This window comes from Podarcis melisellensis, assembly GCF_964234715.1.
Source record: "Podarcis melisellensis genome assembly, chromosome: 3".
In the NCBI taxonomy this organism is placed as follows: Eukaryota; Metazoa; Chordata; class Lepidosauria; order Squamata; family Lacertidae; genus Podarcis; species Podarcis melisellensis.
In genome coordinates this window covers 65,277,646-65,385,917 of record NC_138530.1, presented here as the reverse complement: position 1 = coordinate 65,385,917, position 108,272 = coordinate 65,277,646, and the positions used below count along the sequence as shown (strand labels likewise).

Sequence of the window (108,272 nt, the reverse complement as noted above, 5' to 3'; positions counted from 1 at the left end):
CTGGAATAAAGGGATCCTTTAAAGGATAGAATTGAAGAGAAGGCTGTAATAAAAAAGACCGCCTCTATCTTTATCGTTACCAGTATAACCACGATCAGCAAGACATATATGCGAAATATATTTTGAGGATTTTTTCCTTCGCGTTCCCTTTGCTTGTTTCTTTGCATCACGGTAGATCATCAGGGCATCTTTCTCTACCAGTTCGATTCGATTCCTCTATTCAGGCCGATCTGCTGGATTTCGATGCAATTGATTTGGGGGTGGGGAGAATTATTACACAAAGTCCTCTCTCTTTTTGCTTTTATAAAGAGCTGTGGCGCTGCAGACCGGGGCTGGGACACGCACTGAATTGCACAGCACTGTCTGAATGCTCGTATCGCCGTGTCGTTGAACTTTCGAGACAAGGATCTCGAACAATAAATCGTGAAGGCGAGGAGCTGAATGCGTTATTGCTGTAGCATAACAGAGCTACACTTTGCACTGCACAGTTACAGCTGCTTTTTTTTTTTTTAAAGTCACCATCACCTAGCAGTACTTCTGACAGACGAACCCAGCAGATGGAGCTTGCCTTCATCTAAGCACCCCTATTTGGGTGTGAAGGATGATTTAGCCTGTACTTCCCCTACACTTACTTGGGATTAAGTGTCATTGATGAACTCAATGGGATGTTCTTGTTTACGGTGAGTGGGCACGTGCCAGGAGTGCAGTTAACCTGCTCGATTTCTGCCTATCATGCAGCTTATACGAGAACGTAGGATCCCAACTTTAGGATTATAGAGGTTTAATACGCGCAGGAAGGTAGTTACGACTAAAGATAGTTTCTCCTGCACCCGATCAATGGCATCTGAACCCAGAAAATCCACAACAGATCAACCTGTACTACCTGACAGGTCAACATTTTGTCACAGCCCAGCTTTCTTCTCACCGACACCTCTGTGTATCACTCATTTGATAAAGCAGGCGATTATCAAGCCCTGTGCACGAACGTTCACTTTCACACACTTCTACTTTCTTGTTAGTACACAACTAGATTTCGGGGTGGGACGAGAATTAACTATTCTTAAAATTAACATTTCCCAAGGAGGAGGATTCATTCACACATGATATAAAAGTTTTCTAACCCGCGAGACTATTGACAGACAACTCTAAAGCAATATACAGTACTACAAATCTGAGGGGGTTTTGTGGTCGTTCAAATTTGCACGCTGAGTTTTAGCAGAACCGTGTTCTCAAAACTGTTTGCAATGATAGGTCATAACGGAACCAATTAAGACTGCAATCTTAACCCCGTTCACCTGGGAATATGCTCGACTGACATCAATAGAATTTATGAAAAAGCATGGACAGCATAGCAGCCTGAAATTAAAGCAGTAAAGCACCAAATCATAAAACCCTAAAATACTGAAATCACAGGACCCATACTGCAGGTGTGAGTTCTGCTCAGAGTGGGTAAAACCACTCTGGGAACTAATTAAGAAGAAAACCTCAAAGTAATACGGGAAGCGAAATGACAACTTTTGAAAAAACACAACTTCCCTGACCGGGAATCGAACCCGGGCCGCGGCGGTGAGAGCGCCGAATCCTAACCACTAGACCACCAGGGATCTGAAAACCTACATCTTCGTCTGATTTATGTAAGACACTTTGTTATTTTTGGTTCCACATGACATTTTTTTTAAAAGGAACTTAAATTTAGACCAATTCAATTGTTCCCTGGCTGGGAATCAAACCCAGGCTGCAGAATGAGAGGACCAAATCCTAACCACTAGACCTTGGACCAAAGTCAATAGCTAAATTATACATTCCATAGAAATAATGAGCATGGTAATTGCAATTTATACCAAACAAGAGTGGCTCTTTCATATCAGTGAAATCTCTTATTGGAACTTATTTCACATTTATCCAAGTGCAGCTACTGTAACATGTCCACTCCTATCTCATTTATGAAGTTGTACAAATTCAGTTTTCCAATTTATTTACTGAATTATTGTGATGATGTGAGTATCCTATATAATGGAGAGGTAATGGGACTGTTAATAACAGCCATGCTGACTTATTTGTGAATCAGACAAATGATTATATCAAAATAATAGAAGGATCACTATAAAAGCTGTGACATAAATACCTCAGGAAGTGAAATTAAATGTAAATACATGATTGCTTTTACTTACATCAGTTATTGGTTTATAGTATCAAAGCAATAACATAGTAAAGTACATTTTAGATTAGAATTGATTTATGGCACTTAGCAAACAAAAACTAAACTATGAATTAATTAAATGTAAACATGCAAGCATCACCTCTACTAGCATTTCTAGTTCTGAAAGAACATCCTTTGCACTAGTGTGCCCAGCTCACTGCTTTACCCCTAACCACAGAATTCCTTCATTAAAGATACAGTGCAAATTTGCAAAACTATATAAAATGCAATCCTAACCTCACTTAACTAGGAGTAAGCCCGACTGGACTCAGTAGAACTTACTTTTGAATAGACACGGTTAAGATTGGGTTGTTAGTCCAAGGTATCATCCACTTACCTGGGAGTAGGCCCCCTTGAATATATATCAGAGTAGACATGATTAGAATTGCAGTAGCTCTGTAACAAGTCAGCAGGGTATATACGGGTTCATAAAGAAGCAAAAATGATCCAAAGCCAAATTGTAGCTCTTTGGGTTATTGATGCTACTGAACAGTTTCATACACTTTGACAGCCACAATGTTAAGATAGGCTTCTTTTAGGTGCCCCAAACTGGAAGAAAAATGTAGCAAAATAGTATCACGGCCTAATCCCATATGCATGTTTACTCCCACTGAATTCTAAAGCAAATGCAGATATGTGTGTCTCCCTCGGTTTTCTTAAAAACAACTCGAGGCCTTGCCCCTCTGGATTTGGTTTGCCATATTGTTAATATTGCTTGTTCTCGTGCCTTTAAGGTCGGCCTGGAAAATAGAAATTGAGCAGATAAAGTTTCTTCTGGCTGCTGGAGATAAGTAGTAAGGCACTGTGAGCACAGGAGGAATAGGAAAAGCTGACATCCAACTGAGAAATATGGATCTCTGACATACAACACAACTAAGGCTTGTAAGGTACTAACAATGTTTTCATAAGGAGGCCCAGCGTTGAGGTGCACAAGACTTCTGGACTTATCACAGGTATGCAGAAGGCACAATATCAGCAGGCGCAGCCTTTTTACCCATGAATGACAAACTGCACCTGCCCAAATTTAAAATGTTCTCTACTGTTAAAGGTACAGGGACACTGTTTGCATCTGATCACCTTGTTCTTCCACCAGTGCCTGCTTTGTAGTTTGTCCTTTTTTTTGAGATATGATCTAACATGAGGAGTGTAATAAATGGCTGAGATGCTGAGGGCAGATAGGAGGCACGTTCTGGGAAATCTTCCTGTTTTCCCTGCCTGCCTTCTCAAAATCTCCCCCATAAACAGGCCAGCCCCTTCTGACTACTGAAACACTAACCATCACCTTGGCTGAGTTGTGAAGCAGGGGGAGTTGTGTGCTGCAGTTGCAACAGAACCCAAAGTGCATTGTCAAGAAGAAAATGAGAAGTCACAACCCATGATGGGAAAATCCACTTTTCAGGGCAATATCTCAGTTCTCAAAAAAATGCTTTTAAATGATTTCCCTTACATTTTTTTCTGCCTGAAGCTCTTGTGCCTTCAATAGCTGAACAGGTAGAAGTGCAAGCTAATGATGCAGTTATGCAAAAAGCTACACACTGAACTCTTGCACTGGAACGAAACGTATGGAGTCTGTCAGGAAAAACACAGATTCTTCTTATTCACGACTGAGCAAGCACAAGCATATTACGGAATATTCGCAAGGAGGGACAAAGAGCTTCTTAGTTTTGGGATATAACACTTTGTGGGTTTAGGCCTGGCCCTTGAAGCAAAGAGTCAGAAGGTTAGCCCTCTTCCTCTCTTATTTGTTTAAACTAAGGACGGGGAAACCAAGGTCCTCCAGATGTTGCCCAACAGCCATCAAGCCCAGCCAGCATGGACAATAGTCATGAGCATTTTCTGGGTGGGTGGGGAACTGCTTCCTTGCTCCTGGTGCTCAAAAACACAAGTTGTTGAAGGCAGGTAAATGGCAGCATATGAGCTGGCTCTACCATTTGACAGACTGAGGAAGCTGTCTAAAAGTGGCTGCTTTTAGGTGTTAAACTACTTGATTATTGTGGTGTTTTTTACTCACAAGGAGAGGCATTTGCGGCAAATTCTATCTCAAATGCCAACATAATGTGGGTATTACACACCTTGTCTCTGGGAGAAGGCATTTCCCCCCAGCCTGCCCTCAGGAAGCAAAAGGCCTTGGGCTTGAAAAAGCACACACATTTCAAACAAGGCCATGTTGGGGGGCCACTGGCCAAGAGCTCCCCTGTGGGACAGGTCATGATTTGAGTAGAACTTTTTGCTTGGAGAAGCACTGGAGGGAAAACGACCCCAAACCCGGTTTAATAAGAGGTGGACGCTCCACGCATGCTCACAGACTTGTGTGTACACGGCACCGTCCAGAGAATGACAGATTAATAAATATCATTAGCAATGGACGTGTTTTTGCCAGATACGGTATTGGGGAGGAGGAGGAACTGATTCTGGGTGAGAAGGGAGAGTGGAGCACGTCACGTGGAAATGACTGCACCCTCTGCCTCCCCTTTCCCCGCTTCTTGTGGGATTCTACGCACTTCCCCGCGGGGTCGCCCCGCTCCGACGTGGGCGGAGCCGGGGCCCGGCTGCGAGGGAGGAAGGGAGAGGCCGAGGGAGCCGCTCTGGCGAGGCGGGCTCTGAGGAGATTTGCCGGGCTCAGCTGGCGGTGGGGAGAGGAGCGAGCGAAAGAGGGAGGGAGGGTGTGCGTCGCCGTGCGGGTGCGCGCAGGGCACAGAGGGGCGGCGGCTTGTGCCTGTTTCTGCCGGGGGAACCATGCTGCTGTTGCCGCTACCGCCGTTGCGGCGACTGCTGCTGCAGCCCTTGCAAGGCCGGCGGGCGGCCTCAGGCAGCTGCGCGCCCCGGACGGCCGGCTGAGCCGCAGCGGCGCGCGAGGGTGGATCTTGGCAAGCGCGGCTTTCTTCTTTCGGCGGCTGTCGCTGCAGCAGAAGCAGCTGCTGCAGCTCCTTCCCTCCGCCAGCCAGCCAGCCAGTCTCCTGATGCTTTTGGTCTACTACGCGCCCCTTCCTAGGTAGAAGAATGAGGGGATCTCAGCTGGGCATCCTCGAGGGAGAACCTGCCTAGGGGGCCCGAGGAGACTGCCGCACACCTTCCGGAGGGGGACACCGGAGAAGCGACAACCTCTGCCGCCGCAGCGCCCAGCTGTGCGCCTTTTGGAAAACATCAAATGCTGGTGCGCATCAAGGGGATGGGGATGTTGATGGGGAGGGGGGGAGGGAGGAGAGAAACAGGCTCCCTCTTTGCAAGAAAAAAATATGTGTGTGTGTTTGTGTGTGTGTTTTTGAACCTCCCACCAGCTCTCTGATCAGCATTTGAGGAGGCGGGCGGATGAGGCGGGGGGGGGGGGGGAAACGCCTGCGCTTGGCTGCCTCCCGCTGCAAAAGCTTGTTTTTCTCCGCCTTGCCCGGCAGGCGCTTGCCAAAGAGGGAGCTTCAGGGCTGCCCGGCTCGGAGATGCAGGTCCAGGAGGTGGGTGTGGCTCCGGCGCTCACTTCCTCGCTTTTTCCCTCCCGAAATCGTTTGTCAAGCGACGAATCCTGTCTCCACGGGGGCGTTGAAAGGGTTAGGATGATGGATTCCCTTGCTTTCCAAATAGTGCCTGTCTCAAAGAGCAACGTGCGAAATTGAAAAGGTTTGTTGCAGGCGCCCACCCACGTTGCTGCTGTTGTTGTTGCCTGTCGGTGATCTTAAATATATCATGCAGTTGCCTTCCCTCCCGACTTTATTACGGTTTCTCACATGGAAGAGTATGTTGCTTTAGCTACACAGCCAGCCAGAATGTCTCTCTCTTGGTGAACTGAGGTGGAGGTCTAGGAGTGATGTTTGTGACCCTGGTTCACATACACTTGGAGGAATTGTTTATGAAAATGGCCTTTAAAAAATATGCTCAGCAATGTGGGTAAGAATCTACTGCAGTGATGCGTTCATGCCTGAAGGTACAGAGAGAGGTGTATAGCTAATATTTAAGCTTGTTCAGCAGAACTTCAAATCACCTGTAATTTGCAAGGGGAAACAATTCTCTTAGCTAGCCACTTACAGATAAAAAATACTTTGAAAGAAGGAAATGGACTATTTTTGGAGTTCTCATATTCATGTTGTTTACGATTTCCTGACTTCCAAAGATTTATTATATTAAAAAATGGGAGGGGATATTAGTGTACAGTGCATCATAGGCCTTGGACATAGACTGGACAAAAACAAGGTGCAGCTTTGAGATTTGAGAAGTGTTGTGTTGAGATATTAAGCATGTAAATAAAAAAAGTTTTGTTTCGCTTTGTTCATTTAAATAACACCAACTATGCCCATGGCACTTTACACAAAACAGATATGACAGGTCGCTACCTCAGGGGTAGACACTTAAAATCTATGAGTAGACACACTTCAGTACAAGAAAGGAAGGAATTTTGTAAATATTCTTCTAACTTTACTGGTAGCAAGGGGCATAGGAAGGGGGTTGCAGTTCACTCCGAGTGTCATCCCTGAGGGGGTGACAAAATGGAACACTGCGGGGGGGGCGGGGGGGCACTTACCATGGAGCCTGGCCTGCAGTGCGCCTGAGCCATGCGTCTCTCCTGGGAGTGACGTGGTGGCTTGGGGCCCCACGCTGCCTGAAATGGCAGCGTGGGTTTTGGGTCTGCCAGCTCACCGCCCTGCCCCCCCAGGCAGATTGTTGCGGCCCCCATGTGGTGCCCCTGTGGGCAGATCGCCGCAGCACCCCTGTGGGCAGTTTGTCCCACCCCTGCCACTCCGGGTGCTGGAGCATCTAGCTACGCCCCTGCTGGTAGCATTTATTTTGCATTTATTTAAGTGGAAGAAGAAAATAGAGGAATGGACAATAAGAAATGCCCAATACTAGTTTAAAATTTTGATTACTTCTTTCTTTATCCCAGCTATTTCAGAACTGATAAACCCTGTTTGCAGGTTGATCTATGCAGCTGTGTTTGTATGTTTGTTTGCTTGGTAGTCAGGACTTACTCTGTGGTAAAGGTGCATAAGAACTGCTTTGTTGATAACACATGTTTAGGCTAGGATAATACCTTCTTGTTACCTGAATTTGAAAACAGGATGGTATGAGTTGTTACATAACCTTTATCATGATATAGATAGATAATAGATAAGCAAGGGAAAAGAAACACAATGGAAGTTAATTGACATACAGTTTAGTTCTAATCTAGTAAAGAGTACTTAAGTTTTTTCCCCAAGAAAAGTAAAATAAAACATACATTTGCTTTCATTAGTTGTAAAAATATGTTATGACAGTAAAGTTTGATATCCACTTATAGAGTTTGTCATGATGGCCTACTAGAATTAAAAAAGAAAATAGATTCTCTGGTACCCTTTGGCATAGCATTTTGTTATTTAAATTGGACTTCATTTGATTTTGACAGCCATTGCATTTTGAATAAACATACACAATTACATATGTATGTTGTGGGTGTTATTTTTGTACTGCATTTACTGTGTCTTTGTTACACTAGCTTTTGTAATGAACAACGAATTTTAATTTAAAATGGTAAATATCTGACAGCTAATTGATTCTGAAACAGTGCTTGAAATAGTGTGTGTATATGCTTGAACAACCTTTAACAGCCGTTTTGAAGAGGGTCTTCCTAGTGTAATGCATGAACAAATATTTGCAGCTTTCTAAATCAATGTTTGTAGAAAGGATGACACCAGGTCAGGTTACAAACTGAACTGTCAAAAGTCATTTAAGGAAGCACACAAATGTGAGCATAGAAGTCTAAATGGAAACTTTACCCAAAGCTTTGAATGTGGAAGACTTCCGTAAAGATGTAGCAAAGAATTAAGTATGTGTTTGACATGGTAAATTCTATACCCACTTACCTGGGAGTAAGACCCATTGAATGCCACCACTTATTTCTAAATAGACTTGTACAGGATTGCATCCTCACTTTTGATTTTGAAGCATCTCTTGAAGACCTTTTTATGCCAACAGGCCTCTGTAGCAGATTAATTTTTTTTTATTATTAGTATGTCATTTTAATGCTTATCTGTATTGTTTTTCAGGGTGCTTTATGTTTTAATGTTGTACACCACCCTGCTATTTTATGAAAATGGCAGTATGGAATTACTTTTATAAATAAGTAAGTAAAAGCAATCCCAGTTAGTTTTAACCATAGTTTGTCTTGATGATCCCAGTTATGGTCCAAAATATAGTGAAACAACATTTTTATTGGCTGGGTGGCATATAAACACCAGTGGGCACTTTATAAAGTGGTGGGAGAGAGACAAATTAAGCACCTTCCAGCAGACAGGCTAAAGAGGCCAGAGAATAACCCTCACTGTGGTTTGCTTGGTGCATATGGGTTGCTTAAACATGTTTTGCAAACTCAATTGAAACTTTGATTTCACACCCTGGTCTGCAGTCTGGTCAATACATGATTTAGGGATTAATAAATAACTATATTATGTTTTAAATGTATTTCCCTCACTGATTTTAATGTCTCTATACAGTGGTACCTTGGTTTAAGAACAGCTTTGTTTATCAACAACTTGGATTAAGAACGCTGCAAACTCGGAAGTAGCTGTTTAGGTTTGTGAACTTTGCCTTGGAAGCAGAACATGTTTCACTTCCTGTTGAGTGTGTTCCATTTGTAAATTGAGTCCCCCGCTGCTATGGGAAAGCACGCCTTGGTTTAAGAACGGACTTCCGGAATGGATTAAGTTCGTAAACCAGGGTACCACCCTGTGGGGTTTGCTTGTTTGCTTTTAAGTCTTATTGAGTTGCCTAGGGCAAGATAAATTGACCAAAAAAATTAATAAATAACAATAATAAAAGGACTAGGAAAGACAGAGTAGGAAGAAGAAGAGTAAGAAGGAAGGGTGGAAAAAGATCTAATCTCAAAAGATCTGTGATTTTAAACTTTATGGATAGGGGTGAGCAGTGTGGTGGCCAGGTTTGTACATGACATCAAATTAGTGTGGGTAGTGAAAACCAAACAGATTGTGCAGTTTCAGAAGGAGAATGGCAAACTAACTCAATGGGCGTATAGAGTGCAGTGTAAATAAGAATAATGTAATGCATGTTTGTGCTGCATAAACCTAAGTTCACATATACATTGAAAGGTCTGAAACCGATGGTGACGTGTCAGGAAAGAGAGCTTGGGATTGTGGAGGATAGCTCATTGAAATCATTGACCTAGTGTGTGGCAGGTTTTTGAGGGTGATTAGGAAAGGGATCAAATAGAAAAACTACCAGTCAGTATGGCACTCCCCTTAAATCTCTGGTCTGGCTACACTTGAAATGCTGTGTTTAGTTTTGGTTTGCCCATTTCAAAAACAGGAACAGAAAAGGGTACCCAGGATGAATCACGGGGCACTTTGACTATGAGGTAAGGTTGCAGTGGCTGGGTTTTTTTAGTTAAGAAAAATGTGACTGGGGGAAGAACCTAATAGTTATTTTAAACTACAGGCAATAGTAGAACTCAGATTCAACCGATGAAACTGATTGGCAGAAATTTCAGGGCAGACAAAAGGAAGCAGTTCTTGGATGGCTTTAAAGGACCTTGGACACATTTGTAGAGGGTGGGTCTGTCAGTGGCTCTTAGTCATGGTGGCAATAGGGGATTTCCAGGTTCATAGGCAGTATCGGTACCAGTTACTGGGGAGCAATAACACTTACTGCCTTGTGAGTGTCTCATAGGCCTCTGGCCGGCCAACACCACTGTTGGGAAAAGAATGCTAGACTCTGTGAATTGATCCAACAGGGCTGATCTCAAATTCTTCGTCGGCAGCTTTGATCATGCCATATATTCTTATTCTAAAAGCTGCTTGAATGCTTTATGTAGTAGAAGTGCTCGACCTAGAAGGTACTTAACAAAAAATTGAAAGCTAATTAAACCTTTTTTTTTTAAAAAAAAAGGGACAATGCAGTGTGGTTTAAGGCAGTGATTGAATGCATTGCCATTAGCGATACCATTTTTTTCTTCTTATGTTGAATTTTGTCCCATTCTTATCTGTTTGGCAGGCAAATAGGGCTGTCTAGATACAAAGTACAGTAATGGCTTCTGTGTGCTCAAGGAACTTTCTAGATACGCTGAGCAAAAAGAATAATAGCTTGTATATAAAAATAAAGAGAATATCCTGTTCAAACCCATGGCCCTTACACCTGACTTAGAGCTAAGACATATGTTCAGCATAAGGTTAATCTGCTGGGGTGGCTAATCTCTAGCCTTCCAGACATTGTTTGATTACAACTTCCATTGGTTGTTCTAGCTGGGGTTGAGAGGATCCATTCCTACTATGTACTTAGTTTAATGCCTCTTGAAGTCAGTTAACATTTGGATTTTCTACCACAAGATGTGATGGTTACCAACTTGGACAGCTTTAAAGGGGGACTAGACATATGTATGAATGATAAAGCTATTGGTGGCTACATAATTATATATTAACTCCAATATGTGTATTGTTTTACCCCCCAATACAGTTTTAGCTTTTGTGGTAACAATTGAAGCAAGCAGCGATAGGTTTATCTGTACCAAAAACCACTTCAGATCTGCCCATCCTTGACTCATTAGACAACAATGTTTTGATGTTTTTAAAGCAGTGCCATTTAATTTTTGTAGTCACTGACATTCTGCTTCTGTCCTACACATCATCTGTTGTATTTTATGTTTGTGTTGCAATCTTCAAAAATGGTAGTATGGTGGGCAAACTAATATCCTGGTTTGTTTTTCTTGAAATGAATTCACCTCATACATTTGAAGCGCATTCCCTCCCACCTCACCCTGGGAAGCGTAGTTTGTTAAGGGTGCTGGGGATTGCAGCTCTGTGAGGAGTAAACTGCCATTCCCAGGGCCCATGTTGAGATTGTAATGAACGACTAACTTCCCACATGGCAATCATAAGAGGGTCATTGCATGAGCCTCCATGCTGTCATCATACGAGAGTCTGCCTCCATGCTTGTGCAATGTCCTTTGATGATATGTGGAAGTAGTGTAGAGATGCTATGCCAGGCACCCCCAAACTCAGCCCTCCAGCTGTTTTGGGACTACAACTCCCAACATCCCTAGCTAACAGGACCAGTGGTCCGGGATGATGGGAATTTTAGTCCCCAAACAGCTGGAGGGCTGAGGGATGCCTGTGCTATGCAATGCCAACATTCATGAGAATAAGCTGTTCTAGACGCTTCTGCTACAGTGTAGAGCTATGGTGGTGCTTTCAAATGGTCCCTACGTGGTGAGCGTGAGGCGTACACTGTCACTAAGTCCTTGCTTTGTACTTGCTTGTTTCTGGCTTATCCTGATGGAAAACTGGGCCAAGATGGATTTCTGCCAAACAAGCTGCATTGCAACAGCAATGTGTGGTGCAAGGAACAGCAAGATCAAGTTGTGTCTGTCCTTTACAATAATTGCCTTCATGGACGGAATAAGCTGAACAAAACAGCATTCTCCCTCTTGGGACCCAATTAATGCCAAAATAGGCCCTGTGTATTCCCTGCATGTGCTGGTAAAGTTGCCCTAACAAACACAAGAGTGATTGGATGCTACTGTGTACCAACTAACCTTATCTCTGAAGGTGTTGGGTTGCAGCTGGAGAAGCATATGGGAGAAAACCATATTTTAGATATCCTGGCCATATACCACTTAGTTCTTTAGAGTCCAGAATGTGCATTTGCAATTGATGATGACCTGGAAACAAGTGTTGCTAGAACTTAGGGGCTCCAGAGGTCCATCTAGCCACCAGCTGACATTTATGATGCTTTTTTAAAAAAGGTAGCTTCAAGAAGACTGTGATCTAGTAATTGAATGTGGCCAACTCATCCAGGAAGGGGTGCAACAGCACTAAGCCCAGGCTTGTGGTTTGTTGCTCCTGGTTTCAGAGACAGGAGCGTGCATTATTAGCATTTTGCACATATAAAGTGCATGCCTTTTCATAAAGAATGCAGGGAACTGTAGTTTGTGAAGAGTATTGAGAATTGTAATGTGAGGGGAAAGCTACAGTTACCATGATATTTTGGGGGGCGAGGTGGGTCATGTGCTTTAAATGTATGGTGTGGGTCTTCTTACAGTAAGACTTAAAAACCACTGTCTGTTGTAACGTGCGAACCAGTTCTGTTCATAGATGGCATGCCTTCTGATAGGATGTAGTGTAGATAGGAATCCATATAGCCTGCAGACTGAGACCACTTGCATGTTGCTGTTACTCACACATTACTAGCCGCGCATAACACTTCATTGGGTACGGCTATCTCTGGCTTAAAGCCAATGTGATTTAAGTTGGAAATGCTGGCATCTATTGTTGGCAACTGCTTGCTTGATGCTTCATTACTGTGGGCAGTTTTTAAAGTGCTTTCTGTAGTTGAAATGAATCATGCTAATGGCTTGAGTGCCTGGAAGCTAAAGTACTAGCTACTGTACAAATGCCAATCGGGCCCCCTTTTCCATTACTCTCCTTGGCTGCTGATTTCAGAAATGCAGATGATTAAAGTGAGTGTGATCATTACAGCTTCTTGAGAACTAAAACATTAACTTACTAGAGTCACATCCTGTAAGCTTCTCTTTGAAATCCCATGAGCTAGGGGCAAAAGCACATTGGAAATATTTTTTTCTTACTATTTTCAGAAGCTGAGGTTTTAAAAGAAAAACGCCCCTTCCTTTCCAACTATTAAATAGCTTGGTGTATGTGATATGTGAGTTTTTGTCTGTTTCTGGGGGGAAATTTTGGGGATGTGTCTAGGCAATGAATACATCACTCTGACACTGCTTGGTGACCAGTGACTACATGCTTGTTGGTGAGTTCAATGAAGAAAGACTGGTGATGAGTCAAATGGAGTTCATTTAACTGGTCAATAAAGTTGTTCCTGCTGTAGGAAACAAGGTTAGTCTACAATGCTATCTGTTGTGGAATTCAATTGTACTTTGATTAATCTGGAAGGTAACCAAGGCCTTGTTTACATGCTGAAGATAGAGACTCGTGGTCTGCATGGTGCTGTCGCTACAAGGAACTCAAAGAATTTTGTGATATCCATTTGTTATAACAGGTGGCAAAGGGGCAAGTTTTTTTTCAAGGCCTTCTCTTTATTCTACATGAACAATTCCAGATTTATGGAATTCCCATGTGCTAGAAAGATAGTAGGTGCTGCAGGCTGAGGGCATTTGTGACTACCAGACAGCTGATAGATTTTAATAAATGTGGCAGTGCGTGGGGAGTCTCTTCCCACATGTGTTATAAACTTAAGTTCCTCACTTACGGTTATGTAATAAGAAATGAGTGCTGCTCTTCTGGTTTATGTTGAATCTCCTTAATTAACTGATCCTTTGCCAGTTTGATTTATAATATTTACTTGAATCATGGAATTGCATACAAATCCTCATAAGTTGAAATGCCCCCTGGATTTTGCTTTGGAAGTTTACCTGTGTATTCCTTCTGCTCATGAAAAATGTGCCTTTTGGACTGATAACAGAATAATTTATGGGGTCCATAAGATCAATGGACTGAAAGGAGTGCACAGGGACCTAACTTGGACAGTGAACTTAGCCATGGCTTTGATGTTTGGAAACGAGTTGCATTGATCAAGGGGCTCTGCTTCTCCCTTCTCTCTTTCATCATGCACATAAAGAGGAGAGTGAACATGTCACCTTTCACTTTACAACAAAGTAAAGGTCCCTGTTATGGGTAAACTTGGTGAACCATGGTGTGTTATAATTGCTTAGTTAAAACCTGGAACAAACTATGGTTTGATATCCTGGTGAGATTGGCAGGGATAGGGAACCTATGGCCTTCCGGATATTGCTGGACTACAATTCCCATCATCCCTGACCATTGGCCATGCTAGCAGCAGCAGGCTCACCACCCCGATTTCGTGTGAAAACAGAAGCTTGTACCCTTCCTTGTGCATGAAAGAGAAAGAGGGAAGGGCATTGCTTGTGGTCTGAAAAAAGTTAATTCCTGTGTTTCCAACTAATATAAGGAACAAACTCCTAGATGTGGGAGCATATGCAGCATGCATAAAATCATGCTTTCTCTAATAAATGATTAATTGTTTTAGATAGAATAACTGCTACTTCTGTACCAAAAAATCCTCTAAGGGGATTAGAATCTGAAATTTACATATACTGTAATATGTATTAGAAGAGTGAAAAATTCTACCCTTTTATCATTGTGGAATCACTTTGATTGTGAATATATCATGATGGTTAGGTGATTACCAGAAGTAACCAATGCATATTAAATAATATTGAGGGTGCACTCATGGAACAGAAGGAAATTATTGCTGGCAGCCTCCGATTAGTACAGTGATTCTGTATGAACTCAGAAAATGAAAACTGAATGTTGATGTAAAGATCTTGAATTTTCTTAAGTTGTGCATATATATATATATATATATATATATATATATATATATATGTTTTACCCTTCATGCTGTGCATTAGTACACTGTGCGCAGTGTGTTGGAATTAAAGTTGCTATAGAAACCTTAACTTTGGCTTTATAATGTGGATAATCTGTGGAGGGTTTAGCTGCCTGCCTCTGTACAAAAAATAGCATTCTCTGCATTGCTAAGTTACCATAGTAGTTGTTTCCAGGTTCTCTTCCCCTCTTTTTGGCACGCATAATAATACATTGCAACACATGGTGGCTACCCTTTTTGACCCACCCACCCCCGGCTTTCTCTCAAATGTTTTTAAATTAGTTTTCAAGCATCCGTAATTTTGAAGACTATGATGCCTAAAACATATGTTTGACCTGAAAAATAGCTCTCTTCTGTTTTCTGTCCACATTAATGGCATTTACAAGTCATGCAGTGATGCATCTCCTCTTAAAAGGTTTTCTTCCCCATCCATCATATATGTGCTTACTCAGAAGTAAGTTTTGCTGAGTTCAGTAGGGGTTTGTTGCAAGCAAATACCATTTAAATCTGGGGTCAGCAACCTTTTTCAGCCGTGGGCCGGTCCATCGTCCCTCAGACCATGTGGTGGGCCGGATTATATTTTGAAGAAAGAAAATGAACGAATTCCTATTCCCCACAAATAACCCAGAGATGCATTTTAGATAAAAGCACACATTCTCCTCATGTAAAAACACGCTGATTCCCGGACCGTCCATGGGCCAGATTGAGAAGGCGATTGGGTCGCATCTGGCACCCAGGCCTTAGGTTGCCTACCCCTGATTTAAATCCTAGCATCATGTGCAAAAATTCCACTGAGTACAGGGGATCAAATCTTCTTGTTTTAAGAAAATGAGGTATTAGATATATTTGGTTTTTACCTTGCAGCAGAATCCTGTACTTATTTTTGACTGTATATAATCTGGGATGTCCACATTCTTAGCCATCCTTTGTGTGTGGGAGAAACATGACAGAGGTGACTTGAAAGGGACTCTTACACCTACTGGATCCAGTAATTTTACCAAAATCAGGGTGAACTTTTTAGAAACATTTACATCCTTTATGTTTTACTTTCTTTAACGTTAAAACCATCATGTGGACTTGCAGTGGATCCACAAGAGGGTGCTGCTCAGTCTCTTAAATTGACTAGAAGGCTACAAAACCAGTCTTGGAAATACTTGCTGCCTGCATCTTATTAGTTTCATATTAGGATCTTATGAGTTTCTATTTGAATAGCGCACCCCTTCTTTTCCGGCTTGTGTGTGTATAATAAACATAATGTGCAAATGTGTTTTTAAAACAACATTACAGTAGGTCTGAGGTCACTCAGTGAAGTTAACAGCAGGATTTTTTTTTCTTTACTCATTTACGTACAGACTTAAGAAGTGTTTCCCAAACCTTTAATACTTGGTTCCACTTTTTAAAGCTATCTTTCTTTCTTCCCTACTTACTATTTCAATGTATTGAGCCAGAACTGTACATCTGCATCTAGTGTGTGGCTGCTTCCAAAAGTTTGGGTTCAATGTTTTCTTCTATCTTTATTTATATATTTATTTCATATATTTATGACCTGTCCTTAAGCAAAAGGGGCCCTAGGTGGATTAAAAAATAAGTGAGCCAGAATGCATAATTCGACATGTTTCAAGTTTTCTCATCCTATTCCTCTTATTTCTGAAATGTGGGAAATGAAAAAAAAAGTCATTGGCTGCTGCAGGTATGGAAACAGTGTAGTGATGGCATTCCTTGCTGGAACGAACCCTTTCTGAACATTACTGGGGACAGAGATAGCCACAAGTTGGCTGTGACATTTAGCTGTGGTCATAGTCACCCAGTTCAGATCACCTTTCCTTGATTCACAAACCATTAAAGCCAGAATCTTCCCACCAAAACATGGCAAGACTAGGAGGGAGACGGGATAACACTATGAGTCTAGGAACAAGTGTTATCCCATCTCTGTCCTCCTCTTGTGATATTTTGGTGGAAAATTCTGGCTTCAATTAAGCCAGAGTTCCCTGCTGCATCCAGACTTGGGAATTGTGGCTTAACATTTTATATTCTGTTCAGCTGCTTGTGCAAAGGGTGGAGAGATGTGGCTGTGAAGGGGCTGTGTACTGGTTCATGCGTACTTTGCCTTAGAAGCCAGGGTTTTTGGCAGTGCATAACCTTCATACCTTCATGTGTTCCTCTGGAGGTAAAATGTATGTGCTTCCATTATCTTGAAAAGAAGACAATATGGTTGGATGCTTCTTCCGTTCCTTTCCAGGTGTGTTAGTATTCAACGAGTTCTTAATGAAGTTGCACTTGCCCTGAAAAACCAGCTTCAGGGTTATTCCATATCCAGCTTTGGCAATAGAAGCCCATGTGGTATTTTGTGGCCTCGAGTGTCGTTTACCAATTATGACTGATTTGTTGAAGGCAGCTGCTCCTGGACCTGGGATAATTGGCTATCCCTTCTATGGTAACCTGCTTAGATTGCTGCAGTGTGTTAAATTGCGGGTCTACCTTTGAAGATGGTTCACAAGCTTCATGAGGAAAGAATACAAGTGCCAGTGACCTTCAATGCATTCTTTTCTTCTCTGAGGTGACATGGATGTCAACAATATGGTACTATTTTTCCTTTTACTTTGACAGGCCTCTTGTGAAATGTCCTTCCCATGGAAGCTTATCTGGTACCTACAGACAACAGGCAAAAATGGATTGATTTATCCAGGCATTTAAAATTTTGCCACTATTTTCTGTCCTTCTTTTTAGGACCAATAGCAGTGGGCAATGGATGGTGGCAGGGTGGAGGGTGATTTGCATCTCAAGGGAAGCTTCTATTGGTACTAATGGGAGCTTCCCTTGGCATGCAAACAGCACCTTTTAGTAATAGTAAAGAAATCCTGTATACCAGAAGGTAAATAAGGCTAGTAATCCTATACCCAATGACATGGGAGTAAGCTCTATTGAACCCTGTGGGACTTGCTTCTGATGTATAGAATTGTGAGGTAAATAGAAGCAAGCATGCTGATTTCTACATTGATATAATCTCTTAAATTTGAATCCATGACCCACCTAAAGCTATCTGTTTCCCTTTTAATTCAGCCTGGAGAGTAAGCAAGGATCATGTACCTGAAATGTGCGCACACACTGAAGTAAATTAGTATATGCAAAATAAGGTTTCCTCCTTCCCCACTCATCTTGCAGAAGATATGATTTCTTGACCTCTGTAGCTTGGTTTTGAGCTTAAAGCCATTGGAGAAGCCATTGAGCTGGCATACTTCAAGAAATTCTCTTTAGTTGTGAGTAAAAAGAAGCATTCAACAATTCCTCTTGTTGCCTATGACAGCCTTAGATTGTGGTTTGCCTTCCCAGAGCATCCCTTAACTTCATGGATGAATTACCTCAAGTATGTCACTGTGGCCAACACTTTCCCTGTCTTTTCTTCAGGTTGTTTTATTGTGAACTCTCCATATATTGGCCCATGGTACATCCATTTTATTTTAACTTTGCGCTCACTAATTAGGCAGGCAGTTTCTCATGAACTTTCAGTCTTATTTGTGGTGACTGCATTTTGCCTGAAGAAACAACAAAGTAAGTGGTGGCTTACTCTGATTTCTACTGGTTATAGCGTTTCTGCTGCTGTTTCAGTCTGTCACAACTGTAGTGTTGTTCTTAAATTGCAGACTCTGATTAAAGCTAGTGAGGTGGCATTGTTAGCTGGAAACTGATGTTACGCCTAAACTGATTGGGCAAAATACTGTGGATGGAATGTATTAATGCTATTCTTTGCAGCCTGCTATTGAATTTGCAGAAATGGAATTGAAAGGTTAAACTGCTAGTAAAAGCATTTATATTTATTCATTCCATTTATTTCCACACTTTTCCATATCCATGGTTTTTGTATTGTGGTATGTGAAGCCCTAGTTTTCCTCAGGTTCTTCTTGTTGAGAAGGTCAATAATGGCAGACAGGCAGCGGCGGAGCAAGCTGATTGGGCTCCTGGGGTGGCCCACATGCCCTGCGCCCAGGGGCTGGCCCAGTTGGGCCAGGACGCTCTGAGGGGCCTCCAAGGAGTCTGCCTGCCTCCTCCCACTCAGCTGCCCTACAGCTGAGGGATAGGCGGTGGACGGACCGTTTGGGGCAGTGTGGAGCCTGCAGGAGCCCAAGCCACTGCATCACTCCCGGTGAGTGCTGCCCGCCATTTTGTCACCCCCTCAGTGGTGACTCCCAGGGCATCTGCTCCCACCGCACCCCCCCTTACTCCGTCCCTGCAGACAGGATGCCCTTGTGCCACTATTAATGATCTTTTCATGGTCATCCACATGGGCTCATTCTTTTGTGTGCTCTCAGTTTGTGTCAGGCAGGTGTGGCTAACCTGTGGCCTTCCAAGCAGTTTTCGACTCCCATCAGCCCTGGCCAGCATGAGTAATCATTAGGACTGATGGGAGCTCCAGTGTAGGAACATAGAGGGCCTCAGGATAGCCACCTTTGCTGAAGATAACATTTCCCAAAAGCTGGACCATGTACCAGAATCCTCATTGGTGAGCAGATATTTTGTGGCCAATGTGTTGGATTCCCTGAGAACAAATAGTTTGAATATAGCTTCTGGCAGATGTTCCTACAGTTTATTAACTAACAGATTTTTGTTTACAACATCTACATATACTCAAAACCAGGGGTCGGCAAGGTTAACCAGCCATGGGCTGGATCACTCCTACAGAGATCGTCCGTGGGCTGGAGTGGTGAAGCGTGGCCCCGGAAATTGCGTCTGTGCATGTCTGCAGTGCTGGAAATTGCTTCTGCGCATGCCCAGACGCCAAAAATCACACCTGCACAGAAGCAATTTTCAGCGTCTGGACATGCGCAGGTGCGATTTTTGGCGCCGCTTGGTGAATCTCCGTGTTGTGCCTGTTTAGCGCAGCATGCGTAGGACTCACCGAGCAGGCGGCTTAGTTCGGGGGCAGCTCGTGGGGCGGTAAAATGGGCTTCGTTGGCCGCACGTTGCCGACCCCTGCTCACAACTGTATAGTCATCACCCTGAACCACATTAGTTCTAAAGAGTATGCAGGAAACCTTGTCAATCATGCAGCAGTGGTATGCTGTTGAGGAAAAGCTGTCTCTAGGTTGAATACAGCGAAGAGGTTGAGAATCCTGGCCTGCTTTGGCACAACAGGAGTTCTTGGTTATCTCTTGATTCTGAAGTAAATGTTGACCAATTAGTTTCAGTGGTAGTAATACAGCAATTGTGGAAAGTGATGTGTATTTTATTACCATATATCTATCTTAAAAGTTTGGTAGTCATCCCTTTGACTCCTACTTGTTGTTCTTTTCAGAGAGCAGACTAGGAAATAAAAAAAAGAAGTGGAGAAAGAAAAGAGGAACACTAGATATGGTAAACTTAATTTATGGTTGCAGAGAGATTACTAATGCCTTCTCCAAAAGGTCTCCTCCCACCTTTGATTATTTTTTCTTTTTCTTAAGAGCACATGGGAGTGATCTGACTTCCTTCCAGTGAATCTTTGAAGATATACTTAGTGCTTTTGTTTATTAGAATAGTTCTCCAGTTTTGAAGAGCTTAGCCCTTTTAGGACATTATTTTTATTCTACAGAGAGTTCTAATGGGACTGTATTATTTTTCTAAATTGGTTTTTATTTATTTTACCCACTTTTCAGATTAATCTTCCAAACAACTAAAAATAAAGGCACTACAGTCATACCTTGGGTTGAAGTAGCTTTGGGTTGAGCATTTTTGGGTTGCGCTCCGCAGCGACCCGGAAGTAACGGAACGTGTTACTTCCGGGTTTCACCGCATGCTCAGACGCTCAAAATGACACCATGCGCATGTGCGGAAGCGGTGAATCGTGAACCGCGCACGTTCAGACGCGGGTTGCGTTCGCTTCAGGATGCAAACAGGGCTCCGGAACGGATCCCGTTCGCATCCAGAGGTACCACTGTATAATGATTAAAAACACAGTACACAGTATAATTGGGAGTGGGTGGTGCTGTGGTCTAAAAGACTGAGCCTTTTTGGCTTGCTGACCAGAAGGTCAGCAGTTCGAATCTGTACGATGGTGTAAGCTCCTGTTGCTCTGTCCCAGCTTCTGCCAACTTAGCAGTTTGAAAGCACACCAGTGCAAGTAGATAAATAGGTACCTGTGTGGCAGGAAGGTAAATGGTGTTTCCGTGTGCTCTAGCTTCCATCGCACCAGAAGCAGTTTAGCTGTATGTGAACAAACGCCAGCTCCCTCAGCCTGAAGCGAGATGAGCGCTGCAACCCCATAGTCACCTTTGACTGACGTTAACTGTCCAGGGGTCCTTTACCTTCTACCTTTTTATACACAGCGTAAGAATATTGAGGAGAGTATTGGAATATCCACAGTTATAATCATACTGGCTACTATTCTAAGTGAAAGTTAAGAAATATATATTATGTGGCCTACAATAAAAATAGAAGGCTCAATTGTAAAATGCTTTCTGGAATTAAAAAGGAAAAGAATAAGCAATGTAGTGATTGTATTGGACAACCTTGGTTTGGCTGGTTCCAGGGCCACGCAAATGGCATCAAGGACCAAATGCAGCCTTGGGGTTGTGTGTTGGACCCCTGTGATTTAGACAGACTGCAGATAATTTGTACTAACGGTGCTATGTGGGAAAACGGTGCATGCTCTGTGAAACAAAGATGCAAAATGCCAGATCTATATTCTACCACAAGTGAACCTCCCTCAAATTTGTGTTTTGTTTTAGTTCAGATGCCTTGAATGTTCTGTCTTTGTGTGTGTGTGTTTCTTTCTTTCTGAGCATTAAAACAACAACAACAGAAGCAAACAAACAGCACTCAGGTTGTTCATTCTTTCCAGGCTTCTTGTCTTTTGTGGATATATGGACAGAGATGTTTAACCTGTTGATAGAACCGCAGCACAGTGCATTAAAATAATTGCAGTTAGATGGTGAATGAATTCTTTGTAAAGTGGTTTTAAAGGCATTTCATTAACATTGATGTCAGACTTCTGTTTTTATTTGACACATATATACACACACATAAAATCCCATGTGCAACTTGTGTTTCCCTATTTGTGTTTCTATTTTAAGGAACCTTGTGTTCCCCATGCAGTGAATTGAGCCATGACTACTGTTTTTCTTTTCTTTTGTTTTTGGTACAATAAGCTTTGTCATGTGACAGTGCTTTCACTGGTTTAATTTACCATGCTGTGGGACTATGCACTGTAACTCTTCAAAAAAAATGAAGCAGCAGCAAATCAGGTGTTGTCGACATGTTAATTTCTGAGCTTCCTCTTTTCCCCTTCCTCAGTGATAACTGCATGGATCGTGTGTGAACATGAGACGCTAACTGGACGTTCAGAAGCTCAGCCAATTCACCTTACATTTTTTACTATTTGTTTACAATGGAGATCAAGGAAGAGAAAAAAGAACGAAGACAAGGCTATTTTGCCCGGTAAGCTACTTGCTGCTCTTTCCGTTGTTTCAAAATGCAACTATGGACTTTCCCCTCTGTCGGTTGTAACGTTTTAATCCAGGGCAAATACTCTGACTGCATTTTCCTGCTTGCTATGTGAGTTACGCTTTGCTTTCTTTTTCTTTGTTGTCTCTGAGTATCCACACTTCCGTGACACGAACAGGTTGGAGCCCCCAGAGTGCAACTAATTTCGAGCTGCTTTGAATCTTTTTATTTTATTGCTACTGTATGTTGAATCTGGACATTAGGGATCTGCTTCCTGTCTAACCTGTTTAACCCTGGTGGAACCAAGCTGCAAGTCACAAGTCTTTTCCACCAAGAGTGGAGTGCAAGGGTGGGGAATCTGTGGCCCTCCAGAGGTTGCTGGATTACTACTCCCATCATCCCTGGCTGCAGCTGATGGGACTTGTAGTACCAAAACATCTGAAAGCCTGGGGGTCCTTGACCCCTAATGCTGTACGGAAGGTTTTTGAGTACAGCACATGTCAGTGTTCATAAAAGAAAGAATATTAACTTGAAACAGAAATGACTAACAACTCTGGTATTTCATGCACCTCTGCAGACTACTAAAATAAAATATCTAGGAATTAAAATTAGTAATTAGACTTAGTTACCTACAGCTTACTGGCTAATATCCAGTTCATCGGTACTTGGGAATAAATTATATTGCAGTCAATGTAGTTTTCTTAGTAAAAATGCTTAGGATTGTGCTGCATGTGTGGAAGGCAACATTTCATTATTTATTTTTTTACCATGGTATATAAAAATAAATATTTTTATTAACTTTAACACAGGTTTGTTATACTTGAGCCATGACTTTTGAATTTTACTTGCCATCAAAGCCTAAAGTCTTTTGTTAGGAAGTTGACCTTCATTTTAAATAATAGGTATATTTAACTTGCTATGATCAAATTATACAGCTTTCTTGGTTGAAAAATGAAAGGGGAGGGGAAATCTGTTTTTGTTCCTTTAAACATACAGTTTTGTTTTTGTTTTAAATCTGCTGTAGCATCAGCAAAAAAGAGCTGCTGTGGTGGTTCTGTGCCATCTCTGCTCTTCATTCTGTGTTTATTGTAGGTGAATTATAAACACAGTCCTTGATGTAACAAAACCAGATCTCCACGGTGGAATGTAAACTGTAGTTAAAGTGCGGTAGATCTTTTAAGGATTATTTAACTGTGCAAACGTGCTGTTATGACACCTTTTTGGAAGAAAAAGAAGTGCATCTCAAGGTCATGAAATTTGTGAATTGAAAGGCAGCAAAGTTGTTAAGATTTCTAGGGTTGTCCCCCCCCCCCATTATTATTTTTTGAAATACCCACAGAGGTGATCAAATGCTGTGAACTGGGGAATACTCATTCTGAAGAAACCATACTCCTGGAGAAATATTTAGCAAGCTGCCAGTGATAGACACTGTATAAAAGGTGAGCAAACTCAGACTTAGGGGCCCAAACACTCCTACAGGCCTCTCTTGCCAATCCTCTCCCAGGCCATCCCTCTCAACACCATGCTTCATAATAATACTGATTCCTGTGGTGCAGTAAGGCAAGGCACTAGGGTGAAACTAGCGTCTCCACTCCCATTGTTCAGCCTGGACACTGAGGTCCATCTCCAAGGGCCTTCTTGTGGTTCCCTCACTGCAAGAAGTGAAGCTACAGGGAGCCAGGCAGAGGGCCTTCTCGGTGGTGGCACCCTCTCGTCAGTAAAACTAAAATAAAAACATCTAAAACTAATCACAGCTGATAATTTCAAATTCCGCAAACTGGGAACTGCCACCAAACAGACCCTTATAGTTGAGAGTTGCTGTGCAGTACATTTTGTGAATAAACAATCCCCTTGGCCAAATCAGCAGCAATTTCCTTTCTCTCTGTGGCCCACGTGCTTTGTTTAGGTGTAGGTGAGTTGTGTTAGGTTTTCCCCTCTAAGCTAGTTTCAGACTTATTTTTATGCCCCAATGACAGATTTTTTGCTCCCTGCTCATGGAAGCTATTTCCTATTTTGGAAACCTTGGTTTCGAAACAGCTAGTTTTTTAAAAAAATATGAAGTGTGCATGGAAAGCTGCCCAATAACACAGCACAATTCCCTACACAAAAGCACAACCAAATTTTTTGATTCCTACCATTTCCTGTAACAACCTTAGGCATGGCTCAGAAAAAGTCACCAGTCGGTACAAGCGCACCACATATTTTGATGTGAAAAATGTACCCACAAATCTGCTCCGGGTCTAAAATGCATTATTATGTGTTTCTTGTGATTGAGAGTATAACTTTTGACATTATATGCACCTCATTTCTAATTTAAAAATTTGGAGTCGTTTTTTGTTTAAAAAGAGAGTATCTTTTCTAGACAAACAGAACCCTTCTCTCTCTGGAATGTTTTTATTGTTGCCCCCACAAGGTATTTGTGTGCTTTAGTTTTGTTCATAATTGGGTGTCCCCTCCCTTTCCCCTGTTTTCTTTTTTGCCTTTGCTGTAGACTGAAATAATAATTGGTTTTGTAAGCACAATGTCTGCATACTGTAAATAGTTTTATCTGCCAGACACTCTTGTTTTCCCCCTCCTGTTGAAATTTCACATCATGGTTAAAACTGGGATAATTGATCTCTTTCGAAAGAGCCTGTGGCAAGGATTCTGAGGCTGTGGCCTAGTCTAGTGAGCAAGCAAGGACAATGTGTATACTCAGAACTGTTGTCATGGGGGGGGGGCGGGTTTGTAGGCCATTAACCCAGACTCTAGTTCACTGCAGGATATTTAGAGATAGAGATCACAACCAAGAGATAGAAGTCTAGCTTCTGCTTGAAGATCTCCAGCAAGGGAGAGCCTCCCACCCTTACTGAATTCTTGGTTCCATTGTCAAGTTACTCTTAGCACTGAGAAGTTTCTTCTAATGCTCAGTCAAAATCTCTGCTCTTCTGTAACTTAGATCTAGCTGTGTTCAGAGGCAGTAGATAACGAGCATTATTTGCCCTCTTCTGTGTCCCTCAGGTATTTGAAGACTGCTGTCAAGTCCCCCCTCAGTCTTCTCTTATCCAGGCTAAGCATGCCCAGTTCCTGCAACCTTTCCTTCTTCATTTTCATACCCCTGACCATCTTAATTGTCCTCCTTTGAACTTGTTCCAGTTTGTATTTCCTTCTTAAAGTGTGGCCTTTAGAACTGGAAATTGTGCTACGAATGAATAAAGGGAAATAATGGGGAACTATTACTTCTCCTGACTTAGAAACTATAGACTATCCAATGAAGTTGTCCCATTAGTACAAGGACTTCAATTTGTGCAGTGGAACTTCTCCTCCCCAGCGCCCCCCACCCAAATCTGCTCTGAGTTTGTAAGGAAAAGTGGGGCAGATCCCAAAAGCTAAACCACAACAATGATTATTCCAATTTCTCCCTTTGAGTCCAGTAAACAAATAACAGGATAATCTGTACTAGGTACTTGAAATAAACAGTATCATAAATGGGAGGGAAACCCTGTCAGCTTTGTCTGTGCTGTCTTTCTGTGTAGTGATGATTTTCTCTTGCAGGGGAAAGCCAGTTTCTTGGTAGAAATGTTGTGTTAAAATGAAAGGGAAAGGAAAAAACATTTTGAAAACATGTTGCATAGCAAGGATCCACTGGCTCTGGCCTTCAAAAGCTGGATGCTAAGCATATGGTTTAAAAACATTTGTTCCTTTTGTGTGTGCATGAAACGGGTTTGACTTACCTGTTCTCATTCTGCAAGGTGCCCTATTTTGGGACAAGGGACTTCAGTGGGCAATTATGGATGAGAATAGCAAGGTAGTTCCTCTTAGTGGTATACTATAAAACTCTTTTCTCCCCTTCAAGCTTTGTTGTTTAGTTGTTTAGTCGTGTCTGACTCTTTGTGATCCCATGGACCAGAGCACGCCAGGCACTTCTGTCTTCCACTGCCTCCCCCAGTTTGGTCAAACTCATGCTGGTAGCTTCGAGAACACTAACCATCTTGTCCTCTATCGTCCCCTTCTCCTTGTGCCCTCAATCTTTCCCAACATCAGGGTCTTTTCCAGGGAGTCTTCTCTTCTCATGAGGTGGCCAAAGTATTGGAGTCTCAGCTTCACGATCTGTCCTTTCAGTGAGCACTCAGGGCTGATTTCCTTAAGAATGGAGAGGCTTGATCTTCTTGCAGTCCATGGGACTTTCAAGAGTTTCCTCAAGCACAATAATTCAAAAGCATCAATTCTTCGGTGATCAGCCTTCTTTATGGTCCAGCTTTCACTTCCATACATCACTACTGGGAAAACCTTCAAGCTTACTTCCTAATAAATTTTATAGAACATCTGGCATATTTGGCTGCCAGCTTTTGCACTTTTTGCAACGTTAAAACCACTTTACAGCGTTTTGTTGTCACCAGGTTGAATAACCTAGGAAGGAGTTATACATATTTAGAGCATAGGAGCCTACCTTAAACTGAGTCAGACATACATCCGTCTAGCTCAGTAATTCCTGGCAGTGTCTCTCCAACTCTTCAGATAGGGCTCTCACCCAGCCCTGTTTGGAGATGACAGGGATTGAGCCTGAGACCATCTGCATGGATAGCAGATGTTGTACTCCTGAACTGCAGTTGGAGTAGGTTGCCTCGATTCTTTATCCTGTTAAGGATTGCTAGCTCCTGACAGCGTCTAGTAATGGCAGGGTTCCTGAAGGTGTGTCTGTATTCCCAAAGTTGTACCATATGTTGTGTCCAGGTCTGATGCTGGATCCCACACAGAAAGTGGCAAGGGGGGGGGTCTGGTCAGAAGTTGCAGGACCATGGACAGCTCTTATTCAGTTACTCTGAGGGCCCCAACCTTTTTGCAAAGTTTTTGTGTGCTTCTAAACTTGGGGTTCCACCAAGCCTACTGAAACCTCTGTCTTGTGCATGGATGGAGGGGCAAGGCAACATTCTTGGATTGTAGAGGTCCCAGCACACCAGGCTCCTCTTGTGCTGATAGTAGTTAGTAGTGTCATCTGCGGCTGGCCCAGAGAGCAATTTCACTCTGCATCCTTAGCCTCTTTCCCTGGTGATAGGCCATTACAGCAGCATATATACCTTTGGGTCCCTTCCACCTCTACAGTTCTACGAAATTAGAATTAGTTGGCTCTACTCATTGCTGACCTGACTTGAGTCTCCAAATTTCTTCTTCCCTTCCTCTACCCAATATAGTTACTACACTGACCAGCAGGGTAGCTATCGAGAAAATCAAAACAGGACCCTTTTCCAGCCCTTTCCAGAGATATGTGGGGTTGAACCTGAGTCCTTTGGGCATTCAAAGCATGTACTGTGCCATTCCACTACAGCCCTTCCATTTCCTACTTTCTCTTTGGCTCAAGGTGACCTACCACTATAATTAAAAACAGTAACATAATTAATGAAGATGTAATACAGAAATAGGGGGAAATATTAAATCTCACTTTGGAAAGAAAAGGTTATTCTTCATACATCAATGGAGTCGTTCAGATCTCTCTTTTTTTTGTAGATGTTTATAAGAGCCTCAGAACAAACATGTATTAGAGGGCACTGATTTAGATAACCTTGAATGAATGACATGTTTATGTGAAAACAAAGCTAATAATAAAGCCTGGGCAGCTGACTGTGAAATTATAAGTTTAGACGATGACATAACGAATAGATGCTGGCCAAATATATTAATCAGTGTAGTATTGTTTGAGATGGGGATTAACATAGAACGTTATTTAGGCTCATATGGGCTGGAGCTGGCTTTGCTTCCATCAGAAACTGGTCTCGTGTTGCTCCAGTAACGTCAGACATCCAAGCTCACGTGGGAGGAGTCACCTTGCCACTGCTCCTCCTATCCCAGCAGTTTCTCAGTTTCTTGGTCAAGTGATGTTGGCATAGGAAGGACATGCCAGATCCTCACACTTGCACGCCAGCTCCTGATGTTACCCGAGCAGCATGATAAGATGACATGTTGCAGCAGCACATAACCTGCTAAAATGAAGACTACTTTGCCATGTAAAGTATGTTCAAAAAGCGAGAGAGATAAAAACTTCAAGTTTAGCCACAATTGGGATTTTATTTGTAAAAAGAAAAAGCCCAATGTGTTTTGGCCTGTGATTATTTTAGGCCTTCGTTATTTTAGGAACAAGGCACCACGTGCATTTTTATCAATTAAAAACCAGTTTAAGTATATTTACGTTATTTATATGCTAATATATATTTACTCAATGTAAGATGTAGAAGTAGTTTGCAGAAATCTATGTTAATAAAGTCACACCGTCACTTTCACTGAATATTTACCATATTTTTCACCCCATAGGACGTACCGGCCCATAGGATGCACCTAGTTTTTTTGGGGGGGAAATAAAGAAAAAAAAATTTACCGGTATTTCCCCCCCAGGTGTGGGGCTGGGGACGTGCCCCACGGCTAGCGGAGCACTGTGCAAAGCCTGAAGCTTGGGGTGTGCTGAGCTCAGCGCGCCCCAAGCTTCTGGGTGCCGGCAAGCTCTCGGCTAGCCGTGAGAGAGACGCGCGACTTTGCCCAGCTCTCCCACGGCTAGCGGATAGCTTCCTGAAGCCTGCATTCGTCCCATAGGACGCACACACATTTCCCCTTCATTTTTGGAGCGGAAAAAGCGCGTCCTATAGGGCGAAAAATACGGTATGGGATGTAGTCAATCGATCGATCAATCAGTCATTCTGTTATGGTCAAAGATCAGGCAACAGAAAAAAACATTAATAACACACACAACAACATCAGTACCAAGGGGCAGAAGCAGTAGACAAAACTGAAAATGTCATATGTATTGTTCCTTTTACAGTTCTGGTGCAAGCCTAAGATAATCACAGGTAAAAATGTGTTGGCTTTTTTACAAATAAAATTTGTGCCATCTTAAGATTCTATCTGTCTCATTTTTTGTGTGTCAGTTTGGATGCTTATAGGTCTTTAATAAAAAAATAAGTTGTCATGCGTGACCTCAGGTATGGAGCAGATGAAAGTTTGGTTTGTATTGGCTGCACTACTGCAGCCAGTGGGGCTGCTCTCAGCTCCAGTTACCTGATAGGCCCTAAGAGGGATCCCTTTTGAAGTAATCACCTGACTGTTTAATGTTTTATTATATTCTTAAATATGTGGAAGCTGCCTAGAGTGGCTGGGGCAACCCAGTAAGATGTGTGGGGTATAAATAGAAAAATTATCATTATGGAATTTCATCAGAGAAATGTTGGAGGGTATGCGAAGTTAGATAAACAAAGAATTGTTATTCTAATCATTGCAATTTAGCAGGATCAAGGTACATAAAATTATAATGATCAATGGTTAGCCAATGAAATTTCTGCAAATTAGTTTATTGTCTATATTGCTTTATTGTGTTTCTTTTTTTTCTAGTTTGAAGAAGAAGAGGCTAGCTAAGCAAAATTCAGAGGCAGCCTCCTCGAATGCTTGTGGGATCCCCACAGGTAGAACTCAGGCTGGAAGAGATGATGGAAGTAAAGCTGTTCTGGTGCAGACCAATGGCTCTCAAGAAAATGGCAAAAAGTCTGGGGAAAATGAGGACTTGGAGAAAAAGAAGAAGAAAAGCAGTCAGCCAAAGGATATTAGGCGCACAGATCTTAAGCGATACTATAGTATTGGTGAGTTTAAGGCAAATACTGTATTACCTCTTTGAAATCTTTTAAGTATTTTTAAAGTGTAACAATCCGTGGTGTTGTGTTTTTTTCTTATCATTATATTGCTGCTATGCTTTCAGTAACCTTCTGTAAGTCAATATGGAATATATAAACACGTTTTAGTTTTATAAGCTCCCATTTGGATTCTGTAACATTGCTGAGTCTTGGCAGGACTGCTTAAGTGTGCGAAGTCCATCTGCAAGCACAGATTCTATGTATTAGAAATGACAGAAGTTTCTTAGCATCAAAATAAAATATCTTTTTACGTATTTGAATGTAGTGGATGAATGGGTTGGCTTTTACCTTCAGAATGGGCACCTGTCTCCAATCTGGCACCTTGTAAGTGGAGGTTGGATCCAGCTAGGCTGGGGAAGGTAAAGCGTAGTGGAATGAGTGTAACTGTTTGAAAGGATTCCTAGCCACAAGGCTCTTATATTTCTTATATTCACCTAATCTCTCTGCTTCTTAGCAATTTTTCATTTTGTTGAAAACATTCTATTTTTAGTATAAAATATCTTTTAACCAAGTGAAACATAACACTATTGAAAGAGTTAGTTAACAGTGTGGAGGTTTTTGAATGTGCACACTCACACACACCTCTTTTAAGACTTAAGAACATAATAATAATCCCACTAAAATCATATCTTATCCTTCTTCCTACAATGGTCAACCAGATTCCCTGGGAAGATCACTAAGTAAGCAGGTCATGGAGAAATGTCTTTCTTCTGTTGCCTCTTTAACCAGTTGTATTCAGTTCTATATTGTCTCTGAACACATAAGATCCTATAGCCACCATGACTAATTAACCATTGACAGACCATAATCTTGTCTAATTCCTCTCTGAAGCATTTAAAGTTGATAGCAATCGCCAAATCCTCCAGCTGTGAATTCCATGATTTAACTGTGCATTCTGTGAAAAAGCACTTACTTTTGTCTATACCCAATCTACTGCTAATCAGTTTTAGTGAAAGACTATTGAGTAGCAAGTATATGTCTCCATCTTCATTATACAGTTTATTATTCCTCCCCCCCCCCCAAGATAAAATGCCCCACTGCTCTAGCTTTTCCTTGTTGGGAAGAATATGAAGAACGGCATGTGTTGCCCAACCCAAGTAACTTTTATGATGGCCCATTAACCGTCTAAAGAGTAAACGGAATCTGCAAAAATGACTCCATCATTTGGCAGGACACTACAAGGATAATGTCTGCCTGTGGAGTTGGGAAAGATTCCAAATAACTAGAGTGGAGCTTGTAAGACAGCTATCCAGGAGAGCCATAAAACATTTTGCTAGTGTAATGAACCTGTTTAGCATTTACATGGCAACAGTGCAATTTCAGCCTTCTTAGCAACCTTGAAAAGGGACCATTAGCTTCTTCCATTGCCAGAGATCCCATGGTTGTGCCTTTCTCCAGCAGTCTGATAATGAAGGTTCTGATGCCACTTTAAATTTGAATTGGAGCATCAGAGAAATAATAGATATCTGTGTGTGCATTTTTACAAAATCACCTGTTTCATTTTTGTAACTAAAGCAACACAAAATACCTGTTGAAATAGGAAAAAAACACAAATATTGTTTGATGGTATACCCCAGAGCAGGGGTAGCTAATGTGATGCCCTCCAGAAATTTTGAATTGCAGCTCCCATTCTCCCCAACCTGGGGAGCTACAGTCCATAACATTTGATGGGTGCAATGTTGTTTGTCCCTGCTCCAGATTTGGTGCTGGTTGATACAGGTTTTAACCAGTCTCTGAGTTGCATCCTGTAGTGGCTTTATGCAAGCAGAAAGTGTTTCTGTTTTCACAAGGTGGTGCCAACACCACATTTTTCTCAATTCTCCATTATGCACTGTGGCACTCCATGGTTGCCCCAAATATGTTTCTCAGAGTTGGGGAGCCCTCTTTGGCAATACGTAATACAGGACTATAGGCTGTATTGGGGATGGGGGAAGGTATGTGAAAAACATAGTGTGTTTACTTTTACCTACACATCTATGTAGAGTTACAGACATACCTGAACAAAAAAAAAATTCTTCAGATACCAGGTATCTGAAGAAGTGTGCATGCACACGAAAGCTCATACCAAGAACTAACTTAGTTGGTCTTTAAGGTGCTACTGGAAGAATTTTGTTTTGTTTTGACTAAGACATACCTGGTAAGAGTTAAGGCTTCCATCAAATGGTAGTATGATGCCAGATTTTAAAACGTAATATTCCTATTGTGCCCTGCAACCTGAAATTTGCTCCCTGAAGCAGATTTGGGCCATGTGTAGTGGGAGGAGACAGAAGGGCAGTTCTGTTGTGTTTACGGAAGTTGTTCCAATTGCCAGTGACGTAGCTGGACATAGGTCTGGTTATATTGCTTCTCATTAGGAACCAATAGCTTCAAACACTGGGTACAGAACAAGTGCACCACGATTTGAACTTGGCTGAAATGTCTGATTTGTGGCCATCTTCTGAGAGCACACTGGTGGGTTTATTCCTTTGCTATTATTTTTTATGATGGTCCATTTTAGAACCTCAAATGGCTGGGCTGGCAAACCAAAAACCTAAGTTGGATTCAGCTTTTCTAGTTAACAATTATGTTGTAGCTTCCGTCAATGTCATCTTTACAAGCTATTGCCTTGTTTCCTCACACGGTTCTTTCCACGGAAGGGGCAAAGTTTGAAGGCGTAACATTGTAAATCAGTAACCACAAACCTGCTGCTCTAACAAGTAAAAACAAATAAATGCAAAGCTAGCATTGTAGTGGGATTCAAATCTTTCCCCCTCTAGTCATCCCTGTGGTGATTGGGGCTGCGTTGTTTTTTGGGATGAGATCAAAATTTTCAACCTATTTCCAAGTTGTAAATACACTTCCTGACTATCCGAATAAATAACACTTGTCTTTTCAATATTTGTTAACAAATATGCTAGGTTGTATGTAAAAGTCAAAAAGCTGGTAACTGATATTTAGGAGGAGCTGTAGCTCTGTGGTGGAGCCCAAAGTTTTGATGGTATGAGGTCATGATTCAGTCCCAAAACATCTCAATTAATAGATCTTGTGATGATTTTTGCCTGAGAATCCTGAAGAGCCAGTGCTCACCAGGGCAATGAAGAGAGTTCTGGATTTGATGGACTATTGGTATAACTTGTTATATATTGTGTGTGAACATAAAGTTATTCTCATGACCATCCTGGAGGAGGAGAAAGGAAAAGTGTGTGAGTCTCACTGTGGCTTATCTTCATAACACTAAACCAGGGGTGGGGGGTGGGGCTAGACTTTTTTGGCCAAAGAGACAGTGGTGGATGTGACTCCACACATAAACCTTACTCAGCTGATCCATGTTGGAGAGGATATTTCTATCTCTACACTCATCAGATGATTGTTAAGATTTCTGGGGAGGGGGTGATTTGCATCCTCAACAGAGCATTCGACACCACCCAGCAACACCCAGTGCTGTTCCTGCTTCACTTCACTTCACTTTCACCACCACTGTCAAAATTGATGGGATCTTATCGAGAGGCCAGGAAAATTTGCTGGGTGGGGGAGGGCACTGCATCAGGCCTCCAAACTGGAAATTTGCCACCCCTATGTTAAACAACCCCCAACATTCCATGCCCATCTTCCCAATGTGTTAGCTAGTCCTCTGTACATGTTTTACATTTGCATTACATACGGTGGGAATGCAAAAGCGCTTGTAAAGTTACCAGCTGTGGAAATTTCTATATAAATCTCATTACGATCGAGTTGTGAGGGATACCAAAATTAGCGTAAGCCCTGCTTGTGAAAACGCAGCACACTACGTGCCCTCTCTGTGCCTTGGGAGCCTCCTGTTCCCTTTGCTACAAGGGGACTGTGCTCATATTTCAGCTGAGGGGTGGAGTATGCAGAATTACACTAATCTGCTTCACTTTCCTCAGAGCTAGATTCCACAGACTTGGACAAGCCCCTTCCTCAGCCACTTCCTTAGCAGAGTCTTTGAAAAAGATGGGGATTTTACATGTGTGTGAGTGTGTGTGTGTGTGCGCACACGCGCAAACACACACAAGTAATGGCACTATTTGATTCTAATTTTCTCTGAGTGGGGGGAAATTGGCCAATTTGTATTCTGAGTGATTTTGCTGTGGCTTATTTTCCGTTCTCTGTCAGCCTTGCTTGCTTTCAAGTCCAGCGAGGCTGATTTAGCAGAGGCGTGGCAAAGAACCTTTCCCTTGCTTTTTTTTTTTTTTTAAAAAAAAAGTTGTAAAAGGGGAAACTCAGGACTTTTGGACACATGATTCAGGTTACTTGCTGGCATTCCTGCGCTTGAAGATGTTTGCGGCTGAGTGTTGCTGTGCCCACCATCCAGGAGGATTCTGCAAGAGCTGTTTGCCGGAAGTGCCCGGGAAGGCCTGCCAAGCTGCTGCTGTCGCTGCCGCCTGTAAACTCCCAGGGAGAATAATCAACGTGGAATGGGAGGAGGGCTTGCCATCTTCAGGCTACAGTTCTGCAACCGGGGACAGCTGTGAGTCTCTGCCAGAAGCTGTGGCCATTGATCACAGTGAGATGGCAAAGAAGAAATTCCTAAAGGTTATGCACAGCTTTTCAGCCCCAAAGCATTTTTCCTGGTGTGTGGATTACAGGCAGCCTTACCTGTTGTTAGGTATGCAAACCACTGATTCCTGTCTGCTGATGGTTATCACACATGGAGGAGGAGTGGGGCTCAGGGAGACTAGATCTTGGGAAACTAGACAAGGTGAATGGGCTTTCAGAGCTATCTGAGGATACCTAACCATATTTTTCATTACGTACAGCTTTTTACATCTACAGCTCTCCCACTGAAAACATGACACATCTGCTACTGTGTGTGCACATGTGATAATGATAATCACCTAGAAATGTTTTGGTTTTTTTTAAGTGTTTTAAGACATTAAGCAGCCATCATTGGGCAGCTAGCTTGAGTCTCAACTCCCATGGTAAATATAATGCTGAAGCAAATCTTATGGAAGAAAATGGGACCTTAATGCTTTATTGTTAAAAAATCATATAGTAATTCTGATGGATTGCACGTTAAACACAGGCACATGTATCTTCTCTCTGATGTTTTCTTTATAAAAAAATATATATGAAAAAAATTGACTCTGAAGTTGATTTTAGTTGGAGGTGTGTGTCCGTGGAGAAAGAAAGATAAATTGGCCCTCATACTTTTCCCTTCTAGCAGGTTTTTCACTTCAAATCTCCCATCTCATGCTGGTTTGTTTGTTTGTTTGTTTCCACCAAGGAAGAAAATATACAGCCCTGCATTTCCCCTCTACAAAGGAAAAAGCAAGTTGGGCAGGAAGAATCTGAGCTTCAAAATGGTTGGAAGAGAAAGAGTTAAACAGCCGCTTTCTTCCTGCCTGACCCCCTTTATCTGCTCCTTTTCAACTGAAATTTCTAACCTCAGAGGCTGGTGTTGGTTAAAAAGAAAGAAAGAAACTTCAAATAAATGCTTGCTTCTTTGCTTAAGACATTTATATACTGCTCTTCATAATGTTTATCCCGGGATAGACATTTAAAAAAACAATTTCTTTGGCCCTTAGGTAGGTTCTTGTAGCAGATATATATAGCAGATCCTGTGTGGGCTATTCAAAGTGGGAGAAGCAGCCATAGTTTTGTGTGTTCAATCCTTGGCATCTCCAGTTTAAGAAATGCTGGATGTCTGGAAAAGGCCCAAGAAGACCCTCAAAAGCTGCTGCCATTCAGAGGAGTTGTAGGCTAGATGGACCCATCATTCCCCACTTTGTTTTCCTTACTCCCTCACTATTTTCTTTTTGCCTCCCATCTAAAGATGCACTGGTTCAGTCATTTAGCATTTGGAAGAAGCAGAGATAACAAGGGTCTATCCGACACTTAGAACTTTGGAGGTGATATTAATATGTTTTATGATGTTTCAAGGCTGCATTTGTGTTTCTTTTAATGGAAGATTTTATGTATTGCCGTGCTGCCCACAATCATCAGCTGAAGGGTGGTTCTAGAAATAAAAATAAGAATAAGGCTATTCTGATGTACAATTTTGTTTAATGCGGGCAATGTTAGAATGTTTTAGTTCTGTTAGCAGCAGAGGTACTGCTTATGTGTGAATACGGCCTGACAGTTTCAAGCTTCAGTATTGTACAATTAACCGCTTATGTGTGTCCTCAACAAAAGCATCTAGCAGAACACAAAGGATATCCTTTCGAAATAAGTTTTGTTTTCTGATCTTGCAAAAGACTAATGCCCATACAAGGTCTTCTGCGGAGTCCTGCTGAACCCAGGAGCCCCAACCAAGACCATAAAAATCTTGGATGACTGGAAAGAGCGCACATAGGCAGTTGTGACATCAGCAGAACGCACAATTCTTGTTGATACTGCAAATGCCTGAGTGATTTGTCCTGTCATGATCTCAGCTTTGTCCAGGCCCTTAGGCACGCTGTGTACACCTCAGGTAGATAGTGGCGGGGTTTTTTGCTGTTAACATTTGTCACAGTGTATTTCAACTTTTCCTGACGTAACACCCACATTGAGCCTCAACTTGCAACCGTTGACCCACTTTTAATTTTTTACCATATACAGCGTGCCTGTTTTTCTTCCTCTTTCTCCTTGCTAAAAACACAAACAGATAAGAAAATGTTGGTGACCCACCTTAGCTTAGGGCATAACTCACTTGTGATACTTCCCTTACTTAATGCAACACTCAAGCATTACTGTTATAAATATTGTCAATAATAGCTTTTCTGTAACAGGCAGCCCTGTATCGAAAAGTTTTTAATATTTGAGGTTTTATAATGTTTTTATATATGTTGTAAGCCAGCCAGATGGGTGTGGTATAAATAATAAAATTATTATTTATGATTTGTTAATCACCAGTTTTCATGTTTGGCCAAGACAAACCCGGTTTAATATTATTTTGCTTATTTTACCAATTAGTGATTTGAAAGTTGTTCACATTTTAGGTAATCGGTCTCGGGGTTTCTCTTTCAGAGGACAATCAAACCAAAACCAATGAGAAGAAAGAAAAGAAAATGGTCTCTCAGAAGCCACATGGTACAATAGAATACACGGTAAGAGTAGCTGCTCAGGATCTATTGCATGAATATTTTTGGAAGTGGTATGCCCATTCTATTCCCCCATGCTATGCAATTCCTCTACATCCTGGTTTGTTGTTTTTATCCTATTCACAAGAGGAAGTGATCCTTTTCCTGAGTATAACCAGGCAGGAGCCACCTACGTTTATTATATTCTTAAATATGTGGATAGTACCACCAATGGTATCTATCCACTAAAGGTCTCACTAAATATCCACAATATAAAAGAGGTTGTTTCCTCTTCCTGCCTGGTTCCTGCATGCACTAGCTCAGTCTTACCTATACTGTGTACCCCTCTTAAACATAACCACATTTCAAGTAACTGTTCTCAAGAACAAAATGTGAGAGGAGTGCCTCTCAAATCAAGCAATAGGGCAGGGGATGGATGCGGGCCCAGCAGCAGGGGTTAGAATCACTGGGCATCTTCCAAGGCCCATGCCCAGGTAGGGGACCCAGTCCCAGTGCCAACCCCTGAAGCCACCTGCCCAACACAGGGTTGTCCTTTCTGCTGCAGCTACCCACCTCACTGAGCATGCAAGCAACGGCAGGCACTATTTCATTTCAAAGTGATATGCAATAGTACTCGCTTCGGCAGCACATATATTAAAATTCAAAGTGATATGCAATACTAGTTTTGCAATAATAGCGAAGATGGGGCACCACATGCACATTCTCAGAATTCCCGGTGTGCTCACTGGTCCAGAAAGTTGGGTGACCCCTGAAATAGAGGACTGTGTCACTTATAACATGGTATATGTCTTTTCCTAGATGTGAACCAGAAACCCAATTTTCATAAAGTTGCTTGTTCTGCTCCAACGTTCCTGATTGGCTCATGGAAATCTCACTAAATCTGTACAATAGGTATATAAATACAGAGAAATGAGTTTCATAAATATCCTTAAAGCAGAATCTGTAGCCTAGCGTCAGTTTCCCCACTCATAATAATGCAGTTGCCCTACATACTTTGGCCTTTGAAAGCTGCTGTTGTGTGCTGCATCTTAGAGTGAAGTTATTTCTCTTCTTCGGGAGAAGAGGAAAATTATAGTAGGGTTGCCATATTTCAAACAGTGAAAATCTGGACAGAAAAGTTGTTGAGCTTCTTTTGGCAGAGTTTGGACATTTTACCGATTTCCGCCCAGACACTGCTGCACAGATGCTGCATAGTATAAATAACTTTTAATATATCCTGTATCTGATTCACATACATAGTAAATAATAAAAATAGTAGTAGTAGTAGTAGTAATAATAATGCATATCTTGAATTCAACAGCCTCCCCTCCCTTCTCTGGTAATTGGTATGCTATTTCTGAATCCTGGAGGTTCCTTTTAGCTATCGTGAGCCATAGCTATCAACAAATCGCACGACAGCAGATTCACATACAGTGTGTGTCTACTCAGAAGTAAGCTGCATTATGTACAATATGGGTTACTCCCAGATAATTGTGTCTGTGATTGCAGCCTTAATAACATAATTATGCAGGGATATTTTTTTCCTGCCTTGAATTTATTGCCAGTTTAACTGTGTGACCCCACCATAGCCTTGCAAAAGGTAAAGGGCTAAAGGGACCCCTGACCAGTCCAGTCGTGGCCGACTCTGGGGTTGCGGCGCTCATCTCACTTTATTGGCCGAGGGAGCTGGCGTACAGCTTCTGGGTCATGTGGCCAGCCTGACTAAGCCGCTTTTGGCGAACCAGAGCAGTGCACGGAAATGCCGTTTACCTTCCTGCTGGAGAGGTACCTATTTATCTACTTGCACTTTGATGTGCTTTCGAACTGCTAGGTTGGCAGGAGCAGGGACCAAGCAATGGGAGCTTCACTCTGTTGTGGGGATTCGAACCGCTGACCTTCCGATTGGCAAGTTCTAGGCTCTGTGGTTTAACCCACAGCGCCATCTGCGTACATTTTTTTCTACCCTGCTTCAAGTAATTTCCATGTTGCCTGTGGAAGATGGAGAAGTCCCTTATCTTTGCCCAATATGGAATCCTTTCCCTTTGCAGTCCAGTGAAAAAAAGGGGGGGGTTCCTTCTACCAAGTGCCTAGTGGAGGAGAAAGTGCCCTGGTTTGTGCATCATGCTAAACTAGTTCCATATGCTTCATTTTGGTCTTGGTCTTTTTCAGTTGCCATTTTCCATGCTTGCTTTTTCTTTTCTTTTCATTGTTAAGCTGTGATGGCCAGAACTGAACACAGTAATTCAAATATGACTTCCATATACATTTGTTAGGATTCTGGCTGGTTTTATTTTCAGTCTCTTTCCTAATGATAGAAGAGTTCTGACAGTCCTCACCCCAAACATGTTAAAGGAACCTGTGAAGGTGTTGTGGAACTATTCAGGCTAATCCAACATCCCGTGTGCTTGATGGTGGCACACCCATCTGCCTGCACATTCATCACATGCTCAAAGCGGTTCTGTGTGTGTACAGTGGTACCTCGCAAGACGAATGCCTCGTAAGACGAAAAACTCGCAAGACGAAAGAGTTTTTTGTTTTTTGAGTTGCTTCGCAAGACGAATTTCCCTATGGGCTTGCTTCGCAAGACGAAAACGTCTTGCAAGTTTCATTTTCAATGCATTCCTATGGGAATCCATGCTTCGCAAGACGAAAAATTTGCAAGACGAAAAAACTCACAGAACGAATTAATTTCGTCTTGCGAGGTACCACTGTACCGTCCTTCTACATGAGTACTTGGCCTTTGAGAATCTCCCTTCATGTCAAGGATTTCTACACATATAAACTTGGCTACAGAGTCATGGAGTGTAGGGAAGGTGGGAATTGTGCCTCCTGTCCTCCTTGTGGGGTAGGTCTAGCCTTGACTGCATGCGTAGGTGGTGGCTGTTGGAGCCTTTCTGATCTCTAGCAATCAGATTTGTCTTTTTAATAAAAAATCACCACTGCACCTAGAATTGATGTTTTCATTGTCCACAAAGCTTCGGGGTCTGTTCTAAAGAAGCTTCTAAATTAATAGATTAGCAAGAAGAAGGAATGGGGTGAAAAGTACAAGACGCTGTTACATGCTCAAGCTCTAGTACACATGCTGTGGTTCAGTGGATTATGTTCAATGGTTAGAAAACAAGTTTGCTCTGGATACAACTTCCTCTTATCTTGTAAAGCCGATAAAGGATTGACTTAACTAGCTATAAACAGAGACCCAAGTGGGCCAGTCCTATTGATCTGTTGTATATGAGTGTTTGTTTTCACTTAGGTTCCTCCAATTAAATCCTCCCTCCAGTCCAGATTCAAAAGATGGGAGTATTTTCCACAAGCCCTCATGTGTATTGGAAAGATAAGATACTTTTATGTGCCGGCAGGCTTGATTGATCTTGGCTGCTCCCAGAGGTCAAATGCAAGCACCAGAGAATGCATACAAGAAAAGTTAGGGCTCTGGGTTTGAATGGGAGTTAGATTAACAACAACTTTGAATCCACTTTAAGCCATGAACATTCTCATGTAAGAGAGACTGGGTAATTTGTAGCTAATAAATCCACTTTATTCTGTAGTGTTGCACACATTCTGCCAAAATACATTTCCAGAGGCATTGCCATGTTAATCAGTTGCAGCAAAAAATAACTGTATTTTTTAAACTAATATTTTTTATTGATTTTCCATTTTTAACATTGATATTTACAAATTTCAAGCTCCACTGGGCTAATCGACTTCCCTCCATCTCGTCATTTGGTTTTTATATAACTACCTCATATTTCCACACATTTATATCATCACAATTCTACATTTTTCTTAATATTATATTAGTTTTTAAGCATATTTGTAGAAAAGTTCCTCTTAATAAACATTGCAAGATTTAATGCAGCCCGGCTAGTGTCTTAATGTGTTTACAATGATTGTCTATATATTGAATAAATTTACTCCACTCTCTCTGGAACGCTTGTTCACTCTGCTTTTGGATTTTCCCCATCAGCTTTGCTAATTCTGCATAGTCCATCATCTTTGTCGGCCATTCCTCTACCGTCAGTAATTCTTGCAGCAAAAAATAAGTGCACGTCCCATTGCATTTTAAAGGCTAATAATTTATTACAGCAGAAGCTTTGGTGCACCAGAATCTACTTTGTTTTGTGACTAGAGCCTACTTAGAAATGTGTGGTGGTTTTTGAAGTGCTACATACTTTGGTTATTTCCCCCTGCATCGAGGAAATGGTCTTCTTAAATTTAGGTTTAATATTTGTTGTTTTTAAACAGGCATGATCGAGGACAGTGCAATAATATTTTAATCTTTCTATCTTCCCTCCCTCAGGCTGGAAGCCAAGATACTCTGAACAGCATAGCTCTGAAGTTTAACATCACTCCAAATAAACTTGTGGAACTCAACAGGCTCTTCACACACACAATTGTTCCGGGCCAGGTAACCGGGTTGTGATTAAATCCAATTTTCTGAAAGATGTGATCTGTACTAGTTAAAGAAGGCTCTTCTAGTATCATTTTGAAATAACTAGAACAGTGGAAATGACACCATGCCCTAATAGGTGATCGTAGGCATGCAGTGGCTTTAGAGCCACATTCACCGGGCACAGTGGTGGATAGCGTGGTGGAGCTGTGCTGCTGCTGCATAAAGTGACACAGCAATAAAGGAAGGGGTGACGCAGCAATAAAGTTGACACAGTGCAGACACGCTGGTGGAGCCAATCTGTTGCACCTGCTGGTGAGTTTGCACCACACCAACCTTGCTGCTGCCTCCTGGAATGCAGCCGTTATGCAGCCAGTGAGAAGTCAGGTGAGTGGCACAGCCCCTTCCTTCTGTCTGCATGCAAAATAACACTGGTTTTATAAGAACACGACTTTATATGCTCAGATCATATGTCCAACAAGCAGAGCATTTCCTATACTGCTTGGAAGCAGCTGTCTGGGGTTTCAGGTAAGAGTGTTTCCCAGACACATCTGGGGATGCCTGGAACTGAACCTGGGACCCTTTGCATGTATCAGTGCAGGCAGACCTGTGATAACTTCTGCACTGGGCTGAAATCCTGTACCAGTTATATGTTCTTAAGGCTGCAATCCTATACCCCTTTACCTGGGAGTTAACTGCATTGAATTAACAGTGTTTACTTCTGAGAGGGTATGTATAGGATTGCACTGTAAATATTGTTATATATATAAAAAAAATTAAGGTGATTTTAAACACATTTATAGGTGCATAATCACTTCACTAGTTGGTTAAGTCAGGATTGTCACTATCCTGCAATGAGAGAGGGACAAAATTCAAGAAGCTAATAGTTGTGTGTGTGTGTGTGTGTGTGTGTGTAGATAGATAGATCGATAGATAGATGATAGATAGATAGATAGATAGATAGATAGATAGATAGATAGATGATAGATAGATGATAGATAGATAGATACCTTGGTGCTTTAAAATAATGCTCTGTGAATCGGTTGTCTTCACCGTGTATGTTGTTGTAATAATCTTGTTTCTTTTATGGGGGGTTGGCTTAGGTTCTGTATGTGCCAGATAGTGAGCCTCTTTCTGCTGCTGCGAAACTAGCTTCTTCAAGCCCTGGCGCTACTGTTTCACCTTCCTCATCAGATGCAGAGTATGATAAACTTCCGGTAAGACTTTCATGTTAGAGTCAGTTTTAGCCAAGAAGCATCTTAATCCTTTTTTTCTGGCATAGCCTTTCAGGGAGTGGGCTCTGCTCCACAAAAACATATGCCACAATAAATTAGTTAGAGTTTAAAGTTGCACAAGATTTTTTGTGTTACTTTTCCAGTAAGACATTATACAGACTCTGATGTTTAGAAAGTACTGTCTAGTCAGTTAAGCATATAAGCTATCTTTTGATATTACGGTTCTTGATTTCCTTGAAAAGTGTAGAATTGCTTATCATATTTGCAATAGACATGGGAACACTTTGCATGTCATAAGGGTCACTTGATAGTAGTTCCACGGCTATTTGCCACATATTCCATTGTTTGCTTGCCGTGGCTCTCTGCTTGAACTGCTGGGTTTCATCACACCGCTAGAAACAAGAAACAATGGGGAATCTGTGGTGGCCTCGCCCACCTGCACAAGGAACTGTGGCACACAAATGTCTGCTGGTTTTTAATTTTTTTAAAAAACCTTTATCATTCAAGGATGCTGACCTAGCAAGAAGGGTTTGCAGACCAATCCAAAGAGTCCTGTCTTCCACCTCAGAGGAAGATGAGCCAGTTGTTGTCAAGTTTTTGAAAATGAACTGTCGATACTTCACAGATGGCAAGGTAGAAGGCTTTGGTGATTTATTTTGCAACAGGTGTGTGTGTGTGTGTGTGTGTGTGTGTGAGAGAGAGAGAGAGAGAGAGAGAGAGAGAGAGAGAGAGAGAGAGAGAGAGAGGCAAATAACAATTAGAGTATCATAAGGTGTGCAGATGTTGGAACTGTTAATCTTTATTGTCTACAAATATATTTGCATTTGAAAATTAGCTTTACTAAGTAGGCTGACCACAGTCTAAAATGGGCTGTTTTGTAGATGGTTCCTGTGTGTGTGCTTGGGGTTCTGGGCACATAAGATTCAATAGCAAACTACACATTATGCACATAGAAACATAGCTAGGGTCTAGCAGCAGCTTTTACTAGGTAACAGCAGCTGCAAGAGGAGGTAATTTGGAACAGAGAAGGCTCATAGGAAGGGAAGGAGTACTACACTGTCTTTCTACCAATTGTGTGCCTGCTGCAAATTCACCCCCTTCCTCCTTCAGTGTTCCAAATCTTTTATTTCATGAGTATGCATATTACACGTACCTAAGCTCTAAGGCAGAGCCATTTGCCATTTTGCCTTCAGTGTGCTATAGCCATCCAAGTCTCCTGTTGGGAATTATCAGCATAAGAAATGAAGTCATGCTAACATGAGAAAGGAGGCCTGCTAGCTTTGATAGGTGTCATGGAAGCAGCCAAGATCAGAGAAGAATGGTTTTTGCTTGACTCGTGAATTCTAATATTTTGACTCTAGTTAATTAACAAGCTGTCGCTCCCATTTCATTGCAGCTAAGGATAAAATTTAAATACCTTGATCCCCTTTTATAGCCCCGGCCTTGTCTGCTGAAGATAGATGTGTTTTGAGCACTTGGAATCCTTATCACTGCTTGGTATCAGTAGGGTATTGACCTGTTGTCTGTTCAGAGTGAGCATTTTGGTAGAAAACATGATTGCAAGGGCGGGGTGGGGGAACGACAATGAGGGGTGTATAAAGAATTTGGGAGAGGGAACACAAGGGACAACATGTCTTGAAAATCTGATGTGCTAATTCATTTATTTTTATTTTAAGGGTGTGGTAGGAGGGGTCATGATAGTCACTCCCAACACCATCATGTTTGATCCTCACAAATCAGACCCTCTGGTAATTGAGAATGGCTGTGAAGAGTATGGGCTCATTTGCCCCATGGATGAGGTTGTTTCGATTGCACTCTACAACGATATCTCTCACATGAAGATTAAAGATGCCCTGCCATCGTAAGAAGTATTCTTTGTTGACCATGTTTGAATGTAACCAGTGGGATGTGGAGGACAACCAGTGGGAAGTGAAAGGAGAACTTTGAAGAAATTGAGGAGCAAAACAGCTAATGAGGGTGCGAGGGAAGGGAGATGCAGAATAGTTCTGCATTCATTAGGAATGGTGATATAGGCTAGGCCCAGGTCACACATTTTTTCAAGTGGTGAGGTTGTATACAGTGACCTTCTTTGTGGAGGGAGGAAAGCCCCCCACAACTTGTTTATACATTGCTGCCCAGAAAATACCACATGCAAGCAAGCATGGGTAGTGTGTATGGTGGTCCTGGGCTGTCCAGATGACTGGACCGCCTTCTTGTTCTTGACATGTAAACTGGCCTTAAATCTTAATTTTTGAATTAAGAAGCACAGATTCAGTGAAAAGGGGTGGGGGTGAGGAAAGGAACTGGGAAATGAAATAAAGTGTCATGGATGTAGTAAGGCTAGTTTCTTTATTTGAATGGGTTTTTCTCACTGCTGTGAGCTCCAAATTATTGGCATATTAAATGATGTAGACTGATCTGTATAGGAGTAGCTATATGTAGGATCTTCCTCTGAAGACAGACTGTTAGTACTAATGTCCTTGAATCTCTTCCTATGATTGTATGAATGGTAATAATGCTATACAGCTACTTTACAGGTACAGCTGCAATTGTATAATTCATATCATCACATACAATGACCACATAGGTAATGAGAGGGATCTTCGTGTCTTAACTGAACATTTACTCCAGTAGTGAGAAGCGCTGGAGTTGTGAAATCACTTTGCAAATACAGGGATTCTTCCAGTGGCTTGAAGTTATTCGTTATTAATCTCTGTATACTGGATGAGAAAATGAGAGCTTTATACGTATGCACAGGCTTCAGTTTATTTATTTGAAGCAAGGTTAGGCAGTTTGCTGAACTGTTTAAAAATTTCTCTTTTAAAAAACGTATTTGTGATTGCTGAGAGCATGAATCTTGGCTCATTCAAAGGCTTATGCTGTCAGCTGAGAGAAGGAAAATTTTAAGACCCTTGCAAATAATAGAATTGTAGATCTTATGATTTCTGAGGCCTCATGTTTTTGAGCTTGGATCTCTTAAGTCTGCTTCTAGTCTTTTGTATCAGTCTCATCAGCTGATGAGATGGGATTTGTTTGCTATCAGTGGCCTGAAAACCATCACAGAAAAGAAATTATACAGTTTATAGTCATTCTGTTGCACTATTTGTAGTAACTTGAAGACTCAGGCTGGGTCTTGTCTTTTGTCCCCTCGGTCTTAAAAATACCTGCACAGTACTTAATCCATCTCTCCACTTTCACACCATGAACTTCAAAATACAAATATTTTGTTATACCAATTCTTTCAACTCCATAATTACTTATTTCAGTTGCCTTGCATTTTATTTTGTGAGAAGCAAAATTGGTTTATTTCAAATATTTCAATGTTGCTTTGGTGTATTTTTGTTGAAAGTTCCTTTTTGCCATTTGTTTTGTTTATTTATTTTAGTATTTATTGAGTTTTCATTTTGTTATCATTTTGTTCTCCATTTTAACATTCCATATGCATCCACCATCTTTCCTGACAGCGACATTCCAAAGGATCTTTGTCCTTTGTACAGGCCTGGTGAGTGGGAAGACCTTGCTTCCGAGAAGGATATCAACCCTTTCAGCAAATTTAAATCCATAAACAAGGAGAAGAAGAAGCCCAAAGCGGACAACTTTGTCACCCTGAATTCCACACCAATCAAGCCCACGGAGGAGGAGAAGTCTACAGATCTTGAACTTAAACCTCCTGAAAGTTCTTCCTTGGTGACCTCCAAGTCGGAGGAAACACAAAGGGACTCCAACACTCCTGAGCCTTCCAAAAGGGTGGCTTCGGAATGTACCACGGAACATTCTGTAGAGAGTGTTAGTCTGGACCTATCCAAAGATAATTCCCTTCTGGAAGAAGATGGTTTTATTGAATTGGAAGAGACTTCATCACAGACTGATAGCAAAGTAAAGAGCACAGATGTTGGAACAGTTGGTGTTCCCAATGACTCTAAAATGAGAAAGGAAGTTTGGTTGCAAGCAACAAATAAAGAAAATTGTGACCAATCAGGGACAAAGCATGAAGTTCTTAAAGATGTCCTTGATTTAGAGTCCTGTGAGAAGCTAGATGTGGTGCCTGAAATAAACAAGGGGGGTTGTTCACCAACAAATAAGGTGGAAACAACTCTGGATGCAAACAAGGAGCTGAATAAAGACAAACTTATTGAATTTTACCTCAGTAAAGATAAGGATGAGCCACAGACTACTGATGACTTATGTAAGGCTAACGTCAAGGAAGAGGGGAACAGTATACCAGGAGGCATAGACCTCACCCTTAGCTCTTCACATTCCCAAGCCAATAAATTTGTGAAAGGCAAAAGAGAAGGGCCAGATTTGTGTTCTAATGGAAGGAAAGAGGCATCGTCAGAAGTTGGGGCAACAGCAGAGAAAAAGGACCATGAAGGATCAATAGCCTCTTCATTGCCATCTCAGCTAGATAATAAGTCTGAAATCAGACTCTGGCTGCTGCAGAGAATCCAAGTGCCCATTGAAGGTAGGCCTTCTTGCCATAGTGTTACTGTAGCACCCTATGTTAATGAAGGACAGAAATTCTCTTTCAGTTTCCAGTAGTTCTCTTCAACCTTTTTTTTTTTTTTTTTACAGATTGCTTAACAGCACAGTTATGTTCTACAAAAAATTAACGAGCCTGCTCTTGATTCTAATCTCTTTCTGCAGTTGTTTCTGGAGAGGTGGAATACTCTTGGGGTTTTTTTCTTTCTTATGACTTGAATATAGTTGAGAAGTGGGAATGTGTCAAAAAATTGAATTTTCCTAATTGTAGGGGCTACATTAAAACCCGCTTGAACTTCTTTTTCTGTAGGTCAAAGTATTGCAGTTATTTCATAAGTTGTTTTTTTTTCTTTTCTTTCTGCAAAGTATTTTTGTTGAATCCCTTAAATTAGTATTGGAGGAAAACCGGCTGCAATTTATATATATTTTTATGTAAGCTGAGAATAATAAGCCTAATAATTTCCTACCAGACCTTCACCATGATGTTGCAGGGTACGTATTAAAAGCAGTTGAAATACACTGCAGGGCAGTCAGTAGAGAATGTTCACAGAATATACATTTAAATATAATAAATTCAAAACCATATTCTGCATTTCTTAAGTCACTCCATGATAAAGGCTAAATTGTGCTGCAGGCCTGGCCAGTGTGCTCCATTTGCTATGTTATAACTCTGTGGTCTTTTGGATTCAGATATGCTTCCTTCAAAGGAAGAGAAAAGCAAGTCCCCTCCGATGTTTCTGTGCATCAAAGTGGGCAAGCCTATGAGGAAGTCCTTTACTTCTCAAAGCTCCACAATGGCTCAGCAATATAATAAAAGAAGAAAGCAACCGGAGTACTGGTTTGCCGTTCCACGAGAAAGGTAAGCTGTCACTTTTCAGGACCATTACGGAGTTTATAAGAACTACATTTCTTGCCCACCAGCTGTGTGATTAGTGCTTCTGTTAAGAGAAGCCTTTCATTCTCCAGACATCCTTGTTATTGTTTTGTTGCCAACATCATGCAAATGGAACTGAACAGGGTGGTTTGTCCCTGCAGATACGTGGTGTTTCCTTCTGTCCAAGGCACATTCAGCTTATTATTATTTGTTTTGTGGAATGTGATAACACAGCCTGGCTGGTAACTGTGTGATGTGATTAGTGATAAGTATCACAAACCCCATTACAAACTCTGTAGCTCTTGCTGGCTGACCCGGTATAAGCCTGACAGAGGGAAAACAAACCTTTAAAAGGTTTGCCAGCATAATTACGCCTATCCTAGCAGATCTGGGGTTTGGATTTCTCGCTTAAAAATTGAGTTAAAAGCAACAACTGATGTTCACAGAATTTCAAGTAACAGAGGCCAAACTAGATTCAAAGCTACATGTGTCACTTGCGATGAGGTCAGCTGAACTTCTTTTTTATATGTATACAAGAAACCCCAAGGTGCACATGGAGAAGACCTAATGGAAGTTTCTCTCCAGAACAGCTTTGTGGGCTAGTGGGGGAGGAGGGTGGTTTTTATCACAACAGTCATAGTAGAGGAAATGATGGTATTTCCTGTCTCTTTGCACAATGGTCCTGATAAAAAAAATCCCCTCCCTGGCAGCCACTATATATATAAAAAACTCCCTTTTTCTCCCCTGCCTTCAAACAGCTTCATCAAGAATGAATGGGGGAAAGCCTAAAATAAATGGGTGGCAAAAATAGTTTAAGGGGAATAATAGTCCAGAAAAGACTTGGCGGAAAGCAGATTAAGTCTGAGGAAGGAAGCACTCTAGACTTTTTCCGAAGATGAAGAGTGAACTAACGGAGTGACTCTATTAGTAGCAAGAATATTTAAAATGAAACACAGCTACAGCTCCTGTGTGATTGTGTGTGTGTGTGTGTGTGTGTGTGTCAGTCAGATATTTCATTTGAGTTCTTAGAATTGTTCCAAGGTGATGTTTTATTATTAAGAGCTGTGTTGCATTTTATTTACGTTGCAACACATCTCTTGATGTTGAAGCATGACCCATAACCACATTCTTAAAAGTTCCAAGAACAAAATGAAACCATTTGATGAAATGATGGATCAGTTCCTTACAAGTTTATATATAGATGTGTTTAAAGTACTTCAAGACTCTTGGCTGTTCTTACCACAACAGACTAGCAATGCCATCCATCCTGGAAACGAGGTCATGTAGCTGGTAAGCTTGTTGATGGATCATGCAGCCCATCTGCATGACTGCCTTTGCAATAAGGTACAATGTGCCACAGCTGCAGTTCTTGGCATCTTCTGCTGGACACGTCTGTCTTCTGTGTGACTTTGGACATGGTAGCAAGCGCTCTCTCCCAAAGCATATCTTACTTTGTCAGCGTAGACAATGAAACTGGTTAATCAGTGACTTTGACCACTGTTGCCTTTGTGATTGTGAAATAGGAGGAGCCCTTATCTTTGGCACGAAACTCTAGAAGCAATAATCATTAGGGAGGTATGCTTTATAAGGGTCCTCCTTTGCTTTGCGTGAATCTTTATGTTGACCCAGTTGTACCACTGCATCTAGCCAGCTTACTGAAAGTCCTTCATTGTGTATCTTGCAATGGGGAATTTCAACAGTTCTAGAGGGTAAGTATATTATTTATTTATTTATTGAATTTATGTACCTCCCTCAGGTCTCAGGGCGGTTCACAGAATAAAATCAAAATATAAAACCACAAAATACATTATCAGATTAAAAACAACCCAATAACCCTCTCCCCCCCAAAAAACCCCACATTTTAAAAGGGCATAGGATGTATAAGTATAAATAGGCTGTGTTACTTTTGTATGTGCTTGTTATGATTGAAGAATAATAGGCTAGTAGTTTGTATCTATAAACCTCTGCAGTAGTGCCTGCTTTCCATTTGCCAGTGAGTTAAAAGCAGTGATGACTAGAGAGAGTTACCAGTGCTTATAAAGCACTGGCAAATTGCAAAGCAGCCCCTGCTGCAGAATTTTATGGTTCAGGTAATATTGTTGTTGTTGTTTAGTCGTTTAGTCGTGTCCGACTCTTCGTGACCCCATGGACCAGAGCACGCCAGGCACTCCTGTCTTCCACTGCCTCATGCAGTTTGGTCAGACTCATGCTGGTAGCTTCAAGAACACTATCCAACCATCTCGTCCTCTGTTGTCCCCTTCTCTTACCCAACATCGGGGTCTTTTCCAGGGAGTCTTCTCTTCTCATGAGGTGGCTAAAGTATTGGAGCCTCAGCTTCACAATCTGTCCTTCCAGTGAGCACCCAGGGCTGATTTCCTTAAGAATGGAGAGGTTTGATCTTCTTGCAGTCCATGGGACTCTCAAGAGTCTCCTCCAGCACCATAATTCAAAAGCATCAATTATTCGGCGATCAGCCTTCTTGATGGTCCAGCTCTCACTTCCATACATCACTACTGGGAAAACCATAGCTTTTACTGTACTGGCCTTTATTGGCAAGGTGATGTCTCTACTTTTTAAGATGATGTCTAGGTAATATTAGAGAGGGGGTAATGAGTAATGGTACATGGTCTTAATGGCATAGCGCTTGCTTCAGAGATCAGTTGACTTGGTGAAACGCATCTTTACATGCACACACACACACTTTTCTGTTTTACAATTTAAATTACTCATTTTTACATCCTTTAAAATATCAGTGGTGAAGCACATCTAATCCCCTCCGTCTGTATCCTGTGCTATGCATTTAATACATGTGTGAAAAGATGCTGTGAAAACAAAGCAGCCTTTCACTAGAGTCCTTTGCTTCCTTCTGCTTGTGCACCAAAACACTGAGCCAATAACGTGGTGAGTGATTTGAGTCGAAGAATAAAGGTAAAGGTACCCCTGCCCGTACGGGCCAGTTGTGTCCGACTCTAGGGTTGTGCACCCATCTCACTTAAGAGGCCAGGGGCCAGCGCTGTCCGGAGACACTTCTGGGTCACGTGGCCAGCGTGACGAAGCTGCTCTGGCAAGCCAGCACCAGCGCAGCACACGGAAACGCCGTTTACCTTCCCGCTATAAAGCGGTACCTATTTATCTACTTGCACTTTGACATGCTTTCAAACTGCTAGGTGGGCAGGAGCTGGGACCGAAAGACGGGAGCTCACCCCGCCGTGGGGATTCGAACCGCCGACCATATAATCAGCAAGTCCTAGGCACTGAGGTTTTACCCACAGCGCCACCCGCGTCCCTTGAGTCGAAGAATACATAGCAGTAATTATGCAAGTCTGCATATGTGTTTCATTTACTCAGGAGTAAGGATGGGCCCTGATCCGGATCAGGACTGCAGCACGAAGGAAGGAGAGATTGAATTCTTCTCTCTCCAGCCACGATTAAAGTTGCCCACTCCCACCAGAGAGGAACCCCCCCGTACAATATTGGAATGAAACAATGTAGGGAAGAGTTGTTGTTGTTTAGCCGTTTAGTTGTGTCCGACTCTTTGTGACCCCATGGACCAGAGCACGCCAGGCACTTCTGTCTTCTATTGCCTCCCGCAGTTTGGACAAACTCATGTTAGTAGCTTCGAGAACACTGTCCAACCATCTCGTCCTCTGTTGTCCCCTTCTCCTTGTGCCTTCAATCTTTCCCAGGATCAGGGTCTTTCCCAGGGAGACTTCTCTTCTCATGAGGTGGCCAAAGTATTGGAGTCTCAGCTTCACGATCTGTCCTTCCAGTGAGCACTCAGGGCTGATTTCCTTAAGAATGGAGAGGTTTGATCTTCTTGCAGTCCATGGGACTCTCAAGAGTCTCCTCCAGCACCACAGTTCAAAAGCATCAATTCTTCGGCGATCAGCCTTCTTTATGGTCCAGCTTTCACTTCCATACATCACTACTGGGAAAACCATAGCTTTGACTATACGGACCTTTGTTGGCAAGGTGATGTCTCTGCTTTTTAATATGTTGTCTAGGTTTGCCATTGCCTTTCTCCCAAGGAGCAGGCGTCTTTTAATTTCGTGGCTGCTGTCACCATCTGCAGTGATCATGGAGCCCAAGAAAGAAGAGTAGGGAAGAGTACATGGTTCCTATTAGAAATGTGCTGTCTTTCAGGCATTTCAGTTTGCCAGATGGAATGGCCATTTTGTCCTGCTTCATGCTGTTCTGGAGGTTCTGAGCCAATTTCGAGAGACACAGAGAGGTCCATTGGGCAAGTGGAAGTTCATTAGGTGAATCCTATTTTAAATGCTGCTCTGTAAGGCTTGATACAGATGGGAAGACGTTGGAATCAAGGACTACGGGTCATAGCATGGCATGGTGTTTCTTTTTCAAAAGGAAGTTTGTGTGCACACACAAAACAGGGTTTTTTTGTGTTTTTTTGCAAAGGTGGGGAACTTGTATCCTTTCAGAAGTAGCTGAGCAACAACTTCCATCATCCTGATCCCTGGCAATGCTGGCTGTGAATGATGGCAGTTCAACTCCAACAACATTTGAAGAGTACCAGCCTTGGTTTTAAAGTTATTTCTGATATTTTGGCAGTGCAGGAGTGGTAGTATAATGCAGAGAAGAACAAAATAACTTTTTCCTTGAACGATAAAGCAGTATGTTAGCTCTTCTTCCACCTATCCAGTGCTGGATTTATGTATAAGCTGAACAAGCTATAGCTTAGGACCCCACTCTCTTGGGAACCCCCCAAAAATTTAAAGGGAAAAAATTGGATGTACATTTCCAAAATACAAGATACAAAACAAATAAAACCTACATACAGCAACAGTGTTTTGTGTTGTGTTGGCTATTTGTTATGTGCAAATGGCTTTAGATGCCTATTAGGTCCATAAATTACCATATAGCATATATTCAACACAAAAAAACAGTGACAATTTGTTGTTGACAAAGGATAGCTGGACATATAAAGGGCTTCAGTAGCTTAGGGCTTCATCAGACCTAAATCTGGCCCTGCACCTACCCTTCTGCAGCCAGTAACTGTATAAATCATGCTAATTATTGCTTGTTAATTATACGACAGTCCCCCAGTCCTGACATTGCTCCGTGCAACTGTTATGCTGCATTTCCAACAACCACCTTCTAGGTGCAGTGGTGGCCAAAACAGAGTTTTTGTTTCTCTGAGCAGGGACTGCGTCCTTTGTAAGTTACCCATAAGACCACCTGGTCAAACTTATTTGTGTACAAATAAAGCTTTGTTTTAGAAGAGTTGGAGTGACTGTGAAAGACTGGCAAACAAGGTCACTCACTTGCTTTGACTGGCATGGGCTTTACGTGTTTAGCATTTCAGACCTTAAAGCCTTTGATCAAGATAACATGATTACCGTAAGTTAAGCTTTGGTAATAAAGAGTGAGAGCCACATCTCATGCCCACCTGCTGGTGTGATTTGTAGAATGATGCCATTCAGTAAGATTATTTGGAATGAGGAGAACTGGGCATTTAAGTTTGCACTTAACACAACTACAGCACTCACAGCTGTAGGTGGAAGCACCACAGGTAGAGAATTTTCTGCACCCAGTGCAAAATTTGTACAAAATATATTCTTGACCAGTTCCTTACCTTCTTCCCACTCTCTTCCAGAAACTCAGCACTGCCAGGTTCTCCACTAGTTTCTTTGTGTATTCCCTGTCTGCAATTTTGGCAATTAGCCTTCCTCTACAAGTAAAAATGCTTTAAGCTGGGGGTGGGGAACTACTTGTGGGGACAGGGCCAGATCCAAAATCAGTCAATCTTCTGCAGGCTACATTGACAGGTGGCTGGGTCCACCCACCTGTCAATCACCTGGCACCAAATGACTAATTAGACCCACTTATTAGGCTGGAACTTATTCATGGTTGCTTTAATTAGAGCTTGGATTTGATATCCCGCTTTATCACTACCCGAAGGAGTCTCAAAGCGGCTAAAATTCTCCTTTCCCTTCCTCCCCCACAACAAACACTCTGTGAGGTGAGTGGGGCTGAGAGACTTCAAAGAAGTGTGACTAGCCCAAGGTCACCCAGCAGCTGCATGTGGAGGAGCGGAGATGCGAACCCAGTTCCCCAGATTACGAGTCTACCGCTCTTAACCACTACACCGCACTGGCATAGCCAGTTGGCATAGCCAGCTCTCAAGTGATCTATTTTCAGAATTAAAACCTCCCGGTTTTTTGGGGGGGGGGGGTTCAGCTCAGAGGAGTTGATCTTTTTTAGGAAACAGGAAAGCTGTTTTGGGGGGGGGGTTAAAGGCAAGGGACAAAGGGGTGAAGTCACTCACAAAAAGAGATCTCTATGGATGAAAACAGCAGCACAGAGAAAGCTCAGTCTTCCCTTCCATATATCAAACAACAATGGAGGTTGAGGGAAGGGAGCCAGAGATCTACTGTGATCTACCAAAACCTCATAGTGATCTACCAGTAGATCATGATCGACCTGTTGGACATCCCTGCTTTAATCAGTGGACAAGCTTGACTCGAAGAAAGTGAGCTGAGAATCCCTGAAATTAAGACAGCAGTGATGTTTTCACGTGGGCTACCAACAGGTAAGGTCCTGTTGGTGGTGCTGCAGCTGAGTGCTACCGGGCTTCCTCAGACCCATAATAGGGCCTTCTGTGCAGTAATTCCCTGTTTATGGAATGCTTTCCCTGGTACACAGTGTAGGTGTCTCCCTTCTTCATTCTTATCATTCAGGAGGAATTGAAAAATCTTTATGTTGACTCAGGCATGTGGTTGCAGAAGTATGTTGGTTCCTGGAACCTTGAAATTATTTAGTTGTGAGGATATTTGAGGAAACAACAATAACTGTATCATTTTTCTTGTTTTTGTTTGCTGTCCTGGGTTCCTTTGGGGAGAAGGGTGGGATAGAATAATGGTAATATACTGTTTGCTCCAAATTGGTATCTTGCAGAAATATATCAATGCTGTATATGTGTTTCTTGAAATTGTCTTATGCTTGATTCTCAAAACAGTTGCTTGAAAATATGCCAGAAGGATTTGCTTCCAAGGGCTTGAGACTCATTGCCTTAAATGTGTATATGAGAGTGATTTGTATGGTTTATCTTTTTATCTAAGAACCGTGAGGAGATTAATAGTTGGCTACCAGAATTCACATGCAGTAAAATGTTTACGATTTGATAGTCTTTAACTAAGTGATTGCCTTTCCCTCAGCAGGTTTATGTTTCTGTCTGGTTCTCTAGAAATTAGTTACTTGATATATCACTTTGGAAATAGGCAAGTTGATCTGTTATGAAAACAGGAACTTAGAAAGTTGAGATAATTTTAATCTGTTTTAGTATTTAAACTTTTCTATATTTTAAAGTACTTTTGTAGTTTTTGCTTGATTTTCTTGTTTTATCCTATTTGTAAACCGCTTTGAGATTTTTTGGGGGGTGTCCCCCCCAGAAAAAATCAAGTGATATATACATTTTGTGAACAGTTTCCCCCAATGTGCTGCCCTCCAGTTGTTTGGGGCTACAGGTTCCAAGAATCACTGGCCATTGGCAGTGTTGGCTGGGACTGATGGAAACTGTAGTCCCAACTGTTTGGCGCTCACCAGGCTGGGAAAGGCTGCAGTGACACAAAATGAAACAGTGAAACATCATGTGGAAAGACATTAAGTGAGTCACTTGCATTTCTAGAGGGATTCCCCCCGCCCCAGTGGAATAACTCAATCATGGGTAGTGCACTGTGGATTGGTAGGAAGATTGCAGAAAGATTAGATAAACTTGCACCTGCCTTCCCTCTGTTTCTCATGGAAAACCAAAACTCAGACTGCGGATCACAAGCTGGTTGGAAGAACAAAATACTGGATGAGCTGGGCATTTGGTCTCAGCCAGAGTGGCCCATTATCTCTTTATGAGTTTTTATTTTCATATATGTTTCTCACTTGATAGTTGCAGCTTCAAAGGATGGTTTGTTTCCTATGCTCTCTGAATGCAGGAATACCCTTGAATCCGTATACTGAATGCAAAGCTGCTTCAAAATCGAGGGATAAGAGAGATTCAATGTTGAATAACTGCAGTATTTTGCAGTTTGGGTGTTCTGTGAGGTAGGAGTAGGGAGAAAGTGGAAGCCTGAGGTTCAGTCCAGCTCTCACCAAATATTTGGTCAAAATCAAGAGCTGCTGCCGCCACATTCACTGAACATGTTCAAAAAAGCTTCATTTAGGTAGTTGGCAAGTGGTGTTAGTATTTTACACTTCTACTTAACTGATTTGGGCTTACCTTTGAGAAGATGTGCTCAGAGTTTTACTGTTAGTGAATCTGCCTCCCATGAAGGGTTTTGGAATGCTCAGCCCCTATCTTTTTGCTTTCACTTCACAGGGTCGATCACCTGTATACCTTCTTTGTACAGTGGTCACCAGATGTGTATGGCAAAGATGCTAAAGAACAGGGCTTTGTTGTGGTGGAAAAGGAGGAGCTTGACATGATAGACAACTTCTTCAGTGAACCCTCAACAAAAAGCTGGGAGGTGAGTGGTATCTGCTTTCAAATCAGAAGTATTTGAAACTCCATGGCAGGATTGATCTATAACAACACATCTGGCTGCCAAGGAGATTTATTCCTACTGATTGTAACCTGTTGTTGGCCTCTTCTAAAGTAAGTTCATAGTCCTCATGGTTACATGCATGGTTGGATCATGTGTTACAAAGTACAAATTCTGCTTTTCATGGACTCGGCTACAATGAATAAATGGATAATACAGTCCTATGTTAGTTTTATACTGAATATCACAGGTTAACTGTAGAGTTCAAATAAAGAACTACATGCATTTGTGACAAGAAAAATGTATTTATTATTTATTCAACTTAATAATTCCAAAATCAACAAATAAATACATCAACAAATACGTAAACATATTATTACAATTTTTAAAAATTACTCCAAATATAATAAAATGAATTACTGTATTTTGTATGTTTGGGTTTCTGTATAATATGAAAATACTCCATTTTTCTATAGAATATTTTTCTTTTGTAGTACTAATAAATTCATTATATACATATACACTCCACTCTGATTTTTCAGTAGCCATTTTGAGGCCTGTTTCCTCTCATATTGCCTGGTAAGTGAGTGCTCCTGAAACCAGACATAAATTCCCTGTTATTACTATTATTAATAATTTATACCTCGCCTTTTCCCCTAATGGGACTGAAGGCAGTTTACAGACAAAAACCAGAATGGCTAAAAACTGGAAAATACCATTAAACATTGATAGATTTAAAACTTTATACTTATATAAAATATGCTACAAGGGAAAGAGATACAACTGGATACAACACAAAGACTATGAATTCTAGCAAAATATATTTCAGTCAAATATATTCAGATTCACTTGTGCAAAATAAATCCTAAACATTTAATCAGTCCCATGTCTTATCTTATCCCTATTCCTAGGAGCTCAGGGCATGCAGTTTTATCTTCACAGCAACCTTGTGAGGCTCATTCATGGTCAAATAATTTGTCCACTACAGAAACAATATTTCTATGAGTTGTTAGTATAATTTTTTCTTGTTCTTGTTGGCATCCCTGCAAAACTCTTCATTTTGTTTGTGTATTAAATTTATATCTTGCCCTTTCTCCCAAAGGAGCCCAGAGCAACAGTTACATAATTATATGGTTAAATATTTATTATTTAATCTTGAAGCAAAGTTTCTTGTGTTTAACAAAATTGTCTAGATCAGACACGCACTTTATTACTGTCATTAATTTTTGTAGACAGATACTTTAAATTCACACAAATCAAAGGATTTGTAGGGTGAGTTAAAGATTTGTGTCATCAACAGGACAAAAAAAATAAATACAGGTTATGTAGTTGAGGATCAGATGTTAACTTGCAACATCTGCCTGTAAGATAAATTGTTAGAATCTTTGATTCAGAAGCATACACACATTCAGGATTTTTTTTAAAAAAGGGTGGGGAGATGCAGCTCTATCGAAGCAATTTTTTATGCAAAGATTTTGGAGGGATTTGTTGGATAAAATTGAGGAAACAATGGGATATGATATTCCTTCTGGTCTAAAACATAGGATCCTTAAAAGGAAATAGAGTTTTGTTTTATTTTAGAATTATTGTTCAATTTACTTGCCATCAAATGAGTTTCTTTTGCAGTGGGAATTTATTGAAAAAACCCCCACATACAAATCCCTGTAATTTCAAAATGACTTTATGACCACCTTCCAGGCAGCAATGAAACTGATCGGTGTACAACATGAAATCACAACACCTGTTTTATTATGATACAGAACAAAAATTTTCAGAACACATTAGCTCATGAAGGACAAGAAGTAGTGGACAATAATAAAGGAATGACATGTATCTTAATGCACAGTTGGGCAACTGCAACCTCATTTTGTGCAGCCCCTGCTGCCTCTTGAATTTTCCCCATCAGAGCTCCTTTCTTCCTTGTTCATTTCCTCATTTTTCCTGACCTTTTAAGTGACCCCCTGTCCCACATTCTGTGTGGTTTTGGAACAACTGTTTTGGACAGTTGATAAAAACTAACAACCCTTTTCCCGTTTATTTCTTCCCAGTAGTATTTATATATTTGATTTATAAAAACAATTAAAGCATTGTTACATTAAAGCAAATCAAAACATTCAGAAAGAAATCACATGTAGCTTGAGGAACGTAATCCCTGCTAACCCAAATAACTCTTCTGGACAGTGGCTCCTATACTAAATGTACCAAAAAGCATAGAGTTAGAAAGCTAATGGATTATACCCATTAGCAGTATGACATATGGGCAGAAAATTCCTATTCAACTCTCAGCTCAGGCAGGAATCCCTGAGGTGGCCAATCTCACAGCAAACATCACTGCCTAAAACATCACTCCCTAAAACTGCTATGTGCCCTGATTTTTGTGGTGGTAGTGGTGAAGTTGGGGGGAAATTTTGGCAGGAAAACAATATGAAGGGAGATCCTGATCCAGACTGAGGCATTTTGTGAAGAAAATAAAATTTGATTTTTAAAAAAATCGTCTTTGGGGAGATAAATTTGTCCTGTTTGAGTCTAAGCTTCACTGATCCTGCAGCTACTCACTACACTATGGAAGGAAGGAATGGGAGATGCTCTTTGAGGCAAGAGAACTACTGGTTCTACTACGTTGTTTGCATATGGTGGCAGTGAGAATGTGTCCCGTCCCTAGACGACGTGTGTGTGTGTGTGTGTGTGTGAGAGAGAGAGAGAGAGAGAGAGAGAGAGAGAGAGAGAGAGAGAGAGAGAGAGAGAATATGAGTATACATATGAGATGAACAGGAAGGTACCATTAGGAGTCGTTTCTGTTTTCCCTACAGAAGCCTAAAGTTGGCACAATTGCTATCTCAATCATTCAGTTATTTTCTTTGTAATATATATATATATATATATATATATATATATATATATATATATATATATTTGCTTTCGTAGATTTTCACGGGTACAGGAATGCAGGTTTTGGTGTCCTTGGGTGTCTTCCCGTGTAAAAGTTGGGGTGTCTAGGCGACGTTTCGACGAGGTCTCACTCGTCATCTTCAGGCTGGTGCTTTCGGCTTCTTGTTACTGGAACAGAGCAGGATCTCAGTGTTTGAGTTCCTATAAATACTGTTGAGGGGGTGTGCAGTACAGCCATCTTCTCAGAAAAACTCTTCACAAAGTTCAAGAGGTCAAGACACAAAGACTTTAGCAACTAATCCACACCTAATGACCCACCTAAGTGGTACTCAGGATATCACTCAAGAAATCACTCAAGATATCCCTCAAGTAATTAAGGAACAAAAGAAGAAAAGGCACACTAGCCTGGGAACTTCCTCTCTGCCCAGAACATTGGAGGCTATACACCACACTCCCTCAACAGTATTTATAGGAACTCAAACACTGAGATCCTGCTCTGTTCCAGTAACAAGAAGCCGAAAGCACCAGCCTGAAGATGACGAGTGAGACCTCGTCGAAACGTCGCCTAGACACCCCAACTTTTACACGGGAAGACACCCGAGGACACCAAAACCTGCATATATATATATATATACACACACACACACACACACACACACACACACACACACTCTTTACAGGGCTGCTTAAAAAAATTCAAAGAGCCTTATTATTTCCTTTAATTTCATTTATATAAATGTTTTTATATTCCTCTGACTGGAAGCTGAGGGTGGCTATTGATATAAAGGTGTGTGATAATTACATTTTTTTAAAACGTCAATAGGTCCAGACTTGCTGTTTTAGCCTAAACTGCCAGAAGCGGCTTAGCTGTTGCCAAATAATGGGAGGGACAAGCTTTGTCTAGGAATACCTAGGAAAGTGTTAATTGTTCCAGGATATGAATCAAGGCTGGAAAGCAAAAGGCAGGATAAAGGCCATTCAAGTTGCCACAGGTAGGCAGGTATCCATCCCGCTGCTGATTTCCTGGCAGCGGGGCACTAAGATGTGTTGGTGTCCTTCCTTTCCTCTGACTTAGAGCAGAAAATTAAACTGATTTGGATGATATAAAACTATAAGAGAACAGCCATAAACATTAGTTTAAAATAAGTAAAATCTACTATAGGCTATCCGTTTATCCAGTGTGTGTGCTCCTCTGACATGCTGTTTTAGCCTAAACTCCGGAAAGCAGTTTACCCATTTCCAAAAAATGGGAGGGGCTAGCTTTGTCTGGGCATACCTGGAAAAGTGTTAATTGTTACAGGGAATTAATCAAGCACTGGAAACTGTGAAAGGCAGCAATGCATGACGTATTGGTTGGGCCATTCAAGTTGCCGCATGCGAAGGATATAGAGACTAGCAGTGAGAGCACACAGATGTTTACCATGTGCCCTTCCACTTTCTGAGCTCAGTGCTGACGTTTATTACCAATTTCAAGTTCTTCCTTGTGTTGAAAAGTCACAACTCAGTCAGAAAGCATAAAAAGGAACAAGAGTTTATATACCCCTGAACTCCAAAATAAGCTTGGTCTATACATACAATAGGTTTTAATGGTTTTACTGTATACCACCTTGATATTTTTATGAGTTGGCAGTTTATATTCTTATAAGTATCACACCTCTATGACCAGGAGACTATCTCTTTTGAGATGCACAGTAATTTTCTAAATCACTGCAATACTCATAAATGAGGTAATGGAAAATTTGGGCTACTCCAAATTGTGACCCAGGACAGGGAGCCTAAATGATTACATTATATATGCTGATTTAATATCAATTGCACAGTGATAAGTTTAAAGAAAGATGGGTTTAACCTGTTTTAATTTGTTTTAATTGGATTTGATTTCATTCATCTTAAATCAGTTTTGAACTTTAAAATCAGGTTTCTTTAAAAATAATAATCTTCACTTGCATTTTTTAAAAAATCTCTCTGATAAAAAAGAGAACAAGCTAGTTAAAGAAACTGCAAGTGGCATAGGGATGTGTTCAGCGTAGCACTAAGTGGAACAGTCAGGGCAATGATTCTTCCTTGCACAATAGAACATTTACCCCCTTCCCTCCCCCAATGAAATCTATTCTGAGCAGATTAGGGATAGTGCAGAAAACATGTGGGAGGAAAAGAGGGAAGAAATTCCATCACGCTAGCGGTAATCAGTGCACTAGTGGAACTATTTAGTTGAATTCCTTCCAGTAGCACCTTAGAGACCAACTATATATATAGTGAGAGGTTGGGGAGGGGTATTTACTCAGAAGGGTGGTGGGAGTGGTTGACGACTGTTAACAACTGCAATTGGTCTTACAGGAAAAAACAAGCAAAAGCTCATACCAATGACAAACGTACGGTAGTTGGTCTCTAAGGTGCTACTGGAAGGAATTTTTTAATTTTGTTTCGACTACGGCAAACCAACACGGCTACCTACCTGTATTTAGTTGAATGCCACCCACTTTTCTCAGGTTGTGGGTACATATGACCTGTGGTGGCATGGTAGAGGGAGGCTTGACTGCATATTGAGACCAAACAGAGAAATCAGTTGAAGCAATTACGGTATTTGCCATCACACAGAAGACAGGATCCTAGATATGTGGGTGTATGATCTGGAGTGGCCTGAAGCTTATTTTGGGAAGACTCCCATATTCTTTTCTACATATTCTGGCCATTATTAGCATGGTCCCTTGATAGACATATAGTTTCCTGAACCCAGGAATTCGTTCCTGAGGTCCGTACTTAACCTGAAACTGTTCTTAACCTGAAGCACCACTTTAGCTAATGGGGCCTCCCACTGCTGCTGCGCCGCCGGAGCACGATTTCTGTTCTCATGCTGAAGTAAAGTTCTTAACCTGAGGTTTTATTTCTGGGTTAGCAGAGTCTGTAACCTGAAACGTATGCAACCTGAAGCATATGTAACCTGAGGTACCACTGTAGCTAAATAAGTACCGCTCCGGCAGGAAGGCAAACAGCATTTCCATGTGCTGCTCTGGTTTCGGTGTTGCATTGCGCCAGAAGCGGCTTAGTCATGCTGGCCACATGACCCAGAAAAACTGTCTGCGGACAAATGGCTCCCTCGGCCTGTAAAGCGAGATGAGCGCCGCATCCCCAGAGTCATCTGCGACTGGACTTAAATGTTGGGGGCCCTTTACCTTTTAAAAATGTTATTATGACAGCCTTACTTAAGAGAGCAGCATTCCTTGTGATGGCTGGAGATAAGTGAAATCAAGAAAGGACACTGCAGCTATTAGGAAGTGATGTCCCTTATCTAATGCTGATCAGTGGATGTTTGATCAGTTGGGTTTAGAGGAAAAGTGCATTGACAGGTGATAAAGAGTGTACAAGAGAATCCTGGGATTCCTGCAATTTTTTGGGAATAGGTAAGAGAGCCTGCTCTTGTGAAATCTTGGAGCCACTGTAAATTTATGTTTAGGTAGTGCATGGAAATGGCAATAAAAGTAAAAGTTGTTGCAAAACCTAATCTGAAAATGGACTGCTGCTGCTATCTGACTCATACCCTATTTACAATAAAGTCTTTTTTGCGTTGAATCTGTTGCCAGGCTGCCCTTGGGCTCGTTCTAGAGAAAACGAAAGTAAGTTTGGTATATAAGGCAGTTTAGAAAGCAGCTTGTTTCAGAGGTAGCTGTAGAGACAGGAGCTTCACTTGTGGTGAGAAATCAGAAGGTAATAAAAAAATGAAAATCATAAGAGACAGACAAAAGGAAACGGCTGTGAATTTTCAAATAATATTCTGTGCCAAGCCTGACCAGGAGCCCTTCGTGAAGGTAGGTTAAAATGAAAGTTGTTGTCTTTTAGTTCTTTTGTTTGCCAATTCTCAACATAGAACGTTCAGAATGGGAGTGCTGTTTCCTGGTTAATAAAACTGTTCTCATCATAGACCATATTGAAATGTAGTTGCAATTAAGATACGTTGCATATCATTTTTTATATGCATGACAAATGCAGTGCTGCACATGGTGTGAGATCATGTTGTTGCCCTTGTTGTAGAATGCATTTCTGTTGAAATTGTGATTTCTCATCTTGGTACATATGCCTACTCTGAAGTACGTACAATTGAGTTGCACTTATTCTCTGTGTATAGGATTATGGCACTAAAAGAGCTGTAAAAGGAGTTTCTGCTGTTGCTGTTTGTTTTTAATCCTGTCCTTCAGTGTGTATGCAACTGCCTCTTCACATGCAAATAAAATGCATATTTTGCATCTCAATTGCAGGTGCACATAGTCAACATTTTGTTCCCAACTTGGGAAACACACTGGCTCTTCTATCTTCTGTTTTTCTGTTCATTGTTTTTATCTAGTTTTCATTATTGTACCTTGAGCTTTTAATTAATCAGTTCAAGTATTTCCATAAGCCGTCCCTGAGCACTTCCTTCCTGGACTTGAAAAAGGCAGACACACTCCTCTGAAGGACAAGTAGCATATATGAGGTGTTAAATCACATTAAGTTGTTTATTAGGTTTAATTTAGATTGGGGTATGTGTTTTGCAGTTGTTTTAATGTTTAATGCTTTTATGACTGAATTACCTCGAGCAGGCTTTTATTCTGAAACATGACAAAAAATTAATGAAATAAAATAAATAAAAGTGTATTACAGGTTTCCATCAAACAAAAATCTAAATAGTAAATCCTTTAAAAACATTTCCCTCGTTTTTACAATGGTAGTAGAAGTTGGAGGGTCACGGCATAGGAGCTGTAATGGAAAACATTTCAAATACGATGACCTAATTTGACCATAAGCCAATAAATGTCCATGTTTATTTTACACTGTCCTCTTCCTTTGACAGTCAAATATAATGTAGCGAACAAATTAGATCAATATATATAGATTTCCATTACCATAAAACAACCCCTTTAGCTATTAGATTAGTCATATCTGATGTGATTCTATGAGAGGCCATGTGGTTGGAATAATGTGGTGGCATGGATAAAAGCCAGAGAGCAAACTCCTCCGCATTATAATATCATCCTCTCTATGAACTCTCTGCCCGTTACAGAACAGTTCCTTAGCATACATGTTAAATAAGGCAACTTCTTCCTTTGCTGAGTGAATATTACAGTTTAGGGTCAAAAGAGTCCTCTAGGCTTGGTTATAAGGCCAGTCAGTTGCCATCCAGTTGACAATATTTGACCATTGTTGGCTAGATAATCTGGAAGAAAGGAGTCCCCTTGTACAGATCACAGCAAACACAAGAGTTCCTTGGTTTGTGAGCCCTTCAGGGTGCCTGGATTGGGGGCATAGGATAAATCACTTGTTCCATCAGCACAAGGATTTCTCCTTGCGCAGCAGAATGTTCTCCCCCTCTCCCCCCCCCCTCTGCAGGTTCCCAGATATGAGAAATCACATTCCCCTAGCGCTGTTAGTGGAATGCCAGCCACACATTCTTATTTTAGGCCTCCCCTTTTATCCTCCCATTTTAAAAAGTAAGAGCACAATCCCAGCCAAAGTTAAGTATTTTAATTCATGCAGATTTTAGTAAGAGATATTTAGTTTGTGGTACTGTTTACAAACTCAGTTGCTCCAAAGAAGGCGGGGGGGGAATAGCTGATGCTGTGCTGGGTCACTTTCTCTCTTATAAAAACATTTGAGTACCACTGATCTAGCATTATGGAATAAAACTATTGTCAGACTTTTTTTTTTTAAAAGAAAGTATCTCTTTTTTAAACCCCTTTTAGATTATTACTGTAGAAGAGGCAAAACGGCGAAAGAGCATTTGCAGCTATTGTGAAGAAGATGATCGATGCAGTGAAGAAGATGAAGATGCTTTGCCTGTCTTAAAAAACCAGAGTGTGCTCTTAGAAAATATGCATATAGAACAGGTAAAGTTTATAAAGGGGAGAATGTATGTGTGTGTGTGTAAGTATATAGCGGTATGTATATATGTGTGTGTGTTTATATAAAATCAGAACATGTTTTGTGTGATGTAGTGGTTAAGAGCGGTAGTCTCGTGATCTGGTGAACCAGGTTCGTGTCTCCGCTCCTCCACATGCAGCTGCTGGGTGACCTTGGGCTAGTCACACTTCTTTGAGGTCTCTCAGCCCCACTCACCTCACAGAGTGTTTGTTGTGGGGGAGGAAGGGAAAGGAGAATGTTAGCTGCTTTGAGACTCCTTCTGATCGTGATAAAACGGGATATCAAATCCAAACTCTTCTTAAAATCCAAACTCTTCTTAATTGTGTGCAATGCATATTAATTTTTGATGCTTTATAAATGGCAACCAGGGAGCCCTGTCCTATGGGGTTTGTTCATGCACCTCATTGTACAGAGGTACAGCTCTGATTATAGGTTGAACTGTTCAGTTCTCATACAGGACGGAATGAAATTTCTAGTGCCACATCAGTTGCATTTTACACTAACTACAGTGCTGTCTTTTATCTTCTAGCTCGCCCAGTGCCTGCCAGCAAGGGTTCAGGGATATCCCTGGAGGCTAGTCTACAGCACACAAGAACATGGAACCAGCTTGAAAACACTGTATCGTAAATCGGCATCTCTTGATAGCCCTGTCCTGCTTGTCATCAAAGACATGGACAATCAGGTTAGGCACCACAACAAATCCTGTTTAATTGTGTTTTGTTTTCCCTCTTGTTTCCAAGTAATTCAGTAGGAGCGTAGCTTAAAATAAGTCTTGTATTAACAAAAAGCACAATGGCTTCAAGTTACTTGAGTGCTTCATAGTGTGAAAAGTACTTTTGCTTCGTGTTCGTTTTTAGATTACATTGGCATAAAAAAAGCACAAGTTTATGGATGCCATTGTTCTTCTGTCTTAAAATGGTTGAGATCTAATTATGTCTGCCTGCTTGTGCCCCACTTATCAATGGGACTTCTAGTTTCTTATCCTCCAGCCTGCACCCCAGAAACTGCTCTGGAAGGTTCTGCACCTCTCAAGAGCAATTTTGGGGCATGCAGGGGCTGGAATGGAAACCCTGTTGCCCTAGTGGACATCTGCTCATGCTACATTGGATATTGCTAGGGGTTTAGATGGAGGAGCAACTTAGAATACTTGTAACTTTTGCACAAGAAGAGAAATAATAATAATAATACCTTTATTGTCAATGTACAACCTGTGTACAATGAAATTAACCAAACCTCCTCCCCCCCATACACTCAATCTCATTGCACTTTTGTGTGCTTATCGCACAACAGACCAACCCTGAAAGTCAGTTGCACTATATTATTTTCCATTCAGCAGCCTTACAGCCCACAGATAGAAACTGTTTTTTAGCCTGTTGGTACGACTGATTACTGGACGTGGGTGGCGCTGTGGGTTAAACCACAGAGCCTAGGACTTGCTGATCAGAAGGTTGGTGGTTCGAATCCCTGTGATGGGGTGAGCTCCCGTTGCTCGGTCCCTGCTCCTGCCAACCTATTAGTTTGAAAGCATGTCAAAGTCCAAGTAGATAAATAGGCATCGCTCCTGCGGGAAGGTAAACTGTGTTTCTGTGCACTGCTCTGGTTCGCCAGAAGCGGCTTAGTCATGCTGGCCACATGACCCAGAAGCTGTACGCTGGCTCCCTCGGCCAATAAAACAAAATGAGCACCGCAACCCCAGAGTCGGTCACGACTGGGCCTAATGGTCAGGGGTCCCTTTACCTTTACTTACGACTGATTATACTTCTATATCTCCTGCCTGAGTGTAGAAGATGAAAGAGGTGCTGGCCAGGGTGTGAATCGTCCCTGAGAATTTTTCTCGCTCTCCTAAGGCATGGATCCCTTGTGATGTCACCTAGTGGGCTCAGGGGACAGCCCATGATATCATGTGCTGTGTTCACTCCCCTCTGTAAAGACTTTCTGTCTGTGGCTGTCAAGCCAACGCACCACCCTGTGATACAATATGAGAGGACACTTTCTATTGTGGACCAGTAGAAAGAGGTCATCAATTGTTGTTTAACATTGTTCTTTCGCAAAACCCTAAGGAAATTGAGTCTCTGTTGGGCCTTCCTAACCACCTGAGTTATATTGTTTTTCCAAGTGAGGTCTTCACTAAGGTAAACTCCCAGGAATTTAAAGGAAGAGACTCTCTCCACACAACCCCCCTGATATACAACAGGGCTAGTTCCCCTCTATTCTTCTGAAAGTCCAACACCATCTCCTTTGTCTTGCTAATATTTAGGTGCAAGTTATTCTCTAGGCACCATGTAGATACTTTTTGAACCTCCCTTCTGTACGCTGATTCATCTCCACCTGCAATTAGACCCATTATGGTAGTATCATCTGCAAACTTAATAACTGCAGTAGCTGGATCAGATGAAATACAGTCATATGTATAGAGCGAGTACAGGTAGGGACTCAGCACACATCCCTGTGGGGTGCCAGTGCTGAGCTTCAGGGAGGGAGATGTATCAGGCCCAAACCTCACTGTTTGTGTCCGATCCCTCAGAAAGTCTTTAATCCAGTCACAGATGGTAGAAGAAAGGTCTAGTTCCATCAGCTTTTTGATAAGAATGCCCGGAAGGATGGTATTAAAAGCCAATCTGTGTATTCAAAACTGACACTAAGATAGGTGTGAGAGTACTGATAGAACCTCTCGGTGCCTTTTATTGGGGCTATTTCTATGTGTGCATGCTGCAGATGTTTGAGCTTTCAGCTCCTGATAATTCAGCAGAATGAAGGCATCTATGTCTCCTTATCCATTTCTGAACTGCAGTCATATTTATTTACGAATATTTATAAACTACCAACTCATTGCAAACCATTGTGCATGCAATGAAATCATTGAAACATATTATAAATTTTTAAAAACCATAAAATACAGAATAAATGGCCAACGCTTAAGGGATATGAAAATTTTCATCTATGTTTGCTTTTCATAGGTTGGATAAGTAAAAACAACAGTAACCTTGCTTGAAATGTTTTTGAATGTTTATGCCTTTAAATGTGGAAGTATCTTCCAATGTAATCGTAATTTTGATTTGGCAGGTTTTTGGGGCTTATGCAACGCATCCTTTCCACTTCAGTGATCACTATTATGGCACTGGAGAAACTTTCCTATACACATTTGATCCTCTTTTCAAGGTAAGGTGCGCTGAGGATAGTCCTAACACTTTACTTACACCATATGCTTGTTTATGTGAAATGATGCTGAGACTTGTACAAAAGCTCAAAGGTGCATTTCTGAATACATTATTAAGCACACCAATGAAAGGGCTTAAATATACTTACTGATGCTGTTGTATTGGCACAGCTGAACAAGCTTCAGCTTTGTTGGTGTCTGGATGTGAGCGGATCCTATGTAAGTCTGGGCTTCTTGAAGGAAGAACCGCATAAAATAAATAGGAAAGGTTGCATTTTCTGACAGAGGCCACATTTTTTTAACATGGCTGTTCAGGTGGAAATTGTACAAATCTTCTGTGAGTTGTAGGGAATGTAAAAGAGGACATACAAGACTGTAGGAGCTACAGTGACTTGTCAATACTGTGAATAGCTGACTTAATTTTTGCAATAGGAAAACAGAAAAATGAGGAAGGCGAAAGCAGCCACATTGTAACATTGCAAAATTTTCTGCTTTTAATAAGATTCACACCTAGGAGCATGAATTGACACACAAATAGAGAGGATCAAAAACAACTCAAGAAAAAAGAAGACTATATCAGAATCACCATAGGGAATGTTTAATGCTCCTTGTTAAAACGAGCTTGGGACAACTTTTTTTTTTTACTTAAGACCAGGGCTTTTTTTTCCAGCCAGAGCTCACTGGAACTTAGTTCTGGCACCTCTCAGGGGGGCCATTGTAAGGGAAAGTTGAATGCTTCTCAAGGAATGAAAATGTTTCTAGCCAAAAACTCTTGAGCAATGCTGTTTTTCTAGAAGAAGAGGTGCCAGAACTCACCATGAACGCTTCCCTCATTCTCTTATTCTGAGCAGGAGCAGGCCCTTATTCCATCAAAGGCAAAGATGGTGAATTTTTGACACAAACCATGTAACTCTCTCTTGCACTTCTCCCCCCTAACCATTGCTTACTGTCATTCTGCCACAGCTGCAACCAACTGTGTTGAATAACTATGATATTATACTCTTCTCCATTAGGTCTTTAAGTGGAGTGGAGAAAACACCTACTTTATCAACGGAGATGTAACTTCCTTAGAACTTGGTGGTGGAGAGTAAGTTGAATAAGTTTCTTTATTAATCATACTGTTGAAAACCCTCTATGGGCAACCTCTTTCTTTGGGCTTAATCTCTTCAACCATCAGAACTTGACGTGAACAAAAGCTCTGAGTGTGTGCATGGCTCTTGCGCACATAGCTGCACGGACTTGTGGGCAAAGGAATATAGGAGGCTGCCTTATGCATAGTTAGGACACTTTGTTCATTTGCTTCAGTATTGTCTGCACAGATTGGCAGCAGCTCTCCAGGGTTTCAGGTGGGTCTCTCCCAGCTTCACCAAGAGGTGCCGGGGGTTGAACCCAGAACTTTCTGCATTCAAAGCAGGTGCTCTGTCACTGAATTGCAGCCTTTAATTACTTATTTCAGTTAAATAATCCAGGACAGTAAATAAAGGAACCACATGAGTTTTTGCCCCAGTCCATTGAGGTCAGAAGAACCATGCACACAACATGTTCAGAAGTCTATATCCAGGTTCCATATATAGTCATACTTTGGGTTGCGAACGCTGCTGGTTGCGTGTTTTTGGGTTACGGACCGCACCAAACCTGGTAGTACCGGAACGGGTTACTTCCGGGTTTCGGCGCATGTGCAGAAGCACCGAATTGTCACAGACGTGGCGCTGCGGGTTGTGAACGTGCCTCCTGCATGGATCACGTTCGCAACCTGAGGTATGACTGTATCTGGAAAAAGGCCATGTTGACATGTTCCTTTTTTAAACTGCAACAATCCTCTCCTGTCTACTTTGGGGCAAAAACCAACAGACAGGATTCAACCAAAGGTTTTTAAGTCTTGTTGACTTCATGGGAAGAAGGCTAAGCAAATGTTTAACCCTCTAGCTGAAAGAAACAGAAAGTTAAATTGGGCAAATTGTGTCATCATTTTTAATAAATCAAAACTGAATAAATCAAAGTTTTCAGCTAATTTTCTTCTCCTTGCAGTGGCAGATTTGGTTTATGGCTAGATGCTGATTTATATCATGGTCGGAGCAATTGTTGCAGCACATTCAATAATGATATCTTATCCAAAAAAGAAGACTTTGTCATACAAGATGTGGAAGTATGGACATTTGAGTGATGTACATGCTGCCTTAAAAAGTTTACTGAGCACTCAGTGGATGTTGAATATTGGAATGTAGACTGCCTCACAATAGAACATGCTTCTCCTGCCCGTGAAATCTGGTCACAGCCTGGCTGCACAAGAAGATTTTAGGTCAAAAAGTGGAAAGACTTGATTGCATTTTAAAAAATGACCTCGTTTATGTCGTATTTCTGCCCTGCCGGTGATCTTACAGCATGGATGCAAGATGTTTATGGAAGGCATTTGCGATATACAAGTTTGTTTAAAGCAGTCTCATTATTTTTTGTAACTGTGAAAGAATACTGGTGGAAAAACATAGACCTGTATAGTACATTCCATGTGTATTTTTATTCTGCTTACATGAAAACCAAAAAGAAGTAAAAGTTGGGTTAGCAAATTCTACTGCGTATAGTGATGGTTTCCATGAGAAAGGGGGTTAGTCTTTCTAATCAGTATACAGCACTTAAAGGGAGCATTTTTAAAGAAATGTATTTATTGTTTGTATAGTACATTTTTATGAAATGTAGTAGGCATGTTTTTTCTTTTAATATTTTAATTTCAAAATTTGTTAGGAAGATTTATTGACTGAAGTAAATGTCTTAAGCGGTGGTGATGAATCATTTCATTTCTTAGGTATTTTTTATACTTTGCTGGTTTTTTTAATTTTTGTAAAAGACTTCGTTGTTGCTTTGTTCTTATTATTTTAGGAATCTTGTTTTTGGGCAGAACACATTACTTTGGATTGTTGGAAAGTGGTTCATTGTCAGTTTCCATTATCAAACACAGCTGTCTGGTTGTGTGCTGGAGACAGATCCTCTTTTTAAGAAGCTTAACAATAAAGAAATACCTTTTGAAACAGTGGCATTGTTATGGGGCAAAAAACAGATTCTTAAACTGTGCCCTATAAATTATTTGAAACTCTTTGTTAGAGAAAACTATTAGTGTCATGCCAGACTAGCTTTGCCCTTCTTCTTTTTTCTTGGAAAATGTTCTCTTTCTTGAATAAGAGTTGAACCCTGTGGTTGCAGTCTGCTTTTTAAGCAGTCACTTTTCTTTCTGCTTATTTTTTTTTTAATGGCGTAATGAAGCAGTACTTGAGAGCACTGGGTCCAAATTCAGTAAGAAAGACTACGTGCTGCCAGTTAATTGAAACTGGAAACCATTTTTGGTTATTTGCCACTTCTAAAAAATATTTTGTTAGGAAGAAGAAGATATGAAAAGACAGTGCTATTCCTTCCTGAAATGCTGACATTCTCCTAACTCTTGGGAGCCCTTGATAAGCCTTTTAAAAAAAGCAAATGAAGTCAACATGAGAGAAGGGGTATTCTTAAAAAACAAACAAACTGTACTTCCTATGCTCATGAAAAAAGTATCGGTCAATACACTTGCTTGTCGCCCTTTGGGATGCCTTCACAAGGCCACCTGTGTCAACCTAGGTTGCATCCTTACATATTAACCAGGTCTTCCCCTCCTCATGATGGCATTGCTTCCAAATGACTTGGAAATAACTGGGACCATCCATCTTGTGCTATATGACCTGGTCAACCAGATCCAGATTACAAAGAGTAATTTCCTTCACATATATATTGCTTCTGTGTAGGAAACTCTGTACACAAGTGACAGACACACACATGTCTGCTTTGGAGTGCATAGTGCTGCACACTAACAATTTGGGCTTGTTGCAGGAGTAATAGCCTTTGTGTACAAAACCGCTTTAGGGCATTTTGTTAACACCTGCAGCCTACACTTTTCACTCTTCTTACCATCGGTGACAGATTTTCACCATTACATATTAGCATAATATTTGGAGACATTCCAGGGAACCTTGAAAGACAGCTTTAACAAGGATGAGACACTTGCAGGTTGTAAGCGAAAGGTGTTTTTTTTTTTTAATAATGGACGTATTTCACTACTGTTATACACAGTTCATTTCATTATATTGTACTTGTCAGAACATATCTAAAGTTTGTGTTCTATATTCGAAACAGTGTTGTCCTCTCAAGATTCTGTGACCCTTCAGAAAACTATGGATATTTAATATATGTAATGCAGTGCTATCACAACATTTTCAATAAAGGAATTTATGCATTCATATGTTTGACGTGAAATTTCTCTCCCCACCCCAGACTTAATAGTCAAAGGTGACAGAGCTGGGAGCACTAAAGGCTAGCTTGCCATATCTGATACTTCAGAGGGATAATTATTGACGTTTCCACTCAAACTTCTAAATGTTGGATTTCCCCAGAAATTGCCTTTATCAAACTGCTAGTGACACAGTGGCATTTGCTACATCTGGAACAAGAAGGCACTACTGTAGTTCTGGAATTTGGCGATGTGTAATAGTAGGCAAGAGAGTAGCTGGTACAAATGACAAAAGGAATAACACATTCCTCACGCTGAACTCTGAACCACTTTGAAACTCTCTTCGGAAAAACATTGTAGCTTGGATGCTGTGTGTCCAAGTGGCAGTGCTCCATATCACATCCAACCCATCTGCATATATGATTATTTTCACCCTGTCTCCTGTGTGTCTGCCCTACTCACTAGTGAAGATGCTTAATGAATCAAAAGCCATTGGAAATAAAGGAATCCTGTGTACCCTCCACACATAGGATTTGTATTCAACATCTTGCAAGGTAAGCAGCCCTTGCACATTGTGCAGTGCAGTCCTACGACCCATTTATTCAGAAACAAATTCAACTGAGTTTAATGGGATTTATTTCCAAGTAGGCAGGTGAACTAAGGGACACGGGTGGTGCTGTGGGTTAAACCACAGAGCCTAGGGCTTGCCGATCAGAAGGTCGGCGGTTAAATCCCCACGACGGGATGAGCTCCCATTGCTCAGTCCCAGCTCCTGCCAACCTAGCAGTTTGAAAGCACATCAAAGTGCAAGTAGATAAATAGGTACCACTCCTGCGGGAAGGTAAACAGCGTTTCCGTGCACTGCTCTGGTTTGCCAGAAGCGGCTTAGTCATGCTGGCCACATGATCCGGAAGCTGTACGCTGGCTCCCTTGGCCAATAAAGCGAGATGATTTAATTTTGGTGAAGAAGAAAGAGAACAGGATAGAAATGCAGCAGTAAACAAAGAGAGCTTGCCTTTTGTTCATTCTCTTTTTGCTCATTTGCCTAATCCATGGCAATGTTACCTGCTCATTCTGTTGGGCAGGCACAGGGTTTCGCCCCTCTCGCACCCAGTCTCTAGACATGTTACTTTCCCCTTTACAGTACTGCAGGATTATGGCCCTTCCTCTCTGTGCACTAGGCAAAAACTCTGGTCCATCACACCCTGACTACCTCTTGCTTAGACTACTGAAACATTCCGTTCTCTGGTCTCCCGTTGCTTCCCGTCTAGCCAATCTGCTGATGCCCAAATCATCCCCCTCTCTGGTTGCTCTGATCATGCGGCACCACTCCTTCCACTGCTGCACCTGGTTTCTTGCGCACTCCTTGATCGGGCGCAAACCCCTTGCCCTCGCCTTCCAAGCCCGCCCCGGTGATCATCTCTGCGTCGCGGCGGCATCCCGGAGCCCGGGGCGGGGCCAAGGCGAGCGGACCGCCCGCCGCGCCGCAGCCTGCGCTCCGCCTACGCGCACCCGGGGTCGGCAAAGGGCGGAGTCCCCGGAACGCCTGTGCCGCTGGGCGGACCCGTCTCCCGAGGACCGCTCCGCCCCGTTTCCCCGGCCAAAGGCCGCCCGAGAGAAGGATCCCGATGGCCGGCGAGGAAGGAGGCAGCTCGGGCTCGTCTCCGGCGGCGGAGCCCAGTCCCGGCGGCGGAGAGGCTGGCGCGGCTGGCGGAGAGGGCGCTGGAGGCGGCGGCGGCGGCAGCAGCAGTGCTGCCTACGACGGCAAGTGCGTTTTCTGCCGGATCACGCACGGAGAGGAGGCGGGCACGGAGCTGCTGCCTTGCGAGGTGAGGCGCAGGAAGCAGAAGGGAGTCGGGCGGGTGCTTCACCTCCTCACGTCCAAAGGCTGCAGCCAAGCCACGAAGTAGAGCTCAGGCTCGGGCTGGAGGCGCATTCAGTACTAGGGATGGGCGAATGGACTCCAACTCCCATCAGCCCCTGCCAGCGTGGCCAGTAGCCAGGGACGATGGGAGTTGTAGTCCGGCAACAGCTGCAAGCCCCCGCCCTCCCTTCAAATTCTAGCCCCGCTCAGCCCGTTTCCCACGGTGGGCAACCAACCCCCTCTTTTCCCTTGCAGGGCATGGAAGCGAGGAGCCCCCACTCGCTCCTTGCCCTCCTCTTCCTTGGCAACTGCCACTGGAACTGGAGGTTCCATTGAGGTTTTATGGCTAATAGACTTTGATAGACTTAGGTGAGAAACCTTTAAAGCCGGTGTCCATCACCAGGTCTTGTGTGCTTACTCTTTGATATAAAATAAAATAAGTTATGAATTTGAAGCTTTTAAGGTTGCACCATTTCTGGTGCTGTTTGTTCTATGGGTTTTAGGCTATTCCTCGTTTTATATTGTGCTAGGTTTTATGGCTGCATGATTTCTCTTGGGAAACTGCCCAGGAAGCCTTTTCTACAAAAGCTTATTGAATACACAAATAAATAAACTGGGATAGTGAAAAGAAGCATGGCCACTGGTTTTCAGCCCCAGCCCACATTCAGTAGTGGATTTATTCTTAATGTTTTCACACCACTTCTCATCATAAATACCAGGATCAGTAACCTTAAAATAACATAATTATTGTTTATATAATGACATCAATAGAATATATGTGCTTCTTAAGCAAAAAGAGCGTTCTAACTCCCAATGTGCTAGAAATTTGGGGGTGAAAACATGATTCATTGATCTCAGTCCTTTAAGTGCTAACACACTTCTGCTTCTCTCCCATTACCTCATCCTTTCACCCTTTGCTTTTCACACATCATCTTAATTGTGTTTCCCTCATACATACATCTCTAGTTGCAGCTCCCCCAACTTTTCTCCCCCCAACTTTTCTCCCTGCCTACTTAACCAGGGTTAATGGACAGTGGCATTTTATGGAAAGAAAAATAAATGAGTGGGATTGGCTGATACTGCTGGAACATGGCTCTGATGGGACTCAAAATATACCCTTCAAAATGTTGTTAGGTGTTGCTGCATGGTTTACAAATATTGGCCTACAAAGTGGTCTAACAAATGAGGGCTCCAGTGTTACTTAAGTTATATCCATCAGTCTGTATGAGAACTCATTAACATTACATAGGTGTCGGAAATTGGGGACTGGGACAAACATTCTTTGTATGCTTAAGGGGGTGATACGTCTGAATTCTTCTACTGTTATCTCATAGTTCAGACTGATAACACTTGAACAATTAATATTGTCGGTTGGTACTAGCTTTCTAGCTTTACTTACTGACATGCATAGCTATCTCAGATGGGTACCTGCAAAACTGTTTCTTACACGACCTGCTATTATCAAGCTTTTCTTCTCTTTATTTTTTAGCATGAAGACTTGGTGTGCTTCAGAGATATCAGGCCTGGAGCGCCACATCATTATTTAGTGGTGCCAAAAAAACATATAGGAAATTGCAAGACTCTAAAGAGTGAGCATATACCATTAGGTAAGTCTGGACCGAGCACTCAGATTACTGGAACTGAAAGTAAATGAATAAAACATAACAACAACAGTGCGTTATTGTTGAATGCAATTAGCTGCAAAACAAGAGTCTATATAATTAGCAGTTAGAATGGATCTCAACAACTGGAGCCCTTGGAGCCCATCTGTACTGCAAGTAATAATGATAATTTATTATTTATATCCTGCCCATCTGGCTGGGTTTCCCAGCACACACATACACCTGCCCCACCCTGTTGCTTACCAAGAAGTAGAAGGCAGTAGCTGTGGCAACTTGCTAGCAATCACTTTGGGGGATTGACAAGGAGACATGTCCGCCATCTTCCATCCCATTTTCAAAGGGTCTCTTCCGTGAAACTACTTCTAGGGTGGCCACTGACAAAGCATTGGACTGGATCCTGTCAGATATGGGTCTGAACCAGAGTTTCTGTCAAAGATTCTCTGGGTAGCTTTGACCCACCCGCGTGCCATTTCAACTCTATATATTTGATGTCCCACTCGCTGATGACTCCTGACTGATACCCTGTACCACCCGCCCACACCCATTGCTGTGGGGATTTCACAGGACACTGACCACCCACATTTAAGCTTTGCGGGGTATAAAATGACCGTGTGTGGTTTTTAATGGAAGCTGAGATCTTTTTTGGATGCTAAGTTCTGTCTGAATGCTTCCTTGACTTGCATGGTTTGGCACTGGGAATCCAGCATATTTGCAGCTCTGCTTGGATTGAAATTAACCTGGGAGCCATTTCTCTTCTTTACATGCCAGCAGCATATGGCTATGTGGAGCCGAAGACTCCCATTTCCCCCCATGAATATGTTCTTCAAAACAGTTTTCTTGGTATAAGCAAATCCTAGGCATAGTATATTGGAACTAGTCAGAAAGGATGCCTGAAGACTGGCTGTCCATCACACTTGCTGTGTGTTGCATAGCACCAGTAGTGAACCAAGTGGTATACAAAACACAGAAAATTACCATCCTTAAACCTGCATTGGGAAGATTTGTGGGGAACAGTCTTCATTGTCAGTCAGGTTAGACCTGGGTAGAAAAGCAAGCAAAGGTGAAGTTTGAGAAGGGAAAGAGGAGCTGCTTCAACTTGCATAACTTGTTGTGGATATTTTCACCATGTGGTTATCTGCCCTTTACAGATCCCTTGTGGTTCAGCCTGCTTTGGCCTATGTTTTTGTAGGTTACATTATCACTAAGAATAAATGTTAAAATTTGTACATAATAATATGTATGCTTCTTTATAGTTAAAAAGAGAGGCCCATTATTAAGTTAGCCAGGCTTACTTTGGAATAAATTCTACTGAAATCAACAGAGTTTGCATTAGTTTCAGTTTAGGACTAAGCTGGTAAGACTATAATGCATCAGAAATCTAATGAGCTTTAAATCTGATTTTATTCTTTTCTCCCCGATCTGACAGTGGAAAGAATGATGGCAGTTGGAAAGACTGTCCTTCAGCGGAATAAATTTAATGACTTGAATGATATAAGGTATGTTTCTAGAAAGGGAAGAATATGGTAATGTGCATTATAATAGAGTTGCATAATACATAAGGAAAGTGCATGTAATTTGGTTATGTTGTATGAAATAATACCTGGAGGTCTTAGAATTTTGCATTAGTGCGATGCACAGACCTGCTTACTGTTTTAAGTCCTTAAGAGCTTTCACATACTTCACTCAAAAAAACACTAAGTAGTTGATAACTAATTCTTTTTCTCCTCCGTTTCTCAAGGATGGGTTTTCACTGGCCTCCGTTCTGCTCAATAGCCCATTTACATCTTCATGTCCTGGCTCCAGCTAGTCAGTTGGGATTCTTGTCCCGAATGGTTTACAGAATCAATTCCTACTGGTTTATAACAGTAAGTATTTCAGTTAGTTTGGTGATCCCCATTTCCCTTCCGCTGCAAAGAAAGAACCGGACACCACCAGTGTAAAACTTTGAGGCTCCCTTTTCTACTTCTTGTGCCAGTGAATTAAGATGTTACCATTTTGCAGACAAAAGGCATTGAGGTGCTGCCATTATTCCATTTCCAAGGCACTGTGCCTGACCCCTGACTACTCCTTTTGAAAAACTTGCACTGTTTCTCCTCTTTTTGCAACTCTGAGCCTTACTGTTTACTGTCTGATATTGAATTAAGTCAGTTTGAAATAGTCCTGTCAACTTCTTAATAACTGTTAATGATGTCTAGATTTTAACTAACTTCATTTTAAGTGTTAGAAACCATCTTTCATATTTTCTTCATTATAATAGACGACACCACAGGAAAATGGTCTTGCATGAACCCTTTGTAGATGATGCTTTGTGCCCTGCCCCCCTTCTAAAATGGCCTTCCTGAAAGTTGTCGCCACCGATGCTTTTGTGTCTAGGCTGGCAATGAGGGAATGGTACTATTGCTCAGTGGTTTCTGTTACTTATCTCCCCAGTTTCAAGGGGGCAGCAAGTAATCTCTGGGAAATATTAACATGCAACATAAACGTCTCTTTAACAGGCTGAGCAACTCTTGGAACGGCTGAAGGCTGAAAGTGCTACTATCTGAAAAGCACTTGTTCCAGATCACACATCTCTCTGAACTGTGACCACTGATTATAGGGTTGGATGTAATTGTTAATATGCCAGGTGTGTGAAAAATGGCACTTGAATCTGCTGCTGTACAATGGTTGAACTCATCGTTAAAGAACGTTGTACATGTCTCAGGAAAATACCTGAAAAAACTGAGCACTTTCGAGAACATCCATATCTACCAATCGGAAAGTAAAAATACCTATACTCTGAAAGAAAATACTGATCTTGTAAAAAAAGATATAATTAAAGTTTAATATATGCCTCTGGGTTTGACTGTTCTTTGTCTAAACAATGCAAGAGGTTTGTGCCTATACAACACATTAGTGACATTTTTGGCATTGCAATGCTAGTGATAGCTATGATGTCTTGGTGCTAAATCACTCATCGCACACATGTACATGACTGTATGCACAGCAAGAGCTCTTAACAAGCCATTGTGACCAGAGTATGTCTTCCATCTGTACTTACAATGTGAGACATCACACCATTAGTATGTTGGTCTAGGATAAGATTGTTTGAATGTGTACCACTGTAAACCATTGTAACCAATTAAATGCATGTAATTAAGAATAGCTAGAAGGTGAATTGCAGTGCAAGTTTACATAGAGCAATGGTTTCTTTTTACTTTTTTACTAGTGAAAGGTATCCGATGTATGAAGTATAAGAGGCTTATGCTGAAACTAAACTTGTAACTATAGCTTTGGATATTTGGGAAATCTTAAGCATGTTGGGAGGCATTGCCTACTGTGGGAAACTACCACTATGCAGACAGACCTTGGAATGGTTATTTATTAGTATTTATACAATAGTTAAGTACCCAGAACATCTTACAACAAAGAGTTTGTTAGTATGTGAATTCATGAATGTCGCCTGGTTCTGTTTTCTTTAAAATCAAACATAAAACACTAAACCCATTCTTAAGGGTAGATTATCCAGATCTTTTAATCAAATTTTAGAGGGATATACATTATTCACAGATGTCCCATTTTGACTACCTAAAGCCTTCATCCAAGTGCTCATCAGTAGAGGCATCAGAGTTGCTTATATAGCATACTGCTTGTCCACCTTACATGGCCACAACATTAGCGAAGTCGTCTCTTCCAACAAAAATTCTCTTGTTCTTAGTCTACCTCCACAGCCTTAATGTCAAGATTGTAGATGCTTTTAAGACTTGGCATGAAATGGCTTCTAGAGCACATTTCAAATATAATTGAATTTCTTACTGAAAAATTAACTTGAACAAGCACTTGCTGAAATTGTGCATTCTGGTACCTACTGCATTACTAGAGCAACATCCAATTATTTAGCACAGTTTTACATCGTAGTGTTCAAAGTATGCCAAAATACAATAACCCTTTATGTTCCTTTATGGCTTTAGCATTTTAATCCTCGTCTTTGTTGGCATGTATTTGTTTTGATACTTGAGTCTGGATTCTAACTACTGTTGGTTAAGATAATCAACAAATGTCTTCCTTTAGTGGAGTAGTAGTTATATTTATACCATGTTGAAATGTGTTATGTATGAAAAGCAGTTGTGATTGTGAGTTTATGTACCATTGGAAACATAACAGCAACCTTAATACTGTTTGAAAAAGAAGCTAATAAAAATCAACATGTAGAGATGAACCTCTTTAATGTTATTGTATCTGAATTTGAGAATATTGTTTGTGAACTGGTACCTTTATATTTCAACATCTCGGGAACTCTATGTATGATAAGCCTGCCATCTAGTCAAACAACGTAACGTTAGTTATAATCTGAAAACATTTTGCCAAACTCATTTGAATGTTTATAGACTATTTCCAAAAATCAAACTTTTAAGAATTAGCTTTTCTGCATGAATTTGAAACTAGCTACTCTTAAAATAGTTACTATCTACTTTTCCAAAGTTTGTAATGTTAAAAACATCCATTTTGGAGTGGAAAATGTTGCTAACTGCAAAGTAAGAAATACTTTTAGAGTATCAGTGGTGGTACAACAACACCTACCTCAAGAAAATGCTAAATATTTTTAATGTGTTCACATCACTTCCATTTTTTAGCATCTACATTTCCAGTGCCATGACTCATGTGAAATGCATCCACTTTGCAGCCAAACAGATTTCCAGTTCATGTACACTCAGAAGAGTTATCACTCTGTTGTCTTATAAGAAGCCCTTGTCACTTACAATGTATAGGCAATGACCATAGAGGGGGAAAACATGACAGGTACCGTAAGCCTGCAACTTGCACAGTGATCGCACCTAAAGCCAAAATTGTGTATATTCAAAACACTGTATTCAATGGTGGGTGGAATTGCTGAAGACATTTCTCCCATAACCCCACCTCCTTTCCATTTTCTTTTTTAATTTTCACACATGTAAAAGTGAATGGACACAAGTAAAATACGCATAACTTCTACTTCATTTTTGTTTCCACCAGAGAGCATTTTCATCATCACATCCTGGCCAGCAGACATTGTTGATTAAGGCTTTTAAAGGAGTTGCCAAATGCAATCATGCTTATCCAACCATCTCATTCAAGTAAGGTGATAACTACATCATCATCTTTTCCTTGCCAAAGCATTTCGCCTTCAAAATCAACAAGGCCGTGCTTCCTTGCCCTCAGTAGGACACCTACTACTTTGTTGGATATAGTTACATATCTGTCAAAGAGCTGTTTAAATGTTATTCTTACTTGTCCATCTTGCCCTCTCTCTCCAACACTACTTATGACCAAGCATAATTCTTCCACTTCCTTGCCTATGTGTGTGTGAGCATCCTTTCCTCTTTGTTCTGTTTTGGAGCCTTCGGGGGGCCTCCCATAGGTGGGATCTCCTCTCTCAGTACGCCGAGTTACTGGCTTGTTGCTGCTGAAGGGGTTCCGTCTCTGATAATCAGCATGAACCTCTGACCAGCTCTGCCAGCCTCTTGTCAGTTCTTCCACAGAGCTAAGATCAGTTCTTACAGCTTTGGTACTCTGCATTTTGCTTCCATGTATTGAGGCTGCGACATAACAAAAAGCAGAGCTCTGAAATTGCAGCTGTGGAGAACAAAAAACACACACATTTCCAAAAAACACACACATTTATTTTAGCCAATTCGTATACAGTAGTGCCTTGGTTTAAGAACAGCTTGGATTAAGAATGCTGCAAACCTGGAAGTAGGTGTTTTGGTTTCTGAACTTTGCCTTAGGAGCAGAACGTGTTCCACTTCCTGTTGACTCCATTTGTAAATTGAGTCCCTGCTGCTATGGGAAAGCACACCTTGGTTTAAGAACGCTTTGGTTTAAGAACGGACTTCCATAACGGATTACGTTTGTAAACCAAGGTACCACTGTACTGTATCAATATTTTTGGTCGTATATAAAGGCCTCAATTAATATTGGTAGTAAAACAGCACATATATATTCAAAGGAGTAGGCATGTTAGTCTGAAACAACAAAAAACAAGCCTTCGAGCATCTTAAAGAGTAGTTTTTACACATTAAGTCTAAGGTACCACAAGACATCTGCTTGTCATAAATAGTGCTCTAAAGGTAAAGATAAAGGGACCTCTGACCATTAGGTCCAGTCGTGGCCGACTCTGGGGTTGCGGCACTCATCTCACTTTATTGGCCAAGGGAGCCAGTGTACAGCTTCCGAGTCATGTGGCCAGCATGACTAAGCCGCTTCTGGCGAACCAGCGCAGTGCAAGGAAACGACGTTTACCTTCCCACCGGAGCGGTACCTGTTTATCTACTTGCACTTCAACGTGCTTTCGAACTGCTAGGTGGGCAGGAGCAGGGACCGAGCAACGGGAGCTCACCCCGTCGTGGGGAGTCGAACCGCCAACCTTTTGATCGGCAAGTCCTAGGCTCTGTGGTTTAACCCACAGCACCACCCATGTCCCTTAATAGTGTTCTACTTGCCTTCTATTTGTAATAGCAATTCAGATCATACCCAGCCTGTTGCACCTGTTTTCACTGTATAGTTGCATGACCTGAAAGATAAAACAGTAGGCCAACCCTGTACTATCCTTTAGACAAGTTTGGTTACTTAAGACATAATTCTATGCATGTTTATACTGAAATTCACCAAGTTCAATAGAGCTTGGGTCCAGTAGGGTAGGATATAGTGGGTGCCATTCCACTTTTCAGACAGACCTATAACCACCCCACATTTCAGGTGGGCATAACTCAGTTTGGCCTAACCATCCCACTTCTGCTTTTCTCCTCACTCCCAAGTTTATATACACATAGGTTATAGGCTCAATACATGTCATTTGGAAGCAGGTCCCTTTAGTCAATGGTGTTACCAGTGTGCACAGGATTGCACCAACTTTCTTACGTGCTAGATATATTCAAGTGAAAGAATTAAGTGCATTTGCTCAAGGTATCACCAAAGGTATTGATTGCTTGGTCTGGATCAATGTGCCCTTGGAAAAGCTAACATTATATTTAAATATATGCTTATCCTGTAGAGTTCCTCTTTTCTGTGAGTGAAATTTGAATTGTCACCTCTGCAGCATGCCAATAATTACAATGCATGGCCTTGTCGACCTCTTTGTAGCACCTTCCTTGACAGAAGTCACAGTTAAACAGAGAGTCATCTTATGAATTGTCACAAAGGAATGGTGATTCCTTCTACAGCTGTGCATTTTTTAAGATGGAAAGTACATACAAGATTCTATTTGAGGTTTCTGTAGGTTTTTAACTACAGAAAATATTCCATTTGATATAAGATAGCACCAGGTACTGTATATAAAAACAATTTCCGTAAAGGCTTGTGGGTGCAGTCTTCAATACCCCTACTTTAATAGGTAGAAAATGGAAACAGCCCACCATCAGCTTAACTATTCGTGTTTCTATAACAGTAGTAAAAAGGTTCCAGCACTCCTGCAGTGCAAATTCATTGCACATGAACAGCAGCAAACAATTTCTGATGGGTGCAAGTCCTCAGATTTCTAGAAAATTAGCATGTAGCTAAATGCATGTTCACCAGGTAACTAGTTTATGATAAGCCTGTGTAAAACAGCAGGCGCTCATTTTGTAAGCTGGATTCTTAGCTTTCGCCTTGATCCACACGTATTGAGTGTGCGCCACTGACAGCCGCTGTATTAAGTTTTCAGGCTTTGCAGCCGCTTGCCTATTTGTGCCTCCAAACCATCTGCCTCAGCAGCATATTTATCATAAGAAGTCGCACTGATTTCTATGGGCCGATTCCTACATGCGAACTAAATGCACGTTGCTTGGAATCGCATTTTCAAAGCGCTGCATGCAGCTGATGACAAGGATGCATGTCGAGTAGCGGAATGCTACACATTCTCTTCCACTCCGCGGTGGAAAAAACGAGTGTTATAGAAAGGAATGTTTATTGCAAACATCCTCACCTTAATCCCGTGGCGCGGGCTGCGGTCGCTTTTCTAGCACGTGTATATAATTGACGGGATCTCTTTAAGGAGAAGAAAGGAAGGAGAAACTTCCTGGGGGTCTAAGCGCTGCAGCCCCCTGTCCCGGGCTCCCTCCTCCCGCCCGCCATTCCTTCCCCGGCTTCCCTTCTCCTCCCCTCGCCCTCAAGCGCCGCCTTCCCGCCGTGATGCTGCTCTTCTTCCTCCGCGCGCATGCGGGCTTCGGGAGGAGGAGGCGGCAGCGGTGCGATGTCGCTGCCCAGCGCGGGTCTTCCGCGCTACCTGCTGCTGCTGGCGCAAGAGAACCTGGAATTCCGGCTGCCGGTGAGTCCTGAGCGCGAGAGCCGCAGCGAGCGACGCCCGGAAAGCAGAGCGCGCGCGCGGAGCCGCTGCTGTTTCTCCCCCACCCCAAGCACAGGACAAGCGAAGGAAGGAAGGAAGGAGCCTTCGCTTTCCGGGCTGCTGACAAAATGCATTGTTTACGAACGAGCCCCGGGCTTTTCAAAGGCCCTCCTTCCGTGTACAAATCACACCCGAGGGGGGCTGCTGCAAACCCCCGTTTCCTTGACATGGCAGAAGAGCCCGTTAGTTTCATTGTGGTAGCGGTGTGCCAGTGAAATGTTGATTCATATATTGGATTTCTATGTACAGTATAGAAACACAGATACGTGTGCTTTAGCAGCGCCGGATTTACGTACTGTATAAGCTGAACAAGCTGTAGTTTAGGGGCCCACTCTCTTGGGGCCCCAAAAAAAATTTAAAAGGAAAAAAACTGGATGTACATTTCCAAAATATAATATAAAATAAAATAAAACCTACATACAGCAACAGTATTTTGTGTTGTGTAGGCTCCTATGATGTAAGTAATGGGCAGTGCCGGATTTATGTATAAGCTAAAGAAGCTATAGCTTAGGGCCCCACTCTCTTGGGGGCTCTCAAAAAAATTAAAGGGGAAAAAAACTGGATGTACTTTGATAAAATACATATTTTGTTATGTGCAAATGGCTTTAGATACCTATTAGGTTCATAAACTTTGTTGTTGTTGTTTAGTCGTTTAGTCGTGTCCGACTCTTCGTGACCCCATGGACCAGAGCACGCCAGGCACTCCTATCTTCCACTGCCTCCCGCAGTTTAGTCAAACTCATGTTTGTAGCTTCGAGAACACTGTCCAACCATCTCGTCCTCTGTTGTCCCCTTCTCCTTGTGCCCTCCATCTTTCCCAACATCAGGGTCTTTTCCAGGGAGTCTTCTCTTCTCTAGTCCATAAACTACCATATAGCATATATTCAACACAAAAAACAGCGACAATTTGTTGTTGACAAAGGAAAGCTGGACATATACCTTCAGTTTTGTAGGGCCTCATCAAACTTAAATCTGGCCCTGTGCCACAGTAACAACCAAAAGCAATACCCCCACCACACATACTGCATTGGTCTGAATATAAGCCTCACTCCCCCCCAATTCCAACCGTGAAAAGTTTAAGGGCGGCTTACATTCGTTGGTTACAATTCCAACTGTGAAAAGTTTAAGTGCGGCTTACATTCGCGACCTTATAGTATGCAGCGAGGAGCGTGGGGCAAACAGTGCCAGAAGCATGGCAAAGCAGTGCCCTCCCCGTGCGTAGTCCCCTGTTCTCTCACCCAAGGCCGGGAAGGGAGACAGCGAGGAAGGGGAAACGCAGCACGGATCTCCCCCCCCCCCCAGTATGCAGCCAGGAACAGCGAGGAAGGGAGCGGCTTATATTCAGGTATTTCCCCCTTTTTTCTCCCCTCCTTCCAGTTTTAAAGGTGCAGCTTATATTCGGGTGCAGCCTATATTCGGGCCAATACGATAGATTGTGGCGGGGGCGTAAATTGTTTAATTAGCCAAAGGCCTGGGAGAAGAGAAATGTTTTTGCCTAAAGATATGTAAGGAAGGCGCCCGGCAAGCCTCCCTGGGGAGAGCATTCCACAAATGGGGAGTCACCACAGAAAAGGCTTGTTCTCATGTTGCCACCCCCAGGATCTTTCATGGAGGAGGCACACAAAGAAGGGCATCAGATGAGGACTGCAGGATCTGGGTCAGATAAGATGAGGAGAGGCGGTACTTGAGGTATGTGCACCCGTTGGCTCACAATCTGCAGATCTGATAGCCCATTTGAGCTTGGGGGAAAAAGGAAGAATTCATGCATAGCTTAGAAAGGGAGAAGGTATCTCCCACTCTGACATCTGCACATGAAACATGATATGACAGGATTTGGAACTGCATCCTCTTGACAAGATGTGCTGCAGTGAATAAATTCAATGAAGAAAGCTCCCTAGATGCCTGTAAGAAAGAGAACAGAGGAATGTTTTCTAGTGGTCTTCACTGGACTAAAAAGATCAACTTCTCCAGCTTTAACCTTTCACTGTTTTGTGTAAAGATAGCCTCATCAATAGGGTGTCTCTGCTTTTTTCATAGGTTTGATTTTTAGGAGGTACCTTTAATGTACATACTGAAAATGTGAGCCTTTTATTCCTGCCAAAGCTGAGCATCTTTCTTACTGCAATCCTATTTGCATTCACCTAGGAAAAAACCTGTTGAACAGAATGAGTTTACTTCCAAGTAACAATTGCATAGGATTGCCCATCTCATTGAAATTGCATGCTCTTACTTTATCTAGATTGTGTGTTGAGTGTTTATATATACCAAGTGTATATGGACACTGATTTTTGGATGCTTTCTGTTGTATGCAGTTCTCTGTGATTCTCAGAGCTGTACTCTTGTACCTGCAGACCTTGGAGTAAGTGCCACTAAGTTCCACTGAATTTACGTAGGTGGGCTACTAGGGAGAGAGTGTTCTCAATGGTCATAGCCTATGTGGAATGCTCTCCTCAGAAAGGGTTGCCTGATGACCTTCCTATGTTCTTTAAAAATATTTGTTTTGTAATCTTTTCTCCAAGGAAATAAAGTCTCTGGTTTCCCTCTGTGGCGGACGATTCAGCGATCAACAGGAATTGAGATTAAATGTAAGTATTAGATTGTGAATAAGTCTGTGAATCTTCAGCTCCTGTGTGGTTTATTGTTTCCCCAAAATTAGGAAGAAAAGGGGGAATGAGGTGAATGGGGCCATGGTGAGTGGGGGTGGGGCTAGGTGGCAATTGTACTATTCTACTTAATGTGTTTGGGGGGGGGTTGTGTCAGTATCACTTGTTCAGGTTCTCTTTACTATCCGCTTGTATTCCTTTGGTGGTGAGAGAGGTTGGGGTTGGCCTAGGGTGTGATTGTTTGTTTGTGATTGGCTGTCAGACACTGGAGAGATCTGTCAGGAATAAGGATGGATCAGTGGACAGTGCTTTCTCTGGTTTGCGTTATGATCTTTGCTTAGTGGGTTGTATTCAGTTTTTAAAATTCATAGTGCCATCTGCTGGAAAACTCGCTTCCTGACTAACAGTGAAATCAATCGAAGCACATGCAGCAACCAAGTTCATGCAACCCACAGAATGAGCTTGAGTATCATTCCACTGAGTGTAGTTCTGTGCCCTAGCTGTAGTTTTTGTTAGGGGTTGCTCTTGTTAGAATTATCACTGCTGCCTGTTCATTCCCACTGTGCTCCCTAGGATGCAAGGATTATGCCTCTCTATGCATGGACCTCTGCAAAATTCTTATTCCCTTTATGGTTATATAAGAGCCAATGAAGGAATTAATGTGCTATTTTATCTTTTTTAGCACTTGGCAGTCTGTGTAAATAATAGGCCACTATAGATTTACTATTTATTTTGCAGCCAAGCAAGAATGGGTTTGCAAAGCCAAACAGTAAATCTACAGTGGTCCATCATTTACACCGATTTTTGTTTCAAAGTGCTTGTGGCCTCTTTTAGTGGGGTTTTTATGTGTAAAGATACGTTTTTGGGTTTTTATTGGTTGCGTTTGTTGCAATTGGTTTTACTGTTTATATTGTGTTGCTTTGGGTCACTTGCATGAAGAAGGCAACTAACAAATATGAATAATAATTTTCAGATGTGGATCAAAGGGCATGTACACACACCGTGAGTCTGCTGAAGGATCTTGCACAATATTTTGTTACCTTGCTATTGTTGTGCTGAGTAGATGATTCATTTTTCAGTGGCTGCGTTTCCACATAACACTTAGCCAAACCATGGTTTAGTGTGAACTTGCAGGCTCCATATCCTGAACTTGCACTTTGCTCATCCCTGGTCTTTTTAGCTCGGTGTTGCATAGGAGCCAAACTAAAGTTTGACGTAGTGTGTTATCTAGACATGGGATCACTCTCCCCTCCTTAACCACGATCTACGTATAGTCAAGGTTTGTTAGTGGAAACCAAATTTCCTAAACTCAGCTTTTGCGGCTTGCTGCCAGCATACCTTGCAATGGTGTCAGAACAGAATCATCTCGTGAAGGATGCAATGATACATACATTAAAGGACCTTCTTTATAGAGGTTGACTTGAATTCTATCCTAGGGTCCTGCTGTCTTTTTGTAACATTGATTCAGGCCTGAAGTGACAGAGTAAGTAAGCAACCAGAAGCGCACAACCACAAACAAGGTCTAGGTGGTGATAGAGCCTTCTGTGTAAGAAGCCGGACATAAAATATAGACACATAGCATGTTCATGCAATACGGAACCCCTCTTCACAAACTGAAATGAAAGCCAAGTATTCAAAGCTGCCAGTTCGCTCCCCGACAAATGCCACTTCCTCCTTGGGCTGGACACAGATATCTGAGATAGAAAGATTATTGCACTTTGTTACCTTTCTGCAGGAGAAAGTGGTAGAAGTGATGGCAACAATAAGGAAGGCAGAAGCTGAAGAGAGGTTCAAGGAACATTGGATTAGTTGGTATGCTTGTCTGTCAATTCCGTGACAACTGAAGAACACACGTTTTAAGCTTTCCTCTTGTAGTTCCATTTGTCTTCTCCCTATGTCAGTGGATATTGCTGGACAGCCGTTCGCATCCCCCCTGACCATTGGGCATGCTGGCTGGTGCTGATGGGAGTTGGGAGTCCGACGATGTCTGAAGGGCCACAGGTTGCACATCCTTGCCCTACTGCGGCACAAGCAGTCCAGTTGTCATTCTTCACAGTGCCTTTTCCTTAGCATTATTGATCTTTTTCTTTCTTTGCAGTCTCCATTTTGGATTCTTAGCATGCCTTCAGAAGAGATGGCAAGAGGACTGATGAAGCGAACAGTGTGTGCAAAGTAAGGGCTATGCTTTTGGAAAAAAGAAACAGCCTGCGTATTAAGTTTCCATCTAAGTTTTGCCATCTCATTATTATTTGGGATGTAGCTCTGCTTCTGTGCTGAAGCAGAAATTGTTTCTGGAGCTTTAACTCTTGAAAAGCCCATTTGCTGTACAAGTTAATAAACCAAATATAAGGACTACGTGGGTGTGTTTTTTTGGTGTGTGGCAACATTTTGTTCAGTTTTGTTACCTGAAAATAGTTCAAAGTTACACATGCATATGGCCCATTGATTGTTTTCAGTAGAACTTGAAAGTAAATCATGAAAAGTAAAATTGTGGAGTTCATGAGCATGTTGAATCAGAAGATTTATAAGTGAACTAGGAAAAGCATTTATGAATCTTTTTCCCCCTTTGCTGAATGTAACCTGTTACAATACTTTCAGATCTATATTTGAACTGTGGGGTCATGGGAAATCTGCAGAAGAACTGTACTCTTCACTGAAGAACTATCCAGCAGAGAAAATGGTTTGTATAAGAGAAGCTGGTTTGGATTTTGTTCTGTATTTTTGGAGCCTGTTTGTTACACAGTTGTACGCAATGGCGTATTGCTGCTTGTTCTAATCAAATCTTGTTTTGCTTTGTTTAAGGCCCCATTTTTACAGTCCAATCTAAGTTACAAAATAAATGTTCACACTTTTAACAAAACACTAACACAAGAAGAGAAGATTCAGAAGATAGATGTAAGTAGACTGCAATTTATTGAAATCATTTCTTATATTTGTGCTCTTCCTTAATAACGAGTGATAGTGTTTTTGATTTTCACACCTTCTTTGGTAACTTGTTGGAAAGGCACCATATACATATTTAAAACTATAATCTGAATACTTTTAATAATTATTTGGGTTTAGTAAGCCAGGACTCATTGTATGTTTCAGTAATAGTTACTTATATTTATGTGTTTCTCCCCCTCCCTCTCCCCCTCCTTAATACAGTCTTTAGAATTTTTACCATTTGAAGGAAAAGTAAATTTAAAGAAACCAGATAATATATTTTGGCTTCTGGAAGATTATGGAATGGATCCAAACAATATCCCAGAACAGCCCCTTGATTTATATTTTGGGAGATGGGTGAGTACAGTCATTTTATTAATAATTAAAGAATTGTTACAGCATGAAAGAGAAATGATAGCTGAAAATAAGTTGATAGTGGGGTATGATTTCTTCATATTTTGATCACGGATCTTTTTAATACCATAAGCAGGTGGTAGGCAAAGTCAGACTGGGACTTACTCAAAGATCTGAATGATTTGGAGTAGCTCAGCAAGGATTTCTAACTTCCAATTGTTTGAACCATGGCAGCAACAAAATGAGTCTTTCCCTTCCCCCCAACCCCCACTCCAAATTATATTACCAAAATAAAACTGATTGGAAGACAAGCTTAACTAGGAGTGTATTTTTGTGTGGAAGGACTGCAAGCTCAGTTCAGATAACACAAAACAAATCCCTAGGCTTTCATAATTGTTTTGTACCCAGTTCCTGTCGGTGGATCTTAGGGTTCGGGGGAGGGGGGCGGAATCCAAAGAGATCCTGCCTGAAATCTTGCCATCCCAATTATCAGCATCTTTGATGACATATTAATATTTCTGACACAACATTTTTCATTTACGGCACAAAATAGCAGTGATTGGCATATTTCCAACCTTAATCGGCTGTCGATCAAAGATAGTTGAACTATGTGACTTTGGCCTAATTCAGATAGTCAGTTCTTACGTTCTTAAACAGTTGCTCCAGATGAGATTACTTACATCTCATCAGTTAAAAGACATAGTGTGGCCATACGGGCTGGGGCTGATGGGAAGTGGAATCCAGCAAGATCTGGAGGGTCACAGCCCACCTGCCCCAGGTTAAGAGATGCCTAGCATGCTTTGTAAAATTTAGACCTATTGGCTGAACTCTAGGATTTTAGAGCTTTTTGTTTTGTTTTGTTTTTAAGTTTAGTTTTGGACAAGAAAGCGTATTAGAGTGCTAGTCAGTCGGTGTTATAAGCCGGCATAGCATATGTGTTTGCTTTTGGAAACCAAGGTACCAGTACAGTTCAGAGTATTTTGGGTAGTTATTGGTTACCAAAGTTAATGGTTCCTTTCTCTCTCCACCTTGCCACAGATTGCCGATGGACAAAGGGACCTTATTGAGTCATACAGTGTAAAAAGGAGACATTTTATTGGGAACACAAGCATGGATGCCTGCTTGGCTTTTCTTATGGCAAACCATGGGAGAGTGAAACCAAATGATGTTGTTTTTGATCCATTTGTGGGAACAGGTAATTTTTCCCCTCCTCCAATTAATTTGTATACAGCCTGCACCATGTCAAAGTTGCCTGTCAAATTTGTATATGTTAAGTTATCTCCCTGGGTTCTATCTTTTCTCTTAACATGTTAGAAGAATTTGTTTTTCTTAAGTGTACCTCATCCATGACAACACTGGTTCCATATTACTGCTTGGCCATTTGTGATCTGTCCTTATCCTGTGACAGTTCATGTTAGCAATCTCTGATGTTGAAAGAACAATAGAGCCCTTTGTTATCCTCACTTGCCTGCTCAGGGAGTGGTACTCTTAATACATCTACTTCAGTTCTAAGAAGTGGTGCATTGGAAGTCAAGGAACAGAGAGTGAATGTTCAACAGAGCTTTCTCTGGAGACTGGGAGTGTCGGTAGCACATATAGGAATAAACACTGCAATCATGTTTCCAGGTTTGTAGGTAGGAAATACTCCTTCACATTCTGTAGGCTTGATAGAAAACCTATTTTCTTCCTTTGATGACCTTTTTCTGATATACCAGCAGGGGGCGTGTTTATCCCATTTATATTGTTCATTTAGAAGCAGCTCTGTGAAGTGTGTGTGTGTGTATATTCAAGACAAGATAAACCACAAGTAGCAATGGGCATAAAGGGAGTTTAAAAGCAATTGCAATAATATGAGAAGAGAAGGCTTTCTGGCAGAAGACATAAGACGTTCAAGGGATTAAAGGCAAATGGTGCTGTATCAAGTTTGGGGCTGATGTCAAGTATGAGATTTGATTTAGATTCAGAAATAGGCTCTTGCCTTTGTCCTTCTAGCCGGCAATGCTTCATACCCTTCTTAAATAATATGTGTGTATGCCAGTTGTGGATGCCAGGCAACATGTGGCATTGAGGGGCGTTACTTGTTTTGGCACACATCTATTTGCTTCTCAGCTATATTTCTGCAATATGAAATACATGTATCAAATACCTTTTGCTGTTGTATTCCCAAATAGTTGCATTGTCAGCACCAAGTGGTTTTTTTCTTTGTTTTGCAGGTGGACTTCTTATCGCTTCGGCACACTTTGGAGCATACGTATGTGGGACAGATATAGATTATAACACCGTACATGGACTGGGTATGTTGCCTTCAGTTCTTAGCAGTGAAAATGTAATTATTTGGTTTATTACAAAAGTTTAGCAACTGCTTGATCTTGGAAAAGAATCAGAGATCTTCATGTTCAAGCTTGGTCAGAGATGGACGCATTCACTTAAACCTACCCTCTATACCTATGTGCTCCTGGGCATAGTGGATCATGCGCAACAGGTAAGTTGACTGCAGAAAGGTTTTTTTTTATGGAACTGCAGTGGATGATGCAAATGAGAGTGCAGGTTTTCTTTTATTTGCTTTTGATTCACGTTTATGTCAGGTAACTACCTAAACCCAAACCCAAGAGTGTCAAAAGGTAACTGTCAAAAACCCTACTAAAGTTTTTCCTAAAATGCTTTGATTTTGAGTAGTGCTTTTCACAAGAGAACACACCATATTGCATTCACAATGTAGAGGTTTCCCTGTGGATTTTGCAGTCACAATGTACAGATCCCTACACGTGATTGCCCTAGGAGCTGCCTGCACATGTTGGAGTTTCCTTTTTTACGTGATCCCTGTGCATCTGCTGCACGATGAGATGTATGACCTCCAAGCAGATATAGAACTCATCCTTAGGTTGTGCAGAAGACACACAAATTACAGATATGTGTTGAGCTCACATATCACAGCAGAGATAGGGATGGATGAGTTCCAGTTTTTCATGTTACCGCATTCAAAGAAGAAGTCACTTCTACCTTTGCCAATGTTTCTTTGATGCGGGTGGCACTGTGGTCTAAACCACTGAGCCTCTTGGGCTTGTTGATCAGAAGGTTGATCAGTTCAAATCCTCACAATGGGGTGAGCTCCTGTTGCTCTGTCCCAGCTCCTGCCTACCTAGCAGTTTGAAAGCAAGTAGATAAATAGGTACCGCTGCGGTAGGAAGGTAAACGGCATTTCCATGCGCTCAGGTTTCTGTCACAGTGTTTCGTTGCACCAGAAGTGGTTTAGTCATGCTGGCCACATGACCCAGAAATCTGTCTGTGGAAAAACGCCAGCTCCCTTGGCCTGAAAGTGAGATGAGCGCCGCAACCCCATAGTCACCTTTGACTGGACTTAACCATGCAGGGGTCCTTTACCTTTACCTTTTTTGAAGTTACAAAGCCACTTGATAAATAAAGCTGCAGCTCTCAGGGTTAAATGGCATCCAAACTATGTCCATGACATTTACTTCATTTTCTTACACTATTAGAATAACTTTTAAGTTTGTTGTACTTATTATGGATGATGCAGGATGTGTTCAGTAGCTGTGCTTGTTATAGATTTAAAATTGGAAATGTTTGCCAGAGATACCTTATGTGAGCGGAACTGAAATAAATTGCGGCAGGAATCAAAGGCCACAGGATAATCATTTGAATCCAATATGGCATGAAATTGAATTGGCGTTATTTACTCCCCACTGCTCCCAGGCAAAGCTAGCAGGAAGAACCAGAAGTGGAGAGGACCTGATGAAAATATCAGAGCGAACCTCCGTCAGTATGGTTTGGAGAAGCACTACCTTGACGTATTAGTTTCTGATGCATCAAAAGCCATATGGAGGAAGGGGGTGAAGTTTGATGCAGTAATTACAGACCGTAAGTTAATGCACAGCCTAAAATATGTATGATTCATAAATTCAGTCTGTAGTGATAATGGAAACATCTGCAAGCTTGTCATACAGTTTGCCCTTCCAAAGAGAATGCTAGAGCAATAACATCCAGGCTGAATGAAATTTGCTGACTTGTTTGCAAGGAGGTAGTGAGCCAATTGCTCCTCAGTTCATGCATCTTTTATTTTATGAAGAACGAAGTCTTGCAGGAGCAGTTCCCGGTAACTTGGGACTAGTAGTGCTAAAATATCTTTTTTCCCTGAGAGTAAGCATATTTTCCCTGATTGCATCTCAACCTCATAATGGATATAAACATGCTTCTGTGTAGCCTTAAACGCAAATCTCATGCTGACATCTAGACCCCGTATATTGAAGCTGGCAGCTTTTAAGTTCGCATTGTAAAAACAGATTGTGGTCTGTAGTTTGACCACCTGCAAGTATCCACTGAATAATTTTTTATGTACCGGTAAATGTAAATTTCCTTACATTGAATGTGTATATTATTAGGAGTTGTATCTTTTTTTTGGAATCACTCAATTTTTCTCTTTTTTGTTTCTGAAATTAGCACTTTGAAGCCATTTTGAATGTGGCAGTGATCTTAATAGACAGTTGCTTACTGGAGTGTTTCCATACTGAAAATTCTTGGTTTCCAGTTTGGTTATACATTAGCTTGCCAGTAATTTGTTAAAGAATTTAAATGTTCTTTCATGCCTATTCATAAACAGGAAGCTTAGGAAAACAAAACATAACCATCTCTCACTATGTATTGATTCTTGAAGCTGTTCGTGAAAAAGATATGCCATTTCTTATAAAACAGGAGAATTCACTCTTTGATCTCCTTTTGAATACACAGCCTTTACAAGGCAATGCTTGTAGATGTTGGCAATATTTGGGAAGCAGAGAAATGTTCTTCAGATGCAAAACTGGAAATTAACTCCATAATGTTAATTGCAAGTCATTGTGAATTAAACACCTCTCTCTAATTAGTGACTACGAAAATATTCCCCCAAGTGTCTTTGAAAAGTCTTAAGCAGCTTTTAAGACTGTGAATAATGTTCAGCTAGCACTTTGACACCATGCAGTTATATCTGAACATGGAATATATAATATCTGAAGAAAATATGTACCAAGTTTCTAAATTTTACAGTTTCCACATACAAGTACGAAAGGCATTTGTTTTCTTAATAAAACAGTGCACTAGCTATGGATGGAGAAAAACATACTAATAGCTTAGAAAATGCATGGATGGTTTTCCAGCAGTAGGAAGTGTGGTCTGTTAAAAATACACATTTTAATCATTGCATCAAGTGTAAGTTTAAGAGGCATTGTCTACAGTCGCTGAAGTGTTATAATTCATTTGATGTAAAAACAATCTAATACTGTAATAAATTTTATAATTTCTTAATAAGCACAACTTATTAAGATTTACTAAAAGAAAGAAAAAACAACAAATTTATGTACATCTAATGAGGCCCTGTGCTTTAAGGGTGAATAAATTATGATAATTATTTTATTTGTATCTTAGTTTGCCAGATCATTTGAGCTGCCCGAAGCTCAAACACAATGATGAAATATGAATGGCAGGCAACATATCACATACAATAGTCTGAAAAACAAAGGAAGAAACCAAGTACCAACAGTGAAATAAAAACATAGTCTGCTGAAAAAATTGAAAAGAAATAAAAAGGCTACAGGGTGGTGTTGGTGCCCTGTCTATCTAGAAGCCAAGCAGATTTTTCTGCGACAGACTTCCATGCTACTATAGAGAAAGCTGCCTCTCTCCCATCACCATTCGTCGTGTCTCTGATGGCTGCAAGATGTGGAGATGCGCCTATTCCTGAGTGGATGTGCCTATTCAAGTGTGGGAGGAGGCATGGAGGGCTTTGAAAGTGTCTTGAATTGGGCTGAAATGAATCTGAAACCTCTATAGATAGCATAGTTTCAGGCTCCAGGGATCAGGGTTTGTCTTGAACGCTCACTGTTGCCTTCAGCCCCAGCTAGAGTTTCTGAACAGGTTGTACTGATGGATACGTGTCATACATTCTTGATCTGTGCAGCTCCATACGGCATACGAGAAGCCACCAGAAGAACCGGTTCGCAGAAGGAAATGGCAAAGATGGCAGAAAGAGGGTAGGTAAACAGTGGGTTGAGAATGCAGGTGTCCGAATAGAAAAACAGCTGTGGGCTCAGAAGCATTTTTGCATATTGCTAAACATCCCAGCCTTCTGCCAAACCAGCGACAAATCCGACAGGGCTGTTTTTAATTACGTTGCTTGTATGTACGTAGCAACCACTCTGTCAGTGTGTCTCTCATGTTTTTAAAACACAGGGATTAGGAATCTGACTACTACATGTTTCCCATAAGGAAAATGGGGAGCCTCTTTCATTCTGATTTTGACATCAGAGTCTGGCACCTAGTGTGCATCTTGATGCAGTTACACAGTAGCAGGGTAGAAAACTGGTGGGGAAAGTTGTTCAGTAATGTCAGTGGAGGTTTCCTTCTGAACCTTAACCCCATGCCTCGCCACTATGATGTGATAACTTTTCGGACTTGAGATAGCAGGTAGCAACCCTTTTAGTGCCTGAAATCCCAAATATTTTAGTCTGTCTCTATTGTTGTGATGGATATATCATTATATTCTTGTACAGTCGTACCTTGGTTTTCAAACGGCTTAGTTCCTGAATGTTTTGGCTCCCAAACATCACAAACCCGGAAGTGACTGTTCTGGTTTGTGAACTATTTTTGGAAGCTGAACGTCAAATGGGGCTTCCACAGCTTCTGATTGGCTGCTGGAGCTTCCTGCAGCCAATCAGAAGCTGCTATTTGGTTTGTGAACGTTTTGGAAGTCGAACGGACTTCCGGAACGGATTCCGTTCGACTTCCAAGGTACGACTGTATTTCATTATTTTTGTATGTTGCTTTATGACTCCTTCAGGCTGTGTGAAGCGATAAATGTAATTAATTAACTAAACTAATACAATGTTCAGTAGGTTATGAGGACAGTGCCTGCTGCTTGCTGCCAAATCAGGGTTTGTTATGGCCCAGTTCTATATTTCACTTTATAATCTGCATCCTATTGTGTTGGTGCATTGCATTAAAACTTGGACAGAAAGGCAGTTTTCCTGAAATTGAAACGAAGTGGTACTGTATTGTCATTTCTCAACACAGCCTTATTTTAATATGCACTGCCTCTTCCCTTTCTACCATGCAACCACCCACACATACAATTATGTTGCCTTTAGCTTACTTTTGACTCAGATTTGGAACCCATGGGAATTTGTCAGGCTTCAACTCTGATAATCCCTGCTTTCACTATATTTTGTTTTCCCCTCCAGAACTGCTTTCTGTGGCCAGCATAAATCTAGGTCATATTTCAATGTATTTTTTTTAACCTTCGCAAAATTGGGAGAGAGACCTGACAAACCTGTGATGGATGCTATACGCCAGGTTCTGTTCTTATTGTGAAATCAGCATGCTGTGTTTAAATAGTACAAAAATAACAATGAAGCTGCTACCAATTAGTTATTTTTTCAAAATTTTACCCAGCGCAGAAAATCACATCTCAATTTCTTCCAATTATCATCTGAGTGACATCCTTTTCGACCTGTTAAAATTTGCAGCTGAATACTTGGTACTTGGAGGAAGACTGGTCTACTGGCTTCCTGTGTATAAACCAGAGTATGTATATATTCAGATGCACTGAATGTCTTTAATATGTTACATGGTAACTTCTGTAGACTTTAAGGGTGGGCGTGGTCTAGGGGAACCCTGGGGCAGACTTATCCTTAAGTGAGCACCTTCTCTCGGTCTCACCAGCATCAGAGGCACAGTTGTTGGTGACATGAGGGAGACCCAAGGGCCTTTTCTGTGACTGCTCCCATACTGTGGAATTCCCTCCCAAGAGAGGTGAGCTTGCCTCGCTCCTTGTTATCTTTCCACAGGCAGGCTAAGACCTCCCTATTCGGACAGCCCTTTGAAAACCAGGTGCAGATGATATTGGCCACTGAACTGATATCAGGGCAATTGCTATCTTAATGCTGGCTTTAGATACATTTTGTTTTTATTTTGACTATTGTTTTTAACTAGTTTGTTTTCATTACGTTTGATTTTATAAGAATGTTTTAAACATGTTGTGAGCCTCCTTGAGTCCCAATGTGGGAGAAAGGTGGGGTTTAAAGACAATAAATAAATAAATAAATAAATAAATAAATAGTTAGTTAGTTAGTTAGTTAGTTAGTTAGTTAGTTAGTTAGTGTCTGCAGGGTACCATAGCATATCTAAAAATAACACATGGTAAATGCATAAGCTAGTTTAGCATGTAGCATTTATCTCCCATTAGCTCCAGCCAGCATGACCAGTTATCATGGAGTTACGATCCAACATCTGAAGGGCCCCAGGTTAGGAAAGGGTGTCCTAGACAGTGGTTGGGAAGCAGTAAGAATGGGGTCGTTCTCAATTAACTCTGTTGATGTCATGGAATTATAGAATCGTAGCATTGGAAGAATGGAATTATAGAATCGTAGCATTGGAAATTGTAGCATTGGGATGCGGGTGGCGCTGTGGGTTAAACCACAGAGCCTAGGACTTGCCGATCAGAAGGTCAGCGGTTAGAATCCCTGAAACGGGGTGAGCTCCCGTTGCTTGGTCCCTGCTCCTGCGTACCTAGCAGTTTGAAAGCACGTCAAAGTGCAAGTAGATAAATAGGTACCGCTCCAGCGGGAAGGTAAACGGCGTTTCCGTGCGCTGCTCTGGTTCGCCAGAAGCGGCTTAGTCATCCCAGCCACATGACCCGGAAGCTGTACTCCGGCTCCCTCAGCCAATAAAGCGAGATGAGCGCCACAACCCCAGAGTCGGTCAGGGGTCCCTTTACACTTTACCTAGCATTGGAAGGGTCCCCAAGGGTAATCTAGTCCAACCCCCTGCAAATGCAGGAATCTCAACACATGGTCCCCCATCCAATTTTAAACCATTCTGGACCCTGCTTTGCTTTGCAAAGGTGCTAGCAGTTTTACGCTGCACCGTATACTAGCTAGTATCAGAACAAGTGGCAAACATTTGTACTGCACATTTGTACTGCATATTAGTGTACTGATTGCTTTGGAATTGAGGATATATTGGTGACTGCTAAGGAATTTAGGTGTGGCTAGATTTAATTGCAGCTGAAATAATTTCTGGTGGTCATTTTTTTGGGGTGGGGGTAGTTTGGGAAGGAATTTACCAACTGAGCAGTCTGTCTTTTATCTCATTTATGTCCTGCCTTTCCTCCAAAGAGCTCAGGATGGCAGTAGTATATTTGCTGGATGGATGTAGAGCTGAAAAGCAGCTAAGCATTGTATTAAGGACAGTTCTTATTGGAATGCTTGCTGGCAGACATCTTTTCATAATCTCTTTAAATGGTTTGGGTGCTGTAGCGCAAGAGAAACCCACATGAAACGTCCTTTTCCTGTTTGCAGCCAAACTTTCACCTGCATCCTGTCTTTTGTTTTGTTCTCTCTTTGTGCTGCACATGTGGCTGTGGATTCTGAAAGCAATTAGCATACATTGTTTCTGGGAAATTTAATAAGGCCGTGAACCATGTGGAAGTGTACAGTTTAACTCAGTTTGAATCAGCCCTCTGGCTGTTCTGTTTCAGATTCACTTATTACAGTTCCTAAGCTCTTGTAGCCCTTTGACTGTTTATTTCTTCCAGATATACAGAAGAGATTATACCCCGACACCCATGCCTGAAACTTATTAGCAACTGTGAACAGACGCTTTCCAGCCACACGTCGAGACACCTGATAACCATGGAAAAAGTGAAAGATTTTGAGGTAATTGTTTTGATGGCTTTCTCGCAAAATAGCAGTTGTCAGATTCGGAACAGGTTTTTCTACTGTGGAAACGGAGGGAGAATTCACCGTACCAGACTCAGCGTGCCGTAAAGCGCTTTTATAAGTTGGTTTTAGAAGGTTTGTAAAAGAGTCATAAATGTCAAAACAGGAAGCCAAAGTACTTGTTGCGCTGATGTACATGGGCCACAGTGATTGAAGGGTGCTTGTCTTACTTGTACGTGTGCGTTAAGTAAACTTTTTAATACTGAGGCAGGGTATTTCTTGTTCCATTTTTATTGTTTCGGTTTTGAGGTGCTGTCTGGTTAGAACTGAAGTAACGAGAACGGTTAATTTTGCTGTTTCTATTATACTATGTTGCAAGATGTAGTTGCAAGCCCCTCTGAAATCGGTAAAACTTGTGTATATTTTTGTAAATACCTGCTAGGGGTGTAGAAGAGAGTGAAACACCTTATTATACGTACTTTGTTTTTAACATTGTGTTTTCATTGTCGTAACCCGCCCTGGAACCTTAGGGTAAGGGTAGGTAATCAATCATCATCATTATCATATGCAGAAAACCATGTGTGTTACTTGGCTCTAAGTTCCCAAATAGGACCTGTTGTTTAGTCAGTGCATAACTGATCATGCTATGTATTTTTCTGTGCCCTCACCTTGAAGACAGCAAGCCCAGTTTTAAAGAAAAAAAATACATATCTGAGCATTACTTTGCAATGCAGCATAAGGAAATAAATGTTTTCGTTTTCTAAAAGGAGCGCAGTTTTCAAGCATTTTTTAGTCAAAGATGAACAACAGCTTCCAGTCCATTCCTGGCTGGATTTTAAAGTTCAGTTAGGAGGATACTCCTTCATTTTGTCTGGATTTTAGCCCTACATTCCTTGGAGCCTCTGTTCTCCCCTCAACAACTTTTCTTATGTTTTGGGGTCGTCTTAATGCAGCATTAAGATAGGGCTTTGTACATGGATGAAGGGTCTGATTATCAGCTTTGAAGTTCCCTTTTAAAATAAATAAATAATAATAGACCACTTAAAAAGCGACTAAAAATTCATGAGGATAAAAAAACAATTAAGATCTCAATAAACACAAATGGAGAGAATATATCAGTAGGAATCCTCGGAGGTAGATTCTTCTTCTGACAGCAGCCCCCAAAAGAGGATGCATTCACACCCTGGTCCATGCCAGGTGTATTTGCATGCCCCAGACGCCACATCTCCTCCCTCTGCTGCTAGACACCCAATGATTGGTCCACACCCCAAATACATTGGGCCCCATTGACAAAAAGATTCTTTAGATTTAGATCAATATTTAATACATTTTTAGCAACAAGCCATTATTCAATTTCCCTAGGAGGGGGAAAAAAAAGATCTTACAGCCATTTAGTTTCATATGGATCATTATAACCCAAAGAATAAATTCATGCATACTAAAAGAGAAATAAAATACAAATGAACATAATGAACAAATAGACACTTCCTACAGCTGTGTTCATAAAATACAGATGGAAAACCCTAACCAGAAATTTCACTTGCACACCCTTTTCTAGATCTGTTAAAATTTGAATGCTTTTTCCAGAGCTATTGCAATTGATTTTGCAGTTCTGAACATGTCTTACCCGTTTAGTCAGTAAATGCATTAATTTCTCACGGCTGGCATTCCTTCTAAACTTTAACAATAATGATTGGAATAGAATTGCCTTGTAGTCTCATATCTGATTCACACCCTGTGAAGAGATATGCCAACTTCTACACCACTATTAAATTACACAAACCCATAGTAATACTTCAAGAAAAGTTTCCTATATGTCCAGTGTTGTCGGCCTTAAGCACACTTAACAGAACGTGAATTATATGACAGAGCGCCAGCTGTTTCCAACTTTTTCTGGAAATAAGTGGCCTCCCTCTAAACTACCACACTGCTCAGATATCAAGTAAAAATGCATCCTTGCTGTGTTTTGTTTGTGACTGGGATTTTATCTGATAGTTGACCGTCAGTTCCTACCTTCATCTACAAGGGCATGCCAGCACATCAATTCCTAATGCAGTTTATTAAGAGATTTTATGAAGAGATTTGTGCACTCTCAGATGTATGCATGTTCCTTTGCAGATGTGGTGACGATATTTTCTTTAAAATGGAAATATAAAACCATGCATTATCTTATTTTGCCTTCTTTATCCAACTTTAATACATGGAAATACCTGGTTTTTATACGTGGAAATGCATGGTAGGGACAACAAGAACAGAATCCTAAAAGTCACACTCCAAAACTTTCTCATTCCAACACAGTAGCTCGTAAAAAAACCCCCAAAGGACATTTTAGATGGTCGTCACGAGAAGCTGTATTTGGAAGGGAAAATATTGCAACAAATGCACAGGGGTCTGTTTGATAATGTCCAAAACATTATCCCGTTGCTCAGTCCCAGTTCCTGCCAACTTAGCAGTTCGAAAGCACAAAGTGCAAGTAGATAAATAGGTACCACTCTGGCAGGAAGGTAAACGGTGTTTCCATGCAATTCTCTGGTTCGCCAGAAGCGGCTGAGTCAGTAAAGCAAGATGAGCCGCAACCCCAGAGTCGTCCGCATCTGGACCTAACCGTCCGGGGTCCCTTTACCTTACTATTTGCATATACTGTTAGTGGAATAACTTCTGCCTTTGCTTCGTTTTATGGAACATTCCAAGTCCGTGCTGAACATAAGGCAGAGATTAATATTCCTCGCCTTCCCATGGTCAGAAATAGCACTGAACTCAGCAGACAAACTCTTAGCACTCTGAGCACAAGGAATGAGTATTGCTGTCTTAACTTAACTATTTATATGACAACTATGATAGCACGGAAACAGTTTCCATATATTTATGCACACATACTTATCCCGATTATACACTTCTGAACTGAGCTGGCTCCTTATTTCACTTGAAAATTGTATCTATGTTGATTGATCAAATTCTGAGATCTCAGCACAGCTCAGCACAAGAGAGCCTGCTATTAGGGCAGCAAACACATAATAATCTTCCCTTGAGAATGTTTGACTGGCAGGTTGAGTTTCCTTTATATTCTGCATTCTCTCAAGGATTTAGCCGCATAATCTTTTTTCTGCTGACTCTAACCTCTCTCAACATATGAGTTGTTTCAGAAATCAGACTCAGAAGCATGTGGGATGTAGTGCCTGGAGAGATGTGAGCGTTTGCAGATTTTATTCCCTTAAGTGAAATTTGCGTTTGTCTGCAGTTTAAGCTCAGGAATAATTAAAGAAGGAAACATTTAAAAATTTAAAGGAATAAAACTGATTTATTACTACTGTAACTCAGGAATGAATGCAATGTGCATACACACCTGACTAGCAGATTGTAAATATTTATTTAAATAAGAACCTTTATTTTTTACATCAATAACCTATTCTAAGCACTTGTATTTGAATATACATACTGCAAAACCAGGAAAACTGAGATAGAGGGTGAAAAACTGGCTTTTGTATTGCTTCTTCTTCTGTTTTGTTTTAATACATTTGTGTTTCACTATTCAGTCTCTCTTTTAAAAAACCCACTTTGCATTGCTTTGAGCAAATAAACCTGTGCAACTGCAACAGTACATCTCTTAGAGGTACATGTATGTATACAAAATTCTGGTGAAATTAAATAAATAGAAATCATTGCCAAATTCTTCATCTTTTTTTTAAAGCAGCAGGGTTGTTTTTTGAAATAACAAAGCTAGGTTCTAAACTGCTCTTTTCAAGGCATTTTGTTTTAATTTTAGAGTTTGCTAAAAAGCAAAAGGCAAAGGATAAAGAGGCAAACACTTCTGGGCTTTCCCTATTAACTCCCCAGTCCGCTGTAGCCCTTGAGTATAAAATCCACATATGTTAAGTTTTAGTGCATAGACATAGAATCATAGAGTTGGAAGAGACCACAAGGGCCATCAAGTCCAACCCCCTGCCAAGCAGGAAACACCATCAGATCACTCCTGACATATGGTTGTCAAGCCTCTGCTTAAAGACCTCCAAAGAAGGAGACTCCACCACACTCCTTGGCAGCAAAGTCCACTGTCGAACAGCTCTTACTGTCAGGAAGTTCTTCCTAATGTTTAGGTGGAATCTTCTTTCTTGTAGTTTGGAACCATTGCTCCGTGTCCGCTTCTCTGGAGCAGCAGAAAACAACCTTTCTCCCTCCTCTATGTGACATCCTTTTATATATTTGAACATGGCTATCATATCACCCCTTAACCTCCTCTTCTCCAGGCTAAACATGCCCAGCTCCCTTAGCCGTTCCTCATAAGGCATCGTTTCCAGGCCTTTGACCATTTTGGTTGCCCTCCTCTGGACACGTTCCAGTTTGTCAGTGTCCTTCTTGAACTGTGGTGCCCAGAACTGGACACAGTACTCCAGGTGAGGTCTGACCAGAGCGGAATACAGTGGCACTATTACTTCCCTTGATCTAGATGCTATACTCCTATTGATGCAGCCCAGAATTGCATTGGCTTTTTTAGCTGCCGCGTCACACTGTTGGCTCATGTCAAGTTTGTGGTCAACCAAGACTCCTAGATCCTTTTCACATGTACTGCTCTCAAGCCAGGTGTCACCCATCTTGTATTTGTGCCTCTGATTTTTTTTGCCCAAGTGCAATACTTTACATTTCTCCCTGTTAGAATTCATCTTGTTTGTAACATAAAGCTACAGTGTTAGTTAGACTGTTGTACTAGTACCCCAGAGACCAGGGTTCAAATCCCCAGTCCACTGAGCGGCAGACCTTGAGCTTGCTACTGCCTCTCAGCCTAACCTACCTCTCAAGGTTGTTGTGGGGATTAAATGAGGTTGGGGAAGAACCATGTACACTACTACCATGAGCTCCTTGGAGAAGAGTTGGAATATAAAGGCAATAAGTAAACAAAGCAGTTCTGTTTATGCAGATTATAACTTGTTTTGGGGTGTGTTTCATCAAACTCCAACAATGTTTTTCAACCAGACCTAAAATTAATGGCTACATTTGGACACAGCAATGAATTGTCGTTAATCTTTATAGGTCATTGAAATACGCCAGGTTAATAAGCCAAGGTTTGAAGTTGGCTTGTTTTAGTAAACCAGGGTAGTCTGTGTGGTGTTCTCCAGACGTTGATGAAAGGATTGTAAATCTATCATGCTCAAGAGCTATCAACTGATTTATTTAAGAGTATGTATGTTGGAAGGGACGTGGGTGGCGCTGTGGGTTAAACCACAGAGCCTAGGGCTTGCCGATCAGAAGGTTGGCAGTTCGAATCCCTGTGATGGGGTGACCTCCCGTTGCTCTGTCCCTGCTCCTGCCAACCTAGCAGTTCGAAAGCACGTCAGAGTGCAAGTAGATAAATAGGTACCGCTCCGGCGGGAAGGTAAACGGCGTTTTGTGCACTGCTCTGCTTCGCCAGAAGCGGCTTAGTCATGCTGGCCACATGACCCGGAAGCTGTATGCCGGCTCCCTTGGCCAATAAAGCGAGATGAGCGCCGCAACCCCAGAGTCGGTCACGACTGGACCTAATGGTCAGGGGTCCCTTTACCTTTTATGTATGTTGGAAGCCCTTGCCTACTGATAAAGTCAAAAGACTGGAAAATAACTTGGCAGTTAAGCTTTCTAAAGATAAAGTAATGCCACTGAGCACCACTGAGGAGTGGTGGATCACTGCAGTCTTTCCAAACTGCACATAAACAAATAACCTTCCTACTTTTTTGGTCAGGGAAGTAAATTGGTGGGCTTAAAAGCACCTGAGGCTTAATTTGCCATGATGAACAGACTTCAGTTGAAGACCCAGACATGTTGCAGGAAGAAGTCACATAGCTAGACCAATCAAGGAGGATGGTTTTATTGCTTTTATTATTGTTGTTCACTCTGAGCCCGGCTTCGGCTGGGAAGGGCGGATATAAATAATTTTATTATTATTATTATTTATTATTGGAGTGGAATAAGATTCAAACCTTCAAAATCTCAGTCTAAAATAACCTGATGATAGCATAGTGTCTGAGCCAAACTTTTAGAAGACATCTAAAGGCAGCCCTGTTTAGGGAAGCTTTTAATGTTTAATAGGTTATTGTATTTTAGTGTTTTGCTGGAAGCCGCCCAGAGTGTCTGGAGCGACCCAGCCAGATGGGCGGGGCATAAATAATAAATTATTATTATTATTATTATTATTATTATTATTATTATTATTATTATTATTATGAGCAACTGGGTTGGGTTTGAATCTAGTCTCTGCTGTGAATTCTTTAGGTGGGTTTAGGCAAGCATTATTAGCAGGCTACATCACCTGCAGTTTATGGTATATAATACTGACCTAGCTGCATGATTTTTGCAAGGATTGCTGAGATAATGAAGGAATGGGTGTCATTTTGACTTCCTCCTGTCCCGGAGCAACGCAGACCCAATCGGTGAACTCCAAAAAGGCTACAATAATATATGTGAAACATTTGATGATGATTCCCATATCTGATGACAAAAGTATCCCACTGATTCACAGAAAATGTATGGCAAAGCTGTCATTGTGCCTTGAGAATAACAGATTTTGTCCCTGATCCAACTACAGGTGCATTTGACTACAGCATGGGGTGGAGACTTGCAAAATTTGTGACAGTGCTGATCATATAATGGTATACATTCCATCCAAAATTACTATTTGCCATTACAACAGTTTCTAGGACCAAGCTACAAGCTTGTTTTTAATAGTTCCTTTGAGATCTTGTAGATAAATTCTGAAGAAAATTGTTGAGTCACACTGATGCAATATATACTGTATGTCTAAACAATGTATTTTAACACCAGGATGAAGATCGTGATTCTCACATATTGGACAGCCAGTACCTGCCATACAAAAGTCACAATAGCTTTCGTGAGAAATATTTCAGTGGAGTGACAAAGAGGATTGCCAAGGAAGAAAAAGACAGCCAAAAATAATTATATATATGCCTAAAAGCAAAGAACGCACATCTGGACCTCAACATTATATGGATACTTCAGAGAACAAATAGTGTTTTGAATTTTTTAAAAACTCAAAGCAAAAACCACAAGTTAAGAACAGTTCTTTTTCATTAACTTTGTTTATACCAGATTATTGCACAAGGTTTTTTGACCCTTATTTAATTTATTTTTGTATTTAAAGTTCAAATGATAATTGACTACATTTTTTATCACAATTTTTTTTAACTCATTACCTCTAGAAAAAACTAATAGTATTGTTTGGCTTCTTAAACTGTGAACATCTGGAAGTCTTAAATAGACATAATACAATGATTAAGATTTTTTTATTATTAGGAAGATTGATTTCATTTGTTTTCTTTTTTGTATCTGATATGCAATAAAGTCAGTAAGAATTCTTGTGCATTTTAAAAATTGAGTTGCATACAGCAGCCGTTTATCATTTCTTACCAACATTTCTGGGACCATAAACCCGCTCCCTCCCCGCACCCAGGTCTAGAATCCAGAGGCTATTAAACCTTTTCAATCCATTATACATCTGAAGCTCATCTGTCTACTTTTGCATTTGGAATTGGAAGCTGATAAATTAGTAAGTAAAAATGCGGCCAGTGGATGCTTACTAATAGTTCCTCAAATCTGGAATAAGGAATCCATAGCAACATCTTACTTTTGAAAACCATGAAACCTGGGTTCTGCTTTTTGTGCCTATCTCCCCATGGGATATTGGAAAAATACATTATTTCCAGTTTCCTTTACATCACTGTCATTTAAATTTAGTGGCTCATAACAATTCTGTATTGTTCTATGTATTGCAGTTTATTGCTATATAGGTCAGTGGACATTCATGTGAGTTCGCTGGCTTAATTCAGCATCATGATGGGCAACACAACGGCAAGAAGATTTTGCTTTTCAATGAAAATTATCTGATACTCACAAAATTAGGGTGTCTGGAAAGCATTAAACATTGTGTTTACGACTTTTTATGTATTCAACACTCAATCTAATCTTAGTGCAAGCTAGTTGCCCTTAGTTGCCAAACATGGAATAAGATTCTCAGGCAGCAGTGATGTGATCAGATAAGAATAAGTTCTGGCAATGATGAAAATTTAAGCCACACATTATTATTTCACTTTAAATTTATATACCACTCTTCATCCCAGCTTTTACAGTATTATATCAATGCTGGGTACCTATGACTCTCTGGACCCTTTTTTTTTTACAGTTTTGGCTGTAAGACAAGAAATCATGCACAATACATAGAACATGGATATTTGGTCTCTGTATCATTCATTACAGATGGACAGATTCTCCTCTGCCTGCCAGAAACTAGTTACTTGTATAAGAGTTTATGTCTCCTAGCTGAATTGGCTCCAGCCTGCATTGTAAATATTTACTCTTGTTTCTAACCATTTTCCATGTCTCACTAGGTGCTAGCTGTACCTTTTATGTTATCACAGTTTGAAAATCCATTTCCAGTAGTAACTTGCTTATGCAAAACTTAATCATCACCACCTTTTGTCTGGCAACTGGAAAAGCTACCATCCCCTCAGCTATGTTCGTTTAGGGGCAGTTGTAATGCGGTTTTCATGGCCACAGGCAGTTATAACCTTAATTTCTGACTTGAGGAAAGCATAAATTAACGTAATATAATC

The 108,272-nt window shown here is 41.3% G+C and overlaps 3 protein-coding genes and 1 long non-coding RNA gene across 7 annotated transcripts; 3 read left to right on the top strand and 1 right to left on the bottom strand.

Moving 5' to 3' along the window:
• The first annotated feature begins 4,560 nt into the window (after window positions 1-4,560).
• Window positions 4,561-71,233, top strand: NCOA7 (nuclear receptor coactivator 7). Of its 4 annotated transcripts, none has more exons than XM_081907071.1 (16): window positions 4,561-5,354; window positions 21,821-21,964; window positions 29,324-29,568; window positions 36,565-36,644; window positions 40,915-41,022; window positions 42,108-42,221; window positions 42,747-42,872; window positions 43,916-44,100; window positions 45,737-46,701; window positions 47,409-47,577; window positions 55,922-56,069; window positions 64,688-64,831; window positions 65,395-65,547; window positions 67,929-68,024; window positions 69,036-69,109; window positions 70,051-71,233. In XM_081907071.1, exons 2-16 carry the CDS (start codon window positions 21,915-21,917, stop codon window positions 70,184-70,186), a joined length of 2,793 nt encoding a protein of 930 aa, XP_081763197.1. In that variant the 5' UTR covers window positions 4,561-5,354; window positions 21,821-21,914; the 3' UTR covers window positions 70,187-71,233. The 4 variants fall into 4 exon arrangements, with proteins under 4 accessions (XP_081763197.1, XP_081763196.1, XP_081763199.1 ...); XM_081907070.1 differs by having other exon boundaries at window positions 45,704-46,701; XM_081907073.1 differs by lacking the exons at window positions 4,561-5,354; window positions 21,821-21,964; window positions 29,324-29,568 and having other exon boundaries at window positions 45,704-46,701.
• A 2,545-nt stretch (window positions 71,234-73,778) lies between these two features.
• Window positions 73,779-79,952, top strand: HINT3 (histidine triad nucleotide binding protein 3). The gene is made up of 5 exons (XM_081907227.1): window positions 73,779-74,100; window positions 75,625-75,742; window positions 77,184-77,253; window positions 77,496-77,622; window positions 78,253-79,952. The coding sequence occupies exons 1-5, from the start codon at window positions 73,900-73,902 to the stop codon at window positions 78,298-78,300; spliced, it is 564 nt and encodes a 187-aa protein (XP_081763353.1). The 5' UTR covers window positions 73,779-73,899; the 3' UTR covers window positions 78,301-79,952.
• Window positions 79,953-80,315: 363 nt separating this feature from the next.
• Window positions 80,316-83,810, bottom strand: LOC309367676. Its single transcript, XR_014167269.1, has 2 exons — window positions 83,673-83,810; window positions 80,316-81,346 (listed from the first exon to the last, which is right to left on the bottom strand). It is a non-coding gene; the product is annotated as an uncharacterized lncRNA (long non-coding RNA).
• Window positions 83,811-83,885: 75 nt separating this feature from the next.
• On the top strand, window positions 83,886-107,890 carry TRMT11 (tRNA methyltransferase 11 homolog). Its single transcript, XM_081907197.1, has 13 exons — window positions 83,886-84,014; window positions 86,612-86,677; window positions 88,794-88,867; window positions 89,294-89,375; window positions 89,498-89,590; window positions 89,843-89,977; window positions 91,013-91,169; window positions 92,188-92,268; window positions 93,686-93,850; window positions 95,922-95,994; window positions 97,412-97,543; window positions 99,555-99,675; window positions 106,468-107,890. The coding sequence occupies exons 1-13, from the start codon at window positions 83,904-83,906 to the stop codon at window positions 106,597-106,599; spliced, it is 1,422 nt and encodes a 473-aa protein (XP_081763323.1). The 5' UTR covers window positions 83,886-83,903; the 3' UTR covers window positions 106,600-107,890.
• Window positions 107,891-108,272: the final 382 nt, after the last annotated feature.

Coding starts and splice junctions, on each gene's coding strand:
- NCOA7 (XM_081907070.1), top strand. CDS start 21,915: ATGGAGATCAAGGAAGAGAAAAAAGAACGAAGACAAGGCTATTTTGCC. Junction 44,101..45,703: donor ATTAAAGATGCCCTGCCATC/GTAAGAAGTATT, acceptor CTTTCCTGACAG/CGACATTCCAAAGGATCTTT. Junction 56,070..64,687: donor CCTCAACAAAAAGCTGGGAG/GTGAGTGGTATC, acceptor AACCCCTTTTAG/ATTATTACTGTAGAAGAGGC.
- HINT3 (XM_081907227.1), top strand. CDS start 73,900: ATGGCCGGCGAGGAAGGAGGCAGCTCGGGCTCGTCTCCGGCGGCGGAG. Junction 74,101..75,624: donor CGGAGCTGCTGCCTTGCGAG/GTGAGGCGCAGG, acceptor TTTATTTTTTAG/CATGAAGACTTGGTGTGCTT. Junction 75,743..77,183: donor GAGTGAGCATATACCATTAG/GTAAGTCTGGAC, acceptor CCGATCTGACAG/TGGAAAGAATGATGGCAGTT.
- TRMT11 (XM_081907197.1), top strand. CDS start 83,904: ATGCGGGCTTCGGGAGGAGGAGGCGGCAGCGGTGCGATGTCGCTGCCC. Junction 84,015..86,611: donor ACCTGGAATTCCGGCTGCCG/GTGAGTCCTGAG, acceptor CTTTTCTCCAAG/GAAATAAAGTCTCTGGTTTC. Junction 93,851..95,921: donor TGATGCAGTAATTACAGACC/GTAAGTTAATGC, acceptor TGATCTGTGCAG/CTCCATACGGCATACGAGAA.